The 137,845-nt window shown below is 37.0% G+C and overlaps 4 protein-coding genes across 10 annotated transcripts in view; 2 read left to right on the forward strand and 2 right to left on the reverse strand.

Moving 5' to 3' along the window:
- The window catches only part of LOC128015571 (vacuolar protein sorting-associated protein 8 homolog), a 116,880-nt gene extending 102,602 nt beyond the window's left edge, over positions 1–14,278 (forward strand). Inside the window, exon 45 of the mRNA XM_052599493.1 lies at positions 14,085–14,278. Coding sequence (XP_052455453.1) covers positions 14,085–14,228 — 144 coding nt within the window. The 3' untranslated portion in view covers positions 14,229–14,278. The remainder of the gene's footprint in view (positions 1–14,084) is intronic.
- A 10,355-nt stretch (positions 14,279–24,633) lies between these two features.
- On the reverse strand, positions 24,634–41,909 carry LOC128015618 (UPF0524 protein C3orf70 homolog A). The gene is made up of 2 exons (XM_052599630.1): positions 41,409–41,909; positions 24,634–27,127 (listed from the first exon to the last, which is right to left on the reverse strand). The coding sequence occupies exons 1-2, from the start codon at positions 41,581–41,583 to the stop codon at positions 26,490–26,492; spliced, it is 813 nt and encodes a 270-aa protein (XP_052455590.1). The 5' UTR covers positions 41,584–41,909; the 3' UTR covers positions 24,634–26,489.
- Positions 41,910–59,648: 17,739 nt separating this feature from the next.
- LOC128015613 (transmembrane protein 41A-B-like) lies at positions 59,649–68,683 on the forward strand. Its single transcript, XM_052599616.1, has 5 exons — positions 59,649–59,945; positions 63,888–64,038; positions 64,178–64,339; positions 66,167–66,305; positions 66,422–68,683. Exons 1-5 carry the CDS (start codon positions 59,791–59,793, stop codon positions 66,649–66,651), a joined length of 837 nt encoding a protein of 278 aa, XP_052455576.1. The 5' UTR covers positions 59,649–59,790; the 3' UTR covers positions 66,652–68,683.
- A 2-nt stretch (positions 68,684–68,685) lies between these two features.
- Positions 68,686–106,900, reverse strand: LOC128015580 (insulin-like growth factor 2 mRNA-binding protein 2). Of its 7 annotated transcripts, none has more exons than XM_052599574.1 (13): positions 106,668–106,900; positions 106,033–106,075; positions 83,528–83,833; positions 80,830–80,964; positions 80,544–80,666; positions 80,260–80,395; positions 79,390–79,503; positions 79,108–79,176; positions 78,507–78,623; positions 77,758–77,832; positions 77,488–77,619; positions 73,515–73,628; positions 68,686–71,215 (listed from the first exon to the last, which is right to left on the reverse strand). In XM_052599574.1, the coding sequence occupies exons 3-13, from the start codon at positions 83,707–83,709 to the stop codon at positions 71,117–71,119; spliced, it is 1,296 nt and encodes a 431-aa protein (XP_052455534.1). In that variant the 5' UTR covers positions 83,710–83,833; positions 106,033–106,075; positions 106,668–106,900; the 3' UTR covers positions 68,686–71,116. The 7 variants fall into 7 exon arrangements, with proteins under 7 accessions (XP_052455534.1, XP_052455480.1, XP_052455488.1 ...); XM_052599520.1 differs by having other exon boundaries at positions 79,390–79,506; positions 106,668–106,899; XM_052599528.1 differs by lacking the exon at positions 106,668–106,900 and adding an exon at positions 106,474–106,582 and having other exon boundaries at positions 79,390–79,506.
- Between the last annotated feature and the right edge of the window lie 30,945 nt (positions 106,901–137,845).

The raw sequence follows: 137,845 nt of genomic DNA on the forward strand, positions 1-137,845 counted from the left end.
AGGTAGGCAAAATTTTCTCATATAAAACAAGCAATCAAACCAAAATTAGGCATTCTAATTTGGTGCTTTGAAGAAAAACAGACACACAGCGCAACATGATAATTAACAGATAAAAATATGAGAACGCGCATCCTTTCTGTAAACAATACAAAACTTTAGCCTAGCATCTTGTGATCACTCTGCCAGGCTTTCAGACAAATGTGCATAGGCTAAATCACATCATACACATGCTTATAATTATTCATAAATGAAAAGAACATATTCAAATATAAGCCTTTACTATTTAATGCAATTGCCATTATTATTGAATTTCATTAGTCCCAGATATGATTTATGTGCAGTGGTTCACAGTAAAGTGAGCAAGTCACGACAATTACAATTTCATTATTATGGTTAAATAAGAAACAAGAAATCTAACCATCATAACCAAATTAGGCTACATTTATTGTCATTAAATATCTCTATACACATCATTAGATATGACATTAAGCACAACTTATGTAGATTTATTTAATAAAAAGGCTTGACTGCTTCATTTTGGCGTATATTTGTACACTTTTACCATTTAATCAATCTCAGCATGCGTTAATTTTCTGTCACTAGATGTTTGCCTCACTAAGGCTAAATTATGCCAAAGTCTTTCTTCTGCTAAACTTTAATTAAAACTGAAACTATATAAAAACTTAATAAAAATGTGTTTACAAAATACCAACTAAACTAAAACTAATAACAATATTAATTAAACTAATAATAACTATTACTATCAAATTGTATGGCAAATTTGAAAACGATATTAAAATAAATTCAAAACTATAATAACTTTGGTTTGGTCATGTGATGTTGCAATCACAGTGTGGGGAATGTTTGACCCTAATCCTCTAAAGACATAGGGAGTCAGTGTTACAGTATCACTCTTAACACTCTCAAGCTCAGCATCTGTCCTCAGCCTTAAGAGTCATGGTAGATAGACTGCTGATGTGTACACTTATCTACAGAATGTGGCATGCTGAAGTATGTTTGTTTATGTGCTGTCGATCTTTTCCTGTGTCTGTGCAAGACTTCACACTCTCTGTAATGAGGAAACAAACTACTGTAAACATGACATCATGTCAAACTGAGCTTCTGAGAAATGAGCAAATGGGCTTGTGTACTCAGTGTAGATATCAATGATTATGAATACAACACATCGTATGTGTATGTGTGGATGGTGCACGTAATGCAAAGTATTTACACCTTAAAAACTCCCTCACATCCCTTCCTAAATAATTTGAAAGAGCCGTTTTTGGTTTTCTGAGAGTCAGCATCTGGAAGAAGAGGTTTGATGAGACCAGAACATTTTGGACCCCTAAAGTTTAACAGACCTATTGCAAAAAGTGGGTTGCAACTTTTTATAGGTCCAGAAAGTGTCCACAAAGTCTAGAGCTAATTAAACATAAATTGTTACTTGAAAGGGCTCTGTTAAAAGGGTCTTTTTTTTTTTTTTTTTTTTTTTTTACTTTATGTTGCAGCCTTATGTTAAACAGCAACTTTTTTTCCCACATCAATTTACACTTCATACACCATAATGAAAAATCAGATTTGTGACAAAAACTGAAATTAAAACATTGCATAAGTGATAACCTTTCCACAGTACTTTACACCGTTACAGTCTCAAGCAGGCACGTGCACACATAGTTTTTAAAAAATAATATATATTCCTGTTTGCGCACAGCTTCCCTGTCAAACAAATATATTTATTGAAGAATAGTATATCTAAATATCAGGTCAGGAGTTCTGAAGCGCTCATTGAGCTGATGATACTGCGCATGTGTGATTCAGTGTGAAGCAGACTGACTCACAGCTCGTCTGAAACGAACTGGTTCTTTTGGTGATTGATTCTGAACTGATTCTGTGCTTATGTTATAAGCGCAGGTAAACTGAAGGCTTGAATTAAGGGCATTAATTACATCGAGCGCAAAAGAACCGGTGAACCGTTTTTTTTTTCAACTGGTTTATTTGATCGAATTGTCCGAAAGAACCGGTTCACTTGAGCACCTGCTCCTTTGCCCCAAAAGTGCCCTTTTGTCAAAGCAAAATTTCCTCGAATTTTTTTTTGTAATAACATACACTTTTGTCAACACCCAATCATAATATTATTACAATTTATTAATAATAATTTAGTCGTAAATAAAATGACCAATATGATGACCTTTCACCTGACCGGAAAAATTCCTCAGGCCGCACGCGCATTTTTAATTGCTCAAATACATTTTCAGAACCGTGGCAGCTGGTAAGTGGTGTTTCATTCTCAGCGAAGTGATTTTGATGTTTATATACTTATTATTATTTTACAAGAACGATGTGATGTGAGAACATGCGGATATGTTGCTGTGTGTAGCCTGTAGTGTAAAAATAACACTAACGTTAGCTGTTTGAGGAAGAAAAGTTTCACAGGCATCGAAGGGTCTGGTCTTTATGTTATTTGACTAAACTTTTATTATATTACAGTACTCATTTATTTTTTAACACGTTGAGTGCCTTAAAAATAATTATCACAACACTGGTTAGGCTTATTCAGGTTTTCTCATTACTGAATTATCATTATAAAAATAAAAACAATTCAGGAATTAATTATATAATTATATTTTAAATGTGACGCAAATATATATTTTTTCTACAATAGCAACAGTGCTTTCAACAGCAAGACCACTTTAGCCTGTAAACTCAATAATATCTCTCTGGAAATAAATGTAAAAATATCAGTGTCAATAAAAAATGCATAATATACCTGACATCAAAGTGCAGTGTGAAGGAGATGAATAACAAATGTAGCCTGTCATTTATTTACATTGCAAAGGTGTTCAATTTTAGACAATAACAACTACAACAGTAATAATAATATTAATCACTATATTCCAGTGGAACAGTTTTTTTATGTTTTGTATCAATATTTAAGGTGGACTTATTGATTAGGTGCAAGAGTAGTAGTGATGGTTAAAATAATAGATTAATGCTGAAACAGAGAAGAAAAAGCCATCAGGTTGGGACAATTTAAGACATTTCAGTTTCTAATCCCAGAGCTATTATTATTTTAAACTTAAAATTGTCTTCTCTATTGTTTCTTTGCATCAAAGCATTTGCTGCTGTATCAATACATAACCATCCATATCGATACGTGAATCTGCAAGGAATGCTTCACAATATATTGCTGTATTGATATTTTGAACAGCGCCATTTAAAGCCTTGTTCCATGTGCCCCTTTTATACTTTGAGCACCTGCCCCTCCAAAGGTCTCTGCACGGCCCTGGTCTCAAGTGTTTTTGGTATGATGGGACAAACTTTGCACAGAGTTGTATATAAGCCACTCTTGCTGTGTGCTTAAGGTCATTGTCCTGTTGGAAGGTGAAGCTTCTACCCAGTCTTAGTCTTAGGGTCTGAATGCTCTGGACTGGATTTCCATTAAGGCTATCTCTATATTTTGCTGTGTTGAGCTTTTCTTCTACTCTGACGAGTCCCTCAGTCCCTGCCACTGAAAAACAGCCCCACAGCATGAGGCTCCTACCTGCACACTTTACTGTTGGGATGGGATTGTAGGTGACGAGTAGTGCCTGGTTTCCTTCAAACATCATGATTTTCTCACAATATGAAAGCTCTTTAGGTGTTTTTTTGCAAATTCCAAGTGTGTTTTCATGTGTCTTCACTGAGAAGGAGAGGATTGAGTTTTGACCTCAGGGCTTGGTTTTTACTCTGATATGCATTTTCAGCTGTTAGACCTTTTATTGAGAGGTGTATGCCTTTCCAACTTATACCCATTCAAATAAATTTGCCACAGGTTAATGCCACTGAAAGTGTAGTTACATCTACAATTAATATGAATTCTCCTGAGGGAAATTGTCCAAGCGCATGAATACTTTTTTTTTTTTCTAATAAATTTGTAAAGTAGTTACAACCCTGTTTTTTCCTTTCATTATAGTGTATGGAGTGTAGATTGATGTGGGAAAAAAAGTTATTTAACGTTGTTTAGCATAAGGCTGCAACATAAATTGTGAAAAAGAATGAAGGAGTATGAATACTTTTTATAAGCTGTGTGTGTGTGTGTGTGTGTGGTTGTGTGCTAATGAGAGACTATCCTTCCAGTCGAAACAAATGCCAATCTTAATATGCTTAATATGCAAATGCCAATCTTTCCTCTGTGTGTGGACTGAAAAGAAGGAATGAAAAGAAGGAATAGACACAGGAATGAAGTGAAAATGTGAGACAGAAAAAGAGCATGAAAAAAATAGACTACTTCAGATTTGTCATTACACAATACCATTTCCACTTGTTCTATTCTCCAATCACCCTATCAATCCAAAGAACAAAAACAAAGTTTTCATTTATTTGAAAATTGTCAGTCAGTTTAAATCTAATAAAAATGTTTTAAGAAACATTGACACCTTATCACACAAAACGGACATTAAAAAACTGTTCAATCTCCCTCTTTCCTCGTATCACACCATTCTCTCCCTCTGTGTATGAGTGACAGAAATGTATCTGTAAGTCGTTGTATACAACAACCCAAATTGGGTTGTTTTTAACCCAAGGGCTGGGTAAATATAGAACTGAAACCCATCTTGGGTTAAAGGCAGGGTAGGTAAAAAATTTATAAACAACTTTCTTCCAAACCACCCCCCCCCCCCCCCCCCCCCCGTTTCACTCGTAGCCAACATATACTGCAATTGCCTTTATAACCTGCCCAAAAACAAACAGTAAACAGCTCTGAGGGAATATTTGAATTGTGTATCTTTATGAATAAAATTGTTTATTTTATGCAAAGCATCAGGCTTTTCCATCACTCGAAAAGACTGCGACACTCATTAAAGGTGATTCATACCGCGCGCCTGTATGTTGCTCTGTGTAAAATTAAACGATATTCAGCACAGTAATGATTTTATAGACAAAATAAAATTTATACAAACCTGTAATTTAAAGATGAATGCATCAATTCAATTGACGGTAAGAACTGCTCTCTCCAGAAGAGAAGCAAATACCTGCGATAAATAACTCAACCGCTGGGATAAGTCTGACCCAGGATCTGAGTAATACAAAATCTACCCAAATATTGGTTTGTTACATTTGACCCAGGAGCTGCAAAACAACCCAAACACTAGGTTTTTACGTTTGACCCAGGAGCTGGGTAACACAAAAACTACCCAAACACTTAAAAAATAACCCCAAAAAATTACCCATAAGGCTCAACCCAGCATTTGGGTTAAAAAAATAACCCCAGATTTTTTTAGAGTGCAAGTAAATCTCCTCACAGTAAAATGAAAAGGCTGTGGTCTCTGAAGTTGAATACTGTACAGATCCTGTATTGAAACACACCGCTTTTACCCCACTTCATGGTCAGCATGCAATGCATTTTATCTTTTTCTGATAACCTCATTCATCATAGACTGCACAGAGAATGCGAAGTGTGTCCCCCCCACCCTTTTTTTCAAACAGCCATGTTGAGTGAGAAATTAGGTCCATTTCTAGAAAACCATTTGATTGTTTTTTAGGGCTCGTCATGTTTCTGTAGAACAACTGTTAAAGAAAGGCATGGCAGCTAATAGTCTTATACCTAACCGTTCAAAAGTTTGGGGTTAGTGAAATTTAAAAAAGAAATAAAATAGAAAAATAAACCACATTTAATACCTTTTCCAGCAAGGACACATTCAATTTTAAATCCTTCTAAATAAATAATGCTTAAAAAAAATCATGAAAATAATATCATGGTTTCCAAAATGAATTAATAGCATTGATAATAAAATGAAATATTTCTTGAATAGCAAATCAGTATATTAGAATGATTTCTGAAGGACCTTGTCTTGAGTAATGATTCACCTGAAAATTCATCTTTACATTACAGGAATAAATTAAATTTTATAATACATTACAATAGAAAACCGATATATATTTCACAATATTAGTGTTTTCACTATATTTTTGATCCAATAAATGCAGCCTTGATAAGCATAAGATTTCAATTTAAATTTTTTTTTTTTTAAATGGTATCCACACCAAACAGTCAGTGTCAGTGGCCATCTCCCATGAGGCCTGATAGTCAGGTAAACATTTATCAGTCTTTTGTGCCGATCCTTTCACACCATCATCCTCAAGAGTGTTATTACAACTGTTTGGTCAGCACACACACATACACATTCCCAGCAGACTTCCCATAATTAACACAGACGAACTGCACAGCTCAGTTCTGAGCTCCTTAATTAAACAGTAAATGCTTTCAGAGGATGAGTGGATGAAAAAAAAGACAGGAGTGTCAGACAAGGTGTGTATTTGTGCTTGTGTGGTTAGTGTCTCCCATTGTTCCTTTGTCTAGGTTAAAGATTATGGAATTCACATTTGTATTAAGAAACTGAGCTGAACAGATTGAAGATGTTCGTGTGTTCGAGTGAGAGATTAATTAAAATGAGAAGTGAAAAGCAGACGCTTTGATGTGTATATGTTTTTAAAGAGACACTCCCAACACCCGAGAATACTAACTGTGTGTGTGTCTATGCATGTTTTGACAGTACTTGTGAGGACCAAATGTCATCATGGCGCTTTTCCACTGCGTGATACGACCTGGCTCAGTACAGCTTTCGGGGTTCGGGGTTCTGTATTTGTGTCGCAAGTTAAGTGATACAGGTAGCAAAGATTCTCTCCGGCCAATACAACATATTTGATCCCTAAAATGAAGATAACACAGCATATAGTTAATATTCATATACATCACAGGAAAGGGACACAGCAATCATTTCAGAGGTGAGGGGGACAGAAATGTCAAATGTAATAATAATAATAATATTTAATTATGTATGTTTGTCTAATTGACAAAAAATATATATTGTAATTGGCTGATAAATAAAATACACTGCTGTACAATAACCAGTCATTTGTATTCTATAATATTTTTTTTTATTTTCCTTATGAAAATTGTATGATTATGATTGTTTTATATATTCTACAAACAATTTTTCCATTTTTATCAATGAATAAGGAAGAAAATCTATTTTATAACTTCTGTAGTAAATGCTATGTCAGTCAGCACGGTATCATTCATACTTAGTACCTGGAGAAGAATTGAAAAACACACATAAACCATAAACAGTATTGTAGCGATTGTTTATTGTCTTCACGTTATCAATCGATCAGTTTTTCTGCTTATTATTCAGCTTAGCTACAGCGATGCATTTATTATGAATTTCCTGGCACATCAAAAGTTATTACTACTGTACTGTAGTCTGCTTTGGACTTTCTGCTTGGAGTATAAGTGAAACACACACTGCATGAGTGTGTTGAGACCTCCTTAATGTTCACATTGTTTTGGTTGCGAATAAAACTTATCCAAAACGATGCGACTATCTTGCTTCTTTTAAATGAAATCTAGATCTACGTGAACACTTGCCCGAAAAAAAATTGCAGTTGAAGAGTTTAGGTTTTATTAAAGGTCCCGTTTTTCGTGCTTTTTGAAGCTTTGATTGTGTTTACAGTGTGCAATATAATATGTGTTCATGTTTCTCGTGTAAAAAAAAAAACTGTATTTTTCACACAATTCACCTATCTGTATACCGCTGTTTTCACTGTCATAAAAACGGGCTGATGACTTCCTTGTTCTATAAAGTCCCTCCTTCAGAAACACGTGATGAGTTCTGATTGTGCCAGCGTTTCCTGTGTTGTGATTCGACAGCAGCTCAGTGCACACGGCCCTCCTGTAAACACGATTGGGCTAGTTTTGGACTCGTTTTGAGAAGCAAATGGGCAGGATTTGTTTTGAAAACATGGCAATCCTGATCTGAACCAAAGAACGCACATGCTGGAGATGTACTTCTAATCACAGGAGCGTTTTTACTGACGAGGTGCGCATGAAAATCGCATTCGATTTTTTTGCAACAGCCCTAACATCTAGTTAACAAAGCTAAACAGTGTTGCCCTTTGTTTAATAAGTTACAGAAACTTAAATAATAAAATACACTCACCGGTTGTGGTCCATAAACAGCGCCTTCTCCAGACAAAGAGGGAACTGCTCCATCTTTCAGGAATAATCTTTGTGCGAATCCGGCATTAAACTGATTGAGTTTGAGGAAGCTGTCCACAGAAAAATGTGCTGCACATAGTTTTACATGTGGATTATAATTTTCAGGAACCGAGTTAAACATAAATTGTAACCATTGATCTCTAAGTACAGCATCCCTGGGAAGGCCAAACAAAGGTGATTGGACTCCGAGATTAAAATAAAAGCGTTTCGACGACATGGCGACAAACACAAACGCAGCTCTTCCCCCTCCTCCGTCGGAGTGCAACAAGACCACGCCCCCTTTTTGGAATATTCATGTGGGCGGAGGTACTGGTCGTTCGTTGTAGGCAAATTCTGTTAAATAAAATATCTCGCTTGGCATTGAACTTTGAGCTTTAGAATTTTACAGATATTATTTATACTCTAACAACAACATTACACACTAACTAAAGTTTAAAACACGGGATCACGAATAACGGGACCTTTAAAAGTCAGGAGAACATGTCCTCTGCATATTCTCTGCCCATGCTACAGGGACCCACCGGAGACGGATGAAAGAGCCGCGAGTTGCTTACCCCTGGGTTAGGTGATAGAAAATATCATTAACCTGTTATAAATTTACTAGAGGTCTATGCTATATCCTTACTAAGATAGCAAAACAAGTGTGTGTGTGTGTGTGTGTGTGTGTGTGTGTGTATTTCTTCAAAGCATTAATGAGAAGGCTACCAGACCGTGGCAATAAACTCCGGTTGTAATTATGTCAGCACCATCACATGTGTGTGACCGTATGGGAGTTTTTGAAGTGCTAAACATGCTTAACCCGCTGATTAACCTAACAGGATCATTTGATATTGACCAGGAGGAAGTGAAAGATGTGTGGTGTTCATGTGTTTGTGTGTGCTTTATTTTATAGTCTTTCTGAAATCTGTGTGCGTGTGGGAGGAGGTCAGGGTTTCTCTGATGCTTTGTCAGGGCTGAGCTTTGATTGCTGTCTTTGAGGTCCCAGTCGGTCCATTTCCCTTCAGCGCTGCAGTTCCAGGAAGAAGGCGAGGAAGACGGATGAAGCCACTGGAAAAAGAAATGTATGTGAAGACAGATGAGACAAGCATGCAATAAAGAGAAATAGAGCTGGAGGAAAGGGATTGTGTTGATAGGAATGAGTGGAAGGATAATGAAATTGCAGGAGCAATGAAATGGTGGAGGGTGTTCGGAATGAATGAATTAGAAGGACAAGATTTAAGAGAGGTGAAAGGACAGAATGAGGGAGGAGAAAAAAGGGCGTATGATAGACTATATGGATCTTTTTTTTCACTTAGGGGTACTTTTTATTGCTTTTGACTCTTAAAAAATGTTTAATTTGTGTTAAAACAAATGTTTCAACGTGACCTGGGAGATCTGATCCATGGCCTTAAACGAATTGTTGATCCAAAATGTTCTGAAAACGTACTCTCCCCTCAGTTCATCCAAGATGTAAATGAGATGTGTTTCTTCATGGGAATAGATTTGGAGAAATTTAGCATTACATCCCTTGCTCTCCAATGGATTACGCTGCAGTAAATGGGTGCCATCAAAATGAGTCCAAACAGCTGATTAATGCAACTGTTAACAGATGTAACACACGACTTCAGCCCATCGATCAACATCGTGTGAAGTGAGAAACTGCGTGTTTGTAGAAACAAATCCATCATTAAAATGTTTTAACTGTAAACTTTTGCTTCCAGTCAAAATACAATATCGCAAGTTCTCGGGTATAGGCCCAAAATTGCACATTCTTAAACATTTCTCCTTTAAGCAATCTTAAAAAATAATGAAAAGGCAATTAAAGAAATGGCACAAAATTAAAAAGGTAACTTAACCTGCAACTTAAAGGAATTGTTCACCCAGAAATTAAGATTCTGTTATCAGTTAATCACTGTCAACTGTCAATCAAAACCCATTAGACTTTCATTCTCATTGAAAAGTTATTTTGAGCCAAATACAGTGACGTGTCAAACCAGACACTGAATGAGAAAGTCTACCTGCAGCATCATAATAACCATTACAAACACACAGAAACATTCATATACTGTATTACAAATGATCTCCCACACACTAGAAAACACAGTTCTAGAATACATAGTCACAAATATGAGAATTCTGCATTTATCAAGCACAAATTTCTGTAACAAAATATTCTGAAAGAAATATACATTCCTTCAGATCCCTATTAAGCTGATTTATTTTCCTTTTACCCGGACGCTAATATCAACAGCCCAATGTCTATGTGGTTCTGGCAAATTGGTTGCTTTGTCACACAGTTCTTAGTGTGAATAAACCTTTAGGCTCTCTTCGGGCCCTTATCCATATATGGATTTTACAGTAGGCACCATCGCACAAAACATAGTACAAAGTGTGTCCTTTTTCATATCCCGCACTTTGACAGCTCTCCACCAGTGTAATTAAATCATACACCATAGTTTTCACACAAAAGCGAACTTTCTATCCATCGCCTCCATGAATGACTCACCCTGAGCAGCCATTGCAAGCTAACACACTCAGAAGTACAACGCATGAATTTGTGTACAGATGTGTTGTAGTCTCTGTCTTATAGTGTAAAGTAGACAAGCAAATAAACAACCATTTCTATAAGTTTATCCTATAGAAGTGGTAAAAAATCAGAATGAAACATGGTTATTATAGGAGCTAAAGCTTTTTCCCAGAGGAGTATCAACCCTGGTTAGCAGTGTGGAAAATTGCTCATAGTAAAGTATGATAGAAAGATTGTTACTGGCATCAGACGTGCCCAGACTTCTTACTCTGTGTTTAGCCTGTTTGCTAACAGTATGGGGGTAATGATAAAGCCACCGCGATGACAGAAGCGATTATTAGCCATTGGCGTGCTTTCCGTGTCTGTATTTGCTTTTATCCATCACTCTCCGGAGACTTTGCTTAGCAGGTGTCCGGTTTAGATTTAGATTTAAAAAAGAAAAGAAGCATGAGAAATAGAACTATGGCTTATAAATGGCAGTCTGATTTAAAGACTGCTGATAAACAGCAGGAGAAAGAGGACATGAAATGAGTGAACTGAAACAGTAACGCAGATGGATTTGATGCTGAAAAGTTGGTTTGCGCACAGAAAAAAAGGGACTTGTTTTAGCCAGGAGTGGACTGGAATGAGAGAGGGAAAGTATGAGTGAGATCAGAGAGGGAAGGAGAAGATAAAGATGCAAAGGAGGGCTTCAAAGTGAGAAGGATAGATTATGCTGTTTGATTCATGCGGTTTGGTTAAATGCACATTGATTGCTCTGGCTGTAATAAGGTCCCTGCTGAAAGTATACACATTAATGAATGACTCTGGACAGGCTAATGCTGCTAATGAATGGTGGTGTGAGTCTGTATTTAAGCTTTTTAACTCTTCTGAATAGCTTTCTTCATGGTGCAACCCAGGTTACTGCATAACGTATACTGACCAACACCAACAGATTAGTTCAGTGGTCAATAAAATCATGATAATTGACATTAAGTGCTGCATGAAATGCATGTTAAGGGATAGTTCACCCTAAAATCTGAATTCTGTCATCATTTACTCGCCTGCATGGCATTTTAAACCTGTATAATTACTTTTGTGGAACACAAAAGTGATACTTTTTGATGCTCAATGACATCCATCGTCAATTAATTTATCAGAAAATCTTTTTTTAATGTTCCTGAGAACAAATAAACTCATGGTGTGGTATAAAATGAGGGTGGTTAAATGATGACAGAATTAAATGTTTAGGTGAACTTAGCCTTTTAAAGGCACAATATGTCAAATTTTCTTATTAAAATATCCAAAAACCACTTGCACAGTGTTATATATTTCATGAGGTTGAGTAATTGTTATCCCGAAAGTTCCCAAGGATTTATAAATCCAGAGAAATAAAAATGTTAAACAATGGCTCGTCCCTGTTCATTGGTGCCTATCAATGGCGTTATAATCACGCTACCATGCAGTTTCCGCTTTTAGAAACTTATTATGGCAACACACATGGAAAAAAAATTCTGCTGTACAGTTAAACTAAATCCATGAATGCTGTCGCAAATAAAATGAAAATGAATATTAGCTTCTGGCCCAAATCCTTACTGATGACGATCCATTCTTGCCTTGTTAGTTCTCAGAGTTGATCAAAATCTGTGAGCTTCCGCTTGTTCACTCACCTTTCGAGGACTGACCACAGTTTCTCAGTGGTACTGAAATCCGGGGAATTGCCTGGCCATGGATCCAAAATTTAAATGTAATGATCTTCAAGCCACTTCTTTATAACTCTTGCTTTGTGACATGGTCCTCCATCTTGCTGGAAAATGCACGAAACTGCTCATGGATTGTTGGAAGAATTCGCTCTTTCAGGACGTTTTGATACCATTCTTAATTCATGGCAGGGTTTTTGGGCAGAATTATGAGAGAGCCTTTCCTTTGGTTGAAAAGACAATTTTCCAATGAAGCTTTTAGCAATTATTTCAAATGCATCTGATCACTCTACACATGAATCTAGAAACAATGTGAATGAACACTACAACAGCTTAAGCAGCAAACTTTGCAAAACCAAATTTATGTCACTGCCAAAGCTTTTGGCCATGACTGTACTGTTCCTTGACAATGTAAAAGTTCTTTGCTCACTTTCTCTGTGTAATTTATTCATCTAAATAACTATTAATTCATTATATCTGTGAACATGATTCAGACATCTCTGGATGGTGGAAAACAGATATGTATAAGCAGATGCCTTATGGTACTCAGCAAACAAAATCACAGGTGACCAAACTCTGTGTCAGTTTGGTGCAGAAAAATTACTGCACCAAATTTAATTGATTACATTTTTTAATTAAAGCTTGTATTCAGAAAAGATCTGAAATTGCTACAGGGAAAGCACTTTGAAACACATTAAAAAGCTTTTAACACTGTTTATTCATCTTGCACTGTTAGCAAATGGGTTTTTTATTTATTTTTTTACTTATTTGCAGCTAGGTTCAGTGTGGCTGTGGCAGTTAGTGTCCACCCAGTTGGCCCAGTGGAGGTATCCAATGGTGTCTGAAGGTTTCCTGTGTGTTCAGGCTTTTTTGGTGCGCAATGTAATTTAATTTAAATTAATTTCTAATCTGACTCCATTTTATTATGACATTAAATTGGATTGAAATGCAAATGGGTTGTTTGTCCATTTCTAATTATTATTCTTTTGACATTTGATTATTCTAGTTTACTCTTCACTTCACTTTATTTTACTTGTTCGTTAGGAATCTATATCTACAGCTCAAACAATAATTCAAGGTTATGCTAGTACTATGAAGTATGCCGCACCATTTTTGCTAATTCTTCAGTAGTATTTTATCTAGCCCCCATAGTTAATCTAACTACATAACAACTTAAAGTCCTAGACGAGGAGAAGTTTGCACCTTTTGGGAACAGATGGTAATTTGCATGAAAGACACTGGGAAAGACACCCTCTACACTACGCAAAATATCTCTTAACTCTTAGGATCTTACTTACCTTTCAATCTACCATTGCATTAGTCACACTGAGACATTTCAAATGATACCAAACATGATTATGAATATTACTGGCATTCTTTTGAACATTGTTTTGCTATTGATCATTCTGAGTGAAGGGAAGGTGCAGAAAGAACAGATGAGAAAGAAGCTTTCCCGCATCTTCTCTCAGTGACATGTGGAAACAGATTTTTACATGTTTATTCACTGTTGTATTGTCCGTATCTCAGGAGATCAATGTTAGAGGTTCTTCCTGCCTTACAGCAGCATCTTTAATATATATATAATATATTTTTTCTTGTGAATGACTGTGCTGTATTGCTCAATTTTAAGAAATTTGTTTAATAATAATAATAATTATTAATATTTTTTATTATTATCTGATTGCAATTTGTGAGCAAACCAGAGGGGGGATGTTTAGAATTTTTATTTTTTTTTATTTTTTTAATAATAAATAACATTAATATTATATTAATATAATATTAATGTTATTGTAAGTATTAAGTATTTTAGCGGTTTATTTAATTATTGACTACAGATTGTTGTTGTTTTTTGTTTTTTTTTCAGCTTGCCGTTCTGACAGAACTCACACATTCTCATGGCAATGAGAGGGCCGGCCTGTCGAACCCTGTCCATCCGGGAACTGGAAGTATTTATCACAGCGAGAATTTCCAGTTAAAGCTTTCTCCTCCGCCACTGGTGGAGGAGTAGATGATTCCGCCCACTGTTACAAATCATAATAAACCACTACCATGTCTGTACAGAGATGTTTGAGATGTTGTGTCTCAACAAATAATGCCATGTCATTACTGTCAAATCGGCTGATACAAATTAATCGTCACAGCTTTGGTGATTACTAGTTAATATATGTTTGTTTGTTTTTTTCATAAGTTTCAGAAATGCTCAATGGAGTAAAAACATGATATAAATATGACTAAATAAAAAAATGTATACAAAAAAAGTTTTATTTGCCTTTTATGATCACACAGGCACGAGGAAGTTGACTTTGTTACCAAACAAGTACTTAATTTTAACATTAAAAATAATTTAATGAAAATATTGTAAACTTAATTTACATTTACTTTAAATATAATTTAACCTATTTCCTTGCTGTTAAAGCACTAATAAAGTACATTTAAAAAAATATTCATACATAAGAATGCTGCATGTCTCAAAAATATTGCAGTATAAAGATAACCACTGAGGCAGCGCTAAGTGTTTGTGAGCGATCCTTTGGCTTTAGTGTTCTGAGGGACGAAGCTGCTTTTGTGCCTCTGTTCTCCAGCATCTGTAAAGCTCAGAGAGGTTGTGTTTGGCTGTGCAAAGCTAGGACTGTGCTTAAGGGTACCCCTGCAATCCTCTCCGCTATCCTAATGGTCCATTGTGACCTTTTTCTTTTTTCTTTTTTTAAAACCGGTCACTGAACCAGACCAGCTAGTATTCAGTATTCCAGGCATGCAGGTTGAACTTTCTCAGTGGTCCTCCAGTATCACTGATTCTAATATACACACTGTTTCTTACACAGGGAACAGTGAGATGTGTGTGCTAGAGAACAGACACAGAGTTCTTTAAGAGATAGAGAGCAGGCGTTGTTCCCCTACAGCCTCTGAGTGAGGATTGTTCTCTCATCAAAAGCTCATTTCAGTGTCCTAAACAGTGTAAGGCACAGAGATGCACTGCAAACACTGCCCTGTTGATGCAGCTGTGTGTTGTGTAGCTTCATTACTGTAGATCTTAAAAAGTCTGAATTTGTGCTTCAATAAATTAAAGGCCTTAAAAAGGTCTTAAACCAGAGCAGAAAGTCTTAAATTCAGAAGGTTAAGGAAATTAATTGTTGCATGCATTGCAGCAAACCTTATTTAGTATTTTCTCTTGATTTCTAATACAAATATTTAAAGATACCTTTAAAATGAAGATGTAAACTCTTGTTCTCGGAGCAAAATTAACTTAATTTTTGCTTAATAGAACAAATATCTGCCAACGGGGTATGAAAAAGTGTTTCCCCTTTGAATTACAGTTCTGCTCATAAGTTTACATACCCCTTGTAGAATATGCAAAATGTTAATAATGTTAACAAAAATAAGATAATAAGATAAGACAACGCAGTGCTCTACCGCTTGAGCTACAGGAACATTTAGGAATTTAGAAAATAAACCCTGTAAAATATGCTTGATTGTTTCATAGGCTTGATTCTTAACAGTGTGTGTTGTTACCAGGATGATCCACAACTGTTTTGTTTTGTGCTAGTTGTTCACGAGTCCTGAACAGTTCAGCTGCCTGCTGTTCTTCAGAAAACTTTTCCAGGTTCTGCACATTCCCTGGTTTTCCAGCATCTTCTACATATTTGAACCCTTTCCAGCAGTGACTGTTTGATTTTGAGATCCGTCTTTTCACACCGAGGACAATTGAGGGATTTATACACCACAATTTCAATACATGAAAACATTCACTGATGCTCAAGAAGGTAATGACTCATTAAGAGCCAGAGGCGGTGAACTTTTTGGACTGGATGAGCAGGGTAAATTATACTTATTTTATCTTCTGGAAAAGGAATTTAATAACTTATGAAAGCCAGTACTAAATGTAGAATTAAATAAAATAAATAAATATATAGATATATTTTATATATACAAAACAAGTCTTATGGGGTATATTTTTAGCAATACCCTTAAAAAAAAAAAAAAAAAAAAAAAAAAAAAACTTGTATGGGTCGAAATTATCGATTTTTCTTTTATGCCAAAGGAAATTAAGTAAAGATCATGTTCCATGAAGATATTTTGTACATTTCCTACTGTAAATATATAAAAACTAAATTTTTGATTAGTAATATGTATTGCTTAGATTTCATTTGGACAACTTCAAAAGTGTTTTTGTCAATATTTCGATTTTGTTGCAACATCAGATTCCAGATTTTCAAATAGTTGTATCTCTGCCAAATATTGTCCGATCTTAATAAACCATACATCAATGGAAGCATATTTATTCCGTTTTCAGATGATGAATAAATCTCAATTGCGAATAATTTGTGGTCCAGGGTCTCATATATGATCTTTTATATAGAAAGAATCAACACAGCCACAGCTAAAATGCTTATTGAAGTAAGATATGGTACCTGGATCTTATTTTTACAACTACATTTCTATACATAGATAGAAGGCCTGACTGTTTCTACCTCACCTCCTACTTTTAATACTCCCTTTTGCACTTGAACAGCTCGGATAAAAGGCAATTTCTAAGTGTTGGTGAGCGCTTCCATGTGTGGGCAGTGAAAGAGAGTCAATCAAAAGAATGGAGTGTTTTTCGATGATGGCTTTGAATCCCTCTAATTGTGCTGAGCCTTGGCCTGTGTCTCTAAAGTGCTAGAGGAAACATGAAAAATGTGCATTCAGGTCAAGAAGTTATCACAGGCCATTTGTGAAAAGTTTTCCAGTGTGACCTTTCATACTCATAATATGAATGAAGTGTAATGCATTTAAATTTATTTATTTTTCAAAAAAGTGAGAGAAAGATCAGTTTTTTTTCTGTATATGCATAGATGCATTGCCAACCACATTAATGTGTCTGATGCATTAATAGTGGAATCTCACTGAATGCATTAACACTGAAGCCTTTTTAAAGCGCACATCTTCAACGCAAGAATAAAGCGTTGCTGTTAAAAAGCACAGAGAGATGGGAAGAGTGAAGATTCGGCATCATATTGCACTGTATTGATCTTGTTCTTCATATAAATATGAAATACATAAACAGTTGGACATGAAATCAAGTGCAGGAACTGTGAAGTGCATTGCTTGGGTTTTTTTATTTATTTTAAAAAGCGTTAAGAAAACTTGCTTCAAGTGCAGCCTTTCAAGGACACCTATTTAGATGTCTTTTGTGATCTAGTGCAATTGCTTTCAAGATTCTGAAGCATGGATTAGCGTCCTTTTTTTTTCATGTCACAAAGAGTCAACCTGTGTTCAGTGAACTAGGTATGTGTGTATGTATTTTCTAGGGGTTAATTAATGTAGCGTTTTGATTGCCAAACCCTTTGTAATACAGAATTGCTGCATTTTTAGTATCTTACAGCCAAGAGCGCTTCAGTATTTATTGCATTCTAATAATTTTTGTATATGTGTTAATGTAAGAAAAAAATTTCCGATTAGAATAGGAGACGAATGTAAATTGGCGTAAACTGTGTGAAATGTGAAAACATTGGCTGTTGCTAGGTTACACTACGCCGAGGAAGGAAGATCCAGGCTGGGCCGCTATAAGAGCTGAAAGGATGAAAGGATTCAAGCTGCAGATCTGGTCATGCTGGCTATAGACTCATTCATCCTCAGAACTCCATCATCCACACAGAGAGCATGTTCTCCATTAAGAAAAGCAAGAGGAGTGAATCAAGAAACAGTCTGTCAAAGTCTATTATATTGCTCCAACAAAACAACAACTTCAGGACAAACAAACCGAGAAGAGAAGTTTTTTGGTTAACCGTGGTTTAATTTACTTTTAATTAATAAAAGTAGAAGTTAAGATGACATTTGTATAATATATGTGATAATTTAGTAAAGTGTTAATATTCCCTTATAGAACTACAATTTGATGTTTTATGAGCTTTTATGTTTAACAGCTTTTTGGTTTTGGTTGGCAAATCGATACGTACTTTATTATACAACATAGTTTCCTGTTTTAGTGTCTCACAGCCAAACAAAAACCTGTTACAAAAAATCTGATTAGAATTAGAACAGGAAACAATGTGAAATATGTGTGTTTCATGGTAAAAATGAAAGGGATTGCATTTTAAATACATTTGAGCATATTTAACCCTAACCCTAACCCATACTGCAGATGTGCACTAGGACTGTTTAGAATTTCATTTTTATTTACAGTGTAGTCAAGTATAGCTTGTACTTGTTGCATATGTGATATAAAACAGAGAGTGTCCCTTATTTAAACAAACACACACACACACACACTGAAAGTATCACTTCTGGAACCATAATCACCATCTACAACAGATGGATTTTTATTTGTATATGGACTTTGTAGCTTCTGCTGGTCTGATGACTGATTTATGCCTTTTATTGTTAAATGAGAGGCCATCCACTAAAATGTTTGTCGAAAATGTATTCTGTAATTTCCCCAACAATGACTTATGCAATAGCAATTAACACAACTAAAAGAATTATGATTCATCTGCAAAAACCCTATCTTGAATAATAAACGAAGCAGTGCTAGAGGTTTTGTTCCCATTATGATTGAGCTGATTGAGCTTCGTGGAGGAGTGTTTGGTCTCCAGTCCCTTTTTTCGTTCTTTTTAATGATCTGAATCAAGCACAGCTGGCCTCTCTTGAGTATTTGAACCGCACCATGTCTCAGTGCGGCACTTCTATGCTCACACTGTAAATATTTGATCTCATGGAAAAGAAAAGAAAAAAGGACTCTAAGCTAAATGAGATATAGAGGGTAATTGTTGAGGCCTTACAAGTTGTGAAACTGACTGAATGTGCTATTAAATAATTGCACTGCCAATGCTGTTATTGGCTGTGCTGAATTTATTAGTGTCCTGCTAATTCAAAAGTCAATGTTCTTGTCTGGGCAATTTCCCTGAAACCACCCACCCTCACAATCCAGCATTCATTGAGACTCTGAGCCTATCGCTGCTGGACATTAAACAAGAGAGGTGCGTTCACATGTAACTTGGTGGGCTTGACAGCTTCTCAGTGCATTTGCGTCACGTTCCAGTGTGTCTGATGCCTTCTGCTATCACACTCTCGAGAGAAACTCCAATATGTTTTGAGAGATTCATTGCTCTTCAAGGACCTTGCCTCTGTTCACAATAGTAATTCATCATCATCATGTACTTAGTTGTGTTCAGAGTAAACAAACAACTTGAAACACCATCTCCCTACTTCTGTTGTACTTTGGTGATGCTGGATAACTTCCAAAACATTTCGGGATGTGTAGTCTGTGTGTTTGTTACTATTTTATCAGAGATCTCCCTGTGCTTGGAAATAAGTAGAAATTATATATACATATATAAACACTGGAGGGGAAATAAGATCATAAACAAATAATACCATATGAATTCCTCTTAGTGTTTTAATTGAAAATCCATTTGATTTGTTTGTGTTGTTCTAGTGGCTTTAAAAGTTCTGATGCTTCCTGCAAATCAATCAGTGAAATTTGTATATTGCATATCAGATGCATATACAGTAAAATGTGTAACCGATGCGGGCAAAAATAGATTTTTGCATATAAAGAGCATGCCAAATGCAAGCAACAAACAATACAACAAACTTGTGCTATAGATACGTGGCGAGGAGATCAGCATCCTGAAAAGGGATCTAGAGGTTCTCAAGAGGATGAATTTTTTGTTGGTGAATATTTTCCTTCTTTGTTGCACTAAGGTGTAGATACACTGTGAAGAATAAAACACAGTCTAATTATGCTGAACATTTTATGAACATGAAAAGGTTCATTTCTAAGAATATTGTGCATGCACATGAATGATCAACACTAATGTGACAAGTAACTAGCAGGATTGTTTTTAGGCCAAAGAGACATTCTGTAACATTTTCAAGACCATGTAAACTTTTGTAAAGTTCATCTTTGCTTTCCGAGGGCAAAATTTTGAATTTAAGCACTTGCAAAAAGTCCCTTACATCTGTTTTTGTACATGCACCATCTTTATATGTGTGTCATCCATCTCATCCACTGACTGTTTAATTTCTCCATATTCAGACTTTGACACAAAATCATCAAAAATCATTGCGGCTTTCAGATCAGGAGGTGGAATTTGCCAAATAAATTCAGTGTATTCCCTCGTATTAAAAAGTGAATTCATATTCAGTGCCAGGACAGGCTGACTCTGTGGCTTTTTATCTGTTCTTGCTAGGAGCAGAATACTGTTATCTTGGACATTTCCCACAACCCCCTTCTATTTCAGTTTAACATGAAAAAAAAAAAAATTAAGTACAATATCAGAGGGGATCTTTTTTGAAAATAGCAACAATTTCTTACATTCTTTAATGATTCACAAACCTTACAACCATGGACTGAGTGAAGATCGAGTGTAATTTCACATTTAAGTACTAATTAACTACATGTACTTACTATATTAGGGTTTGGCTTATGGTTACTTATACTCGAATCATTTTTGCGACCTCAAGACAAATTTAATTTATATTCAGGAACTTCAAAATGACATTCTCAAATAAATTCTGAATGGCAAACAACCCTGTCAAACATACAGGCTTCAGCGCTACAGAAACAGGAAAAAAGGTCATGATGAGTGAGGAACTGCGTACCGTGTACATACTGTAGGCATATGTACACAGTGGGTATAGCAAAGAATCACCCCCCTTTAAAATAATCACATTTTGTTGCTTTGCAGCCTGAAATAAAGATGGAAACACTTTTTATTTTATTTAGCTGTATTTACTCAGTGCAACGCATACTATCCAAGTAAAAGATATAATACCAAAAAAATAAATAAAAAATCACGGAGTTGGAAAAAGGATCACCCCCTCTTAAAAATGACTTGTAAACTCAATCAGGTGTAATGACACACAAAGCCATATGACTTTCAACTGTGATCAGCTGTGGTCATTTCAGGCACAAGACAGGAGATCAAAAACATTTCAAAGGCTTTATCGGTGCCTAGAAGCCCAGTGAAGTCTACTATTAAGAAGTGGAAGCTATTTAGACACAGGCCACTGATCAATATATTGCTCCAAACTGAATGAAAGAGCCAGAAGGCAACTTATTAGAGAGATGACCAAGAGACCAACAGCAACTCTGAAGCAGCTGCAGGAATTATGACAAAGAGTGATGTGCATTTGACAACAATATCATCAATTCTCAAAAAATGTGGCTTGTGTGGAAAAAAGACACTCCTCAAGTAAGGTCACATGCAGTCACAACTAAGCTTTGCCAAAACACCTTCCTGATGTCAAATGAGGCTAAAATTGAATTATTTGGCCTCAACACCAAACGACATGTCTGGAGGAAATCCAACATCCAAATAACAGCATTCTCTAAAGCATGGATGTGATAAGATCCTGTTATGAGGGTGTTTCTCTGCAGCAGGAACTCTTGGAGCTCTTGTCTGGGTAGAACGACAAATGAATGGGGCAAAATTCCATCAAATTCTTGAGGAAAATCTGCTGTCCTCTGCCAGAAAGTTCTCAGTGAGAATAAGGTTTACCTTCCAACATGACAATGACCCAAAGCACACAGCGGTTAAAGGAGAAAATTTTGATATTTCCTTGTATGGTCTAGTCAGAGCCCAGACTTAAATCTCCTAATAAATCTGTGGAATGACTTGAAGACTGTAGTCCACAAACACTCACCCTAAAATTTAACTGAACTTGAGAAGTAACGCAAAGAAGAGTGGGCAGATATTGCAAAATTAGTGTAGACAGAGACATATCCCAACATACTAGGTTGTAAAAAAAAAAAAAAAGAATGACACAAGGGGGTGATCCTTTAAACTCGGTGAATCTGTGTTTTTTTTATTTTTTTTTCTGTTAGTGTTATATCTTTAATTGGGATATTTTTAGTTGCACTGAGTAAATACAACTGAAAAAAAAAAAAAAAAAAAAAAAAAAATACCTTTGTCCATCATTTCAGGCTACAAAGCAACACAATGTGATTATTTTAAAAAGGGAGAGATTATATCCACTGTAGGTGTCTTAACTTTTGATAAAGTCTTTATTTGGATAAGAAGCCAAGAATAAGAATGCTGCAAATGCCACCTCACTGAAATATTATTTTAACATGTTGCGTAATTTTCTTGAAATGAACCAAACACGATCATTTAGAGGTGTCTCCCAGCACAAAAAAAAAAAAAAAAACTTTTTAAAGTGGTATTCTGAGTTTTATTTCCAATTTTCAGCTCAAAGCAAAAAAGAATGCTTGTCTCAGAATGCTAGTGTTGTGTTTTTTGCCTTAGGTTAGCTTGGATTAATTAGCTGAATTCTATAGATGTGTCTCAGTCTAGCTCTCTGCCTGCTGTGCTGCACTGTTTGCATGAAGATTAACAACATCAGACCCCATCAAACTGAGTGAACCCCACCACCACATTCTGACAATGAAAGAAAAGACTGTTTACTTTTTGCAATTGATGCCAGCCCTGGGGTAATGGTCTAATTCTCCACTAATTGTTTCAAACAGAGCACATATCTAATGAGATGAGCTCTGTGTTTCTAGATGGGCTTGAGACTGACTGTGCACTTCTTTGTACTTTTTCTAACTTCCCTCTCTCTAGCTACAGGATACCTTGTAGCTATATTTTTTATGTCTCTCTCTCCTCGCATCCCCAGATAAATGTCTCCCTGACAACCTGTGGGGATGAGTGCATGCCGGATCCAACATTTCTGTTTGTTCATTAGCACGAGTTTCCTGTGTGCTCTATCACTGAGTGGATTCTTCAGATCTGTGTGGACAATGATGTGAGCATTACAGTCAACTGTTTTCTTCATGTTTTCATCTTGTTATGCTTCGCCTTAGTCATTCTGTTTGCAAGACTGATGCGGTCTGGTAGCCCTTCCAGTGGTTGTTCGATTCCAAGTCTTGATAGACTACCTTATTTTCTTCACCCTGCATCCATAAAGCTGGGCTCTGTTGCAGACATCTGCTCTAGTTTACATAGCATTGCATCATTCATTGAAAATGCAATGTAATTGCAGTTGTCTGACCTGTTAGTTCATGTACTATTGCATTCAATCTATAAAGAGAAAACTAGTTTACTGTTCAGTTTGGGGTAATGTAAACAAAGTTATTGGTAGCACTTTATTTTACAGTCCTGTTCCCCATGTACATACTATGTACTTATTATAGTAATTACAATAACTATGTAATAACTAGGTACTAACCCTGAACCTACCCCTAAACCTAACCCTAACCGATGTAGTTACCTTGTGTTACCAGAACTTTCTTAGATAAATACACTGTAAGCACACTATAAGTACATGTAAGTACACATACTGTAAAATAATGTGCAACAAGTTATTTATATTTATAATGCACATAACTGTAATGATCCGAGGTTTAAGGATCAGTTTAAATCTGTAGTATTGCATTTTTATTTTTATTGGCAGTAGCAGTTTCTAGTAGCTGTGATAGGCACTCCAGTTCTCTAGTGTTCATTTAAAGGATTGTGCCGGCTCTTCATTCCACCTGCCTCTCAACTGCAAAAGAATTGTGGCCTTTGTCCAAGCAGCTCTCGGTACTATCTTTCCTCCCTGTCAATCAATGCCACTTCTACTGATATAGGGTATACGATAAAAGTCTCTGCACTTGCTGCGAGATGTTAACAGTTATGTACAATACAAGTTAATCAAGTTCAAATTATAAAATCAAATAAAAAATGTTTCTTACAAACACACAGCTTTTCACTTCACCAGATGTTAATTGGTGGTCTGGAGTGGTGTGGATACTTGTGGATTATTGTGGTGTTTTTATCAGCTGTTTGGACTTTCATTCTGAAGGCACTCATTCAATGCAGAGGATCCACTGGTAAGCATGTGATGTAATGCTACATTTCTCCAAATCTGTTCCCATAAAGAAACTACATCCTGGATGTAGGTGAAGGTGAGAACATTTTCAGTAAATTTTCATTTGTGGGTTAACTATTCCTATAGGTCCATCATACCCCTAAACCAAAAATGCTGTTATTAGAAGCATTGATATATAGGGTGTTCTGTATGCGTGTGCATTAGCATTAATAGAAAGATCCAAGTGTGCACAGCAATATTGGGACGTTTTGTGGTCTGTTTTTTTTTTTTTTTTTAATGGTTCAGGCTTGTATTCCATGGAGCCTCTTCCTGTTAGCACCCGTCTGTTTTCTAAATAGGCATAAGGTCTCACTTCTCCAATGACTAACTGTTCCTCTATTACTCCAAAATATCTCCTATTCTGATAATGAAGGAGATAAATTGAACTGGAAGTTCTCTAGGATTATCTAGGATTGAAAGGTCTTTGCAGGTACTCTTTAACAGCTGAAGATCCATAAAAGATTGTTTCAGGGAAAATATATTAACACTTTCAGCATGTGTAAAACTTCAGTTTGGAACTAACCAAAATGCATGAGCATATTCTCAGAATGAAAGACAGAAACATTTCATATTTTTCATATTTCTTTATAAGAAAAAATATGAGGTGAGTTAACAATAGTTAATACGAGAAAAAAGCAAAACAATAGGGCATGTTTTAATATTTGATAAACATTTGCATGTCTACAGTATATATTTGTAGCTACATCAGTCCCTGATATCAAAACTGCAGAGACAGGGATAGTCTTATTCATTCATTCAGTAACAAGGAGAGAATCATACCTGCACCATTGGGTTGGGGATGGTAGAAGCGTGTCAAGAAGAAACACTTCTTTTCACCCTAGACCCGACATAGGTCGTGTGTTTTTATTTTTACATTTTTTTTATATATTTTTTTTACATTTTGGGCTAGTCTATATATGTACTTGGAAATGTAAAATTTGTCTTAATATAATAAGATATATTTTAATACAATGATTAAAAAAAGATCCAGATATGTTATGGTAAGTCTGAATGGGCCAAATGTTCTTAAACCCTAAAGCCAAAGAGACACTTAAGGGGCCCTTCACATAGGGTGCATTCTTGCGTTAAATACAGCTAGACAGGGTGACAGAAATGACCTGAAAGCTGGTTTTTAGCGTTCCTGTAGCTCAGGCATGCTACCAGCAATGCCTAGGTTATGGGTTTAATACAATGTTTACCTTATACAATGTATACCTTGAATCCAATGTAAGTTGTTTTGCCAAAAGCATCCTGCAAATTACAATATATACAAAATAATTTCTTCAAAAAAATCTCAAAATCTTTCACAGATGAAAGTCATACAGATTTGTGTAGACATAACAGTGAGTAAATTAAATCCGAATTGTAATGTTTGGATGAACTATCCCTTAAAATGCACCTTTAATAAAAACAGCAAGGGACAATAGCATGTGTCCAGCACATTTATATTGACCAACAATTAAAAAATAGGGAAGATGGAAACAAAAACACATCTTGTGTGAATGGCCATTAAGCAGTCCTCTGGCTTTGCCAATGTGTGCTTGACAGAATGGAACATAGACCACAATGGGATTCTTGGGGTATGAGCAACGCAATTTTATTCTAATATTATTTGCAGAATTTAGCTTAAGCCTACTTTTTCTGATTGTCAAAAAGTTGTTTTCCACTCCTAAAGAAGCCACAAACTCTGAAGACTATGACGATGGGAGGACTGATCCACCCCACAGTCTGGTGCCAGACAAGAAATGTCTGGTAATGAACACTTGACTGCCTCCAAGGAATCTCTGCATGTGAGAGAGTTTAAGAAAAGGGGTATTCCCTCAAGCACGAACCTCAATCTCTTTTTTATCGCAAAGTTTCTTTACCATCCTCTGAGCTCATGCATGATTTAACCACTGTTCTGACTGATTCTCTAACAGGAGGATGTTGAAAGGTTCTCTCTAGCGTTCTCTTCATCCTTCTAAAACACACAGACCATCTTAGTCTAGGTCTTTTTATATTGTATCAGCCATGCCCTCTTCCATTTCTATGCATTGGACAGAGTGTATCTGATCCTTCTAAGGAGAGTCATAGCATCATATTTTTGAGTTTGACTGTCTTAAATCTTTGCATCCATGAAATATTCATCTTTTGAGTCCCATTTGGGTGAATTTCTCACAATATGTATTTGTCAGCGCATTTACTTGCGTTTAACCTACATTAGCCTCACCATGCATAAGGGACTAGAGGGAAAATAAGAGTTGTAGTAAGTACTGCAGAGAGAGTTGCCATGACTCATCTCTCGAGGGTTCTTCTGGGACAACCTCGGATGGCGCAGCCATAAAAGGGAGCGTGTGCTGCATTGGCTCAATAAACGCATGCACCTGCTGGTAGGATAGTGTAGGGAAGTATTTCCGAGACTGAGGAATTTCAACTGTGGTATTTAATGACAGGCACTTCAAACCGTTGTCTCAATCTTCTCAATGATCTCAACCATTGATTTGGATGGTGACAGTAAAGTGCACTCATCCTGATCCCAGAGGCTACCAGGACTGGAGTCTCCATCGGTACTCAGCTCATCATCCTCTTCTTCCTCATCATCATCATCCACAAAGAAGTCCTCATCGCAGGATTCCATGTAGTGCAGACCAAATGCATTGATTCCAGAGTCTTCTGAGCTGGAGGGAGAGGAGCAGTGGTCCATTTTAGGGCCTGAGCTCTTCTCGTTTGGTTGGCTGTGCTTAATAGTTGGGCCCACCTGCCGTGTGTGCTTGTTAGTACGTTGGGGTGCAGGTTGAGGTGCCGGTGTTTGGGGTCGGTGTGTAGACTTTGGTGTAGGTGGAGGCGGCCTTTGCACATAACACATCTTTCCATTGATACGTTTTACCATGTAATCATCCACAAAGAGGTCAGAGATTATACAGAACTCAGGCGACTCTGGGCAGGGTGGAGCCTTGAACTTGGGGGCTGTCCTGAGAAAGCGCTCGGTCAAGGAAACAGACAGGTTCATGGTGAGAGTGTGACCTGAGGGGGCAACTGGAACCGGCGTGCTGGGAAGTTGGCATACACTGGTCATGGGTTGGTAGACATATTTACCTGCAAAAAGAAAAATAGCAGATTTTACCTTTTGCTCATGCACATGCATGTGTAACGAATACAATAAATGCCCCCAAAACAATTCTTTCTGAGCAGCCGGAGAAACTGGTATTACCAACTGAATGTGAGAGAAGTTTCTAAAAAATACATGCCAAAAAAGTGAGGTTGAGCAAAAGTAAATAAGTTCTAGCTGAAAACATAAATTCAAATCCCTTTGGACAGTTGATATAGTCTTGAGCTTAATATAGACAGTTGATATAGTCTTGAGCTGTTAGTTATTTGTTTGCTGTACTAGTGATAGCTGTGATAGATGTTCAACAATCAAAAAATCAACAATCACTTTACAGACAGTAGAGACACACAGAGCCTGTGGCAGGCAATTCAGACCATCACTGACTACAAGCCCCCACCACAGGCCTGTGATAATGACACATCCCTCCCGAATGCACTCAACCACTTTTATTCCCAGTTTGAAAGGCAGAATGACACACCTGCACAAAAACTGCCCATACATCCCAACGACCAGGCACTCTGTCTGTCTACAGCCTTCGTAAGGAAGACCATATCTAGGATTAGCCCACGCAAGGCTAGAGGTCCTGACAGATAACTTTAACACCTCGCTGAGCCAGGCTGTCATCGCCACGTCTTAAATTCACAACAATCAGGTACCAAGTAAATCACCTGTGTCCTGTCTAAACGACTACCGTCCCATAGCACTGACTCCAATCCAATCACAGGTGCCCCACAAGGCTGTGTGCTCAGCCTGCTGCTCTTCATGCTGCTGATCCATGACTATCATCACAGAGGATTTCACCTGAACCACCAACACCATGTCCCTCTCCAATAAGGCACAACAGCGCCTATACTTTCTTCACCGTCTAAAAGAGCATGTCTCCCTTCATCCATTCTCACCACTAGGTTTGGGATATTAGACGATGCCATCATCCATCACCGATGGCTGACAGACATCATGATGTTAAGCAGACATTGTGATTCCTTCCCCCCATCCCTTCTCCCACAGTCTGCCGCATCCCAGTTCCGTGGTCGGAAAGGAAATGAAGTGTAATACAGAAAAAAATGCATAATCATGGGCTACTGTATATAAATTGCAGGCATCAGGGAGCCGCTGCTATGGAAACCACTTTTGAATGCGCGCTCTCGTATTACTTTCACTTTCACCTTTGAGTTTTGCAATCACAAGGACTCTATACTATATAAGCAGCAGTATTTACTGCCATTTTACAAGATTAGATGTTTGTCATTGATGCAATAATTTGCCATCATCCTCAGTCATCTCTCCTTACTCTGTTTAATGGTAAGTGAACTTTCATGCACTGTAATTCAACAGGCTATCGCCAGCAAGCGAACCTTTTAGTGGCTCCGAAGAAAACAATATTTGTTTCATGCTTCGGGCACACCCCGCTCCCGCCCCCCAAATTTCATAGTCCATCACGATGTTTCACTGTAGATGCCGATGCACATTCTACAGGGGGACCATAGAGAGTGTGCTGACCAGCTGCATCACTGTCTGGTATGGGAACTGTAGTGCAGCAGATCGCAATATGCTCCAGCGGACAGTGAATACAGTGATCATCAGTGCCCCTCTCCCCTCCATCCTGAACATTTTCCTTACGCGATGCTCGTGTAAAGCCAGCCAACATTATCGTGAAGGACCCCACCCATCACCTCCCACAGTATCTTTCAGCTCCTACCATCAGGAAGATTGTCCCTAAACATCAGAGCCAACTCAGGCTGTGAGAGCCCTGAACTCAAATCACCTGTACAAACCACCTGTAGTAACACACTCTCCTCTATGCACACAAGACAATTTTCACACACACTGCTGTGTGTACATAACCCCACAAAAGACTTAGTAATATGTGTATTTTTTCATGTTCATGCACTACAAATCATCTTGCACTGTTCCCCAGCCAGCTGCTTGAGATACAATGTTTCTCTTTGCACATGTTCAATATTATGTGAAGCATTTATAGTCAAAATCTGTCAGTAGGTTAGTTGTGTATAGGCACAGTATTTAAGTGAAGCATTCATATAGTTTATATTTTTTAGTCTTTGTATAGGTAAACATATACATTACCATATTTTTCGGACTATAAGTCGCACCTGAATATAAGTTGCATCAGTCCAAAAATATGTCATGAAGAGGAAAAAAAACATATATAAGTCGCACTGGACTATAAGTCACATTTGTTTAGAGCCAAGAACCAAGAGAAAACATTACCATCTACAGCCGTGAGAGGGCGCTCTATGTTTTCAGTGTAGACTACAGGAGCAATGAGCACCATAGAGCGCCCTCTCGCGGCTGGAGACAGTAATGTTTTCTCTTGGTTCATTTCTCTCGGTTCATCTCAAATTAATTTTGATAAAAAAAAATCTCCGATTTATTTTTTTTTAATTCGATTTCCGATTTTTTTCCGACCCCCCCCCCCCCACCCCCTACTTAAGGAAAGCAATAAGTACAAACAGCAGACAACTTAAAGCTAATTTAGCTTTTATTTAATCAAAAGTAGGGTTGCCCCGATCACGATCGGCCGATCGTTAATGCGCTTCTCGTCAGTAAAGCCGGTTTTCTAATCAGCGGTAAATTCCCTCAGGTGCGTGATTTCACATCGAGCAGCTGTTACTACACAGAGCCGTTTGTCAACTGAGAAGCTCCGGGGAGCTAAAAATTTGAATTAATTCATTCAATCGATTTTTCGCCCAGGCCTAAAAAATTGTAAAGCTGTTCAAACTTCATGTTCACGGGAAGGAGGCGGATAATCAAACAATACTTTAATAATAAAAATAAAGAAATAACAGCGCGGTAGCCCCTCGCGGACGACTACCATGCACAAACAAAAACCAAACACAACTAAAATCCAGGCCTGGTCCTCTCTCATCCTTCACTGTCGTCTCTCCTGTTGTATATCCTTCCATCTCCTCCGTGCTCATGCTCATCACAGAACAGTAGTTATTTTAGCATCACTGAGTGCAGTCTCATCTAAAAGCAATTCCACTGCATTTCCCCCGTAGAGTGAATAGAGTTTGAGTTCGAGTGCTAGTATCTCAAAGGCAGAATTCCCTACCAAGATAGAATAGATTCCTTGTTCTGGAACATTCTGAGGCCCAGCTGGCTGTGAGGCTGGAGAAAGAATCATTTCTATCTAATGCGAATCTCTAGATGACAAAAAGAAGTCTGGTATCACAGATATCTGCTCCAAAACACTGTTTTCTGTAAAAAAGCACACTTTTATCTGCTCTATCCAGCTTATTTTCCACCTTGTAGATTTACTATTTATCTCAACCCCTTAGGGAAAGCACCTTGAATTTCCAACAGCATTGATAAATGTCATTCAACTGTGGCAGTTACTGACAATGAACCATAATTACCAGCATCACTTTCAGGTTCTGCTTCTCCAGACTGACAAACGCTTCTCTTTCTCACTTTCTGAAATTAGATAAACACTTACTTTCTCATTATCTTTGTCCTTGACTGTGCAACTTATTTCAAGACTCTCAATCCTGGGTCTGCTTTAGATGTATGTGCAGTATATGCAATTTGTAAATTATGGGAACAGAAACTGGAAGGGGTTGTATGGAATATACATTAAAATGTGTGTGGCTCATTGTATCAGGTAAATGGCTTGTGGTACTTTCCGATCCTTTCCTTCTCTTTCTCTTCCACATTGCACTCTGTCAAGTACCTACTGTCCTATATGATAAAGGTAAAAATGGCAAAAAAAATATATATATGTATATATATTATTAAAATAAGAGAGCATTTAAAGGGAAATAGGACAGAGAGACAAAAAAATGTACAGGGACACTTGAATGAATATGAATTATATGCACAGACATGACAAAAAATTAATTCAAAGCATATGACATGGGGAATTGACTTAAATATGCTACCTATATGCCTAGATTCATGTTAGCTGTGGTAGAATGGCATGTTCATCTGGTTTTGATAAAAAAAAGACAGAGCTAGCCTACTTAACTGATATTTAAATAAAAAGAAGGAAAAAGGCTTGCCCCAGAGTCATAAGAACAAGAGCCAATAACCTCTAAGCCCACTATTCAGTATAGTTACTGATCATTTTTGTGACCATGCCACTTTCACTTTTTCTTCTGCCAAGCTAAAGAATTTGAAAGAAGGATGAATGTATCTACACTACAATTGCCTCCACATTGCAATGGATCTGAAATAACAAGTGTTTGCAGTCAGGTGTGAAATGTCAAATGATAGATGCTTTGAGGCCTGTACAGAAACTCTTAGCCACTAAGAAAAAAACTATCCCTCTTAATAATCACATCAACATCCTGTCAAGAACAAGTATTCTTCTGCCACTCTAACTGTTACTGGCCTGTCTGTCTTATTAGATTAAGCTTCACAAAAGTAAAGACATTATTAGGAACAAAAACATTCATACTGCCTGTAAAAGTGTGTTTATATCCATCACTATCCTTCAGACAGAGTATATGTTATCTGATCTGATGTCGATGTGTTGATGTGAGTAATGCAAATTAACAGAAGAGACTCAAATAAAACATAAATAGTGTTTAATCATTATTAAAGTAATTGTGCTGCTGACCTTAATGTTCCCATGAGTTCCCAAATGACATTTATTGTCCTTTATCAAGAATGTTACTTGTAAGGCCATATATAATTTTCACACACTGTACATAGATTCTCTAAGTATATAACATAAATAAACTCTCCATAGTAAAATACGTATGTATAATATTTGTATGATGATTTTTATATGCTATTATATGTAGCAATAACATGTAAAAAAATATATATTCTGTGTATGTAGATTAATTTGTATATATGTTTTGTAATAAATGTTTTAAATACACTTCTTTCAGATTTACTTATATAATTTACTTATATACGTATGTGCACACATATTTGTCCAAAAATGTATTATACATAAACATGCACATTTGTATGGTATGTATATACATACACAGGGCCGTTTGAAGGAATTTGGGGGCCCCAAGCAAAATGGACATAGAGCCACCCCCCCCCCCCCCCCACACACACACGCAAAGCCTACAGGAACCACAGCATAGCCATACAGTTTAAGTTCACCCGCACTTTATATAAATTAAGAAAAGTTTACAGTGCAAATACTGCTTGAAAAAATAGTTTGGTGGGAATTCAATAGTGATTTGCACTGTTTTTTTCTTCTTCTAATAATATGACAGCACAAACTTAGTTTAAACTCTGGGCTGAGCAGGATATCAGCTATAATTATAGAGCTTTTGGTACCTTGTGCTTTATAGAGGAAAAATCAGCACTGAGAAGTGATGCATCTGTTGATGTTGAGGATGAAGTTGATGGTGTAGCTGGGAAATAATTGAAACAAAAATCTGAAATTACCTGTGAAGTACGTTTTACCATTTCACTGTTAGCATATTGAAAGAGGTCACTATTACCAGCTCAGGGGTGCGTTAAATGAACAACTAAGTTTCCTTTTTTAGATTTTTTATTTTTTTTTAAATGCATAGAATGCAATGCATACATAAAAAAAAACATTTAATTATTAATAATTGTTTCTCTGTCTGTACTTGTACTTTGAACAATGACAATAAAGTTGACAGATGAATTAAGTGCATTTAAGTGCCATTCAGGTGGGTTTTTAAATAAAGCATTTTCTGAGATGCACATTAAACACCAAACATTAATTTATCTTTTAATTATTGAAAATTAAGCAAACGAAAGTTTTTGTTAAGAGCAGTCCTGTAGATGTTGTTCATGTGTTCACATCCTTATTTAGTGAGACATCAGACGCGAGACTGAAATCACCGCGAGCGTCACCGCGCGCTTCTGCTCCTTTCATTAACAGAGACACGCAGAACATGCAGGATTCATATTTAAACAGACTGTTCCTGCTTAATATTTACAGATATTAGTCTGTATCGTGGTTTGATGTAAGTGCAATGACCTATTTTTAATTCATTCATTCAAAATTTGGCAAATTACGTGTCATTCTGCGTTAAACTGTAAATTCCGTTTTTATGACTGGATTCCGCGATTCTTGCAATCGAAACACGCCACGACGTTCTCTTTATGTTTGCCTGAGCCCTCAAATCAAAACACTGCTGACTCCTTGCATTCTGCGATTTCTGATCTGCGTTTTCCTTATCCCGTAAAAAAAAAAACATATTACAGTAACCATATTCCTTCCGTTCGAAAAAAAAAAAGCAGAGATCACTTGACCTTATTGGCCTGCTGCTGTCAGCGACAACTGAGAGGGGCCCCCTTGAGGGGGATCCCGATAACAGTGTCATTACATGTTACTGCATTGACGATCAAAGGGGCGCTCACACGGTGTCGTTGCATATTATTCTTAACCAGTCGTTGTCTTGGGGCCCCAGGTCAGTTCGGGGCCCCAAGCAATTGCTAGGTTTGCCTGCCTTGTTGCGACGGGCCTGTACATACATACATACATATATACACATATATATATATATATATATATATATATATATATATATATATATATATATATATATATATATATATTAATATATATTATTTTTTTATTATTATTATTAAATCTGTTGAAAGCTGCTTGAAAAAGACTATAAATAATGAAAAGCGAAACATTTGAAAGTAGTTATAATAGGCCACCAGTGAGTTTTCATGAGAAAATCATTGTTGTATAGACAAAATCAGCGACGTAATTGGGTCATTCTGCACATGACAGATATAACTGACCATGTGTCATTGACCGTATAATGCAGTATATTATAGGCCAAGTACAAATCAATAACCATGTGACGGGTTAGCAGTCCATGCCAAGTGCTAGGAGGAGAGCACTACCTAATTGAAAGCTTACCCACCCACACCATTTACAGCAAAACAGAAAGCTTCAGAGCTGCAGAGTTTCCAGTCTGTTTTTGATGAAATGATGAAAGCTAATGAAACTGGAAACCACTTTTAGACATGCGGGGCATATGAATAAATGGGATTTGAGTGATCAAGCAAGTATCGCAGTGAGTTTTATCAGTGAAGAATCACTTAAGGTCCATATGAGGACATGTAAAATCTCTGCTGACTGGAAACCACTCAATATGTGTCTACAGATAAGAACTGCTCCTGTGAGTGTTGGTATCCTTATTTTAAAATTCTTGTGCTCATACAAATATTATGCAAAAAAAAAAAAAAAAAGCTGAATGTACAATCAGGGTTTATAGGCAGACATGAGCAGGACTTTCCATATCATCTTGTTTTACAGAAATTAGAGCTTGAGACTTTTAAACTTGAATCGAGGCACAGTTTTGAGTAATTATGAATTTGCATTTACAGTACTTTAAATGTTATATTGTCCTAATTACAATTACTTATGACTATGACCTAGCTCTAAATAAAATGTCATTCTACAAACCAGCAAGTTCTACAGTATACATTGCTCTTGAGAATTGAGAAGTCCATTTTAATTGCAAACCAATGACTTGGACTTGGTCTGTCTACAGTATTACTTGAATTTGAGTACTCTGTTTTATTGTATTTTTATATGTGCTTTGGGCTTGGTACAGCAGGTTTATGCTAGTTTTGTGTCGGTTTGGTGATTAATCACCACCTAAATCTAGTTGGTGATTTTTTTAAAGTTTCTCCAAGAAATCCTTTTTGGTTAAACTAGTTAATTCTAGGATTTTGACCAGTGGTTCTTCTCAACACGTTTGACATGCTCAATGTATAGTGGAAAATGATTACTTCTCTCCAGTTTTTTTCGTTTCTTTTCTATACAATTAAAATCAGTGGGGTCCAATTTTGCTTGGACTATCCAAACAAAATAGTATGGTTTGAGTAATGACTGCCATGAACAATCCCTTTAACAGACAAATTCCAATTCCATGTTATTGTTTTCTGGGGTACACCAAAACATGAATTTTGAAAAATCATTGCATAGGTCTTCCCTATTTGAAACCAGCAAATTTTGCGGTTCAAAATGACTTTAAAAAATAACCTATGGGATTGTAAAGACATAAAGATTATTAAATAAAGTCATATTTCTTTATTTTTGCCTGGATGTACACGTTAAAACTTCTCACTGTAAGAGCCCTACTTTCTCTCTTCTGATCATATACTTCACATAAATGGTACTGTAAGTGGCTGCCAGTAATATGGAGGAGTTCATTTTTTGTTGCATCCTTAAAATAGAATCTCAAGAACCGTGAGGTTGGTTCCCACTCAGACTGTGTGAGATGCAAGTCTTGATAAAAGGTTAGGAGAGAACCCTGATTAGAAAAGTGAAGTCACAGATGAGAGGAGTTGAGCTCTACACTCCTACAATCTCTCTGTCCTGCTCATCTCTAATTACACATTGGACTGGTCTCAGAGAAGTGTGAAGGTGGGCTTGGATGAAGACTGATGATGAAGGACTTGAAAATCCCTTAGTGTGAATCAATCGTCAGGATTAGACAGGCAATGCCATGTTCGCACATCGATCTCGGTTCATCTCAGGTAGAACATTCACTCTTAGTCTTTCTGACTCTCTCCCTCTCAGTTTCTGTGTCTCTGATATGTTTCCTTGGCAGTCAAGACTGGCTTCAAGAACAGACTGAGCATCATCTCACGCTGTGTGCATATTTACAGTTTTAGAGTGCTGTTTATTGAGGAGAACACTATCCATCTGGTTTATATTTTTTATGAATAATATTTATTTAAAGTTTGTTTGATTCAGACTCGTGACCATCATCACAAATTATTATTATTGTTTCTCTAAATCCCATTGGCTACTGTAACTGTACAGACAGATGACCCTGCGGCCCCTGGTGATCATTTTAAGGCTGGGACACACCAAGATGATGGTTGGACTTCGGCAAGCATCTGTCGGGCTAGTTTTTCTGCTGCTAGTTTTTCCACGTCAGCTCATATCGGCAGCAGTTTGCCCAATTCAACATGTTGAATTACTGTAGTTTAGGGCCAAGAGTGAGAAATCTAATTGGATCTTCAGGTTAGTGAACGAGCCAATGCCTGAGAATTAAAGCGCAAGTGATGAAAACAAGCAGTAAATGCCGGCGAAACAGAGAGAAGGCTGTTCTGATGTCAAGTGATCTTACCCAAGCATTCCAATATGCAAATATTTTCAAATATGAACTGCTTAAAATGAAGAAAGTTATCAACATAATTGATATTCAAAATGCTTTATTTGCTTTCGTTTATCTGCGTATATCTTGTATAACATTGTTTCCGTTTCCCCTTTTGAATGATGACTATATACTATTGACAGCTGCTGATATACAGTAGACAGTCCTCTCACGCAGATGCATAACACGTGTTAGTTTACAGTCGGCTGTAGTCTGAGCAGTGTGTTCAAGCACAGCTTTGTGGTCAAACAATGCAGAATTTGAAAGGGGTCATATGATGCGATTTGCATTTTTTATTTTTCCTTGGAGCTCTTGGTGCATAAAGAAGATCTGTAAAGTTGCAAAGACTAAAGTCTCAAATTCAAAGAAATATTTTTTATAATCTTTTAAAGAGTCAAACTCCGATAACAAATGCAGACATGGTTTTACGAAAGTTTACGCAGTGCAATACGAAAGCGCAATACACAACGCGACACAACGCAATGCAACACTTTAAAAGACAGTATTAGTCATTATAATCAGTAATTATATCCCCCTGGATGTAACAAATCCATAGAGGAGAAATAATAATATACATTGTATGGAAAATAATGTGTTTTTTTAACCTTAAACCACATAAACATATTTAATTACACCAAATAATGTTTATTTTTAACAACATCATATGACCCCTTTAATAACTCGGACCAGGACTATAATTCAAATAAGATAATAATAATAACACTATTATAATAAAACGCGGTGAATTTTTTGAGTTTAGTTGCGTGAAGAACACGTTCACAAAGGGAGGTCATTCGGAACCTCACAGACACGTTCATGCATTCTGGGCATTTTGTGCAGATAGCCTATAAGTCGTAATAATATGAGATAAATGAAATGCAGAAATGCAGAACATTAATAACAACTATACATGTTCATTTACATGACGTTATAATGAGTGCACTGTTGAATTTTTAGGGTTTTGCTGATGTTTAATGTATCTTTTAATCAAAATGTAAAACATTATCTACCCCTTTTGTATCTGCAAGGCGTCCGTTACACATTTTCCCTGTTAATGTAATCATAACTGTCGGATGTCTGACTTGACTCTGGTGATGTAATTTGCCACCCCCCAAAACACACGATTCGCGTATAGGTCGAATATCAGCAAGATTCAAAAATTCAGATTCAACTATGAAAATCCTTAGTCAGGGACAACCCCTAGTTTTGGCATTTTTGAGGGATGTCGTTCATTTTAGATCTCAGAGACATCTTGAGGATGCAAAAAAAATAATAAAAAAATTGAAAATAAGTACTAAAACTGCACACAGCAGATTTAGTGCACTCTTAAAAGCATCCTCTATGTTTTGAAGTCCCCAAACGGCATATCTTTCTGCTAACCTTTAGGGAGGTAAACAAAAACAATGCCTGCTGTGTTTACATGCACCCAAACAGCAAAGACAAATAAAAGACAGAAAAAGAGGAATATGAGAGTAGGAAACATCAGAATTCCCAAGGGTCTAAAAAAGAACTCCTCTGAAAAGATATAACTCAAAGGATACAGCCAATCTGTATTCAGTTATTCACTCCTGCAAATATGTATAAATACATTTATAACCGCCTCTGGGCTTTATACTGTACAGTGTGTGAGACTAAAAGACAGTGGTATTGTACGGTATCTTGGGATCAGTTTGCGTGTGTGTGTGTGTGTGTGTGTGTGTGTGTGCGTCTACAACATAAAATATGTTTCTCCTGAACTTTTTTTATTTAAAACATAGTAATGTAATAAGTGGGAAATGGTAATAACTGATGTTTTTTTTTTTTTTTGCCTAGGGTTTATTTTTGGCATAATGGTCCACTAATTGTACTGTATTCCTCATTTATATAGTGCCCAAAACAAGCCTGACAGCACACATAAAGAATCACTGTATAATAATGGTATTATCTTTTCCGGGTCATGAAAGAAGATACAACTCTAGCAATTCAACTCACAAGTGGAGCAAATGTCAGTCAAGCTCCCAAGACTAACCTTGTGATTCCATTTTAACCAGCACTGTTTCTGCCTGAGAGCCTGTGCTGCATCACACAAAGTATCAAATTAATATTTAGCATGTTTACATAATGCTCATAGTGTTGCGAACATTAACATCCTCCCTTTAATGAGAAAAGATAATGGCTTAATTATTGTGACAAATGAACTTTACAGTTACAGTATGTTGTTGTGTCTGGGTACACATGGCTTTGACACTAATATAATAATGTATTCCTGTAGTGGTCACAACCTACTAGTACAGGAAGTTGAATTGGAATCTTAATTAGAATGACAGCAATAGGACACAAAATATAAATAATAAAATCATTAATTTAGACTTAGTTGCCTATTTGTGTCCTGTATAATAGCCTACATTTTTCTGAATAGAAATATTTTTTTCTATATTTCTCTAAACTACACATTTTAATTTTGCAATACAGTGCATAAAATGTCCTGGAAACACAGATTTTCAGGAAATAAAATTAATTCTGGGATTAAAAATTATTTTCAGAAAGAAAAAAAAAAGTGAGTATGTGTTATTCAGTGAAAAATCAAATATATTATTAATTATATTATTAAAATTGACACTTTCTGGTATTTTTCCAGCATGTTAATTTCTTTCGGTTTCAAACACTGTTCATTTTATTTCCTTTATCTCAAATTGGAATTCTGCATCCTGTTTGTACATCAATTTAAATTCAGGAAGTGAATTCAGAATATAACTGACATTCTCAATTTAATTTTATATGATGGGTGAGTTTGATGTTGTACTTTGTCATTTTATATTGAGTGAAATGACCACTATCGATTTTTTTCTCAAAAAAATTGAAAGGTTGAACTTTAAAAAATCAAGTCAAAGCTAAGACCTTGAAGCTAGGAATAAATTGTGCTGACATTTAACTTAGCACCAAGCCCAGACTAGCGCTTGACCTCTGACAGAGCTATGTGAACTCTCTGTCATATCCTGATTAATTTCTTTTTCAACTTGTCAGACAAAAAAATATAGAAATTGTTGGGTTTGTTTAAGAAATCCAAGCCTCTGTTTCCTGAAGGGATGTGCACAGCTGAGATGTGAACTGAAAAACAAAGTCAGGTACAACAGAAGTTTAACTGTTCTGCTCCCAGTGTTTGAGTTCTGAAGTCAAGCTATGGGGGTTTTCTCAAAGACACAGTTTAGCCAAGAATGGTTTTGCATAGTGCTCCAATCTGCATAGTGGCTTGACAGGACATCTCTTTCATAATTTGTCATAGTGATGCTGCTCTAATCTTAAACAGGAAACGTGACTTAAGAATCAGACAGTCTGTTGGCAGAGGTACCATCCTGAAGCAACTGCATATAGAAATGAACAAAAACCTAGCGACCTCGTTGTACTGTCCGCACACATTTGGGGATGATTATTTCACAGAGGTCTCAGGAATCTAAGGAATCTGCTCCCTCCTGCACAGTCACATGACATTTTGTTAGCCTCACAAAGCCTGCCATTTTTATCAGACACCCCTGACACCAGAAATGGGCTGATCTTATCGCCACCTTATAAAGACATCTTAGCACTCATCTTTATTCGTCTGTTGACTTCCTCTATGCACATTCATTATTGACATGTTAGACTAACTCACTTCTAGTACCTTAGCAAGTTTCACTTCAGCTATAAAGTCCCTCTGAGTCTGCTTTTGAGTTAGATACTATAGTGGATAATACTCAGAAATGTTGGCCCTACTGAATTTTTCCATTCAGCTTATGTCTAATTAAAGCTTGATGGCTTACTTTATTCAATAAATGAACTAAGAGTTTTAACACTAGTGACAAATATAACCATGTGACAATTTCTCGTAAAAGAAAAAGATGGCTTCAAGAAAGTCTCAAAACACACATCATTAGACTCAATTTATAGAGTCAATGTAAAGGTCAATTTATACTTATAAATATTTTTGAATTAAATATTCACACAGTACACACATTAAACAATGTTAGACCTCGTACTACTTATAAAAACAAAATAAATAACTTAATATCGATAAATGTAATTAATGGGATTGCTAATTCCGTGAACAGTGAAATAATTTATAATTAAACAATTGCATATTGCTTAAAACAGTGTTAGGTTAAGGATCCTTGGGTTATATAATGTTAATTACTTCTTCATTTAGATTCCTTTGATGTTTGGTTTGGTTTGTCAGGGACAGGTTTTGTGAAAGAATTTTGCATATTTTTCAAAGCAGCTAATGTTCATGTTTAGAATACTCTAGTGTCTATTGTGTAGTCCACATTTAGCAGGATAGAGTTGATCTATAGGATAGTTTACACATGGAGACTATATAAATCTACCAGCTGAAATTTGCTATTTATTAAGCTATCTTTTTATATGAGAATACTGTATATAAAGACCTATACGAAAAGACAAAATAAAAAGAAAAAAAAAAGAAGAAGAAAAAAAAAAGAGACAGCTCCCTCCACCGGTTGTATAAGGTACATGTGATCACCGTTATCTGTCTATAAGATAGTAAATTTCAAGTAATTTAATCGATTTTTAAATATAGCTTAGACGAGCATAAGTGGGGCCTAAATTCACGACGTCATTTCTTAGATCATCAACTCGTTTAATATTTCATAAGTGATACAAACGCAAGATTGCCCATTACTCTGAGAATATGAAATAAAAAAAGGCTTATGGTCTAATAAAAATTGACTACATATCTATCAGATTACAGGGTAATTAATGTCTGATTAGTGAAATATATTGGCATATATGTTGCATTTTGATTACTGTCATTTCAAAGCACTGTAACTTACATTTTAAGGAAGGCTATATTTTAAAACCATGTGTTCCAGCTGCAACAGTAGCCTACACATACTGTAAATGACTACTAGTGAATTAGTGTAAGATTTTACCGTGGTTAAATAATTATAACATTTAGAACATTTGACGATACAGAGCTACTAGCAAGACCAAATAAACCAAAGAACTCTTGAAAATCTTTTTAGCAAGCTTTGTCTTATACACATACATTTTCCTCACATAACCTCGCAGCCACTGGTGAACTGTTAAGAGACCCATTAATAAAATCCTGTGTGTGTCTCGAGACATTCGATAGGCTACTATTTATTCTGTGCAACTGATAGGATCATCCAGGTCTCCCTGCTGCTGGAGAAACAGTGCGTGTACTTACAGTGGCACCAGCCCAGATGACAGCACCAGTGCAGCTTGAAACACTTCCCGTGACTGTGTGTGGCGCAGATGGATAGTCCATCACAGGGCAGAAAGTCCGGTCTCCCTGCGCACCTCCTCGCTAGAGCCTGAGCTTCATCTAACTTCTCACTCTTCTGTCCGCCCGAAGCGGCCATCGCGCACGGATCACGCCGACAGAGCCCTCATCAGCAGCGCCGAGCGCTCCGGGAGGATCAGATGCGCTCAGCCTCGGCTGTTTTCAGTCCGACACTAAATAAATGAACAAAAGTGGAGATAACGCCCAAGACTTCGGCTATCCAAAATCCACATCTAATTCTTATACAAAAACATCTCGTTTCCGCTCGATCTGCCTCTCAACCCGTTACTTCAGCACTAGAGATCGCCGTGCCAAATGTGTCCGTATAAACAGCTTCAGAATGACACAGAGCTGAACTGGATACTTATTGTAGAACACGGATTTTCCTTTTCGCTCTTGCGCCGTCGATCCCCGCCTCTCTCTCTCTCTCTCTCTCTCTCTCTCTCTCTCTCTCTGTCTGTGTGTGTGTGTTTTATGAATGCATGCGCGCATTTCCACGCATTGACTGTAGGATTGTCAAAGAATTGTAGTCTGTAAAAAGGGAAATTTTAAGAATGTGCTAAATGGAACCCGTGTCCTGTAAGATCTCGAAACAGACGGATCCTCTAGTAACTTCATCAAAAGGAATTTTTTGAGGCACTATATGAATTTGATACCCGAGGCAATATGAAAAGAGTTTTTGAAGATTAATCAGAGAAATTACAAACAGGCCTACTTGCTCATTAAATACATTTATCTTAAAATACTAAATACTAGTGAGAGAAATCTACTGCAATAACATTTAGTAATACTGGCATTACACATAAAAGAAAGAGAAGTGCTTTCCCCTACTTGAACAACTTATTAACAACATATTCTTTAACCCTAACAATATATCCAATTCATATATTGATCCATATTTCTTTGTTCTCTTAAGACACAACATCATTTTATGTCTCTTTAAGTATTTAATTACAAATTATTGTTATTATTATTTTGTCAAGCAAAATACAAAGTACTCAGAAGTTCTAAATATGTATTTTAAATACATTTCATTAAAATACGTCGTGTCTTTGAGATCAATGAAGTATGTTCTAGTATGGTGAAGTATTATGCGATACGTCAGCTGTGTGTGTTGCAGAATCTATAAGGAGAATGTCAGAATGTTTTCAGACATTGGCTGTGGATATGAAAATGTTTCGGCTTTCAAAGTTATAAGAACAGTCATAGAGGGCATCTGTCCTCAAAGAGTTACATTTTCAAAGCTGCTCTATTGTCAGCAGTTTTCAGGAGAGGCTCACCCAACTTGTTCCTCATTCAAAGCCACTGTCGACAGTGACTGACTTCAACGTTAGACCACATCAAGGAGAAAATTCCAGTGTCTTTTTAAGTCTCTCAATGGATTAGGTAGTGTGGAACAGAACGGTCGAGGCCACATTATAGCATTGAGAGTACTGCACTCAAGTTACTTGCGGGTGATCTTTTATCAAAAGATGAAAGAAAAAAGTGTGAATGGAGAAATTCAGCTCATGGCATGAACAGAACAAACCATATTTAATCCAAAGAGAAATTGATTTCACAGCTTTACAAAAAAGCCAATGAAGTTGAAAGAGTATTAAAAAAATACTTGAAAAAAAGCTTGGTATCTTATTAAAATGAAAGGGAAACGGAGGATTGCGCAACTTTCAGCGAAATGCTGCAAGAAAATGGCAGGATGAATGCATCTATCAATAAGAATAATTGCTTCACATGTGCTCAGCCTTGAGGAGCAGAATAATTGCACAGCTACTTGTTCGCATGCATTGTTTACAATCTTTCTCTTGACCTCTTCAACTTTAATTACATCTCGTTCTTTTTCACCTTCAACTGAAATGTCAATATACTGTCTCTAGGGCAACAAGGAAGTTATTCATCATTCAAAGGTGTCACTGGTGTTAACAGTATTTATTTGTTTTCATTGTCTTGTCAGGGAGCAAAACCTCCCCAATGATAGTAAAGACTGTTTTCTTGCCTCTCCAGACCCATATTGCTGTCTCTGACTCTCTCTAGAATAAAAAGTGAAACACACATGCACACAGCCACTCATACACTTATAAGCTTCCATTAAATTGGTAACATCCATAACCACTTTTTCAGAGACTGCAGGCAGGCCACGCAGAATGGTAGGCTGTGTGAAAACTGTAAAGCATAACAGATATTACAAATGCCTCAGTATTTTTTTTTTACACCTCTGCCCATTCACACACAGTTTACTGCCCTTGAAACTGTGACTGTACTTCAAAATTTACATCGAGTCTCTCCTTCCATTGTAATATGTATGATTAGAGAAAATACGGTTAGCACAATCTGTCATCCTCACAGATATGGGTTAAGCCAGAAAGTCCCTCAAACATTTGCCCAAAGGACAATCACTTTTCCATCACTCACTCTCCATATTTCTGAATAAGCCCCAGGCCACAGTTATTCTCCGTGTTATTGCTTTGGCGTTCTTTGTCAAAGAGAGATTCTGCTAGAGGCAGAGAGATGGGAAACTTTCCTTAATTCATTTCTTTACAGAAAATGTCCCTCATGCGACTGCACCCTCCGGAGTTTATGCAGAGTAAGATATCTGAGATCGGAATAAAAGTGGACAGAATATTTTGGGTTTTTCACACTGCACTTAACCCTGGGTTATCATCTTTTTAAACCCTGCTAAAGCAACGTTTTTACACTTGTAATTTGACCATTGGTTTTAACCTTTTGTGGGTCTGGCACTATGCTGCTGAAGATGCAGTGTGAAGTAGTTGTTTAGCAACAACCAATCAGAAATTGAACAGCTTGCCGAATTAACAATTCATATGTTTTGTACAGTCACATAGACTTTCACATGTTTCAGCTTTTAAGAGAATGTCAAATGAAATGTCAAACACTGACGGGAAAACTGTCAGCTGGTCTGAAAAATAGACTTTATGTATAGGTCATAGTATAGGTATAGTTATCTATATTTATAGTTATCTATAGTTTTAATCCTAAGGTTTGAAAATTCAGTTATTTCAAGAGGTCGTGTGTTGTGTTCATGCAGTAATTGACCCCACAAATAAACCCATGGTTTACAAATGTGCAGTGTGAAATCTTGAAACCATACCCAGGATTTATTCCTAATTCAGACTGAAGTCTGAAACATGAAATAACCCAGGGTTTAGAATAACCTAGATGGATTGTTACCCATTAATTAATTCTGTGTTACAAAAACATATCTACTTTTTTTTTATTTTAACAGAAATGTTTTTCCAACATTTTTTTTTTTTTACCTATATCCTGGTACCAAGTTCTTCAAAAATAAGATTTTTTTTGATCCATGGAAGAAATAAACACTTTAATGTTTGGAACCACATAAGGGTGAGTACATTTTTGACTGAACTATTTACTCTTTTAACTTTGATAAGTCCCTCTGAGTGTAAATTCAGTTTCTGTTTCACAGTGAATCATCTTCTGTCAGAAAAACATTTGTCATTTTTCCTAATCGTCAGCTGCATTCACACTTTGAATACTTTACGGATTTCAATATATATTAGATTAAGCAGACTATGCTTCACCAGTTTGTTGAAACTATTTCGATCACAGTCAAGGCCTCAATACAGCTCTTCGCTGAGGATGTAAGAGTGGGTGTGTGGCTTCTGCTGCAGCTTTGGTTGCTTTTCTGTGTTGAGGTTGAGAGAAGGGCAGTGTGCCATCTCTGCTCAGCACTACTGCATATGCTTCTGCCAGAGACAATCTGAGCACATATGAAACTAAATACATCCTGTCATGAACCTCTTCTTGCTCTCTCTTTCTCTGATGGAAAAGACCTGTTGTGTGGTGTTGTGGTGTGTATCACGTGCTGACTTGACAGTGATACACAGTGACAGAGAACAGAGGCATGCATATAGTGGCATTCTAGTTTTTTTTTCCACAAACACTATACCTCCTAGTACATAATCAGGTAGCAAGACACATTTACATTTATGCCTTTAGCTGATGCTTTTATCATAGGCAACTAAGAGAAACAACAAAATTTGCCAAAGTCCCAATGATAGGCATAATATATTGTGCCAGGTTTATTAGACAAAAAGAAAGAATAAAAAAACCCCACATAAACACAAATTCAAATATCAGTGTTTGCTTTAAATGAACGTATTATTCATGATGAAGGATTACAATAATCTTTGCAATGTAACATATTTTGATAGAATTCTTTTCCCAGATGATTTTCTTTTCTGGACTGTACGTGAATTTATTTTATTTTGACTTGAATATGATTCTGGTGTGTGTATATCATTTATTATATGCTCTGGGAATATTATTAATCACTTATGACTATTATAACATATCACAATCTGATACATACAGTACATGTTTTGGGGGTTTATGTGTTTAGCTACTTTTGAGGTATGCAAAATCACGTTTATTAGATTTTAAATTGTAAAGACATTTTTAAATGAGAAAACTAGTTTCATGAGCTATGAAAGAGTAATCAATAAAATGTTCTATACAGTAGTCAGCTTTACCTAATCCTCATGCAACTGATGCTTCTGTGTCTTGGCAAAGATGCCACTTCTGAAAATCATTAATTTTATGATAAAGCAACAACAAAGCTTAATCTTTCTTTTGCATGTCACGCACTATGCTGGGAAATGAACTAGAACAATGATTTCAGGCATTCCAGATTTGTAGAGCTCAGCCTCAGGGATCATGGTGACAATAAATCATGAGATAAACTCGCCCTCTGATGTGTAGAAGATGAATGCACTGAAACTGAGATTAAAATTAGACCAGGATTTGTGATTTAGACGTTGTGTCTGATTGAATATTGCCCCCCTTGGATGCTCTTTGAGTCTGTCACGTGAACATAGGGGTGGGGATGTATGTCAATATATAACTACCAAAGCCTGCAGCAATAACTATATATCTAGGGTAAAAGCACTCTCCTCCACACACTCACATAGCAGAAACACATACATTTTTAACATTTGAGAGATCTTTCTCACACTCAGACGTTGAATTTTATTGAACAACTTCAATATCACATTTGCTATCATCCACCAAACACACACTGCCCGAGGCACTGAGATTGTTATTGGCAGGATGGTTCATCTCTGAATCTTTTCAGTGTGTGTAACGTTGTCTTGCTTTCTCAGTGTAATGAGATCTAGACAGGAATTGGACCCTCAGCTTGATGCAGAGTTATATCCATCACCAAAACTGGGTTACACACTTCTATTTCAGCAGTGCAGCATCCCATCTGGGGAAACCCCCATCTAACACGATCCTGTGAATGATTTTACATGCTTGCAGTACATGACTGCTCTCTTGCTCCATCCTGATCCTGAAAATAAAATAGTATTACTATAATATATATAGAAATAAATATACATTAGTATTACATTACATTAGTTTTTATTTCTATTAAATATTTATTTTTATCAAGTTGTGGCTTTTTGATGATAGGCTTAATAACAGCCAGTTAGAAGGTTTTGGGGACATATCCTAATGACAATGAGGAATTAATAATAGTCAGAAGAGGATCTATGACTTCTGGAAGCACCTCTTTTAAGAGCTTAGATGGTATAAGGTCTTACATACATGTTGTTGGTTTAGATGATTTAACAAGTTTATACAATTCTTCCTCTCCTATAGTAGAGAATGAGTGGAACTGTTCCTCAGGGGGTCTATAGTGCACTGTCTGATGCGATACTGTAGCTGACGGCTGAATGGTTGCAATTGTATCTCTAATAGTATCGATTTTAGAAGTAAAGTATATACTGTAAAGTCATTATTACTGTGATGTTGGGAAATGTGAACACTTGATGCTTTCTTTTTCATTAATTTAGCCACTGTGTTGAATAAATACCTGGGGTTATGTTTGTTTTCTTCTAAAAGAGAAGAAAAGTAATCGGATCTAGCAGTTTTGAATGCTCTTCTGTAGGATAGGTTACTTTCACGCCAAGCAATACAAAATACTTCTAGTTTTGTTTTCCTCCAGCTGCGCTCCATTTTCCGAGCTGCTCTCTTTAGAGGTACGAGTATGCTCATTATACCATGGTGTTTTCCTTAACCTTTCTTAAGCATAAAAGGAGCCAATGTATTTAAAATGTATTTAAAAGAAAAGAGAGAGTCCATAGTTTTTGTTACATCATCAAGTTGTTCTGAGGTTTTGGATATGCTAAGGAATGGTACAGTGTATGAGTGTGCATACAGTATGTCTGTGTGTGAACATGCTAGCAAAGCTTCTACTGGAGGATTTAAAACTCTGCTTTGGATACATCTTTTTAAGATTATTTAGGTAAAACTAGTTATGTGGTGGGGTAATATCTAGGTACTGTAAAAATAAATAAATAAAGTGGAATTAAAATGAAAAATTTCATTATTTACTCATTGACTTCATGTCCTGTGAAGGAACAATTGTAGTGGTCACTCTTTCCATGCAAATACAATAAAAGGGGGACTGTGGCTTTCAAGTTTCAAAAAAGTATTATAAAATTGGTATTATGAAGCCATACAATAGCTTTGTTTATAAGGACTTGGAACAGACTTAAATTTAAAGGAATAGTACACTAAAAAGTGAAAATTCTGTCATTTACTTACTCGTGTGTCATTCTAAACCCATAATACTTTTGTTTATCTTCAGAATGCACATACACAGAACATATTAAATATGGTTGTTTGCTGTGTGAGAATCAGTTAGTTTCGTTCTCATGCATCAAGCAAGTACGTGTGAGCTTCCTTTGAACATATTTGATGTGCTCTATGTATGTGCACTGATCATGTTTTTAAAGCCTACATTTAAATCATTTCACTATAGAAAATGCTGATTCATATGGATTATGTTTACCATTGACAAAAAATATCGGTTGTTTAGACTTTCAATAGCAGAAGAGAAATGAAGAGATAACATGAAAAATATCTCTTATCTTAAAATATTGCATATTTTCAAAATTGAACCCATATATGAAATAATGTTGCAAACAACACAAACAATTTTTTTTTAATTTGAGTTATTTTACTGGTTTATTTTTTAAAAGATTATTAATAAAATACTTATTTTCAAGCATTTCTCTTACTTTTTTCTTGTCCCTACACTGTAAAAAATTTCCTGTAGAAATTACAGTAACTTACTGGCAGCAGTTTGCCAGTAACTTACTGTAAATTAAACTTACAGTAAAAATACTGTATTCATATTTACAGTATACCATTTAACTTGCTGTAAATGTATTTGCAGTAATATATTTTTTACTGTAAAACACAATTATGTTTTTTTCTCCTTTTATATATTTTAATACAATAAAATATTACTTTACACTGTGAAATTTACTGTAATTGGTTCACTTTTATTATGTATTGTAAAACTTTACAAATTATTGTATTTCAACAGGTCTCATGTCTCAGTAGTAAAAACTATAAAAAGAAACAAAAGACTGTTTAACTTCTTTTATTGGTTTAATAGTTAAATTGTAATACTTGAAATAACATTTTAATATTCTTGCAGATTGTACTTTCAGTTTTCCAAAAACTTGAATACATTTCATTTATACATAAAAGTTTCATATTAAGAGCATTTTAAAACAACAGACATGAACAGATTCAGTCATAAGAACAATCTTGAAAATTTACAAATTCAGAAAACTCCTGTGTAGAATGTATTTGCTCTTAGTAGCTCAATAGTTTTGCCAGCTGAAATCCAGAAACTCCTTAAAGGGATAGTTCACCCAAAAATCAGAATTAAGTCATTAATAACTTACCCTCATGTCGTTCCAAACCCGTGAGACTTCTGTTTATCTTCAGAACACAGTTTAAGATATTTTAGATTTAGTCCGAGAGCTCTCAGTCCCTGTCCAGAAAGGTAAGAAAAACATCATCAAAGTAATCCGTGTGACATCAGAGGGTCGGTTAGAATTTTTTGAAGCGTCGAAAATACATTTTGGCAAAAACTACGACTTTATTCAGCATTGTCTTCTCTTCCGGGTCTGTTGTGAGACAGTTCAAAACAAAGCAGTTTGTGATATCCAGTTCATGAATCATTCGATGTAACAGGATCTTTTTGAACCAGTTCACCAAATCAAACTGAATCGTTTTATACTGTTCGCATCTCTAATACGCATTAATTCACAAATTACTTAAGCTGTTAACTTTTTTAATGTGGCTGACTCGAGAACGAGTCAGTATTTTGTTCATTATCTGGCTCAGCTCGGTGTTCATCTTCAGTTCTCTCCTCACAGCAGTTCAGTCAGTGTACTTTTTGAGTAAATAAATTACTCCGGGATATTGGTTTGTTTGAACTCAGAAGTGTCAGCCACATTAAAAAAAGTTAACAGTTTAAGTAATTTGTGGATTAATGCGTATTGGAGATGCGAACTGTTTAAAATGATTCAGTTCGATTTGGTGAACTGGTTCAAAAGGATCCAATTACATGGAGTGATTCGTTCGCGAACCGGATATCACAAACTGCTTTGTTTTGAACTCTCTCTCACAACAGACACGGAAGAGAAGACAATGCTGAATAAAGTCGTAGTTTTTGCTATTTTTGGACCAAAACGTATTTTCGATGCTTCAAAAAATTCTAACTGACCCTCTGATGTCACATGGACTACTTTGATGATGTTTTTCTTACCTTTCTGGACATGGACAGCAGACCGAACACACAGCTTCAATGGAGGGACTGAGGAGATAAATGGAGGTCTCACGGGTTTGGAACGACATGAGGGTGAGTTATTAATGGGTGAATTAATTTTTTGGGTGAACTATCCCTTTAATGAAGGAGGATACATGAGGGTTCAGACCAGAGTTCTTCCTTTGCACCATCTTCCCACTTCTTTTGATGACGTGGAACTTTGAGGAGCACTTGCTGTTGTCAGGGTTAACATTTAACCTTTACATAACAGAAAAAAAAGTTAGATCATTTGATGTGAAAAATGTCTAACAAAACAACCAAATACTCACAACACAACCAAATACAGAAATGCACTGCAAATGGCACAGAACACAACGGAAATATTTCCAGGGGACCCAATATGTGACGAACCCGGATGGAGCATGTTTAGTACTCAACGTCTACTTTTGTTTTCTTGCAAAAAATACAGAGATTACATATTTATGACATACAACTTTATATACAATATAAAAAATGTAAAAAGAACATGAGGGTAAGATATAAATCTATACATTAGTAACATTGTAAAAATTGTAATGTTATGTTTAAATAAGTTTCATAGGTAAGAAATGTAAGGTAATGTAGGGTCCAAAGATGAAACAGCTAATTTTAAAGTTGAGACACACACAGATAAATAAAGCATATTACGAAAACTTTTTTGTATAAAATGTATTTATTTGCAACAGTTATGTTAACAGCAATAATAAGACATTTATGTCCTAAGTACAGCTATTAAACTGATAGACACCATGCTGCTTTGTCACGAGAACATCCCAGGTTAAAATAATGAGGAAATTACGTTGGCTAAATCCGAAATCGCCCCCTTAACACTCATTCACTCATTTCTACATTAGTCCACTAATACGGTTCCCTTGAAGCTGTGAATGAATTCGGACAGCCGTTGATCGCGCATTGGATGTACACAGTCGGTTTCGTCACTTACTGGGGTCCCCTGAAAACATTTCCATTATGTTCTGTGCCATTTGCGGCGCATTTTCGCGAACGAGATTATGTTATTCTCCCGATGCTGATGTACAGAACAAATGTTACATTTGAAGTAGACATATTTTTCTCTTGGTTGTTTATAGGGCTGTAGTACTCGAGTCCGGTCTTGGACTCGAGTCCGGACTCGAGATATTTTTCTGTCGTCTCGGACTTGTCTCGGACTCGTTGAATTTGCACTCGGACTTGTCTCGGACTTGGCCATTGGACTCGCCAAGTCTTCTAGTTGGTCTTGACCGAGTCCAGCAAAAAAATAAAATAAAAAATTTCTCCTTCATAACAAAACCACATTTGCATGATGTCGCTACTGAAAACGTGTGGAAAACGCTAGGAGCGCCGCTCTCCTTATTTCCAAAGCACTCTGTAGCCTGCGCTTGCGCTCCAGTGGCGTCTGCTGTTGCTGGGCAACCATGACCCGCTCTCCATGATGACGCAGAAGTTTCAGCAAAGAATAAATGGAATTCCAGCACTTAAAATCACTTGCAGTAGCTCTGCTAATAGATTCATTTAAAAAATGGCTATCCTTGTACAACTATGATCATCTGTTTCTCCATCTTGCCTTAGCTTTCAGTATTGTTCCGGGAAAGGATGTGCATGACCAGCAGTGCACTTACTGCGACCTGAAAAGTTTAGATGTTTCTAATTTAATTTTCTACCTGTTAGATTGTGTTTTATTTACGTCTACACCTAGATAGCCTTTTTTTTTTTTATCAATAAACGCGTATTAATGTATAGCCTTATGCAACAATTACATATGTAAATTTTAAAAACTTTATATATGACATTACATATTTACATTTTCATGTAACAGCCAGTATTTGTATCTGTAACAATCACAATTGTTTTCCTATCTGCATTCGGATACAACATCGTACAGTTACTTGATAAGACTGTTATGACTTTTTACATATTTTTTCGTAGTTATCACTGAACAAGTACACTGTAAAAATTTTTGCCGTTAAATAACAGTCATTTTCTGGCAGCAGGGGTGCCAGTAAAGTACTGTTAATTTACAGCTCTTAACCATTAATTTACCACTCTTATTTTTTAACAGTATTTTACCGTAAATTCTACCATGGAAATTAACTCCACTCCCACTGCTTCAAACAGTTCGAGTTTTTAAACTAGCATTCCTACGATGTTAGTACTATGAACTTATTTCATTTGAGTCCACTGAGAAGGAATATTTCTTACACTTAATGTGCAGTAATTAAGTAACTAAATACATGACTTTTACTCAAATCACTGCAGCTCATTGTCAGCTATAGCACACATGTATGTGCTGAAGTACTTAACACAGAGATCACCACTGTATCAGCGACTCCACATTTACTGCCTTTATATAAAGCAGCAGAAAATCAGAATTTGTGGCTCATCATTGACTGAAGCACCGGCTCTACTCTACAGCACAATGGTGAACAACCAAACTACATTAAACTAAACGATCTCTCTTGTGCAAACACACATTAATACAGTCAAGTTCAGTATTTACTCTCATTATCAGTGTATGACTTTGCCTAATTTTTTCTATGGATGTTCACAAATATTTTAGTTAAATTAACTTATTTTTCATTTGGTAAATCTGACGTATACATTTTACAGTATATTACTGTTTTTCCTTGACTTGACGGCAAAAAACTGTAGAAAAACACTTTTTTTTGCTGGCAACCATTAATTTACGGCAAGAAACAGTAGAAAAACAGTTATTTACTGGCAGCAGGGGTGCCAGTAAATAACTGTTTTTCTACAGTTTGTTTCCTGTAAATTAATTTCAGTTTATTACTGTTAAATTATGTTTCATTCTGTTTTTTCTTCATCTTAAATCTTTAACCCTTTAAACCCTACAAGAAAATCCTCAGTTTTAAATGAACACTTATAATGTGTGCACACTACAGAGTGCTTGAGTAACACTGAATCAGTGAAGTTAATGAGATAATTCGGTGATTAATTGATGATTGAGCATTAGTGATAAACACCTGCAGAATCACTGAAGGAAAGAGAAACACAAGAACTACAAATGACTTCAGCCACAGCCTTAGATGAAATCAACTGAATAAAAGAATACATCAAATCTCTCAAGATCTGATTAAACAACTACTAAAACAGCTTCACCAGATTCACATTACTAACCAGACTGACTTTATTTCTGTCAGATGTCTACAGAAGAACTTATGGAGAGTTAAATAGGTTTAGGTGTTTTTTTCACTACCATGATGGAGATCAGTGTTTACTTTAGTTGGGCTCTTGAACGTGACTTATCAACAACTAAGGTTTTTTTTTTTTTTTTTCATGCTGTAACAATGCGCCTTTGGAACCTGTTATAGCAAAACAAAAGTACACAGAAGAAAAAAAATCTGATATTGTTGTTTATAGATTGACAAGAACAGATACTATTATTTCTGATCTAATCCCGTATCTCTTCTCTTATTGAATATTGATACTACAGCATGAGAAGGAACACTGCTGAGCCATAAGTTATGAAAGACTGTTAAGAAAATGTCACTCATAATAAATAAAAAAAAAACCTTTGCTGAAATTTAGACAGAAATATCAAGAATCAGCGTATGAATCACAACAATGGTGACAATCCACAAAATAAATGAACAGATCAGTTCTGAATATCATAAGTGAACAATTCAGGGGCATAATTTATTCATGCCGCAATGCATGCTGGGAATCATGGATGAGTTTTATCCTGTGCTGGTACCCAGCATGCATTGCATCATGAACCTTTTGATTGTCACCATTGTTGAGATTCATATGCTGATTGTTGATTTCTCTCTTTGAGTGTTGTGGGGACTGCTGCCCGAAATACTTTTTAACTAAAACTAGTTGTTAAATCCATAAATACTGGTTATCACACTACTTTTCAATCTTACTAAATTGAAGTGTCATTCACTCAAATATTTCAACACCAAATTAATATTTGATTATTATAGCAACACTTTAAGTCAGTCTAGAAGATCATGCCTGTTAGAAACAACCATAATCACTTGACTATCAAAATTAATACTGCTGTAACAGATGCATCATAAAGATACAAATACAGCAATAAAACAAAATGTAAAGTGTAAAAGTCAATGGTCAGGAGCCCAACTAAAGCAAACACTGATCTCCAAAATGGTGACGCTAAACGAAACAGTAACATTATCATCTAAATCTCTTTAATTCTCAATAAGATATTTTGATCTCTGTTCTCTGATCTGACAGAAATAAAGTCAGTCTGGTTAGTAATGTGTGAAGTTGGTGAAGCTGTTTGTTGATCGTTTAAATCTTCAGTTGATTTCATCTAAGGCTGTGGCTGAAGTCAGTTGTATTTCATGTGTTTGTCTTGTTATGTTTTTTTTTTTCTTCAGTGATTCTACTCATTAACAGCAGCTGTTGATCATTGTCTGAATTCACTCATTAGTGTTCATTCTCTCTGTCAGGTGGACTATATTAGTAAACTCATGTAGGGAATAGTGAATGAGGGTGTAGGGTGTGATTTGAAACACAGCCGCTGAGTGTCGAATTTGAACGTTGTTATTTTACGATATATAGCAGCAGGCTACTTCTCGAAAACGATGAATATTACCCAGAATGCACTGTTTAAATGAAAAACAGTATTTTACTGTCGAAATTTGGCCGTTTTTTTACAGCGATTTTTAACAGTGTATGTCGCGTTAAACTGAAATAATTATTAATTTCTAAAATAATATTTATCATGCAAGCAGAGAGATGTCATGACAAACGTGTCATAGTGATCATTTGAACACGACTGAATCCATTCAATGCACACATTCTCATTACGCAGAACACTTTGAGCGAGTCTTAATGTTAATGAACTTCACTAAACAGATGTGTGTGTTCCGCGCAAACCAGCAAAAGGTAAATATGCAAACATGTAGGACAAGTAGACAATGTATCCGTATCGAAGCTGATTATTAGCCTACTCTTGAGAGAGAACTGATTTGGTTTTTGAGAGACTGAGACGCGCAGCGCGGCTGTTTGATTGGTGAGCGCGCTATGCTTATTCCATTCATTCGTATCATGGTAGCCTAAGCTTTCAATATTTGCCTTTTAAATATATGCAAATAATATAACGTGTAGCTATGATGTATTATTATAGGTAAAATTACTCTTGCAATGCTCTGATTTCTGAGAGATAAACAGAGAGGCGACAACAATGCGGTGTTTGATTTGCTCTCTTTTCACTCATAAAGTTTACATTCATTCACTTCTGGCGCTGATGACCTGGCTCACCTGTTATCTAGCAAACACCAGACTCTGTCAGCTTTAGCCGAGTATTCAGGCAGAATTATTCCTTGAGCGTTATTCGTTTTTTAAGCCATTATCCGTGCCATTCCGAATAAGGTATTCGGCTTCAGGCACAACCCTAATTATTACATTACATATTTTATTTTTACATGCAACATAGATAAGGTCATATAGTAACAGCTCCACGCAATATTGTAATTCTAAAATTCACGTCGTACTTGCAAACACTTTGTATGCATTATGGTTAATGCATGCTGGAGTAGTCGATTGTTTCCGACAGTGCTGGACTAGTCTATGCAAGAACTAGCACAGTATGACAAAAATGTCGCTGTATTTATGTGCGCATGTCCAGTAGAGCCAAACGTATCCGTTCTAGCCTTGCTGCGCGCATTTGTCATATATCCCGAGCTTTGCGTGTGTCTGTGCACTGTGCCAATTAGGCATAGTCATATACATTTTTGACCACAGATATGATGTCAACAAAAAATAAAGTACATAAAAATTATTTGACCTTACAGTTCCAAACTTTGTTTATCCAAGTTTAGCTCCCAGGGTCGGACTGGGGGTAAAACCACTCATTAGCAAGGCCCCAAAGGAAGAGAGGGCCCTTGAAAAGTATGAATCTGAAATATATATTTTTTACCTGGATATTTTCATGGGTGGGGGCCAAGGGGGCCCATCAGGACTGCCTATGCATAGGGCCCAGGATCTTGTTTAACGCCCCTGTTAGCTTTAACCCTAATTATACACACTTGAACCTAATCAAGCTCTTACTAGACACACTAATCTTCCAGGTGTTTTAAGGCCAGTTGGAGCTAAACTTTTCAGAGTTGTTACTTTGCACATGCTTTTTGATCATTACAAATAATAATGTAAAATGATTTTCTTAGAATAGGAGATATGCTTTCTCTTGCATCACAAACATTATCAGTAGTTAAGTATGTGGTCTTGAAGAGGACCCTTTTTTCTTTCATTTGGACTCGGTCTTGGACTTGGACTCGAAACTTTTGGACTTGGACTTGACTTGGACTCGAACCTCTTTGGACTCGGTCTTGACTCGGTCTCGACTAGTCCTGGACTTGGACTTGACTTGGACTCGACAAAGCCGGACTTGACTACAGCTCTAGTTGTTTAGTTTCCTTAACTTTATGTGTTTGCGGTAACGTTAAATGTGAGACTGAGGGGCGGAGAGGCTTTGGAAAGTGTATGAGCATTCAGGAACTGCACACGAAAACCTTAAATTAGCCGTGTTTTTATGCCCTTTGGCATGATTAAATAAAGGCGTATAATGTCTCCACAGAGACGCCAGTGTTTGCACACGACACGAACATTGCAGGTTTTACTCTAGCACTACAAGCATGACGTGCATTTATATGGGGTAATCAGTTATAAGCAAGCGATAATAGCGGGAAAAAATCCGACTGACTTTAAGCTAAATCCACGAAAGCTTTGTTGTTCGGCTAACAGTTCACATGAACACTCACCAGCTCCTGGAGTGGTCAAACCCAAGGCAGAGACCCGTTAATGTCCATATTTTGACGGTGAAACGTTCAGAAAAGGGAAAGAAAGGAAAGAAATATGAATGTTTGAACAGTGTCACCACAACTCTCTCTAGCTCTCTTCACAGCATACATGTGAGGTGACTGCGCGCCGTTCAGTGGCAGCGTTTTTTTTTATTTATATTTTTGTTTTAGTTAAACCAAAGATATAATATATTTAAAGTAAAATATGTAATATTTGTACCCACCTTTGCATCTGACTGGTTCTTTTCGCATCTGTGTGTCTTGTTTTCTTCTTTCTCCAAGTGGGAAATAAAACTTGATCTGTGATTGGTCAGGTTTCGCGCTCATTTTTTTCTTTACTGTATTTAGATTTACAGTAAATTAAAAATACTGTAATTTAGTGTCGCCAAGAGGGTATTCCCCAAAATGTAACTTTAAAATACAGTAATATGCTGTATAACTATATTACAGTAAAATACAGTTCATTTTACAGTTAAATACTGTTAAATTTACAGACATTTCTAACAGTGTATATATCAGCATTGCCTCCTATTTCCTAGTACTGTATGTCCTTTTAAAAAGCACAGCGTCCTGTAAAGGGGACCATCAAAATGAGCTGAGAGTGCACCCATCTCTCTCTTAATCACATCTAAATCCCTTTATCTTCCAAAGTCTATCTTTTTTTGTGTGAACGACAGCATCCTCGTATCTTACATCACGCTCGCACAGACTCAGTGACATAACACTGATGATGAACAAGCTATAACATCATCACTCTCTTTCCTGGAAAAGTTGTCGAACAATTCCTTCCTCTGAATGATTCCTTAAAGTTAAAGACTTGAATATCAAGCATGAAATCTCAGCTTTTTTCTTTTGTGTGTCACGATCATTGACAAAATTGTGACTCCACAAAGATAAATCAATAAGTCCACTCAGCATCCAGCACAGCCCGCTGTGTCTGTGTGTGTGCACCACGTGCATTCAAACTCCCCATCTGTGAATGGGAATCAGTTGATTAGAGATGTTCCACACAATTCAAATCGGTGGATCCTTAACCAATCGTGAAAATGTGGAAACAAATATGCCTGTTATCAATATACTGTATAACTGTATACACAAAGGCACGGCAGCTCTGTAGAGAACATACACAGCAGTATTTTATCAATGAATCTGCCTCTGCAGTATGCTGGGAAGGTTATTTTAATCTTTGATGATGAAACAACTTCCTCAAGGGGAACATTAATCAAACATTTCAAAGTCTGCCACTCTCCTTTTTTTATTTTTCTTGCCTACAGTAAGTGGTGCCAATGCCTTGTTTCTGAATCAAGATTCCTGTCTAACAAACATATCAATCTTCTCGCTTAGCCATAACTGCAGCTTAAACCTGAGCCCTAAAACCTGATAGGTCAACAAGAATATTATTTTGATTAAATGACATGTGTGATTTCAGACACTTCTCATGTTTTTTTACACAGCAAGATGACATTATGTTTTACAACTTTTATGTTGATATTTAAACTGTTCATTTTTCATACCTTTATTTCTTTCTTTTATTACAGGAGTTTGGACATTTCTTTATTAAACAAGTAGTTAAAAAAAATCCAAATCTCTCCAAAACCCACCCCGTGTTGGTTCCTCTTTGGGCTTTAGATTATGAAGGAAACTCTGCCATCATGTGGTAACAAAATTAAACAAACTTTTGTTGCCTCAGAGCAGATAGAATAGAGTTTACCTGATCAAACTCACTTGCCGGCAACTTTCTAGTAATCCTTAAGACCTTGACTAGCTTATTCAGGAAAGTAGAGCTTGAGGGCCAGAGTTAACCTTGGAAAAAGAAGAAAAGGAAAAAAAAGACGTACATGTTTTAAGACAGTACAGAGTACTCAACGAAAGCCCGTGTAATGGCCAGTATAAGATCCATTCTCTCAATTAAATTGTTCACTTCATTTGAGTAAAATTGGTTCCAAACAGTTGAAATTTGTTCAAACCATTCCCAATCTTTCCACAGAATATGTATTGAATGGATGTTTGCCAACAGTTTATAGAAACTGAGTAAAATCGTTTTTTTTATTTATTTATTTTTTTTTATTTACCCAGTTGCTCAGTCCACTTGTTTTTAAATAATCTTATTCTTTATTACTAGGCATTCTTTTTAACTATCACTTTTATATTTTGCACGTCACTTTACATTTTTAGAGTCGCATCGTTTTATTAAAATGTTCTTTTTATTTACAGTACTACTTATTCCTAATATCTTTTTGGTCATAATGTAGAATAAAGTATTTCACGGTTATGAAGTAGCTACCATTGTTGCTGTTTTAGCACATTTGACTTTGATAAATAATATTATACCTTTGTTAGTGATATTGAAGGCAGCTGTTTTTTCTTCCAGTTCTTTCAATAAAGAACCACACCATCCTGCTCACAAATAACAATAGCAAACCACAATGCATAACATTAAAAAAATGAATAAGTAATTGTCTTTTATTAGGTCTTTTGTGACCTGCTCACAATAAAATGGCTTAAAGACAATGGTTCAATTTCTGAAAATAATCCACTGATAGTATTTATATAGCCTTTAATAGCCTACAATGTTTTGTTACATAGTTTAAACGGAGTTCTATTTAATGTTTTTTTAAAGTTACATATACTGTTCCCAGAGTCCCAAAACCAAAGGCTCATGTTTGGGGGTCTCGTGACAGATAGGTCCACCCTCATGGGGGGGCTTCACTATCTCACGTTGTTGCAATACAGTAGGTCCACGTACTTCCATGGGCTGGAGACGTAACATGTATAAACTGCCCACTGAGCGGATCTGCTATTTAACAGGTGTGGCACCAAGTGCAATCGTGTCGTTTTTAGACAGATCTAGCCCGGGACTATGCGCTCAATCTGGGGTTTAATTGCCTTGGTGGCCGCGGCAACTTTCTACTTGTATCTGCTGTCTGCGTTTCTGCCGCCGGGTCCTCGTGCCGTCCGTGTTCACGACACTGAACCTGAACACACTGCCGATGAACCGGAGGAGGAAGAACTCAGGTAGAACAATTCGAATAAGATCTCACTGCATCTTATCTTTCGTACTTTGTTATTTAAGCAATTCCTACTGATGCTATTGTTTGTAGCTGAATTAATTCTATTGAATGCTCTATTAACTATAAAATGGTAGCTAATTAACACATCAGTTAAACTTGCGTCTTAATAACACACAATTTACAAACTTACATGTAATTTCTGAATATTTTATTTTAATAATCTTAGATGTGCTGATAATAACTGAAATAAATATTCATATATTTCACCTGATAATATATTGGATGATGCATTGTCATTAAACTCATGTATAAATATGTTGCAATGTAGCAGTAAGTTCACACTGTTTCTACAGTCACTGTACATGCAGTTTGTGACAGCTCTTACTTTTACTTGTGGAACAACTCCCTCTTTCTTTCTTTTTTATTAGTTTTCTCTATCTTCATTAATTTCACATTCTTCCTTATTTGCCTGCATGTCTGTTTGACTCAGTGTTGGTTTATGTACAGTATTATAATATATACATCCCTATTTCAATTCTGACAAGGAGTTGTGGGAGAATAATAAATGGAAGAGAGAGATGGATGTGTAGTGTAGAAAGAGAGAAGCTTTGGCAGTTATTCTGTGATGATGGCAAATATTCTGGTACATTCAGCTCCTGTGCTCTCTCCTCCTTAGCGTTACTTTATATCGTGTGAGGAGCAGCTCTGGCCCGGGGTGAGAAATGTTCAGATCATAGGTGTTTCACATGCAATCCACATCAAGAAATTTTTCTTCTCTAACGTTTCATCTGTCCTTTCATGTCTCCTAAAGGACCTGATCCTTAGTCAGTTCTTATTATGCATCTGGTTCTCAGATATCGTCTGCTTTGCATGTGTGTGACTGTATGCAATGAGTGAATTAAGGAGTCTAAGAACCCCTAAATCCACACATAGTCCTCTAGATCCTGTATTATATATATATATATATATATATATATATATATATATATATATATATATATATATATATATATATCTCTATCATGATGACATGGGTATGACACAGGTATTACAAGGAGAGGGTGACTTATTAGGACATAACCCAGGTCCCCATTTTTCAAAACGCTTATAAATCATACAGAATGAGTTTTTTTTGAGAAAGTAAAAATGCACAAAGTTTCCTGTGAGGGTTAGGGTTAGGTGTAGGGTTGGTGTAGGGCCATAGAATATACAGTTTGTTCAGAATAAAAAACATTACGCCTTTGGGATGTCCCCACTTTTCACAAAAACAAACGTGTGTGTGCAACTAAATCATTGTAGCAGGATTGACTAGACAAAAAACAAAAGCCCTAATATGTTCCACATATTTAAATATATCACTGGAAATACATGAATATAGTATTCAATATAGTATTCAAAAGTTTAAAATATATATCCAGCCATTTTCCAAACTGCTTGTCCTTTGTAGAATTCATGGGATGGTTGGAGCCTATCATATACAATTTTTAAATATAATTATTTTAATTATTAATGTCATTTTTAACTCTTTATTAATTATAACCTTGTCTGCTCTGAATGCAAATCAACATTAGCAGTCATGTCTCAGAAGTGGAGCCTAGCAGAGGACATGAGGTGACAGTTATAAGATCAGACAACTGCCTTCTGGAGTGTGGACTTCTTGAATTCGCTGAGTTGTGCAATATAGAGGAGGAGGGAAAGAAAGAGATATCTGGATGGTTCATATGCAACTTGTTTGTCTGGCAAGACCAGCTGAAATAAATCACAAATAAATAAAAGGAGAGCAGATAGGTCTCAAAAGCCCTGTACACTTGTGTCACTTTCTGAAGTCATCCAGATACTTATAAACAAAAGCAGTGGAAAGGACACTGGAGTTTCAGATTGGGTAACGGATCTGCTGTATGTCTACCATCATCACATTCCGTCCAAAGATCTGACCTTTCCATAGTGTCTTGTGACCTGTATGTCTTGGTTCATTTCTTGGTTAGCTCACCCTTCTGTACCCTGGGAAAATATCTGCTGATGAGACTGGGATGAAGTTTTTCACATGTTGTTCAGCAGTGATGGCAGAGACAGCTGTAGTCTTTGGATGGGAATTCCCATGGTTATAAGAGAAGGGAAATTTTGTGTTAACATGCATGTATCATGTTTTACAGTGGTGTAGCCATAAAAAATCAGCTGTTTAAAGAAAAATAGGCTGAATATGTCATTACTTTTAAAAGTAGTTTTGCTTATTACTGTTTTGTTTATTGCCTGGTGAGTTTCCTCCACTGAAGTTCTCTCGTGTTGTTGTACTTGTGAGAACATACTCAGTCTGCACTCAATTTAATTTGGAGCATATCACATGTTTATATTCGTCACACTGGTTACGCATGTGAAATCAAGACCTCTGCTTTGGCACATGGGTTGGGAGTACCGCCCTGCTGCGTGCCCAAATTACCCCCTGGTCGGCAGTAAGGAGCTTAGATTACTCACTACTGCCCAAGATGTGATTCATCAGTTGGTACCACCACACGATCATGTGATCATGTGTTTAAAGACATTTAAAACAGTTTGGCCATCAAGTACAGCCACACACACAGACACACACAGACACACACACACAAATGTTTGTTTTTGTGAAAAGTGGGGACATCCCATAGGCGTACTGGTTTTTATAATGTAGAAACTGTATATTTTATCGCCCTTCACCAACCCTACCCCTAACCCTAACCCTCACAGGAACCTTTGTGCATTTTTACTTTCTCAAAAAAAAAAAAAAAAACTCATTCTGTATGATTTTTAAGCGTTTTGAAAAATGGGGACATAGGTTATGTCCTCATAAGGCACCCTCTCCTTGTAATACCTGTGTCATACCCATGTCATTATACAAAGTTGTGTCCTGATATGTCACAAAAACATGCCCACACACACACGCACATTTCCAAAGCTGAGAGGCTATTTCCGTTCAGTTGGTGTATCATATTTCATTCCTTCACTCATGCTGAGAGCAGATTTCAGTCTTTCTCATCTTGCTGACAGGCTATTGTCTTGATCAGGGGCCTTCAATGATTTTTACAAACCCTTTGGTGATTTCAAGCCTGTTGTTATCTGAAAAAAAAAAAAAAAAAAAAAAAATATATATATATATATATATATATATATATATATAAACCTAAATAAGTCACTGCTTTATACAGTATGTTTTAACAGTACTGTAATGTATGCATATACAGTATATATTTATTGTGATTTGTCCCTTTAACTTTGTTTTTGGTTAATGTAATATTGTGTTTATTTAAAGAATATTCCATTTTGTCAGACTTCCTGCAGAACCACCATGGTTCCACCTTGTGGTCACAGACCCCTTACCCTCATTGAAAATCCTGGTCATTTTGTTAATTACAAGAATGTAAAAGAGGCATATGAGATTTGTCCTTTATTTATAAATAAATAAATGATAAAAAAAACTCTCAAGCTTCAAACATATCTGATTTTAAGTACTGTATTTTATTACCCACTCAAAAATTAGACACTTGTAAAATTTGAAAAAATGGGGTAACCTTAAAATAGCGACATCTAAATTGACTGTTTTTTTATCAAAAATATGATTTAATATCACTGAATCATTCATTTATACCATCAAAACTTCTTTATATCAGTTAAATCGTGTACAAATATCTCTTTAAACAAACAGTTGCTGGTCATCACATTTTGCGGGCAAAAAAGGGTTTTTTCAGATTATTACGCTTAAGTCATATTACTAAAGCCCACAGTACCCACTAAATCCAATGATTAAAACCCTTGTCCTCCTTCAAAGCAGTCTCTTTAGTGCTGATTTTGATAAGGGTAAGCAATTTGGTTGATGGGAAGAGAACAGCCACACTCCAATCGGTTAGACATGACAAGAGAATCTCACAAATTCAGTGCCATTATTTACTGATTCCATAATGTCTTATGTTTTCTCCAGGTTGAAGTTCCCGTCTGATCTGGACGAGTTGAGGGAACTAGCCGAGCTGTTGCAGTTCTATAAGACAGAACACACTGGCTATGTGTTCATTCTCTTTTGCAGTGCCTACCTTTACAAGCAGTCCTTCGCCATGCCAGGCTCGTTCTTTTTGGTTGGTAAAAGAGGTCTACTAGACCTGCCTGAAACCAACTCATAAGATTGAAATAAACGATTGATCAACAGTTGTGACTATATGTTGCTTATGAGCTAATAAAACAACTTTCACTGTCAATATTTCCTGTCGAGTCTAGAACATGCTAGCGGGGGCGTTGTTTGGGCCATGGCATGGACTCCTCATCGCCTGCACTTTGACTACAGTGGGTTCCGCCAACTGCTACCTGCTGTCCCGTACATTTGGCAAACGCCACATCGTCAGGCTCTTCCCTGAGAAAGTGGCGATGCTACAGAGAATGGTGGGTTGCCTCTAGGTATCATGAGCACATGATAAAGGGATTTTCCATTAATGAATGTTCTAAAAATAGACAGTGACTGTATTTATGACTTTGCTTTTTTTTTTTAATACTCTGCATCTACTTTAGCCTAAACAGTTGCATATGGTGCTAGCAACGTAAAGGCTATGGGTTTGATTTCAAGGAGGATAACTATAATGATAACAAAGATACAGATTTAAAAATCATTCTTAAATCTAAAGAATAGAGTCCACACCACAATAACGATGATAACAACACAGAGTAAAGATATATAACTATATTAGTGATTATATATACAGGTGCTTCTCAATAAATTAGAATGTTGAGGGAAAAGTAAATTTATTTCAGTAATTCAACTCTTAAATGTATTAAATAATTACAACGCACAAAGACTGAAGTAGTTTAAGTCTTTTGTTCTTTTCATTGTGATGATTTTGGCTCACATTTAACAAAAACCCACCAATTCAAAACAAATTAGAATATGGTGACATGCCAATCAGCTAATTAACCCAAAACACATGCAAATGTTTCCTGAGTCTTCAAAATGGTCTCTCAGTTTGGTTCACTAGGCTACACAATCATTGGACTGACTACTGATCTGACAGTTGTCCAGAAGACAATCATTGACCCCCCTTACAAGGAGGGTAAGCCACAAACGTTCATTGCCAAAGAAGCTGGCTGTTCACAGAGTGCTGTATCCAAGCATGTTAACAGAAAGTTGAGTGGAAGGAAAAAGATGCGCAACAAACCGAGAGAACCGCAGCCTTATGAGGATTGTCAAGCAAATTTGATTCAAGAATTTGAGTGAACTTCACAAGGAATGGACTGAGGCTGGGGTCAAGGTATACAGACGTGTCAAGGAATGTGACAAGGAAACCAAGCTCCTAGAGTCTGGAGGAAGGGTGGGGGAGCTCATAGCCCAAGTTGCTTGAAGTCCATTGTTAAGTTTCCACAGTCTGTGATGATTTGGGGTGCAATGTCATCTGCTGTTGGTCCATTGTGTCACTGCACCCATTTACCAATTTTTTTTTTTGAGCATTTCATGCTTCCTTCTACTGACCAGATTTTTGAAGATGCTGATTCCAGTAAATTATTTCATTTTCCAGCAGGATTTGGCACCTGCACTGCCAAAAGCATCAAAAGTTGGTTAAATGACCATGGTGTTGGTGTGCTTGACTGGCCAGCGAACTCACCAGACCTGAACCCCATAGAGAATCTATGGGTTATTGTCAAGAGGAAGATGAGAAACAAGAGACAAACAATGCAGATGAGCTGAAGGTCACTGTCAAAGAAACCTGGGCTTCAATACCACCTCAGCAGTGCCACAAACTGATAACCTCTATGCCACACCGAATTGAGGCAGTAATTAAAGCAAAAGGAGCCCCTACCAAGTATTGAGTACTGTACATGTACAGTAAATGAACATACTTTTATGAATATACTGTTTTTTTTATTGGTCTTATGAAGTTTTCTTATTTGTTGAGATTGGGATTTGGTGGGGTTTTGTTAAATGTGAGCCAAAATCATCTCAGTTAAAAGAACCAAAGACTTAAACTACTTTAGTCTGTGTGCTGAAAATTTATTTAATACATGAGTTTCATAATTTTAGTTCAATTACTGAAGTAAATGAACTTTTCCACGACATTCTAATTTATTGAGAAGCACCTGTATATATATAAGGCATACTTTGTGATGAAAAAATGTTTAAAAGTTGCCCAATCATGACCATGATCATTATTTTCATCTGTTTTAAACTTTGGAGTTCAAACTTCATGCAACACGAGCCCATGATGAATCTTTCTCTATTAGGTGGAAAAGAACAGGAGTAGTTTGTTGTTCTTCTTGCTCTTTCTGCGGTTCTTTCCCATGACACCAAACTGGTTTCTGAACGTCACCTCTCCAATCCTCAACATCCCCATCCCCATATTCTTTTTCTCCATCCTCATTGGTAAGCTTACAGTACATGTTTAGCTATACATTAATGTATTTTCTGTATTTTCTAATAATTCCATTTTGACCCTAAAAAACAACCTTCATGATCTCAAATACTCATTTTCTCTCCAGGTCTGATCCCTTATAATTTTATCTGTGTCCGTACGGGTGCCATCTTGTCTGAGATCCACTCTTTGGATAACATCTTTTCGTGGGGCACCTTGCTGCAGCTCCTGTTGATCGCCTGTGTGGCTCTAATTCCTGGAGCTCTGATCCGCCACTACAGCCAGGCCCACCTAAACCTTGATGGCCTGGAGGCCAATGGACACCAAAAGGTCCAGAATGATCGCAAGACTAGATGACTCAAAGATAGACAGAAGAGGAGTCTGCAGTCTGTTAATATAAGACTGATTATTGGTCTGGAGTCACAGCTGAGGATTTGGTTGTGAATGTCTGAATGCAGAGTGGAACTGACATGGACAGAAATACAAATATTGAATGTCTATAATGATGATAAAGCGCAGAAGAAGAGACTATTAATGTCTTAAAAGAGAGCACACTTAGATTGCTGAAATGTTACATATAGTGGGTATAGAAAAGAATCACATGCTTTAAAATAATCACATTTTGTTGCATTGCAGCCTGAATTGAAGCTGGATATACACTTTTTGTTTTATCCAGCGGCCTTTCATTTGGATATTATAAGTAAATACCACAGGGTAAAACAAAAGCTGTGTCCAGTCCAGTCATTTCAGGTTGCAAAGCAACAAAATGGTATTATTTTAAAGGGGGTGATTATATTCTTTACCCACTGTACACAGCATTGGACATTTTATAGGAAAAAAGGGAATCTGACAGCTTAGCCTTTAAGTTTTATTGAAGCAAACATACTTATTGTTGTCATGTTTCATGATTATGTGTTTTTGAGTATGCTTACACACCTTACTAAAATAGAACTAATGATTAGTTACTTTCCCTCTAAATATACACTGATAAAATAGTTACCTAAAAATTTACTGGTTTTATTTATCAAAAAAATATAATTTAATATCGCTCAAATAACACAGTACTTTATTAAAAACAAATTGTTATGGATTTAATACATGCAAATGTAAAACATTTACATACAGATTTAATCAAATGTATTACATACAAATATTTTCATTGAAAATAGTATTCTTGTATTGTATCCAAACCTTCAAAATATTTTTGATGTTATTATATTTATTAACTTAATGCATCCTACTGTCAGGTTGTACTTTTATTTGAAAGTTAGTATAATGCTTTAAATATAGCCTTGTGCACTGATAATTCATATAATGGGCTAAATCTTCTGGACTTGCACGGTACATTCAGGGATTGATAACTGATCTTTTCATACATAAACAATTTTGTTGCATGTGCATTCATCTCTAGCTACAAAAACGCACACTACTAATGACAGCTGGCAGAAACTCTAGATTCTGGTGCTGTTTCTATGGTGAATATGATATGTATCCTTTAAAAACCAAAATGAATTTCTAGTGCAATATGCAATTTCCTGAATTGCATCTTCAGGTGCTACTTGAATAATTACTGCATTACTGAAGCTCTCCTGTTTTGAGTCACATATGGAAAAATGAATCAATGTCTTAACGTGTACAGATGTTGTTGTGTACAGAAAACTGTTGTTTAAAAGCACTTGATATGTATAATTTTGTTATAACCAAATTTTAACTGCTTGTTCACAATTATGAAGTGCTTTAAAAGGTTCAGAAATGTTCATTTAATGATTACAAAAAACATTTAAAACAATCTGACTTATTGTAACTTACAGTATATGCAGCCACTGACTGCTAAATTATGTCGAATGGATTTATAAATTGCTGAAATGAGTGAGATAATTATACTATATTGGCAGCTGTATGCATAGTAAAATTATCCAAACTATTTCTACTGGTGCATGTTCATTGCCAAGCTACTTACAAGTAAAAACATTGTTGCATAAATATTGCAATATTATATAATATTATGTAATCATATTTCTAACAGACATCAAGGTTTCACTCTAGCATTCAGAAAATAATGGAAGCCCATTTATGCAACAAGATTTTTTTTTTTTTTCACAATCCAGACATTGCTTGAGATAAAAAGTAATTGCATAAACTTGCAATTCTGATTAATTACAATTATGAGATACAAACTTGCAACTGCAAGGAGAGAAAATCAGAACTATGAGATAAATGTACATTTCAGACTTAAAATCGCGAGTGGAAAAAAAGTCTGAATTCTGAGTTTCTTCACAATTTCCATAACTGTGAATCCTGTAGCAGAAACAAGCTTCCACAGAATCCTTAATCTATTGCTGACACAAATAAACTTTATGTATTGATATAAAGATGAAGAAAAAACAAACATTGTTTTAAAGACTCTTTATTGCTCATATCCATGTGAAAAGTATAGTGAGACCCTCCCAGAAAACATAAAAACAGATGTGTATTCATGATTGTGTATTCTCATTTTCCCTAAACTCCCCCACACTTGACTAGAGCCCATAGTTCACCAGTGGAATATGTCCCTCTTTAGCCCAGATCTGAAATTAGTTCGTTTACCCATTTTTACATTGTGTGATGTCATTACAAAGTTTATATCAGAAGCCCATCTCAAATAAGGATTAAAGGGACAGGCTTATCAAACACCCAGAAGTATTAACGGTACAAGTGGTCAATAAAGACATATAGAAACATGGTAGAATGTAAAGAAAAAAAACCCACAGAGACAGCAACAGAAGTTATACGCCAAAAATCAGGGTTCATGTACATTTTGTCTTTGTAAATGATATGAGTAGAGACCGCTGGACATCCCTCTCATTTGACACAGCAAAAATGTACTACAGATTCTCAAATTGAAAAGATCAAATCTAAACGTGTCTAATGTCATTATGCTAATATTCAGCAGTGTTGATTATTCCTATACTAAAACCTCACACAAACACGGTTAAAATAAAATGCAAAACTGACTTGTTATTGGCCATCTCATTTGATATGACCTCCAACACAGACAAATTACCAAGCCATTTGAAACAGAATAACAAAGATAATGTCTTCTAAATGTCCCTATACAAGTTGAAGAACACTGCATATAGTTGGATTCAGCTGTATTCTTATAGACACTATATACAGTATCTCTCAAGATGATTATTTCAGTACAAACATAAACTGTGAGAAACAAAGTACCATCAACACAAATGTTCAGTTGCCCAAGAGTTGTATTGACCTCAAGAGCTCATTTAAGTCAAACGGTTCATAAAGCAACAATCGGTTTCTGAGGTTTCATGTCCTGAAACCTTTTGCAAGAACAAGCAGGCCGTGTTGGTGCCTTGCACTAAACCTTTTTTTCTCTTCATGTTTTTTTTTTATTTAGAAAAATACAAAATGCTCAATGTTTGAGAGCTTTATAAGGTATACAAATTCAGACTGAGGTACCCTGTTCTTGAGGTAGAATGTTATATTGTACTGCTTCACACAAAGCAGCATGGACTCAATCATGAATTTATCAGTTGCTTAATATCAATGTTACACTCTATGACTGTACTGTACTGCAGTGCTGGCTGCTTGCATTTGATCAGTCAAGAAATACTGAAACCAATATTTAATTCATTGTACTTTGTGCATGTCTCCTATATACTGAACATCATAAAAAAAACACACATACCTTTCTATGTGCGTACACTACCATTCAAAAGTTCAGGGATGGAAAGATTGGTTAATGTTTTTGAATGAAGTCTTTTTCACCAAGCCTGCATTTAATTGAGCAGCTGATTTACTGCTCAAGAAACGTATTATTATCAATGTTGAAATCAGTTGAGATGCTTCATATTTTTATTATGTGAAAACAATGTTCATTTCAGGATTCTTTGATGATTAGAAAAGTAAAAAAAATTTTTTTTTTAAATAGGAATATTTTGCAACATTAGAAATGTCATTAGTCACTTTTGATCAGAAAATTTGAAAATATATTTAAAAAACTCAAACTTTTGAATGGTAAGTGTAAGGTAATATTAAGAGCGTGTAATATGATACATGGGCAGTACAGGATATCAACATTATATTCCCAAAGTAAGAATCTAGAGCTACCTCTGTTTAGAGACTGTACTTTTTTTTTAAGTTGGCACACAGACAGCTCTTATTTTGTGTGATGAATAAGTCAGGAACAAGGAAACAAAAAAAAACAACTTGTTTTTTAAAGAAGAGAGAAAAGGGCAGCAAGCAGAGGAGAAAAGCTGGGACTCAGCAGTGGTAAAGAAGAACTGGAAGTGAAATGCTGGCACACAGCTAGCAGCCTTATACATTTATGTTCCTTTATGAGATCACTTAATGCTTTTAGTTATAATGCTTTACTATTTAGTTACTAGAGAAGATTAACAAACAAATCTGATTACTCACATTAAATAGCCTGAAATGAGTTTCCAAAGAAAATTGTGTTGAATAAACATTTGGAATGGTTTTTAAAATCTTTTTAACATTTGCTCTTAATAAATTAGTAGATGTAGTGCACAGCTTAATCAATAATAAAAAGTGCTCAATATGAAATATCAGGTCAGTCTCTGACCTGGTAACAAACTCGAACATCTTCATTCATATCCACACTTCCCAAATGGATATGATTTTTTGTGCTTTAAGTTGTTTGGTTGTTTTAAACCGCTGGTCCTCTTCATCAGCTTCTGTCTCTCTCTGTTTCCCGCTCTGTCTCACTCTCCCTTTGTTAATTTCTTGAAATATTTCTTGAATGTCGATTTGTCCTCACATGAGCTACATTCATTAGCTGCTGCTTGTTGGCATCTGCTGATCATTCTGACGGTTGAGCGGGTGTGGGCACCGTTTGCTGTTGTTTCCGCTCTTGCTGTTTGACCTGTTGAACGATCTCCCTTATCTTGCGCTGGGCCGTCTGCAAACAAAATAACACCATAGCCAAAGGTGACTGGAGAACACATGCAAATATATTGTTTATATCAGCAGCTAATATTTTAAGAAGGTGAACGAATCATATGTAGTCCCAGTAACAAGCCTTAGGACACAGACAAGTCAAAACAATAATGGTTGCACTTTATTTTACAGTACGTGTACTAACATGTACTTATAGTGTACTTACAGTGTATTTATCTAAGAACGTTCTGGTAATACAAGGTAACTACATGGGGTAGGGTTAGGTTTAGGGTTAGTACCTAGTTATTACATAGTTATTGTAATTACTATAATAAGTAAATAGTATGTACATTGGGAACAGGACTGTAAAATAAAGTGCTACCACAATTATTTCATTTAAGCCTAATCCAAAACTGGTTAATGTTTACAATGAGAGAGTGAACTGCAGTGGGAATCAGAAGTGTCTGAAAGTGTCTCAGCCTGGAAGTTTATGCAAATCAATTGTCTAAAACATGTAATGTTATACGTATAAGTATCAGGGCCCAGTTCCCCAAAACGTTCTTATCGCTAAGTAGTTCTTAACCTATTCCTTAACCTCTCTCTTAATGTTATGGCACGATTCCCGACACGTTCATACGCTAAGTATATCTTCTGTAAGTCACACTTTCGTAAGGTTGGTCTGGACCATTCGTAAGCTCTCTCTTAGCGTTGTTTGAGCTCAAGACGCTAGTCTTTAGAAATCAGCGATGCGTAGTACAAGTCAAACTATGGTATGTTGACAATATTGTGGCTCAACATTGGTTTTATGTTATGGATATTTTAAGACGCATTATAAATTATGTTCGCAATGGATACAGGCCTATTTATGAAGTTGACTTTATGTGGTATCAGAACTTATATGGTGGTAATTAGCCTAGGCTTTTTCGTAATGTAATTAAAGCGAATTGGCAATCACTTTTGATAATTAAAATCTGGCAAACAATTCGGCTCTAAATGGCTAAGATCTATAAATGGGTAATCATGGTGGTGTCCTGTAAACAACCAACTATGGCAGCGATCCAACGTGTCCTTTTATTGTCGGTGCCGGACGAGGAGCCCTGAAGTCCAGCTGCTTGCAGCGCTATGTTTTTTTTTTTTTTTTTACATCCTGGTGGCGTTGGGATGGCACACTTATCCCTATCGCCAATCCATCAGTGATTGATCAGGCGTACTTATTGCGAAAGGGATACGCGGCCATAAACGTGCAGGTTATGGTGGACCATAAGGGCGTGATCTCTGACCTGGTGGCAAGGTCCAGCAAAACTTCAAGTTCTTCTGATGAGAAGCTCGGTGCCCTTTTTTAGGTTGCTTCCCCAGCATATTCTGTATCTAACTCTCTCTCTCTGTTCATTGTAGATAGGTTGCTTTTTATTGAAAACACTCAATGGCAATCAATACCGCATTAAACAGAAGTAACTGCAGCTGCTTGCCAATCAATTCTGATTGTAAAGTACCTTACCATTAATATAAAAGTGTATTACATAATGTTTAGAAGACGTTAAACCCATGTCAAGAAGCGGCACAACGGGATAAGGAGGGTGGATGATTAGCGAGGGATACCCGGTTCATCTAACCATCACAACAAGGCACATCAAATGATTCTTTGTGCATCAAGAAAGAATGTTTGAGTTTCTGTTTACCACATATGATGGGCTCCATATATGCGGTCAGATCAATGTTCATATTTTAAAAAATTCAAACAAAAAAAAAGACTAAATTATATAAATCAAGTATCTTAATATATTCTTCTTGCTGTGTGCATATCTCTCAAATAGACCATTGACACTATCTACAATCTCAATTAGGAGTGTTAATGGTCCATTTGAGAGATAGGTGGCGGTAATGCACTTATAAATCTGTGATCCGCCATAAAGCAAGAAGAAGAAGAAGCCTCACACGCCTGCTACTCAGGAGAGTTCTAACAGTTCGGACTGCGTGAATCAGAGGTAAAAAGAGATATAAATACTGTTTAATTTTTTGCACATCATTTTGTGTCTTTACACATCAATGTATCATCACAAGCCACATGGTTTAATTTGGTTTTTAATTGTGTATGTTTTTTTTTTATTGTATGTTTTAGTCATGTGATTTTCATCCACTTATATTAGAAGACTGATAAACTGCATCAGTTTGAGCTAAACATTTTGGTTTGTGTTCTACTGAAGAAACAAAGTCACCTACATCTTCGATGCCCTCCGGGTAAGCAGATAAACATCAGATTTTCATTTTTGGGTGAACTATCGCTTTAAGGCCTAGGAGAATGTCAATCACATATCACATACCTGACTGGCATAGAAATGTCCAATTATCTTAACAGACACTTCATCATTTTCATCTGCGGTCTGGTCCCGTGGTACAATGACCTCAGCACTGGAAAGATTCTTCAGCTCATTGACCTGTGGGTGGTAAGAGGTCAGAGGTCACACACACAAATTTCATTTAAACCTGGAATTAACTCTGCAATCACAAGAGCAGTGCTCCATGTTTCCTAGGTACTGCCAACAACACCCGATGTTACATGATGTTGCCCAGCAACCCATTACTGAAATTTACTAATTATATTTAGTCCATGAAAGAACCTCACTAAAATGACTCTTTTTGTTTAACCCTGTTGTGGTGAGATTAAAATTTGGAAGTAAGGGTGTAACCTATACGTATGAACTCTTCCTTTCCACCAGAGGACTCTATGTTCCCAGAGAGGTCTGAGATCTGTCATTAATCAGAAAGATTTGTGTTCACCTGGTTTCTGCCTTGTTTAAGCTCTGTCTCACTCTTTTGCCTTTGTTCAGTCTTGAACCCTGTCTGCATGGTTTTCCAGAGAAATTAATAAATCCCGATTTGGACAGGAGGTAAGCTATTTTCAACATTCACAGGGGTTAGTAACTGACTTTATTACTGTCCCAATCCAGAATATCTGTGTTTTCTTACACCATTTGCTTAATAATCTCCAGCCAAATTGCCTATACTGTTTTTGACAAACACCAAGGTTGTGTGGTAATTTAATTGCTGGTAAATTAACTCCAAATTCACATCTCTGTGTTTTTTTTAACACTGCCATACACCGTACACTGAACACTGCACTTGCACGTGAATGCATTTTTAATACTGAAATGCTGGAAAGTATGTACAAGAACAATATTTGATAACTGCACCACCACAGCAAGTGGCAGCTGTCAGGAACAAAAAAAAAGAGAGCATGTAAACATTTGAAACTGGCCATTATTATGAGGTAGCAACAGAAATTCAATAGAATCCCGGGTTCACAGGATCACAGAACTCTCTTCCACCATGAATAAACTGCCATTCAAACCCACGATTTTTATTATTGAGGTGCCATATAAATAAATTTTTACAGTCGTCCACATGATAAACAATTGCTGTCTGAATAGGACTATAGTTTCTTTTTGCCTGTTCCTGGTTAGACTTTGCTATATTTTATGTTGTTGTTTGAAGATAATATTTTTAGTTGAGCCATCCTCAGTTCTTTTGGAATATCTTTTGATGGAATATTTTGTTGTATTTACAATTAGTCAAATCAGTAAAGATTTTTTGGAGAGACACTTATTCAAGATTCTCTTGTCATCCATCCTTTTTTACACTTTTAGGTTTATCATGCACTTGTCAACCACAGTAACTGAGAGAACTGTGGCTGCATTTACACAAACACAAGAAATCAGATTTTTGGACACAGACCGGAATTTGTTGCACACGAGATCCAATTTTTTTCACATTCGATCTGAGCCACTTAAGAATGTGGTTTTAAATCAGATACATATCCAATATCTGGACATCTGACCTACGTCTAAACACACATATCTGATTCCCCGCAGAACAAATGCGAGGGTGACACGTTTGCCCATAAAGATTGTGTTTTAATGCCGGTGTGCTGTATGCGCTCACATTTATTGATATGGAAACTTTATATATGTAAGAAATTGTACATTCCGGAGCTGGTTTTCAACCCCTGCCCCATGAATTTTATACATACAACAGCTTAAAGCTACAATATATTTCTCAGCAATGAGCAAATAACTTTGATAACTTTTTGATAACAAATTCATTATAATAAATATCATCTTGGCACTACTTCAATAAAGAATTCTACCTCCAACAAGCTGTAGATAAAATAGCCTAACAAATGAAAATTACTGTTATTTTCCATTATTTATCCGTTCAATCAGATTTTATGCTGCAAAACAACCATGACAGCTGTTGTCCATGCTGGCAAATAATGGCCACTTGACAGGAATTATATACATTTATATAGCACGGCCATTCAAACCCGAAGGTCTATCATGTGCATAGTAAAGCGATAACTGCAGACAATCCTTTTGTGCGGGAATTCATTTTAACCCAGAGATACCAGATTTCTAAAGTGAAAAAGTAAAACAAAAAATTACAAAAATCTGTCAAAGGTCAAAAAAATCAAATCAGTGCATTAAGACCTGCAGTGTAAATGCAGAGAGACTGACACTTGGTCTGGGAGACCAGAAGAAGAAACTTTCTTCTAGAGCTGAAACAACGAATCGATTTAATCGATTAAAATCGATTATTAAAATAGTTGTCAACTAATTTAGTAATCGATTCGTCGCTAAATAAATTTTATTTGCCATAAGCGGCTCATTTCGTGCATATTTCAAATCTGCGGTGACCAAAGTGTGGCAGTAATGAGCCACCGGAGGTTTTACTCAGCCAGTACAGCAGGTGAAGTAGCGAATAGCCAATAGCTGGCCTCGTTTTATGTCACGTGCTTCCCGAACAGCGTCTCTGCAGCATTCAGCGGGAAGTGGGAGTACTTTACTTTGAGCCTTCAAAATAAAGAGTAACCTGTAAACTCTGCACTACTGAACTGTTGAAGGGGCCGTTCACATATCGTGTCTTTTGCGTGCTCAAGTTCGTTATTTCCTATGTAGGCGCGCAGTATGCACTCTCATAATGGAAGCGACGCGGTCGCGACACGCACGCGGTGCGATGCGCCCGTTTTTCCAGGCGCGTCCACACCGCATCCATTTATCCTTTGCTGAAATTTCCGGGTCTTCATGGAGAGGGCACGTCATGGAGAGAGCACGTCATGGTTGCTTAGCAAAGGCAGACGCCTCAGGGGCGCTTCTGCCCGAGCGCTTTGGAAAGAAGGAGAAAGCGGCGCGACTAGCGTTTTCCACGCGTTTTTAGGTGCGATATGTGAACGGCCCCTAAGAATTTTATTTGTGCAGATTCTCCAGTACAAGGTTGTTTGCAAATGTTTAGTCGTAAAAGCTGATAACATTGCTTTTTAACAGTTAACATTTAAAGCTTTACAAACATGTTATGTGATCAGTTTGTCGTTTACCAGTTCATAATTCAGACTTGCAGCCTAATTATGACTTGTTTGAGAGAGGTAAATGTTTGAGTATATTTAAAATGCACTTATTTTCTAAGTATTCACTGCTCTTTTTCACACTGCAGGTTTTTTGTGTGTGTCCCAATTTTTTTTTTTTCTGGACAACCTTCTGATGGATTTTACTTTAAATTGTGAGTTCCATTCAGGTTTCATGCCATTGGCACTTTTTTTTCGAAGGATTGTTTACAATTTCACAGCATAAGCTATAAAGCTTTTTCCCAGTAAATAATAAAATACAATGCACTGCAATTTTATTCTGTTTTATCCTTATACTTCGTGGAAATATGTTCTCAAAGATTCCTTAAGCTTTGTTTGGGATGTTAAACTACTTTAGGAGCTCTAAGGACTGTCATGGTGAAAACAATATTTGAAATCTCCTTGTGAATTTTGCTAGAGTATGGGTCAGTGTTTTGATTGCAGAAGAGTTCGACAAAGGATTACTAACATAATAAAACAACTCCAGGTATATTTTTGATGAGGATATGACAATGCAAAATGGTTAAAATCTCTTAAAAATCTATGCTGAATGATAAAGACCCTTTATTAATAATTTACTTGGGGAAAAAATGGAAAAAACTAAAATATAAGTACATAAACCGATTAATCGATTAATCGTAAAAATAATCGACAGATTAATCGATTATCAAAATAATCGTTAGTTGCAGCCCTACTTTCTTCCACCAAGTAAAAACTTTTCTGCACTTTTTCTACACAAAGTAACATTCAGTGATAGTTCCTAGAAAATCTGATCTCAAGGAACGTGTTACTACCAGGTGTAAAAAACAATCTGTCTCACTTGACTTGTATGTTTACACATGGTTTTCACATCAGTCTCTGGTATTCCTATCACATGTACATAAAGCAAGCACACATACCATTTTGCCACCCTTCCCGATGACTCGTCCAGCGGCAGTCAAAGGCACTTTTATATGTGCCTCTAACTTCACATCTTCGTTAGCTGTGAAAAAATTCTCCTCTTTCAACTTCCCATATATTCTCCCCTGCGCCTACAGACACAACACACATACACATACAGAAATGAGTGAAGGAGAAATGAGGGATGAATAAAAAACACACTGGGTCCTGCCTAATGGAATCTGTCCCCTGAAGATCAGGAGCCTGTATGACTGAATTATGGCTTTTACCTTGAACTGAGCGCCTGGTGGTCCAGTGATGATGACCATCCTCTCAGGATCATCAGGATTGTCTGGTTCAGCAATCTGCAGTGACAAAAAAAACACTTTCTTTTTCCATTCGGTCTTGATTTAAATACAAAAGATGACTTAAACTGCTAAAAGTGTGAGTGATACCTTTATAGACAGAAAAACCAACCTATATACATCAATATATACCAATAAAACTAAATGTTACAAGTTAATGCCAGTTAGAAATCGCCCTTTAATGTAACAATTGCAGGTCATCACTTTTTACAGTGTATACAGCTCAAGTGTACATTATTCTACAATACACTTTTGCTGGAAAACGAACACAATTCGAGATATTACAGATTTTTTTACATTTAATTTTTTCTAATCACAAGCTATAATTTAGACCAAAACCATTACTGTCAATCAGCTAAATGATGCTACCTTGGAGCAGAATTCAGCAGAATTCACAATAAATCATTTGGAATTTAAAAAGTTTGCAAGGCACAAAAACAAATCTAAATCAACAAATGTAAGATTCAGAGACACTGCAGCATTGGTGAAATTAGTTCAACAGTTCAATCAGCTGGCCCAAAACTGTAAAAAAACATCAAGGTTTATTTAGTCCTGAACAACAAGTCTTAGGATACCATCGATCCAAACCATTCTTTCATTCAAGCCTCGTTTCAAACTGGTTAATGTTGACAATGAGAGGGAATAAATTGCCGTAGGAATCAGAAGTGGCTCACTTTTATTGAGGCTCCAGCGTAGTGTGCCAGTTCTCTAATGTGCTGCCCTTTCTTCCCGATTAGAGCTCCTACTGCTGGAGTGGGAACGAAGAGGTAGACCAATTCCTGTTCAGCAGTCTGAAACACACACAGACAGCTGTGACTCCTCCCAGTTACATACACACACACATACATATATATATATATATATGTGTGTGTGTGTGTGTAATGCCTTTAAGATACAGATTGCTTCAAAGCAGCTTTATAGTAGTAAACACCATTAGCTTCACAAAATTATTCAATCAAAATACAATAATTTCAGTTAAAATTACAGCTTAATTTCAGGTAAATTAAATGATAAATTAATTTTTTAAATTATGATACCTAATGCATTAACACACTGACTGAATATTATTGTATAATTGTATTTCCCTTTAAAGTCAACTTAGAATTTGTAACTTTTTCATTTTAAAGTTAATGATATACATATAATGAAATATCTGTCCATTAAATGGGTCAAGGGAGCAAAAAAGCTTTTTATAAGCTTGAGATTGTCTTGACATACAGTGTTACAGAGTTACAGAACATCATTATGAGAGAAGTATACAGACACAGTACTCACTGTTTGCTGATGAGAGAATGCTCCAGAGGAGGGAACCCCGTACATACTACCCAATACTGACGGGGGGCCCTGTGGTGGAGAACATACACATGGAGAATGCGGTGAGACCAATGTAACTCAAAATTGCAAAGCAAACAGATGGCTATTTAAGAGAAAATATACGCTAAGATGAAAGACATCTCACTGTCTCATACAAACACACCCTTTAAAGATCACACGTTGTTTAGTCAAGTCATTGACAGCTAAGTGTCCTGATATACACATGCACGTCCTGATGCTCACCAGCAGGGGGCTGTAGTCAGATCCTCTCAGACCAGAGGCTGAGGGGAGACCAGACAATCCAGAGGAGAAGATCCCCAATGGGCTCATGTTTAGACCTGGCATCATGTTAGTCTGCTGCTGAAACCGAATATGGAGAGAGATGTGAATCTGAGAGTATAAGTGAGAGAGTATGCAGCACGTGGAATAAATCAATCTCATTCAATTTGTGCATCTTGGGAGATCTTTGTTCTTAAAACTGCTCCTGCTCCTGTTTTACCAAAGTCATTTAATGTATCTTTCACAATACAGAACAGAAAGGGAACTCTTTGGGTGGTTGTTTGACCGCATTCACTCCCAGGACAAGTTTGGAGAAAAAGTTTTTTTTCTATAACCAAAGTAGCTTTATAATTACACATTTTTAAAATAAAAACTCTTTCTAAAAATACAGGCGTAAAGTTCTGTAAACATGGGCTTTTACATTTGACAGCAACTCAAATATTTTCATAGAGGACTAACTTCCACATAACTGCACAGAGGTCAGGTCAGTTTCAAACAAATCAAAACACAAAGATTTGGTCTTCTCAAACTAATTCACTTTCTTGCCCTAAAATGATATTTCAGCTTTTAGCTTTGATAATAATAAATTCTTCAGTTAAAAGTTCCATCTGGATTTGATTTGCAATTAAAGGTTAAATGTTTCCTTTATTAATCACGGCAAAACAGATTGAAGAGAAAAAAAAAAATATTGGCCTTATGTTAACGTTTATTATACAATACTTTTCACAATCCCTGTTGTTTCAAAGAGACTTTACAAAAAACTGTTCCTTCATAACTAAACAAACAAATTACCATCCAACCATCAATAAACCTCAAATGCTATGATTTACTCACATTAAGTGAAGCCACATCATGCTCATGGGCTTCTCGAAGTTTCTTCATGATCTCCACTTCTGCATTACAGCACTCCTCCACCCCTCCTCTCACTGTGATGGTACGTTCCTGGTTATATATAGTCAGGTCTTGTATTCTAAAAAAAATGAAGGAAATTAGCATTGCTACTTAAGGTGACCATTCAATATGTAAGCAACTGACCCTCAATCCCATTACTGGGTCCCATCCTATAAGATACTGTTTAACCCCAATCATTAAATGATCTGTGTATAGAGCAAACTTACGAAGAAATAGTGATCTTGGTCTCAGTATCTTGCTCTATCTTCTTCAGGTTCCTTCCCTCCTTCCCTATGAGCCTCCCAACAAGGCTATTGTCTGCCAGGATCTTTAGAGGAACCTCCTCAACACTGATTCAGGGACAGAGCACACAATATTAATACTTTTTTTTTTTTTTTTTTAATAAAACTCAAAACAACATGAGTATATTTGCTTATTTATATGGTTTTTAAATCAATCCTAAAGCAAATGAAGCTTGTAAAACTTTATTGTGCTGTCAGAAAAGATACTGACGTCTTGGTGTCATTGGCCTCTTTTTCCATTATTTCCAGGATCATCCTGCAGGCTTGTGAACAGCCCTCTTCAGATGAGTGGATAGTGATGGACTTCTCAGTTGCTCCTGCATTCTCCTTACGATGGATATTTACCCTGAGAAAGAGATCACATTTTTGAACCTCTCTGTCACATGCTAATGAAGAGGGAAAGATGGATATAGATGGATAGTTTATGATCTCAGAAATAAGAACACCTGTGCAATGTTATTGATTAGTAGTGCTCAATATATTGTTAGCCAAAATATTATTTAGTTTCTTTAACTAACATTTTTGTTATTTAAAAAACTCTGAAATAAATACATACCTGGATATATACCTGAAATATATTTATCATTTTACTTTAACTTAATGTATTAAAATAACAGAAAAGTGAAATTAAAAATCAATACAAAACAATATATTTTATATTTATTTTGAAAAAAAAAGAGAGAAAAACAACAAAATTACTTAAACTTTTAAATCAAAATGAAGAAAATAAAAAAATAATTATGGATTCAAATTTTTATTTCAAATTATAAGTATCTCGATGATATTAAAATAATTACTGGAAAATAATGATTTATTAAGTCAAGTCACCTTAATTTATATAGCGCTTTAAACAAAATACATTGTGTCAAAGCAACTGAACAACATTCATTAGGAAAACACTAATGTATTAGTATTATACTAATGTTTTTCTTATGTATAAGATTACCGGACATGGTACAGCTCAGTTTTGAATTTTACAAAATGTAAAGTTTCTTGCTCATGCATGTCCAGTGACAGCACATCTCTCCAGGGTCTCCTTCCCCAAACACTAACTATGCTAGATAGCTTTTAGCTAACTATGTTCACAAGTTCCATTGAATTCTATTGGTAACGACAGAAGTTGTGACCATAGCTGCCCTGTCTGCATTTAATTTACCAGGCTTAGATCATTTTTGCACAGACAGAGCACCACACACAGTGTCCTTTACACTTTTGCACACTCCAAGATCTAACACCTAATTTTGCCAAAAGTTTATGAAGTTTGGGTATTAAATGTTTACATATTCTTTAGACATTAGACTTAAGTATTATATTTCTCACTTTTTTATTATTGAACAGAACTTTTAAACAAAGTTAGTCTGAGCTCAGGTGCTGGGATCATCATAAAAGTCCCACTTCCTACTGCTACTGGCCAAAAAGAAAAGCTTATGATATAACCTTTATATATTGGTCAACCACTAATAAGAGGTCCAAATTCTACGCTTTTTAAAAATATCAAGTGAGTGATTTTTAGTTAGCTAGCTACACATTGACATTTTAAAAAAATATTTATTAACTGGTTTTATTCAAAGCATAAATAGGACTCAACATCACTGAATCAACCTGTACACATTAAAGGGGTCATATGATGTGATTTAAATTTTTCTTTTCTCTTTGGAGTGTTACAAGCTCTTAGTGCATAAAGAAGATCTGCGAAGTTGCAAAGACTAAAGTATTGAATCCAAAGAGATCCAAATTCTTTATAAAAGTTAAGACTCATCCACACCCCCCTAAAACGGCTCATTTAAACATGCCCCCACATGTCTAATTCACTATGTGGAAATATTTGTGTAATGCCGCCCAAATGTTCACGCAAAGAAAGAAGGCATTACTTTAATTCTTGCTGTAGTATTGTTGTTGTCGCCGCCATGTTGTGGAGACGCTGTGTTTCAATGTGAAAGCGAAACTACTTTGTTTGGTCTTCCAAAAGAGGACTGTGTGACGCATTTTATGGCTGTTACCTGAACCTGCTCGGTTACTATGGGTCTCGACTACAATGGGTCTGTGATCAAAGGCTGTTCTATAAAGTGGGGCAGTTCCAACTTAGCAAAGAAAGTCTGGTGCTTCTGACTCACAGCCTGTAAGTTCATATTTAGATTTAAAGAATTTGCCACTGATCATTCAAACGCAAGTTTGAAGCAATGTAGAGTAGAGCTTGCTGTTTGTCATTTCTCTGATCACAAATGTAGACATGGTTTTATGTTTATGCGGTGTGATGCAACGCGTAAAAACACAGTATAAGTCATAATCAGTAATTATGTCCCCACTGGATGCAACAAATGCCTAGTTTGTAATGGGTTTTATTGGTTTCGTATCATCGTCCTGGGAGACGGCATCACAGTATAGTAAGGGGTGCAACATTTACGTCACATGCTTGAGGTATTCAGCCAATTACAATGCACTGGATAGATGGCCAATCAGAGCACACATTGTTTTCAGACCGATGAGCCATGTAAAAATCAGCGCATTTCAGAAAGGCGGGCATAGAGGAGAAACAATAATGCACAGTATGAAGAAAATAATTAGGTTTTTTTTACCTTAAACCACATAAACACATTTCATTACACCAAATACACAATATAATGTTCTTTTTAGCACCGTCATATGAACCCTTTAATTTATACAAGCAAAACTATTTTTAATAGGTTAAATGGGGTAGAAATACGACTTGCGGTTAAATTGTTTATAGATGTTCATTATCAGCCTAGAAATGTCCCATCAATGTATTCGTCTTAGTGACATTAAACTATAATATTTATTCCATCTTTGTAAACAGGGCGATTAATTGGTGCTCGGGCCCTAATTAAATGGAATTCATTACTAATCAAACAAACATTGGTTAAAATTTGTAAAATATCAAGACTTCTTACTTGGACTGTGTCTGCTCTGTGATGTTCTTTATGGTGAGTCCTTCTTTCCCAATGATGGCTCCCACAAACTGAGTGGGCACTAGGATTCGTAAAGGCAGCTCTTGCTGACGATGCCTGGGCCCCTTGGGGCGTCCCATGGCCCCTGGCTGATCAAACTTCTGCTCATGATTTCCTGTCCCCATTTTAGATGCCCCTCGTTGGACCTGGGGTCTTACACCCCCGTCCCTTCCTGCCTCTTCGTCCAGTATGTACGACAGACTGAAAGAGTGATTGTCAAAACTGTGATCTGTCAACTTCTCAACAGCCCTGGCGAAGAATGAGAGAGAAAAAGATCAGTCAATCATTAGATCAAACAATGCAATGAGAAAAAAAGAAGTTACACTAGCCGGGTTTACATCCAAAGTTGCGGATTTAACTTATGTGCAAAATTGTAATATAGCACAAAACATTTGCAAACAAGCACCGTTGCCATCCAACGAATCAAAGAGAACAAAATTGTCAGTTCCTGATAAACTGGCACTATATATATCATTAAGAAAAGTAGGAGAAGCTACTGAATATAATAATTTTCCTATATAATAAATTACTTGCACCTTAGAGCGAGCAGACAAAACATAATGAATGCGGTTATTGGTTTCGGAGGTGGATGCTGCTGTTTGGGAATGCATTCGTTTAACAGTCCTGGGAAGAAATTATACAGGAATACTTTGATGACAGACTTTGCTCGGCCATTTCCGAATGACCATAACATTTTAGATGCTGTGGAATGAGATTGGTCCGCTGGTTAGTCAGTATTTACCATAGCGCAAAGTCACATTACTTTTTTTGATGCTTTTGGCTTGGAAGAATTTATTCGCAAAATGAATTTCCATCTCCCATTATTCACATTAACCCTTTTTCGCACAAGTCAAAAACCACATCAAGTGAGCTTAAAAACTTTTTTGCGAATTAAGTCATTTTTATTCGAGATTCAGCATTTCCATCACTCGATTCTGATGCGATACTTCAAAATGCGCATAAAAGAAAGAAACCCAGCTATTGGCTCTATGACTTCAGTTACTGCCGTGAAATGATTAATAAAATGGAATTCAAATTCACTATTCTAATAAATAGCCTATTTATTTAATATTTGGATTGTTTGAAAATCTGTTATTTAAATTGCCATCACATCACTACGCACAAACAGCGGAAACTCCAGAGTTGCACTTGCCTCAAATTTCAAAGGTAAAATGCATAGTCAACATCTCTCACATTTTACATAACCGTGATAGCCACCTCACTATTAGGGTTGGGCAATTCAAAATCAATTAATGTGAACAGTCATGGAGCAGAAGAATTTCAGTAGTGCAACACAAAATTTTTGCAGCAAAACATATAATTGCACAACTAATTTGGACTATTCACTTGATGTGCAAAAAAACATTGTTTGATTAGACATATTTCTCTAAACTTTTCGATGTCAAAATAACAGAAACAGTAAAGCTCCATAAAATGTCTATCATATTATTTTCAGATAATATATATATAAATTATAAATTATATAAATTATAATATTCACTTTCAAAAACTGAATCTATTAACTGAAATATATAAATTAAAGCACTACTATATTACATTTTCCTTTAGCATGATGCATAAAATGAATTTAAATATATGAGCTCAAAATCATGAAATGCATTACAGTTCAGGTTTGGGTTCAATAAGATTTTTTAATGTTTTAAACTAAGAAGTCTTACCCATTCACAGGGGCTGCATTTAATTAATCAAATACAGTAAAAGCGGCAAAGTTGTGAAATAGTATTGCAATTTAAAATAACGTTTCTGGGTGAATATATTTTACAATGCAATTTGTTTCTGTGAGCTGAATTTTTAGCATCATCACTCCAGTCTTCAGTGTCACACGATACTTCAGAAATCATTCTAATATGCTGATATGGTGCTCAAGAAATATTTCTTGTTATTATCAATGTTGAAAACAGTTCTGTAGCTTAATATTTTTGGTGGAAACGGTGATACCCATTTTTGGAGGAAAAAAATAATAAAAAATTACATAAAACAATAATAATAATAATAATAATAATAATAATAATAATAATAATAATAATAAAAACTTTAAAGCACAGTTTTTATTTGAAATATTAAAGAAATTAATAATTTTATAAAAGATTTATGTAATTTTTTATCAATTTCATGGACCTTGCTAAATAAAAGCATTCATTCATTTAGGATAAAAAAAAAATCTGACTTATCCCAAACTTGTGACAAGTAGAACGTACATAATATATAAAGAAAGATAAATACTTTAAAATTCATTTGAATTCAGTTGGTTTATTGAAAATATAGCTGAAATCAAATTCAGGAAATGAGCTAGACCTGAATCAGCATCTCAGTTTAACTCTGAATGGTGCAAAACCCTGCTCACTACAAATGCTGGTACAACATACTAAGATACATAAAACAAGGCACTGCACAGTCGAACCACCTTTTACAACTGCAACCTAAACTGTGTCTGCTTGAATAAGCCATTGGGAATAGTCCTTATAATTACAAACAGATCCGTTAACCTATAATCTGTATTATCCCACGGGGAGAAAATCCCCACATTCACTGATCTGGAACCACTCCAGATATCGAAATAAGTTAAAGGAAACATTTAATAATAGAGGACTGGAGATCTGTTGTTTAAAGAGTTGTTTGAAAGTGTGCATGTTGTGTGTTATCCATATGAGAGAAGTTAAGGGTTAAACACCAGCTGGCAGGACTTGGAGACTAAACTAAACCAACACACACACACACACACACATATGCACACATTCACAGAGGACTTTTATCAGCTGCTGGGAAACAGTTACTATTGTTTGAGGCCAAGTGTTCAGTCAGGCATTAGTCCTGGAGCAAATATTCTCAGCATCTCTCAGCTGATGTCCATTCATTCACAATTGTAATGCTATAAATGCAACATCAACAACTATCTGAAGTGTTGTCCAGAATGCTGGATGGGGTGGGACCTCTTATTTTATTCACAGACAACCACTATATTTGCAGTACCTTAAAACCAAGATCCCCAGCAGCTTGGAAAAAGGAAAAAACAAAACTCACTATCAATCACAAGTGACTGTAGCAGGGTGTCATAACATGCTGCACTTGTGGGCCAAATGACATCACTGGCCATAAGAAGATCGCTAGGCTACATCACCTCCACTAATGGGGTCGAGATGAGTGGCAGTTACTATTCTGACATAACCTTTGACTCAGCTTTTTTTGGGTCATACCACAGTTCACACTGTAAAGAATAGGGATGTGCAACAGTGATCGAGTACTCGAGTACTCGACCGCGACAGCGATGATCGATAACGTAAACGATGATCGAAATTATTATTCATTTTTATTTATTGGTTATGGCAGCACGTTGGGCGGCGCCCTGATCTCTGATAGGTTAGCTTCCCACTTGATGCCTCAAAAGACATAAGAAAACATAATAATGGCCTCAAAGTCACGTAGTGATGGCTGGATTCCCTTTGAGAAGAACGATGAAAAAACAGTTCAGGGGAAAGCTGTGCAGCGCCAAGCTTTCACACAAATCTGCAACAAATACAATGCGCTATCATCTAAAATTTTTACATAAAACATCTGGCGATAACAGAGCGGCAAAGACGAGCATTGAATCACGTGCCGTAAGACCTAGATGCAACGCAGGCAGAACCGAGAAGACGACAAAGCTATTCGCTGAAATGGTGGTGAAAGATGTGCTGCCCATTAGTTTCAGGGACAGAGAAGGTTTACTTGTCCAGTGGTACCTGGCTGTTCCTGCAACATCTGTTCCAGCGGATCGAATTTATTCCACTAAATGTGAACAGGCTGCGCACTCGGCTCTCATCTGAGCACGTAGACAGCCTTATCTTTTTGAATAGACATTCGAATGTTTCACCAGTCGTGGTAAATATAATATCCATTTTTTTTTAAATAATATTATTATTTTAGTTTTGAGTTTTAGCCATAGTTAAAATATCTAGGCTATTTGGTCTCTGTTTTATACCTTATAATAGCCTTGTTTGGTTAAACTTGGTGAACTTTTTTATTATCTTTTAAAAACTACGTTTCACCGCTCGATCAAAATATGCTGCTAAAGTTGTACTGGAAGACAATAAAAAAATGCCGTTGAATAAAGTAGCAAAAAAAGAAAAACTATCTTTGTGTGTTAATTTTTAAATCACAGACAGATAATGGTCTTTATAATGGTCTTTATAAAATAAAAATGCACTGGATATATTTGTAGCCTAATTACATTATATTTGTAGAGATGACGAAAATCAAAATTATTTGTTTGTCATAGTTTTTATCTTAAATATATTTTAAATCTCATTCAATTATTTAGCAATAATCAGTGATTTCCATGCTGTTAAATAATATTTAAATAATATTTTGGTTGATCAGAAAGTGCAAATTGAATACAAAATATTAATTAAATATGAAAATACATAAAAAATAACGATAGTGACACTAATGTGAATTTATTGTACTTTCGTGTTTGTAAAGCACAATCCGATCGAGTTACACTTTCGGTCAAGTTCACATTTGCATTGGCAAATTTTTTTCAGATAAAAGTTGCAAGAGCTAGTCTACGTCTGATTAATTAACATGAACAATTATGCTGAAATCGCTGCATATCATCGATTCGTTTCATGCTCATATAAGCAATGCCCGATAATGATATTGCTCTTAAATGTTTTATTTTTCTATTATTATTGATATTTTATTTCTGATGTTATAATAATCTAGCCGAGCTTTTTTTTTGTCATATTTGTGGGCATAATTCAATTCATATGGCTTCGAAAACGCGCAGGTTTATGGAAAATAAAACTTAACTTAAAAAAAAACTTAATTACAACTATTACACTTAATAACGTAGATGGACAATATAGCACAAATCTGGCATACATTTATAATGAGAACTTTATAGGAATCTATAGTCAAATCTGTCCTTGCCCATCTTTCAGCGCACTGTCATGAAAACGCATCAGCGGGAGCTTGCGCGCGCTCCCTCTCGCTCGCTCTTTCTCTCTCTCTCTCTCTCTCTAACGCATAACTTAGCATCCTATTGTGCTGATACAAGTTGCAATGTTACGTCTGATATGTATCTCAATTATCTGATTTATCACAGGATGTGTCATAGAATTAGCCTCCGTTTATTGGTATACTCTTCACCTCAGGCAGATTTTTCTTGCTCCTTTATTAATAACATTGCTTCATCATAATCATTATAACCTGTTCTAATCATGTGTTCATGTTTTCATAAACAGATTGTCATGTCAGATTTTTATTTGTATTTTTTTTTTTTATTTTTTTTTTTCATAACAATCTTCAGATTTTTTCATTATATACACTATGACCATGCCCCTCCCCCCCCATAAGCCCCACCCCCGATTAATCGATTAATCATTTTCGAAACCTATCGATGACAGAAATGAGAAATTTCCCAAAATGCCCATCCCTAGTAAAGAGTGGTTACGTAGCTTTCAAATATAACCCTTCTATATCTAACCCTTAAAACTATTTTAGTTGGTGTAACAAAACATTTCATATGGCAGAATCAGCCTACATATATTTTGACTTGAATAAAACCAGTTAATTTACGCTACCATTTAAAAGTTTGAGGTCAGTCATTTTGTTGAACCAAAGTGAAACAAAAGGCATTTATAATGTTACAAAAATGTATATTTCAAATAGTCAAAAACAGTCCTCCAAAAAATCGGTATCACCGTTTCTACCAAAAATATGAAGCTACAGAACTGGTTTTAACATTGATAACAATAGGAAATGATACTTGAGCAGCAAATCATCACATTAGAATGATTTCTGAAGGATCATGTAAACTGGATACTGGAGAAATGGCTGCTTTAAAATTCAACATTGGATCACAGGAATAAATTACCTTTTACAATATATTCACATCAAAAACTTATTTTAAACTGTAATCATATTTCAAAATACTACTTTTTTTTTACTGTATTTTTGGTTATTTAAATGCATCTTAAGAGACTTTAAAAATCTCACTTAACCCAAACTTCCGAACAGTAATGTACTGTATGTGTTTCATTTTTAAGTTACTTGATCACATTTTTTTATGTTAACATTTTTTCAGTTCCTCCCTTAAGCCATAATTAATGATGTAATTGTTCATTTAAGACTGTGCTAAGAAAGTTTGTACAGGGTTAGAATTATATCAATAATGAGATGACAATAATAGCATCAAAACATTTACAAATATTCAAAATCCATTTTCACACCAATGTCTTTTAAAAACCATCCAACAGGAATTTTGTATTATATACCATATAATTACATAATATTAAACCTTTAAATTGGTTTTGATAGTTAAATGTTTGATATTAAAGATAAAGTCATTGACGTACCTCACTCTGTCAACACGTTTGCTGAGACGGATATAATCATTACCTGTGCTAACTGAATATGTTAGCGCTGCTGAAAATCACCTTCGCACAACACCCTGCTTTTCCAGTTCTGCAGAAATACTGAGACTCCAGTCAAGTTCCACTATTTTAAACACACACCAGCGACACACCTTCTTACAGAGATTGGTATTCTCATAGAATGCAACAATGTGACTGTCCTGACAGGGTGTAAAAGATACCAGTGTGCCATGACAGTTGCTCCACCAGCCACGTAGTTTTTGGTGTCACAGATCAATGTTGGTCATGTAATAGAGGTTTCAGGACCAGACAGGTGTCAGGACAGGTCTCCACCCATGTGTTTAGAGAAGCCAAGAAAACTTGATCTATTGTAATGAGTCACAAACTAAACCTAGCCAGTTGTACAGCCATAGTCTAAGCACATCAGGGCCATGACCAGAGAAATACAGGCAACTATGAAACTGTAATGAGCCTAAACATTCACACAGAGCGTGTTTGAAAGCCTGCACATGACACGTCACACATGACGTGAGATCTTCAAAACAAACAAAGGTATCAAGACAAAGGCTACAGGAAACAGCTCTAGCTTTGGTGATCTGAGCCTCGGGCTCTAAACGAACAGCAGGATGATGGATGAACAGCCCCAAAGTCTTTTATCTCCAACAAATCTGGAATAACTCGCACAAAATAACCAAAACCAAATCTAGAACCTGCTGAACGCAGTTACTCCTGCAGGTAGATTTAGGATATGTTTGAGGCCCCAGGGACCCTGAAGTGGCAGTGGCTACCACCCACCTATAGAGACACTTTTAAGCTGAATTAACCCACTTTCCCCAATTTGTCTCTTAATCACTTAAGTACATAAGTGTCCTGAAAGTGTGCAAAGAAACAGAGCAAATGTCTCTTCCACTGGGACAAAAGATTTTGTATTATGAGCTAAAGCAAAGGTATATCAGCTGTTTGTGGAATGACAAAACAAAACAAAACTGAAAGGTCTCTACAGCCAAGCACTAGGTATAATCACACTCAGTGCTTTGGTGTAGAGAATTTTTTTTTTTTGCCTCCTCAGCATCTAATGCCTCACCTTAATCAGATCTGCAATATCTAGTCATCTATACTAGCAGTATGACATCTGGAGGTCTTAATCAGCTCACAATCTGCTCTAGCAAGCGTGGATCCCCCTGAAGAGGACGAGGACTTTTCTGTCCCATTGCCAATCTCAGTCAGAGCTACTGCTAATCAGACACTACTGACCCCTTAATACTGATCCATGTGAACCTTCACCTTAGCTCATTAGATGCATCTATACTAGTCAAGTCTGAACTTAAATGTCACTTTGAACTTACCACTTGATAGTACTGGGAAGATTTGCTTTAGAAACCAAAAAATTCAAATGTTAGTCCCCAAACATTACATGATTATAATAGTAATAATAATAAAAAAGTACTGAACTGCACATAGAAACATTTTATAATATGCCAGGGTTTGAAATGAATGCCTGCCAAATGTAGGTGACAATAACCATGGGAAATAAGTATCAACTCAATAGCCCAACTGATTATGGTTCATAAATGATGTCCTCCAACCAGGACCCTCCAGCCTTAGCCCATTCATTTTGGGTAATGTTGTGAGAAATAAAAAATAAATCAATGCTGTTTTGTAAGAGTCACACGGAACATTGTATTTATCTCTAATATTTTATTTTAAACAATGACTGACTGTCATAAAACTGAAAGGCGTTTGCTGATTCAGAATTAGACTTCAAAATAATTTTAAATATATACAGTATGACTTTGATAATCTTGGTCATTTATGATTTAATTTTAGTTTGAATGGCTGTTAATGTAGTAGCTAAATTGGCTGCTGAGTGAAAATGTTAATTTTAAACCACAATATTATTGCATCGATTTATTAACGCATTTGTTTAATTAATTATTATTATTTATTTATTTTACCATAAATATATATTTAAGCATTAAACATATAATACTTGAATCTCAAAATACAGTCAATAACTGATGGATAGAACCAACCTGCACCTTAAATTATAATTTTTTTTTTCCAAATAATGTGTTACATTCTTATGTATGTCAAAATATGGAAGTATATTATGTAAGTCGCTTCTTTTTTGCTATTTAAAGGTACCATTCATGTACTCACAAAACAAGATGAATGATTTTATAAAAACTACATTTGTTTTGATTTAATTTAATATAATTACAAATGTATTATTAACCCAATATTTATTTGTGCAGTAACATTGCACCATTAGGTAACATTGCACCACGAAGTACCTATTAATCAAACTGAATATGATTTTGCTTTATTATGAAAAAAAAAAAAAACCTTAACTCAAAATTTCACAAATGTCTGTATGTATCCTGCAGATTGGTGTTCCAGAATTGTTGCTTTTAAACCAGTATTTACTGTCAACATTGCTTTCATTCTGAAGCCCCTGGTGTTGTCCATAGACAGTAAAAGAATTGGACAAACTGAGCTTGATGACGTAAATGTCACGTGAGCAACCTGTATGTCTTCTAATCGCTGTGCCAAGAGAAATCTAAATCAACCACCGACTCTTCCAGAAAAGGCGATCATGAACAGGAGCACATTTTGTTAAGTATTCTGATTAATTATCTCCCTTGACTTTATGCTTCCACATCCCCCCGATAGCCTCATAGACAGTAAAAGTTTGCCTGTGAGATTCTCCTCCTGTCCATACAGTAATTTCTCTACTGTGCGACAGAGAGTCGCTGGTTATGACGCAATCGTTAGCCTATTTTTTTTTTACAAAAACTGCTTCTACGGGAACATAACGTAAGATACAAGGTAATGGAGCCTTTTATACATTTTCGTGTTTCTTTAGAAATAATTAATGGACAAATGGAGTCTTTAAACGCCTCAGATGTAAAGTTATTCGCTGTCAAAGTGACGCCAAAATGAATGGGAGTCAATGGAATGCTAACAGCAGGTGGGGTCCGCTAGCCAATGGCAGCGCCCAGGGGTTTTTAAAAAAAATATGAAACCCTGCCCCCCTTGTGTTGTCTCTTTATTGAATACGAAAGAGCCAGAAATCTGAAATCTCTTCACATTCCACATACGCACACACTTAGACATCGCTGCCACATTAGCATTCAACATGCGCTATTTTACCACAGCAGCATCCTGCTGCCCCCAGTGGCTAATCCATTAGCATTCTGAAATGTGCTTTGTGTATTTTCATTCTGATGCCCTTTACATTACAAATTGTTTAAGAGTAAACAGCATTAATTAGCATACTTGACAAAGTGATTACAAAAAATGCATTAGCTAAAGACAATGCTGCAGGATTTATGGCTACCTGATACAGAGAAATAACATGTATTGCAATTCAGTTCTACTTAGAAATTCTTATATTAAATTACACTGCAGACTAAACAATTTCAAATTGTTGACTTACTTTCATCTGTGAAACAAACAATGAATGAGGATATTTTGAGTCTCTTCTTTGTGTTCCACAGATGAAATACAGGTGCATCGTAATAAATTAGAATGTCATAAAGTTAATTTCTTTCAGTAATTCAACTCAAATTGTGAAACATGTATTAAATAAATTCAATGCATAAATGCACACAGACTGAAGTAGTTTAAGTCTTTGGTTCTTTTAATTGTGATGATTTTGGCTCACATTTAAAAAAACAAATACAAAAAAAAAAAAAAAAACAATTCACTCTCTCAAAAACTTTGAATTAGAACATGGTGACATGTCAATCAGCTTATCAACTCATAACACATGCAAAGGTTTCCTGAGTCTTCAAAATGTTCTCTCAATTTGGTTCACTAGGCTACACAATCATGGGCGAGACTGCTGATCTGACAGTTGTCCAGAAGACAATCATTGACTCCCTTCACAACGACGGTAAGCCACAAACATTCATTGCCAAAGAAACTGGCTGTTCACAGAGTGCTGTATCCAAGCATATAAACAGAAAGATGAGTGGAAGGAAAAATTGTGAAAGAAAAAGATGCACAACCAATCGAGAAAACCGCAGCCTTATGAGGATTGTCAAGAAAAATCAATTCAAGAATTTGAGTGGACTTCCCAAAGAAAGGACTGAGGCTGGGGTCAAGGCATACAAACGTGTCAAGGAATTGGGCTACAGTTGTCGTATTCCTCTTGTTAAGCCACTCCTGAACCACAGACAACATCAGAGGCTTCTTACCTGGGCTAAGGAGAAGAAGAACTGGACTGTTGCCCAGTGCCTGTTGCCTCAGTTGAGAACAAGTTTTGTATTTAATGTGGAAACCAAGGTCCTAGAGTCTGGAGGAAGGGTGGAGAAGCTCAAAGCCCAAGTTGCTTGAAGTCCAGTGTTAAGGTTCTACAGTCTGTGATGATTTGGGTTGCAATGTCATCTACTGGTGTTGGTCCATTGTATAAAAAAACTAAAACAAAGTCACTGGACCTGTGTACCAAGAATTATTGGAGCATTTCATGCTTTCTTCTGCTGACCAGCTTTTTGAAGATGCTGATTTCATTTTCCAGCTGGATTTGGCGCCTGCCCACACTGCCAAAAGATATCACATTTTTGCATTCCCATTTGTTCCAACAGTGAAAAGAAAAATCTATTGAATTCGCTAAGACCCTACAGAGGATACATGACTTGAATAATGGATGGATGAATGGTTCCTGGAGATCAAACAGTAGAACATGGGGTAGATTCCAAGGGATTGCATGAAAGGATAAAATATATACCCTGAATGCAAAAGTTGCTTTGGATACAAATGTCTGCAAAATGCATGTGCATGTCCTCATTTAACTAACCTTATCTGTGTCTACATGGATATATGGGTGTATCATACTGTAGATATAGTAAAAAAAAATAAAAATAAATTAAGCTTACACAAATTAATCTACAGCATTTCCATAGTAGCCTACTGGTCAGAGACCTTGTGGGCATAGAATTTAAAGACTAACATCCATATTTCAATACATGAAAGGCATACTTACTGCATAAATATACGGAAACATGTCTTATTTGCATGTGTATGAGTTTCCCCTCCCTCACTGTCTCATTAAAAACAAAACAATGAAGAGAGGAACTCGGAAACACAATCTCAGTGACTCAGTGTGACAAAGAAAAACTACTGATACCTGAACTACTCCAAAAGTTTGGAATCAATACGATTTTTTCATGTTTCTGGAAGAAGTCTCTTATGTTCTCCAAGGCTGTATTTTTCTGATCCAAATGCAGCAAACCCGGTAATATTGTCTTTTATCTCAGTTAAAGTTTTCTATGTCAATATATATTGTAAAAATGTAATTTATTCCCACAATAAAAAACGTAATTTTATGCAGCTATTACTTTTTTTTCAGGATTCTTTCATTCTTTCATTCATTCAAAAGAACAGCATTTATCATTGCTCAATAAAAGTTATTATTTTATTTTTTATTTTTATATTACTTAACCAAACTTTTGAATGGTATACTAAAATGTTTTTTCGGCAACAGATCAGAAAGATTTCTAAAGGATCATGTGACTTGGAAGACTGGAGTAACAACTACTGAAAATTCAGCTTTTCATCCAAAATGTAAATTTTAAAATACATAAAAAATAAAAAAAATAAAAATAAAAGGATCTTGTTTCCAATCTTTTGACAATAGTGAGTATGATACCTTTTACCAACTTGCCGCAGATGGTCCAGTGATCATGAAGACTGAAGGTACAAAATTGTTTTAGAAAGTGTTGTCATAAGAGAAATGTGTTTATCCAACAACTCCTGTTGTCTTTTCTAATTAAGTTAGCTTCTAGATCTTCATCGCTAAGTTATTACAGAGATTTGGTACGAAGCAGCAAGTCAGTCATTACAGATGAGACCCCAAAATTCCTCTTTAGATGTAAAAAGAAAAAAGAAAAAAGGTTTTCCACAAATTGTGACATCAACGCTCTGGGTTCCAGACTCTCGCTTTATCAAACCCCACATACTTAAGTAATTCATGAATGGTGTATTCGCTCAACAGGACACAAAGTGGCTGGAGTCTGAGCCAAGTAGTGCTCTTCAAGACATGTACGTCATCCCTTAATCTGAGGGGATTGGGATTATTAGACACAGGCAAGGCCTTTATTAAGTTAAGTGTGGTTACACCCCCTGCCCTGAAACATGCACACATACTCAGCTTATTTCAATCCTCCTGAAGTGGTTAAAAAGAGACAATACAGCACATACACTATCCATATACCATTTCAAACATTCAATATATATTGATGTTTAATACCGTTTGCCTCAATGGAAGCAATTAAAAACTAATTAACAATCCACTGCCAAGTGTTTTAATCATATTAGAATGGCATATAGATCTAACCTGGCCATCAGATCACTGACTATCACGTCATTCACAAGAGGCTGAAGAAGCATTATCTTCATCACAACCTGATCCTCATCCTCTGACCCAGTGTGTGTCTCCATATCCTGTAGCTCAGCATCTAAAGAGCGGTGTGTGGTGGTACCATATTTCTTAAAGACATCAATTTTTACAAACAATATTACTTTGGTACTATATTTGAAGTTTTATTTTGATATCATATTAAAAAAACATTAACCAATCATTGATGTTTTTTTTTTTTTTTTTTTTTATTTATTAGATGGAAGATTTATTAATGGAAGATTTATGAACCTTTTTGCTTAACTGGAAATTCTGACTTGAGGTCAAACCGGAAAGCAAGACTTGAGGCTGAATTAGAGATTCAGACATTAATTCATTAATTCTAACTAAATTGCTTTGAGCAAATTATAAGCTTGTGTTTTAAAATACAAAAATGCATTTAAAACTTGACAGGTATGTCTGTTCATGAGTGCAGCCAGTGAAGACAATGAAGTAAAAAGGTGCATTGTGTTCATTTTTTTTTTTCATGGTACACTGCATTTTTCATTCAAACAAAAAACTCATCAGTCAGGAAAAATAAAATGTATTTTGTCGTGCCATTGAAGATACAGAGTGCCCGAGTAAAACCATGAGTGATTCTTCTAATATGATTGTTAGAACAAGTTACAGACCAGCACAAAGGTTTGCATTCCAGAACAGCATACAAATGCACGTGATAAGACTGATTCAATTTACAAAACATCAATGCTGGGAATGGTGAACTGGTTCTTGTTAACAAAATACAAGAAATTGTTAGAAATAATAGAAGCAAATAAATCACATGACCATCCATTTCTGAATGTCTGCATTGTTCCGTCACTGCAAAAGGAACACTACAACACTTGTATACGGAAGTTGTCACTTTTAGGGAGTAGTATCTTAATTTCACTGAAGCGTAGCTTCCACATTTATAATACCAACTCCGAAACAGTGGCAACACAATGACCTTTGTTACTCAGTATCCTTGTCACAGGGCAGATGGTCAGTGGATAACTGAACTGCAATTTCCAAAGGTGGATTCAAGAAAGTAAAACATTGCAAATGTCAATTTAATGAATTCTTTTAAGAGATAAGACTAACTTCATGACGTGCAAGACAAGTCATAATTTCCGTCGCACATCAGTTATTGTGTACTCAAGGCTTGTCAGTCAGTGTAAATACTGACTGGTTGTCGAACTGCAGTGAAATATATGTGATATATGTTATGTGTGGTTTCTGGATTGAATAAAAAAACCTCTCTCACACACATTTATTTACATATTTATTGAACACATCCATTAAACATTCATACATATACAGTGCTATGGAAATAGTGATCCACACATTTCTTTTATTATTATTTTCTATCTTTCTTTTTTTTCTTTTTTCTTGAATTTCAAAGTGTCATCAATTGATTACTGCCTTGTTTGTCAGAAAACTGCCTACAGTTATTCAGAAAGGTCCTCCAGGTCCTGCACAGTGTTTGGTTTTCCAGGATCTTCTTTATATTTGAGACATTTTAGAACATGATTCTGACATCCATCTTTTCACACTGAGGCTAGAAACCTTCACTGACACTCAAGAAGTATATAGTACATGAAGTTCTGAACAGGATGAAGTGTATTTTATATTTAAACAGTAGTTTCAGTATTTATTTTGGATAAAGCTAGAAATGAACACTCAATCTTCTTAAACATGCTACCTAACCCGTTGAACAGCCGACACCCATCAGCAGATAGGGAGTGTTCCTTTCACATTGCTTTCACAGCACGTTATTATTTCTGCTTGCCAATGTTTCTCACAGTGCTTATAGATCACAATTTTCCCACTAAATTCCATCTCCTGTGAGCTGGTCTCAGTGGGCTATTGTGTTGCTCTAGACTCACATACTCCACCCATAACAAAAGCCCCAGCCAAACTCCCTATACCTCCATACTCTCCAGCTATGTGGTTACCATGGCAACTCTTGCACCATCCCCAAGACATCCGTGTTGACTCAGTCTAGGTACAGTACGGGGCAAGAGCATTGAATGTGATCAAGACAATGTGTGTGTGTGTGTGTGTGTGTGTTAGGGCTGCACGATATTGGGGAAAAATTACATTGTGATATTTAATTTTTCTGCTATATATATTGCGATATGAAATCTAATAAAAATTTTGAAATTTCTTAATTTTCATTTTAAATGATTTAAACATCGACACCATTGTGTCAATTGATTAATATGCGCGAGGGAGAGAGAGCAAGACAGCGCTCGTGTTGTTTGAAGACGGTGAGCGTACGGCCGGGGCTCGCTTGCTCTCTCTCTCTCTCTCTCTCTCTCTCGCCCGTGCTCTCTCTTTCTCTCTCTCTCTCTCTAGCACGCGCTCTCCCGTGCTCTTTCTCTCTCTGCCCTGTTAAAAATTACAGGACTTAAAGACACATGCAAATGATAAACTTTCACTCTATGATGGTTAAGCTGTGCAATTAATCCGCAGATCAATTTCGTCAAGGGCCGGGGAGCAGCTGGCCCGTACGGTTCATGAATAACGGAGCAACTATGACAGCCTACATCGCACATCCTGCGATGTGACTATCGTGGATTTGTACATCGCGATGTCGATGCTTAAACGACACTTCGTGCAGCCCTAGTGTGTGTGTGTCTAAAGAGAGATGGATACAGAAAGAGATTGTAAACACCTGATGGACTACTAATGCCATGCACAATGTCCAGAAACCACCACAAGAGATGTTAATGGATGCTGAGACAGAGAAAGATGAATGGAGATGGGTTTCATCCATGTAATCTCTTAATACCGCCTGAGAAACGCTCCGGCAATGGGCATGTACGTTCGTTATCTGGCTCTGCTGCACAAATTTCCTGGACGGCCTGGTCGAACGCTTCAACCAGACCCTGAAGCAAATGCTGCGGCGGGTGGTTGCTGAGGACAAGATGCTGCCCTATGTCCTCTTCGGCATCTGGGAAGTACCCCAGGCATCCACCGGGTTCACCCCTTTTGAGCTCCTTTTTGGCAGACAGCCCCACGGCCAAAGCCTGGAAACAGCAGCCGGCAGTCCACCACTCCACCATCGAGCATGTCCGGGAGATGTGGAAGAAGATTGACAGTACCACGTGAACCTTCTGAAGCGATGGGTCGGGACCGGACCGGGCCCCAGCTTGCAGCCCTCACTCAGCGACCTCCGGTGGCTGTGGACATGGACCCCCACCTCTCGGCCGCCCAAAATTCAGAGATGCAACGCCTGGTCAGTCAGTTCACCGATGTGTTCTCTCCCCAGCCAAGGGCGGACCCACGTACTCAAACACGATATCCGCACAGCACCCAGAGTGATCGTCCGGCAGCGGCCCTATCATGTTCCGGAGGCTCGGCGCCATGCCATTGAGGAGGAGGTACAGGAGATGTTGAGGTTAGGAACCACTGAACCATCACGCAGTCCTTGGTCCAGCCCTATTGTGATGGTCCCAAAGCCAGACGGCACCTTCCGGTTCTGTAACGATTTGCGCCGCCTGAATGAAGTCTCGGAGTTTGACGGTTACCCAATGCCGTGGGTGGACGAACTCCTGTATCGCCTAGGGAGGGCCCGGTATATTTCGACTCTTGACCTCACCAAAGGCAACTGGCAGGTCCCCCTAACGGAGCAGACCAAGCCGAAGACGGCATTCTCGACCCCTAATGGCCACTGGCAATACCGGGTCCTACCCTTCGGCCTGCATGGGGCACCCGCCACCTTCCAGCGGACCTGGAGCAGCTTCAGAAGGTGCTGTCGGAACTCATTCGACCCCATTTCCCCGCGTCTCCACAGGGACAGGACGACGCTTGGGGGGGGTTGAGTGTCACGCCAGTCCCGAGCACTCATCAGTGTCGCCCTGGAAACAGAGCAGACACACCTGCACCTGCTCATTACGGGCTGAGCGGTCACACCTGCAGCCTATTGGAAACGGGCTTTATAAGCAGCGTCGTCGAACACAGAGGTGAGAGATGTCTCCAGAAGACTCGGCTAACCATTCTCTGTGTTTCCCCTCAAGACACGGACCTCTCGGACCCACACAGCACTGCGCACCAAAGGAGGACTAGAAGGCTGAGCACTGAGCACCGGAAACCCCTCACGTTGGCTATTTTTCCCCACATCACCTCAATAAAATCCACCCTTCGGGGAACTTACATTGATCCTCGTGTCGTGTGCTTCTTCACCCCATCACAATATATATATACATATATATATATATATATATATATATATATATATATATACATACATACATGTATTAGTGGTGGGCCGTTATCGGTGTTAATCTATTCTCAAAGTTGGGTTGGGAGCTGGGTCTATACTAAGCAAGCTCTGATGACTTTCACCTTGATATTTTATATGACCGACTGGCTGAGGCCAGCTTAAAAAGATGCTTAGGACAGTTGACAGGCCACTGCTGCGCATCGTCACGAAAGCTTATCTTTTAACAGGTTTTTAAGCCGTACCGCTTGTCGATTTAAACCTTAAAGCATCCAAACACAAAACGTGGAAAAGCTGAACAGAGTAGCTGGTTACTCGCGCGCTGTGTTCGGTGCGGAGAGAGAGAGAGAGAGAGAGCCGCGTATCACGGACAGCGACACTGAACTGAGCTCTCTTCTGCAAAGTTCTTCTCGAAGTCCCTTCTGCACCTGAACAAACAAATACAAATTGCAGTTTGAACAAACAAAAAGATGTGAAAGAGCCCAATTCAGTACTCGCGGTGTTCTGGTCTTCAGGGCCCATGGTCAAAGGCGTCTCAAAACGCTTGAACACGGAATTTACTTATTTTTGCTCTTGTGCCGACAAATGCATACAAAATATGTCAAAATATCCACCTTGGAAATTAGGCTCGAAAAAACTGTCAGTTATTTCTTAAGTGAAAGTAAACAGTTGAGGAAAAAAATGGAATGTGTATTATATTGGATGCGTTCATCGTCTCTTAAAGTGACCACGCCTAATTTAGCTAATGGCTGCTGTAATGTTAATCCAAGAAAATGAAAGAAAATCACTCACTGCTCTTGACTGAATTACTTTGTAGTTTTAACAGTCAAACCAAAAATTATTCAGACACCAGATATAATTTTTTCTATATATAACAAAACTTTAATAATGTGAGAAATGTTGAAGGTGTCTGAATAAATGTAGGTTTGATTGTATATTTCATTTTTACATTGAAGACTATCCAGTGCTATTTTACAATTAATTATTTGGTTTCTGTACCTTGACACCTACAAATTTGAAAAAAACTTAAACATTGGTTTGAAACAGGCGTAAGGTTGTTTGCACCTTGTGCAATGTGGAATTAGTTTACAGCTTCTTCAAGCACTTTGTGATTAGGGCTGGGCAATATGGAGCAAAAAATATATCTCGATATATTTTGCTATATCTCGATTTACAATATATATCTCGATATCTTTACAGGAAATATAACCCCCCAAAAACTACTGCAAAAACAAATATGCCAAATATTAAATGTTTAGGGCCCTATGAAACGTTTTATTTTTTTTCTTCACCATATGTTTTATTGTTACCTAATTCTGTGTTTTAGCATGTGTAATTATTTAAATGCATAAAAAAACACTCTCTTAAAATCTTAAAATAGCCTTATGTGAAATGTTTTTTTTCCCTTCAGAAATTCTGTGTATTTACATTTTTCTGGTTATCAAACCAAGGCATAAAACATTCATGTAATTTATCTTTTCATTATTTAAAATTAAGCAAACTTTAATTTTTTTTTGGTAAACAAAGGGGACTTACTATTAAAAATAAAACATGGAAGAAATGTTGTGTGATTATTCCTTAAAAAATTATGTTCGTTTCATTTTAATAGTAGTAGTAGTGGGCTATGTACATTCTGCTGAAAAATAGTAATAGATTTCTAGCAAATACTTTTATTTTACAGTTCTGTGTATGTGATACTGCAGTCTATGATGTGATATGAGCTAGTTTTACTCAAATCAAACTGTCAGATGCTCATGAAGTGACTCTCAGTGCAGTTCTGGAGATGTTCTCATATTTATTTAGTTAGAGGAAAGACGCTGAAATCAGCGCAAGTATCACGCACGCTTCCGTAATGAATGAAGATGCGCTTCTGCGCCATTCATTAACACAGACACGCAGAACATGCAGGATTCATATTTAAATAGACTTTTCCGGGTTAATATTTGCAGATATTAGTCCATATCGCAATTTGATGTAAGTGCATGACCTACTTTTAATTCATTCAAAATTTGACAAATTCCATGACATTCCGCGTTAAACTGTAAATTCCGTTTTTATGACTGGATTCCGCGATTCCGTCCACGTTTTCTGCATCGCGGAAATCAAAGGGCCCTACAGTAGACTGCCTGCTGTTCGCCCAACGCCTTAAAACCGAAGTATCTCAATATTAATGGAACCAGTTGTCCTTTTTTTTTTTTTTTTTTGACTAGTTCTCTACACGCGAGGGGAGGGGGGACAAAAGCAAAGAGGCGGGGGGCGAGCGAGCGGGGGCGAGCACAGCAAAGTGGCGGAATCAGAATTAAATATAAACAATATATCGATATATACGATATGGCAAAATCCATATCGTGTTTAAAAAATATCTCAATATATTTTAAATATCGAGATATCGCCCACCCCTATTTGTGATGCATTTTGGAAACAGGAGATGAGCCCCTTTTCTAATGCACCACCTAGCTTGATAAACCCCTTCTCAAAGACTTACTGTTTGTTAATTTTATTTGGGTAACACACATATTCAGAATTCGAATGAGCCATTTAATCTAGATTAATCTAGATTTATTTCAAGATCACAGTGATATTAATCTAGATTAAAAAAAATTAATCTATGCCCACCACTAATATATATATATATATATATATATATATATATATATATATATATTAAAAACATTTTCTTGCTCTGTATCTGCTATTCTAAGCTTGATAACTACAACAGTACATTCAATGTGTTCTGTGACAGAATTCCTGTGCATCAGATGACAGGGTGACAGAACCAAAGCCCTGTTCACAGTGTGGCATATGATCTTCTTGGCTCTGGTTACACACACACACACACACATACGCACACACACACACACGCGTGCGCGTTAGTTTTTTGCGAAAAGTGGGGACATCCCATAGGCGTAATGGCTTTTATACTGTACAAACTGTGTATTCTATCACCCTTCACCAACCCTACACTTAACCCTAACCCTCACAGGAAACATTGTGAATTTTTACTTTCCCAAAAAACCTCATTCTGTATGGTTTATAAGCGTTTTGAAAAATAGGGACATAGGTTATGTCCTCATAAGTCACCCTCTCCTTGTAATACCTGTGTCATACCCATGTAATAATACAGAGTTGTGTCCTGATATGTCACAAAAACAAGAGCTCACACACACACACACACACACACACACACACAAACAATCCACTGTCTTTGAACTACCATATTTCTCTATGCAATTTTAATCAAAAGTAATGCCGAAAAAGCACTTGCACACAAACGCATACAAAAAACAAGCTCCCTCCTCAGAAACACCCAATTATTTTGTTCCAGGAACTTTGATGAGCTTTCTTTTTTTTTAATGAAATTAATGACATGATTTTAACTTTTAATTTACATTTAGTCTGTATATTTTCCCTTAAAAGTATAGAAAGAATTGGCCAGTTCTTTTTTTGTTTTGTGTTGTTTCCAAAAGAAAGACAATTTGACACACAAATAAACAGATCTGTTGAATAACATCATATAAATCTAATTTACTAAAGAATTAAAGAACCAGGAAATTGAGACCTATAACAAATAATGTTTCAAACAATCATAAACAGCTTCACAAAAATACAAAGACTACCCTAAAATTCTATAACTGCATTATCTTTATTAATTTTATTTAATGTATTTTTAAGATGTGTTTAAATTTATACTTATTACATTTAGAACTGACTGATTCTGTCAAACGTTGTTGATAATCACTCTTAAAGCTGTTAAAAGGCTGTCTTTGATTTTGACTAAATTACTATTTATAAGCTCTCCTAAATCTACAAAACCCTGGGTCTCTATATTTTAATCTTCTATCACCATCGAACACAAATAGCCTTTAGTACAGAAAACGCTGCCTTTTCAAATGTACAATATTTGTTTTACATGTGAACATTTAGAAAAATTACTACACGAACAACAAATATATAAGTTACATAAATCAACAGCTAATATATCCTCAAATTCAAGCACTAGTTTTGCAAATAATTTTGTAATGATTAGCAACACAGTTGGGGTTGAATAAATGATTCAAAACTGATGACCTGCTACTGTTAGCAAGTTCTACTTAATTTAACCAATAAAACGTAGTTTTGTTGGTATAAAAGAATGTCGGTTAATTTCTGTCTTGAGTCAGACCAGTTAATACAGATGTTACCATTTTAGGTTACGCTTTTTTTAGTTTATTGATTTACAGTAGTTTGCTATCTGATGTGTTTTTAGTCCGTTGGAATATTTACATCATGAGTGCTTGTAAGTACTTACACTGGAAAATAAACTTGTTTAAATAGTTGAGAATACATAATTATCAACTACATAAATGTTATCATGTTTGAACTCAAACAAAAAAAGAAAAAAGTTCATTATCATTTAGCCTAATTATTACTTAAATATTATCACTTGAAAAGCTGAGTGGCTCCTTTGTGATCAAATGAATGCTGACATTACTTTTTGGAATTTTGATTTCAATTAGAGTTTTTATTTAAGATTTTATTCTTAAAACATTGACGTTTTTTGGGGAAATCACAATCATTTGCAACAAACCACAGTGGAAGATATCAATATGCAAATAATCTTTGTGTATATTATAATAATATGCTTGTATAATGTACATAGTGAAAGTAACACATGTATAATTTATTTAAAAACAACCACTTTAATGCAACTAAAAGTGGAAGTATAAGTGCACAGTATGTGCTTTGCTACAAGCTTTCTTTTAAAAAAAAGTTGTCTGTGTAGAAACACATTTGCATAAAACTAGAGGGTGGCCAAACAGGAAGAATGTAAAGTTGGTCAGTTGGTTGTGCTCTATGCAGTGACCTTTAACTGCTATTCAAGCACTTCGGCATGTGTTTTTACATATCCAATCTAATTTACATTAGATGTAAAAAATAAAAAAATAAAAAACACTTAAAAATTAACTGCGATACTCTTTTGGAGAGTGTTGTACTGAATAAAGTAATTATAAAGTAATAAAGTATAAAGTTGTATTCAGAGAAACTCACCTATATGGCATTTCAAGTCTATGCCCATTAGATATTTTTTCCATAAACTGTAACATTTCTGAGAGACAATTAAGTCAGAAATCAACATGACACAATTATTCTGACACAATGGCCAAAGCACTCTAACTAAACAGGAAGTTTGACTTAATTGTGACATTCTGCACGCCTCTAGATGTAATCTCTAAATTACTAAACTAATTCATAAAGGCTGAATATTATAATGTTTTCCCTAAAAAAAAAAAAAAAAAAAAAAAAAAAAAAAAAAAAAGCTATTACATATGTTTTGATCGAATGAGCAAAACAACACTTCCCGTTAAATGATAACAACTTAGGATATAAACAAGTAAGATTAGGCCCACACGATCATACAGACAACTCTAAACGCACAGTGGAGCCGAAAAGTAAGCAATTAACTAGTTATTAAAAAAAAGCAGAAAAATACCTTAAGTTTCTGGGAAACCTTGAACACCTTCCTGTGCAATTCCCTGAGAAAACAACAGAGCAGACAACTTAACAGTAGTAAAAAGGGCCAGAAACATTCTCTCTCTCTCTCTCTCTCTCTCTCTCTCTCTCTCTCTCTCTCTCTCTCTCTATATATATATATATATATATATATATATATATACCCTGTAATTCCACACACGTCTAGTTCAGATGATAAAAATATATGAACATTTTCTGTTCAACCAATTTTAAGAATAAAGGTTACAAAAAACGACCATCTCCAATACTCAGTATCATTTTGAGAAACGGGCGCAAAATGAACAAGGGTGCCAAGCTAAACAAAACTGTTCCCTCCCACTTAAACTGGCTCATCTGGACGTCTTTCCTTTAAAATAGACCTTAAACGATATATACTTAGGCTACTATTTAAGTGACTTACTCTTGACAGCCTGTTGATATTCGAAATTCAATTGAATGATTTCTTATATTGGGCTGCGTTAACAGAAAGGATCCATGCAATCACAAGCTGAACTATATTATCATGTATTCTTCAACCCCACAGAACCTTATCACAATCCACCTCGTAAAAGCATAATCAGATGTTGCACCAACTTGGCAAACCCATAAACATACCGTTTCGCCTTGTGAAGTCTTTAAAATAAATTCACCAAGATATTACAGAAAATTAATTCTGCGGGAAATCCGTGACAAGGCGGAAATATCCAAACTGCATCGTATGCTATGAAATAAAACCATTCCTCTGGATGCGGATAACTGAAAAGCGTGGAAAGAACTTGTTCGCTTATATATTCACGTGGTTAATAAGATTTTCGCGTCGTTTCACGGTAGTAGAGGAGGGGCTGGCTTCACGACGGTACATGGACTCTGTCCAATCAGAACTATTGTCCTTCTTCACCGTAAAGCATTACTTCATAGCGCCTCCCCATTCTGTCAAACTGAAACTCTCAGCTAGATCAAATAAAAACCAGAAGTGCTTTCGATTTAACCTTTTCAAATAGAATTAATATACATTTAGATTTGCTGATCAATTACTGTAATTTATGACAGCTATTTACAATGTGACTTTCTTTCTTTCTTTCTTTCTTTCTTTCTTTCTTTCTTTCTTTCTTTCTTTCTTTCTTAATAAATTATTCAAAATAAATTTCATAATAACACTGTAATGTAACCATTTAGCGTTGTCCATCAACATCTTGAATGACTGTGACTTTGAGTAGATTTGAGTAATTTTCTAAAGTGCACCCTTAATTTCCTCTTTATTTTTATATTTCTCTTCAATTTTGTTACAGAAATTGAACGAACATGAGTGTCCCAATGACAGGGTGGAAAACCTGAAGCGTTACATTTCATTGCATGCATTACTTTAATCTTTTGTATATTGATAGATTAGTGAACTACTTAATTTTCCATCATGTAACAAATTATGTAGTTGCACTTTTGAATAATTTGCTGCTTTATTTTGCTGTATAGTTTTATGACAGAAAATGACAATCAATAAAAAAATTTTTTTTTTTTAAATCTGAATTCAGTCTTGTATTGTAAAAATTATTATTATATCTTGAAAAAATAATGACAATATTTACAGTTCAGGTATGGCTATTTAAATTGACTGAGACTGAATTTTATCGTGAAAGTATAAAATATTCATGACATTAGCCTGTATTAAAATGCCAGTATATTAGTGCATGCATTTTTCGTAATTATTACTATAGTATCGCCTGACACAGTTCTTGTAATATATGTTTAACTAAGAATTAAACAAAGCCGCAAAAATGTTTTGTAATCATCCATTACATTAGGCCTCCATCAGTTGGTGTACTGATACCTGTTGCCCCCTAGTGTTTGTGTTGTCGTATATATCGCCTATAGTTTAGAAATGTATGTAAACATTCAGAAATATTAACATTTCTTTATTGAATGTTTGTGTAGATGTTATCCTAACACGACTATTCTGACCACTTGTAAATATGAGTGCACATAGCCAAGAGCAAAGAAGTTAAACTGTAAGGAGACGAAAATAAATAAGGAACCTAAATAGTCCAGTAGAGGGGCAGAGACTTACGCCTGTTTCAACACTGTAAAAAAATGAACCATGGGTCTTCTAATTTTTATTTAAAAAAAATTAAGGTGGTAATTTAAAATAGTGTGTATATTTTATTTGAAATTGTGGTTCAGTGTTGTATAGAAAATACTGAGAATTTTTCACAAAGAGATATGTTTTGTTATTATTTTATTATTATTATTATTATTTAAGGAAACATAAGCCATTTTAGGCTTGAATTAAGGAACTGATTAAACTGAAAAAAAATTGTGTTTTTGTGTATTTGAAGTGAATTACCATTTTGCCGTTTTAATTAGGCGTGATTGTTAGTTCCCAGCATGCTTTGCATTTGGCTGGATGTTGAGAATAAATATAGAAATTCAGAGCTACTTTATGTGTTTTTGAGTAAAGGGTAACATATAGTAATGTTTAATGTTCAGTTATATTTGACATTTGAAATATTTTCTGTTATGCTGAAGTTTCTATCTTTACCATTGTGCAGAAGAGGTAAGATTATAAGGTTATGGAAAAATGCATATTAGCACTAAGAGGCATTATGTTTTATTCAATGAGTAATATCTTTGCTGATATTATTGCTGTCATGCTGTATACAGTCTTTTAATCTTTCAAAATAACTAGTGATAGTCAAATACAAACTGACCTTACTCAAAATCACAGACTTTTGAGAAACAAGTAAATGTTGAAACAATGTGTCATAGTGATCATACTTTGTAGTAAATATGTAATGAATAGCACAACACTCAAAACCCCAACCATATTAAGAAATTTGCCTTATCAAACTATTTAAATTGTATATATTTTTGTTGCATATGTTTTATGATTTAAAAAAAAAATTGTCTATCGAAATGTATTTGGTATGTTTGCTATGGAACTAAAAATCAAAATGTATGCTCATCAAGACATTTTCTTACAGTATTAAAAAAACTCTGGTTTAGAGTTTTCTTTGAAACTACTTTCAAATGTCAATGAATAAATAAATACAAAACCTTTTAAAAAAAAAAAAGTTTCATTTTTTATATAAAATTTTGTTTAAAGTAGGGTTTGTTTATATCAATATAAGCTTGCAATATATTTACATGAGAAACTTAGGTCAAGTTTTATTTCATAAAGTTTGATGAGGATGAGCAAAAATAAATAAATAAATAAATAAATAAATAAATAAAATCCAGTAATTCCACACACTGTACTTTACAGACTGTATATAAATGTTGTTTTGCTGCCTAAAGGCTTGTTGACCTGTATCATATGATAACCTATAATATAATAAGGTTTTCCTTGCTTTTTCCTATTTCTTATATAGAGCAGAGTGGCTATTATTTTATGAGAATCTTTCCATTTGGCATTTGGATTGTTAAGACTGATCTCCGGAAGCACCAAATGCATCTACTGTACATGAATGTCCTTTAACTTGCAGAGACTGATGGACAACAACTAGTAACTATGCTTGTGAACTGCAAATTCTGGTAAAGAGAAGTACATTTTTTTCTAATTGAAAAAATACTGCCTCATATTACTGAACAAAACAACATTTAGCAGTTAAAACGGGCAAAAATAAATAAATAAATAAACAAATAAATAAATAAAAATCCTGTTATGGAGAAAGTTAGAACTAGTGTGAATTGATGAATGGAGATAGTGACTGTGACAGCTGGATGTTTGTGAGACTGATGGTTGGTTAGAGATGCCCTGAAAAGGATTTGAATATCGAAGCTAAAGCAGATAAACAACATCCATTAGACTGGTAGTCCAAAATCATGTACATTTGGAGAAATTATTTTTTGTTCTCATTTTAACATGCACTTGTTGGCCACCGTTCCTTAGCAGAAACTGCATGTACAACTCAAGTGAAAAGTCCTGAAGCAACATGCTGCACAACAGTGTCGCAATAATTATTTTCTCCTCTGTCATGCCTTGTTAGCAGCCTCTGCTCACGCAGCAATGTGCAGAATTCATGAATACTCTGTCCAAAGAGCCACGGACAACAATTACATATGTTTTCTTTCCAATACAAAATGAAGTATTGTTTGAGTACTGTAATTTTAACAAAATAAAATGTGGAGTCTCTTAGGATGTTCACCGTGACAGGATGATTGACAGGCTGGATTATGGTATCAGAATGAACATAACTGCGACAGAGTGCGGTTTTATGACATGGTCAAAAGCTTATCTCTTCTGCTACACATTCAAAAGTACCTTTTTTTTCTCAAAAAGAGTACACACTTTTAGGAAGTTGTATAAGTAGGTGAACCAGGATACAGCGTATGTTACTGTATCCAAAGTGACTAATATAAGAGTGATCCTGACACTTTAACAATGCAATGCTACTTAGAACAGGAGGTCAGTGGAATATGCGACAGATGAAAGGTTCTGGCAGTGAATGGATACTATAAGGCCACCAGGTGGTGCCAATCCGTCAACTTCCTGAACAGCTGTAGAAAATATCTTCAATGTTAGACTGGCGGGTTTCACAACATATGTGGCACTCTTTTAATACTTTAAAGAACGTTAGCTGCAACAAAGTGCTTGTGGGGAAAATAACTGACTGAAGATGAAACTCAGCATAGCAGCCTAGTAATGAACTAGTAAAAACATCCTGCCACATGGAAGAGGTCATCTCATTGGAGCTCTTTGCAGTTCTGTATACAATATTATATGACAAAAAAACAAAAACAAAAAAAACATCTTCCACATTTAAGCAGAACCATTTTGCATTCCTGCCTCTGATATTTGGCCAAATACATGAATAGGAATATTGTGATTGCTTTACATTCATTCCTCCAAATCAGAGTGTATGTAACCTGTGGACTGAAGTAGCTTACCTAAATTACTTAAAGGGGGGGTGAAATGCTATTTCATTCATACTGAGTTTTTTACACTGTTAAAGAGTTGGATTCCCATGCTAAACATGGACAAAGTTTCAAAAATTAAGTTGTACGTTTGAAGGAGTATTTTTGTTCCAAAAAAACCTTTTCCGGTTTGTCACAAGTTTCGGAAAGTTTTTTTCGAGTATGGGTCTGTGTGACGTTAAATGGAGCAGAATTTCCTTATATGGGTCCTAAGGCACTTCTGCCGGAAGAGCGCGCGCTCCCGTATAGCAGCGCACTGAGAGCACAGACTCACTGATCAGAGCGAGAGCGTCGCGAAAAGTCACAAAAGAAGAGTGTTTTTGGTTGCCAGGGCAAGACAACCCTGCACAGATTACCAAAAGAGAAACAGCATTAAGGGACCAGTGGATGGAGTTTATTTTTACAGAGCATCAAAGGAGTTGTGAAAGTGTTTTTGTTTGTTCCCTGCATTTCGAAGATGCTTGTTTTACAACCAAGACCCAGTTTGACGCCGGATTTGCACATCGTTTATTTCTTAAGGATAATGCAGTCCCAATGAAAAAGGGTCACGATCGTGTGTTGGAACCTCATGCGGTGAGTAAAACTGCTTCAAATATCTCTGTGTTGTTAACTTAGCTATCAGCGTGTAAGCACATCAAGTAAACAACATGCGATGTTGTCATCAAACTGCACTTTCCACATGTACAACTTAAAAAAAAAAAAAAAAGACGACATAAAGTGGAACTAAGTCATTTTCCAAAACCGCTAAGCAAATATATACAGTTTCAGTACATACCACACAGAGACGCCTTTGCTGATGCTGCTCTTGTTAAATTTCAGCCTCTGGATCTGTGTCACAGCTTCCAGACGCTCTCAATGCAAAAGCTTACTTGCGCTCGTGATTCTTTAGCTCCGCCCACACGTCATGCCTCTAGGCGCTCGTGTTTTTCCGGGAAAAATCGGTACAGACTATCTTTCTCTTATAAATATAATAAAAATAAAGACTTTTTGTAGTTATGAAGGATGCAGTACTACTCTATAGGTACTCAAGATTAACAGGATATTGAGTGAAAACGAGCATTTCACCCCCCCTTTAAAGGTGCACTGTGTAATTTTTAACGGCATCTAGTGGTGAGGGTGAGAATTGCAGCCAACGGCTCAGTCCCCGTTCACCCCTCTCTTTACAGAAGCTAGGTGGCCGACAGAGGTAAAGATGTCGTCGAGACAGCAGAGAGCAATGAGATTTAATTACAAAGGTAAATCAAGGAATAAATCAATGTTATTGTGAATATTAATGTACTTGTTCATCACTGTCAGTGTTTTATTCGCAAAAACAACAAAGTGACGAAACGTGCTCTGTAGAGTCGTTTGTCCATTTAGGGCTACTGTAGAAACATGATGGCGACTTCCCTGTAGGGGGACCCACGGTGTATGTAGATGGAAATAGCTCAATATAAGGTAATAAAAACATAACTGTTCATTTAGGAAGGTCTTTATACTCCTCTGAAAATATAGTTATTCTGTTAATAGATTGTTGTAAATGTTACACATTGCACCTTTAAGTATATTTAAACTTAATATTATGCCACAGAGTGATTTATGAAAATACAAAGAAAAAACGCAGAGCACAGCTATAAATGTGTAAATGAAAGGAAACAATTTTAAAAGCAAAAGATTCAAGACATTCAGATATTATATAAATGACTTTGACCCCTATAATTAAGTTGTTTTTCTAGAGTTTATTCTCAAAAAATTCCTGGCTATTGTAATTTCACAAATCCCATGACATTTACTAAGCCACATTAACCTTTGAATTCTGACCACTGAAACCAAGAATGTCCTTCAAGGTCAGGACTGACAGACCTGTAATCAAAAGGTTTACTGTCTGTTATAACTATTGCACCAAACTAAGTAAAACAACTTGATTTAAACCTGTGCACTACAACTTATCATATATAATTCACTTTAAGTACAATACTAAATTTTAGTAGTATCAATACAGCTTTAGAGCTCAAAAGAATAAAAGCCACTGTGCGAAAATAAAATGTAGTTCAATTCAGATGTTTTCTTCAGTTTTGAGATATGTCAGAGAGTTTTTCCTTTTGCCTTTGGATTTTGTAAGGCAGAAAACTTTGGAAAGCTACTTTGGAAAGTATTTTCAAAAGCAATATACAGGTCAAATGAATTAATATTATCTTCTAATTTCTGAAGTTTCTCATTTTTTATGTATACACCTCAAATCAAACTTTTTGTCAAATTAATAAAACAAACAAAAAATAAATAATAATAAAAAAATAATTTAAAACGTTCAATAATTTTTCTAGTATTATTCTGTCTCCAGCTCAGTGTTGTACAATAAGTGAAACACTGTCATCTATGGCTTGACAAGGGTACACGGTTTAAGAATCCTCTTTTACTCGCATTGTACACAAATAACAAAGATGCAGAGAGTTTAATTGTTTTTACTGTTAAAGTTGGACATATTTATCCATTACTTAAAGTTGCGGTAGGTAACTTTTGACGCTCTAGCGGTTAATAAACAGAACTGCTTGCGTCTTGCGGAAGAACATTGTAGCCGGAACTACTTCTCTCTGTTTATGTCTATGAAGAATCACAAAGGTACTGGGTTACTCCGCCGCGGTACCCCCGAAGCAATCTAAAATAGTCCGAATATAAACACTTATTATAGGTGCACCCTAGTGATTCAGGACAAGCTAAAAACATGGTTTGGAAAATGGATTCATGGTGTACTCGCTTATTATATACATTTTTCTAGATCTTGAACACAAACAAAGTTACGGACCGCAGCTCTGATAGTTTTTTTTTTACCGGGAGCAGATGACTTTCTGCAAATGGCAATAGGACCACTGGGAGGAGCCAGAGGAGCTTGATTTTTTCACAGATTATCTAATATGTACATAATGACAGGTTTAACAAATATGTAAAAAAATATATTTTTACAAAAGTTACCTACTGCAGCTTTAAGAGTAGCTTCAACATATTGTTGTATAAAGTTAAACGTTTTTGTGACATGAATCCTTTATAAGTGATGACTTTAGCACAACAGAGTTGTTTTAACTTCTCAGACCATCTGTTGTGAGTGTGACTGCTGTGACAGTTGATGTACGATGCTGCTGATGTGTTATCTGGTGTGCCCAATACAATAACAAAGATAACAGCAGCCTCGTACATCAGCAGCGTCACTGTAGTGTTGTGAATGCATTCACAACAGACCCGGAAGAGAAGACAATGCTGAATAAAGTCGTACTTTTTGTAATTTTTGGACCAAAATGTATTTTCGATGCTTCAAAGAATTCTAACCGACCCTCTGATGTCACATGGACTACTTTGATGATGTTTTTCTTACCTTTTCTGGACATGGACAGTATACTGTATATACGTTTTCAATGGAGGGACAGAAAGCTCTCGGACTAAATCTAAAATATCGTAAACTTTGTTCTGAAGATGAAAGGAGGTCTCAAAGGTTTGAAATGACATGAGAGTGAGTCATTATTGATCTAATTTTCAATTTTGGGTGAACTAACCCTTTAAGTACTTTCAAGTTAGTAATCTTACAGAAGTTAAAAACTCATTCTCCTTTTCAATTTTTTTTTTGTCTTAGTACTGAAGCAAGAAGTTTGTTGTGATGTTAATGTCATTATTGTATGCTCTGAGAGCTTCTTGGGCATCCATTCTTAAGAAACCCATCTCCATTAATCTTGCAACCTGGTAAAAAAAAAAAAAAAAAAAAAAAAAAAGTTAGTATCTGGCAAAAAAAAGTTTATTCTAGCGACCCATGACACAAATCTTCCTGATTGAAGGTGAAATTAGAAATAGAATTGTTCACACAAAAATTACAATTTGCTTAAAATGTACACTTGCTCAGGCCACTGAATATGTATATGATATTGTTTCTTAATCAGAACAAATTCAGGGAAGTTTAGCACTACATAACTTGAGTGAATGGGTGCCATCAGAGTGAGGGTCCAAACAGCTGATAAAAACATCACAATAATTCATAAGTAATCCACACGACTCCAGACCATCGCTTAACATATTGTGAAATTAACTTTAAACTGTTGAACGTACACTTTCAGCAAATTTCCAATTTTGGGTGAACTGCTTGGGTAATTAATTGGCATATAATCTCACCTGCTCCTCAGCCACAGCGGTGTTATCCGGCGGGTGCATATAGGGCTGTTGTTGCTGGTTGATTCTGTCCTCTATCCTCTTAGTGAAGGAAGAATTGGTTCCCATTCAGGAGACCTGTCTTCTGAATTAATGACAATAATTATTTTATTTTTTTTTGGGGGGGGGGGGGGTGCTCATTTTCACTCAATCTCCTGTTAATCTTGAGTACCTATAGAGTAGTACAGCATCCTTCATATCTCCAAAAAGTCAGTAGCACTTTATTTTACAGTCCTGTTCCCCATGTACATACCATGTACTTATTATAGTAATTACAATAACTATGTAATAACTAGGTACTAACCCTGAACCTACCCCTAAACCTAACCCAACCCCATTGTAGTTACCTTCTGTTACCAGAACTTTCTTAGATAAATACACTGTAAGTACACTATAAGTACATGTTAGTACACGTAGTGTAAAATAAAGTGCAACCAAAAAGTCGTTAGTTTTATTATATTTATAAGAGAAAGATAGTCTGTACCGTTTTGTTTTTTTTTTCCGGAAAAACACGAGCGGCTGGAGGCGTGACTTGTGGGCAGAGCTAAAGAATCACGAGCGCGAGTAGGCTTTTGCGTTGAGAGCGTCTGGAAACTGTGACATTACCGTGAGGAGAAAACCATCATCCAAAACAAACCATGGGTAACAGTCAGATTCAGCCGTATATTTATGATCCAGAATCAGATCACGGGCTGAAATTGAATAAGAGAAGCAGCAGCAACCACTTCAGCAGGACGTCTCTATGTGGTATGAATTGAAAATCCGGCGTCATACTGGACCTTGTTTGTAAAACAAGCATCTTCGAAATGCAGGGAACAAACAAAAACACTTGCACAACTCTGTTGATGCTCTGTAAAAAATAAACTCCATCCACTGGTCACTTAATGCTGTTTTTTTTATTTTGGTAATCTGTGCAGGGTTGTCTTGCCCTGGCAACCAAAAACTCTTTCGCTCTGGTCAGTGAATGTCTCTGCTCTGCTCTACGGGCGCACGAGAGCTCTTCCGGGAGAAGTGCCCTTAGGACCCATATAAGGAAATTCCGCTCCATCTAACATCACACAGACCCATACTCGAAAGAAACTTTCCGAAACGTGTGACAAACCGGAAGGAGTATTTTTGGAACAGGGAGCACAGGGAGTTTGTATTTTTGGAACAAAAATACTCCTTCAAACGTACAACTTAATTTTTGAAACTTTGTCCATGTTTAGCATGGGAATCCAACTCTTTAACAGTGTAAAAAACTCAGTATGCATGAAATAGCATTTCACCCCCCCTTTAAAGTCACCATGGAAAAAAATGGAATAAAGCAATTGTTTATTATAAATCATCTGTGGGACATCACGTCGTCTCAGGTGTCACAACGAGTTACAGCCAATGAGAGAGAAAGGCATGGGTTTGAGGTTAGAAAAGCAGCAGCAGCCACATGGCTTTAAGAAAAGTCTGGAAACAAGAAATGGAGCAATTTTTTTCATTGCGCAAACAATATTTCTTCCTGTTGTTCATTTTCAAATAACTCATTTCACTTGTTGTTTCACATCATTCCCATTCAACTTCGTGTTGTGTGTTTTCGTGACAAAATGTGGTTTGGGGATGAGATAGAGTCATTGGGTGACCGAATTGTTGTCAGTTCGTGAAGTGTGTGACCCCCTGTTATGGATCATTTACATAGTGTCACATAGTGTGAACATTACGACTTCAAGACAGCCAAGAAGGCTGGTAGTCTGAACAGCACAGCAATCTGCCAATGTTTTAAGTCGTGAAGTGTGAATATTTTGTATTATAAATCATCTGTGCATATCATTATTATTATTATTATTATTCATGCATCCTTATAATTTTTAATCAAAAACATCCCCTCCCAGCCTAGCGTGTCACAATGAAATTGCACCTCTCCTCCTCATAACCATCCAATGCTCAACACTTATGACCTTGCTCTCCAACACCCAGGAGAGCCACCATGTAAGGCATAGTTCCCCTTCAGGAACTACTGCTGCGTGGATTCGCAGTGGGAACGCCCCCAACGTAGTGCATCTGAAGCATGAATGAAATCAGTCAATGCCGAGAGTGAGCGTGACGGAGAATGACATCATCGACCAGGAAATTATAAACATACAAGAAAGTATGTTCCCCCCTGTACTCGATTTCTAATGGATGGGGATTCACACCAACTATGTGTGGCTTGTTTAGGAGTGCAGCATGCCCATGCAGTTCTCAAGGAGGCTTACTGAGAGCATTGTGAGCGTCTGCCCTTAAGGACGCTGCGCTCCCGTCAATCGCTCTTTGAGGAAAGCGGTTCGATGCACATTTCCCGCTGCTCAGGCAGGCTCCATTTTGAGCTCCGTCCTATCTCGGCCTTCACCGATGAGATCCAGTGTCTCTATCCCAGCTGTGGAAGCATGGTTCGCCGCTACTTCTCCCCACGTTGAGACACAGCATGATGTTCCCGAGCATTGGCTGTCCAGTTCTAAGGAGCTGGATGTTGAAAGACTGGGAACAGAGGAGGCTGGAGACTCGTCACTCCGGTCTCCCCCTGATGAGGAGCTTATTGATGTTTGTCCCATGCTGTAGAAAAGCTCAGCACCGGCGCTCCCCACCAGACCTTTAAAAAATACTTCAACACTGGTGGGGAAGGCTTACCCGGCAGCTGGCCAAGCGGCAGCCTGCAAGCACGCCCTGGCTATGATGCAGGCTTATCAGGCTGATCTGCTTAAAGAGGCTAACGAGCAGGGAGAAATTTCAGCTGATATTATTAAAGAATTCAGGCAGACTGCTGATCTTTCTCTCCAGGCCACCAAGGAGACAGCTAGATCTATTGGCCATTCTATGGCCACGGAGAGGCATTTATGGATAAACCAGACTAAAATGAATGAGAGAGAAAAATCTGTCTTTTAAATGCCCCGGTTTCTTTGGTGATGCATTACAATCTGTCACTGAGAGACTCCAGGAAGAGAAGAAACAGTCTGCCACTTTTTATAAATTTATCCCACTCAAAGTTAAGATTTCTGGGGCTGCTGGTCGAGGGCAGCCCTAGCCATCGAGTAGCTCCTCAAAGAGACTGCAACAGAGAGACTGGAGGGACGAGGCGGGACGCTCTCAGGCGCGGTCTTCGTGAGGGCAGGGCTGTTCTGAGGACAGTCATAGAAGGGCCCGGTGAGTGTTTTCCTGAGGAACCTATAGAACAGGTTCCTCCCTCCAGCAGGGAGTCAGGATAGTTACTTTGTCGTTCCAGAGAAAGACGGGGGTTGCGTCCCATTTTAGATCTGTGTCTCTTGAACCACTCTGTAGGGAAGCTCAAATTCAAGATGCTAACACACAAACAAATCATGTCACAAATCAGGTCGGAGGACTGGTTTGTCACGGTAGACCCCGAGGTGGTGGAGCTCCTGTGGGAACACTTTGGTCATGCCAGGCTAGACCTATTTGCTTCCTGAGAGTCATCACACTGTCCACTGTGGTTCTCTCTCAGCCACCCAGCCCTCCTGGGGTAGGATGTCATGGTACAGGCATCGCCTGTACGCTTTTCCCCCGATTGCTCTGTTCCCGGGAGTTCTGGAGAGGGTTCACCAGGACGGGTTCACGCTTTTGTTAATAGCCCCATTCTGGCCGGCCCGAGTATGGTTTGCGGACGTAGTGTCTCTCCTCGACAGCTCTCCCCTGGAGATACCAGTCAGGAGAGACCTACTCTCTCAGGCAAGTGGGTCGATCCTTCACCCCTGCCCAGAACTCTGGAAGCAGTGGACTTGGCCTCTGAGGGGGCCCAGCTCATAGAATCTGGTCTCTCGACTGAGGTTGTTGACACCATCCTCCATTACAGAGCTCCTGCCACGAGGAAGCTTTATGCCACAAGGTGGAAACTCTTCCATTCTGGTGTGGAAAGATGCCCACTTATATCTCGCTTCCTCCGTGGCACCTTGAGGCTGAGGCCAGTAGTATGTACGTGGGTGCCATCCTGGGACCTGGCCATTATTCTAGAGGGCCTCTACCTAGCTCCCTTTGAGCCCATTGAAGAAGTGTCAGAAAGGTTTCTTACTCTAAAGACCATTTTTCTTCTTGCTATCTCATCTCTAAAAAGAATAGGAGATATTCAAGCACTTTCTGTGGCTCGCTCGTGCCTGGAATTTGCTCCTGGCATGGCTAAGGATTTTCTTCATCCTAGGCCAGGATATGTTCCTAAGGTTCCTACTATGGTAGTTAGACCTATCATACTGCAGGCTTTCTGCCCTCCTCCTTTTTTGACATCTGACCAGGAGAAACTCAATTTGCTATGCCCAGTGAGGGCTTTAGATGCACATGTTCATAGAGCTGCCCTGTGGAGAAAATCAGAACAGTTGTTTATCTGTTTAGGGTCACCCAACAAGGGGGGCCCTGCATCTAAGCAAAGGATGAGCAAGTGGGTGGTTGAGGCCATCTCACTCGCATGTGAGTCGGCAGGACAGCCATCACCTTTGGCTGTACGAGCACATTCTACTAGGAGTATGGCCGCTTCTAAAGCTCTTCTTGCAGGGGCTGATCTTGAAGATGTTTGTGATATGGCAGGATGGTCCTCACCGCACACATTCGTCAGATTTTATAGTCTTGATCTTAGCTCTACTCCTGGGGCACAGGGTCTCTCGTCAGCTTGTGTTTCCTAACCACACTACTGGGACTGGCTTGTATGGGACATGGGTATAAGCATTCCCACTGCGAGTTCACGCAGCATTAGTTCCTGAAGGGGAACGTCCCGGGTTACGTATGTAACACTAGTTCCTCGAAGGGAATGGACGCTCCATTCCCTGCATTACCAGGTTGTGGTGCGGTGTCCTGCCATACTCTCAGCATCTCCTTGGATCGCTTCAGTTCAGTACAGTCAAAGCTGATGCGCTTGTAATTCTGGGGTGCTGTATAATTTCCTGGTCGATGACATCACTGTCCGTGATGCTCACTCTCGCCATGATATTCTATTAGTTGTATTTCTGTTTTGCATAAAACTGAAGAATATTCGGTACATCCTATACCAGTGATCCTCAAATCTGGCTTGCGAGATCCACTTTCCTGCGAAGTTTAGCTCTAACCCTAATCAAACACGCATGAGTTTGCTAATCAGTGTCTTCAGGATCATTAGAAAATCACAAGCAGGTGTGTCTAATTAGAGTCGGAGCTAAACTTTTCAGCTAAACTGAAATTAACTTTTGCATGGATTTTATTGAAAAGAGAACATATGAATATGCTTTTGAATTTTTCATGCCTCATGGGTTTACATTATCTTAACAAGCAAAGCAATTCAACATTCATTTCTGGGTGTGTCTGTGAAACATAGAGGTACCATCCATCCAAATAGTTTTGTGCATGCATGAACCATAGACAGTAAAAGAAATGGACACAGCGACCCCATTGGAACTCAACTGAGACAATTGAAGCCCATTTTTAGTGTTTTTTAGCACTTCCGTTTCTGACGCACAGACTCAAACGAAGCTTGACGACGTGCAAACTGCCATCGTTATTCTTGCAGAGACGGCGAGCTTGAGCAGGGAGTTCTTTGGCGTGAGTGAGCAGGAGTAAGTATTCTGATTAATTATTTTGTAAAGTATTTTAAAATGTAACGCCAGTACGCTATATTAAGTTAATTGCCTGCGAGCTTCTCCTCCTGTCTGTACGGTAATGCAACAGAGAGTCGAGTGGTTATGACGCAATCGTTAGCCTATTTTTTTACAAAAACTGTTTCTACGGGGCCATAATATAACATAGAAGGTAATGGAGCCCTTTATACATTGTCGTGTATCTTTAGAAATAAATAATGGACAAACGGAGTCTTTAAACGCCTCAGATGTAAAGTTATTCGCTGTCAAAGTGACGCCAAAATGAATGGGAGTTAATGGGAATGCTAACGCAAGTGAAGTTCTGCTACAAGATGGCAGCACGCAGCCGACTTCAACTTCCGGTTGACTTCCTTGCTGCCCGACATGAACGCCATATAGGGTGACCATATTTTAGTTTTCCAGAAAGGGGACAGTGGGTGTGGGCGGGGACAGGGGCTTGGGCCTGGTTGCTTGGTGGTTAAAGTAGTGCCCAAAGTATTGCAATGACCATATCCCAAATATTAAAACTGAAAATGTAATTTACATACCTAAAATACATGTTTTACAGTCACTGTTTGTCACGGTTCATGAATTCACGCTCTCTCTTTGGTCTAGCGTGCTGTTGTGTGTGTGTCTATGGGCATGGTCACTGATCAGCGATGATCAGCAGCGCCAGCTGGTTTCAATTGTTTGTCTCCTATATAAGTTCAGTAACTGGTGTTTCATGTGCTCCCGTACCTGTTCCTGTGTCCCTAGTTCCTGCCTGAGTCTTCCTGTATCGTCGTCGTTCCTGGATCTTCACCCAGCACTGGATTACCGAGCATCGTCACAAGGATTACACACGCACCAGGTTCAAGGGATCATCACGAGACCAAGCACCATCATCCGTTGCCCACCGAAGTCCCTGTCTCACCGTTCCATCAGCCTTGTGTCCGCCCACCTGTGTTTCCCTGTGATTCATCTTGCATTTCTGACTTTTGTGCTGTTTGTCAATAAACACGCCTTGCGATTACATCCTGTCTCTGTGTTACGTAACACTGTTATGCATATTGATCATAAACACAGCTAAAAATCTTCCTAGCAGTTGCCCTCCTTCACAAACTTTAACATCTAGCTATTATAGTTTTATCATAGGCAGAATGCTAAATGTTTCAAAACAAGCATTTTAGTCAAATGTAATTAAGCAACATTTCAAACCTTTAACCCACGGGGAAAATCAACTCATTAAGGCCCTGATATACTTCAAACAAAATCAAAGAATAAACTTATATGACATAATTTAGAACAAAATCAGGTCAAAATGAAGTCAAGTCACCTTTATTTCTATAGCGCTTTAAACAAAATGCATTGCGTCAATGCAGCTGAACAACATTCATTAGGAAAACAGTGTGTCAATAATGCAAAATGATAGTTAAAGGCAGTTCATCATTGAATTCAGTTATGTCATCTCTATTCAGTTAAATAGTGTCTGAGCATTTATTTGCAATCAAGTCAACGATATCGCTGTAGATGAAGTGACCCAGACTAAGCAAGCCAGAGGCGACAGTGGCAAGGAACCAAAACTCCATCGGTGACATAATGGAGAAAAAAACCTTGGGAGAAACCAGGCTCAGTTCGGGGCTCTAGTTGTCCTGGTCTCCGCTGTCTTTCAGGGCAGTAGAGGTCCTTTCTAGGTGCTGATCCACCATCTGGTCTCGATACGTACTGGATCCGGGTGACTGCAGTGACCCTCTGATCTGGATACAGACTGGATCTGGTGGCTACGGTGACCTCGGAATAAGAGAGAAACAGAAAAATATTAGCGTAGATGCCATTCTTCTAATGATGTAGCAAGTACATAGGGTGTTATGTGAAGTGTTCCCGGTTTACCTAATTAATGCAGCCTAAAAATCCTTTAACGGATTTGGATATTAAAAGCATATTATTATGTTATGTGTAAGCCAGGTTAAAGAGATGGGTCTTTAATCAAGATTTAAACTGCAAGAGTGTGTCTGCCTCCCGAACAATGTTAGGTATGTTATTCCAGAGTTTAGGCACCAAATAGGAAAAGGATCTGCTGCCCGCAGTTGATTTTTGATATTCTAGGTATTATCAAATTGCCTAAGTTTTGGGAACGTAGCAGACGTAGAGGATTATAATGTAAAAGGAGCTCATTCAAATACTGAGGTGCTAAACCATTCAGGGCTTTATAAGTAATAAGCAATATTTTAAAATCTATACGATGTTTGATAGGGAGCCAGGGCAGTGTTGAAAGGACCGGGCTAATATGGTCATACTTCCTGGTTCTAGTAAGAACTCTAGCTGCTGCATTTTGGACTAGCTGTAGTTTGTTTACTAAGCGTGCAGAACAACAACCCAATAAAGCATTACAATAATCTAACCTTGAGGTCATAAATGCATGGATTAACATTTCTGCATTTGACATTGAGAAAATAGGCCGTAATTTAGATATATTTTTGAAATGGAAAAATGCAGTTTTACAAATGCTAGAAACATGGCATTCTAAGGAAAGATTGCGATCAAATAGCACACCTAGGTTCCTAACTGATGACGAAGAATTGACAGAGCATCCATCAAGTCTTAGACAGTGTTCTAGGTTATTACAAGCAGAGTTTCTAGGTCCTATAATTAACACCTCTGTTTTTTTTTTCAGAATTTAGCAGTAAGAAATTACTTGTCATCCAGTTTTTTATATCAACTATGCATTCCATTAGTTTGTCAAATTGGTGTGTTTCACCGGGCCGTGAAGAAATATAGAGCTGAGTATCATCAGCATAACAGTGAAAGCTAACACCATGTTTCCTGATAATATCTCCCAAGTGTGTAACATATAAAGCGTGAAGAGTAGCGGCACTAGTACTGAGCCTTGAGGTACTCCATACTGCACTTGTGATCGATACATCTTCATTCACTGCTACGAACTGATGGTGGTCATATAAGTATGATTTAAACCACGCTAATGCACTTCCATTAATGCCAACAAAGTGTTAAAGTCTATGCAAAAGAATGTTGTGGTCAATTGTGTCAAACGCAGCACTAAGATCCAATAAAACTAATCGAGAAATACACCCACGATCAGACGATAAGAGCAGATCATTTGTAACTCTAAGGAGAGTCAAGTCAAGTCACCTTTATTTATATAGCGCTTTAAACAAAATACATTGCGTCAAAGCAACTGAACAACATTCATTAGAAAAACAGTGTGTCAATAATGCATAAGTATCATAAGTACCGAGCAGTCTCAGTACTATGATACGGTCTAAATCCTGACTGGAAATCCTCACATATACCATTTTTCTCTAAGAAGGAATATAATTGTGAGGATACCACCTTTTCTAGTATCTTGGACAGAGAAGGGAGATTCGAGATTAGTCTATAATTAACTAGTTCTTTGGGGTCAAGTTGTGTTATTTTGATGAGAGGCTTAATAACAGCCAGTTTGAAGGTTTTGGGGATATATCCTAATGACAATGAGGAATTAATAATAGTCAGAAGAGGATCTATGACTTCTGGAAGCGCCTCTTTTAGGAGCTTAGATGGTATAGGGTCTAACATACATGTTGTTGGTTTAGATGATTTAACAAGTTTATACAATTCTTCCTCTCCTATAGTAGAGAATGACTGGAACTGTTCCTCAGGGAGTCTGTAGTGCACTTTCTGATGCAATACTGTAGCTGACGGCTGAATGGTTGCAATTTTATCTCTAATAGTATCGATTCTAGAAGTAAAGTAGTTCATAAAGTCATTACTGCTGTGGTGTTGGGAAATGTCAACACTTGTTGAGGCTTTATATTTTGTTAATTTAGCCACTGTATTGAATAAATACCTGGGGTTATGTTTGTTTTCTTCTAAAAGAGAAGTAATCGGATCTAGCAGTTTTTAATGCTTTTCTGTAGGATAGGTTACTTTCCTGCCAAGAAATACGAAATACCTCTAGTTTTGTTTTCCTCCAGCTGCGCTCCATTTTTCAGGCTGCTCTCTTTAGGGTGCAAGTACAGCATGCTCATTATACCATGGTGTCAAACTGTTTTCCTTAACCTTCCTTAAGCGTAGAGGAGCAACTGTATTTAAATGGCTAGAAAAGAGAGAGTCCATAGTTTCTGTTACATCATCAAGTTGTTTTGAGGTTTTGGATATGCTAAGGATACATCATGAATATAACTTAAAAAGCAGTCTTTTGTGGTAGAAGTGATGGTTCTTCCATCGTTGTAACAAGCAGTAGAATTTACAATTTTGGCTATATGAAGTTTGCACAAAACTAAATAATGATCTGAGATATCATCACTTGGCTGCATAATTTAAACACTATCAACATCAATTCCATGTGACAGTATTACATCTAGAGTATGATTTCGACAATGAGTAGGTCCTGAAACGTGTTGCCTAACCCCAATAGAGTTCAGAATGTCTATAAATGCTGATCCCAATGCATCTTTTTCATTATCAACATGGATATTAAAATCACCAAATATTAAAACTTTTACTGCAGCCAGAACTAACTCGGATGTAAAATCACCAAACTCTTTAATAAAGTCTGTATGGCGCTATCAAGGAGGAGCAGTGGAAATCCTGGAGCTGTGTTGTTGTTGTTATTCCACCCCTTAACTTAATTTTTTTTTTTTTTTTTGTACAAGCAAACCCTGGTCTTGTACATAGTTATTTGTGGTCACAATTGTGGACCTTGTTCAACCTTGGAAAATAAATAAATAATCAGAAAAAAATAAAGTCTGTATGGTGCCTTGGTGGCCTGTATACAGTAGCCAGTGCAAACATAACAGGGGATTTATCATTAACATTTGTTTCTCTGGATAATGTTATATGAAGCATCATTACTTCAAACGAGTTATACTTGAAGCCTGCCCTCTGAGAAATCCTGAAAACGTTGTTATAAATTGAAGCATCACCTCCCTTTTTGCCTTTTAGACGCGGCTCATGTTTATAACAGTAATCTTGAGGGGTGGACTCATTTAAAATAATGTAATCATCAGGTTTTAGCCAGGTTTCTGTCAAACAGAGCACATCCATTTTATGATCAGTGATCATATTATTTACAAAAAGTGTTTTCGTAGAAAGGGATCTGATATTCAATAAGCCAAGCTTTATCATTTGTTTATCCATATTGCATCTGTTTTTCATTTGTTGAACCTTTAATTAAATTGTTAATCTTAACTTGGTTTGGACGTTTTTTGTATTTTCTAGTTCGGGGAACAGACACAGTCTCTATAGTGTGATATCTAGGTGAAAGAGTCTCTATGTGCTGATAATAAACTGACCTCTGTGACGTGAGGCAGCTAGCAGACGGTCGGTTTAGCCAGTCTGTCTGCTTCCTGACCTGGGCCACAGTTAGTCAAGTATGAACACTAAGACTATTTGCCATATTTCTAGAGAGAAGAGTGGCGCCACCCCAGGAGGGATGAAGACCATCTCTTTTCAACAGGTCAGGTCTGCCCCAAAAGTTTGTCCAATTGTCTATGAAACGTATGTTATTCTGTGGGCACCACTTAGACATCCAGCCATTGAGTGATGACAATCTGCTATGCATCTCGCACCACGGTAAGCAGGGAGGGGACCAGAGCATATTACAGTGTCTGACATCGTGCTTGCAAGTTCACACACCTCTTTAATGTTATTTTTAGTGATCTCCGACTGGCGAAGTCGAACATCATTAGCGCCGGCATGAATAACAAACTTACTGTATTTACATTTAGCAATAGCCAGCACTTTTAAATTTGCCAATATGTCAGGCACTCTGGCTCCCGGTAAACAATTGACTATGGTGGCTGGTGTCTCTATATTCACGTTCCATACAATAGAATCACCAGTAACTAGAGCACTTTCATCAGGTTTCTCAGTGGGTGCATCAGTGGGGAGAACCTGTTTAATGTTTTGATCGGAACAGAAGAGCGGTGTTTATCTTTGAGATTCCATTTGTCTGTGGCGATTACACAATAGGTGGGTGTGTTCTGAAACTCCACCTTCTTTGACACACAATTTTTTTATAAGTTATACAAGCTCCAAATACATTTAAAGGGTATACAATAAATGAAATGACAAACGAACATATAATAGTAAACTTTAGTTTTTTATCAAAACAATTTATACAGTTTAATAAAATAAATGAACACTAATCAAATAAAGCACCAAACTGATTCCAATATTTCACAATACATAATTCTAAAGTTTTAAGACTATGAGCCATTCACACTTCCCATAATAGACTGATTATGGAATGGTTCTTTTGTATTGCAAACATGATACTTGACTCTGAACTGCTGCTAATCATTATTCATTTGTCTATAATATTCTGACCATTGGGGCCCATCTCACATCTCACAGATTGCCTACACTTCTTCATTTTATTGTTGTTGTGTAATCTACTCCAAGCCTCCAGCAGCGCAGGGGTTTCAGAATGTTCAGAAACAGTATACTGTCGCTCAGCCTTTTTGAACTTCTTTTTGCCCCGAAACTAATAACTAAAACATACTTTGTTTGAAGTATATCTGGGCCTTTAACAGTTTAAAAGTAGCCATAGAAGAAAAAAAAAACAGACTTGGCAACCCTGCATTCAGCACGAGCTGTATGAGTCAGATTTGACTGATCATGGCGGGTTGAGGAGAGAGAGATGGCTGATCAAAAGAGATTTAAATACTCTGTGTATTGATAGCAGCTCCCTGATGCGTGAAAATTATGCAATATCAGAATGTTTGCAGGGAGCAGGAGGGATATGGAATTTTTTTCAGAAAACTTCTTGCACAAAATAAATTCAAGCACTTTTAAGGACCTGCATCAACGTATGTTTATTTTCAAAAACTTTTCCAGGGCCTTGAATTTTTTTTTTTTTTTTCAGATTAACAAACTTTCAAGGATTTCAAGGATCCATGGGAACCCTGTAGCTACTAAAGGTGCCAGAGCTGCACAGAGTGCTTGTGCGTAGAATGATAAGCTTGAAACAACACGGAGTAGTCACAGTGTGCAGGCTGTGCAGCCCTCCGAGCCAAGAGGGTCTGGCTGCAGACTTGTACTTGCACTCTCAGACTTGCATTCTCAGACTTGCTATCTCAGACACTTGCACTTCTGCTAGTGACATCACTTGCTGTCTTTATTTTTTATTTTATTGATTTTTTTTGTACTTTTTGTTTGAATTTCCCAGCATTTTATTTAACACACTGCATTCTGTACTCATCTGCTTGCCTGTACAGAGCTGATCCTTTTAAAATCCTTAATGCATTTCATAATGCACATTCATATTTGCTGGTCTGTATATGCGTAGAGTCAACAACAACACATACAGACTAGGCCTACTGAATTGTCTTTATCATCTTAGTCTGTTATTAGGCCACATTAAGCGTTCACATTGTGTTCATAGCCATCTGCTAGCCTTGTAGTACATTAAATAATATCTATATATTGAATTTGGTCTTTTAATTGAACTTAACTTAACCTAATACATTATGCCATATTAAGTGTTTGTTTTTTTCTACAGGAGGAAAACGCTTAACGAAAAACTTTGTGCATTGCGTTCAAATTCTGCTGTTCTGTTGCCACGGATTTGCCGGTCTTGTCTTTTTCTTGCAAGACCCAGTACATTATAGTAGTAGGCCTACTAATTTAGTTTTAATCGTTTAATCACCACCGCAGTGTCTTCTCTCCATTGGCAACATGCACGATTTATGTTGATTGCAAGTGACGTCTGTAACAGAAATGAGTCAAACCAGACAAATTAAAGAGTCTATCAAAGCGATGTCTGAAACACGAGAGCCGAATTCCTCAGGAAGTCATAAATCAGTTCTAGTGCCACAAGAACCAAGCAAGATAACCAACCAACCAACTTGTTCACACAACAGCTTTCAACATTAACACCAATAGAACAATTATTGACAATTTTAATTCGAAGAAGAGATTGTCAAATTTGTTGTTCGTAATTGAAATGCAACGCTGGACATCACATGAAAACCCATGAGAGTACTGCACAGGTCCCATTGACCCTCCCCCCCCCACCCACCTAGCAGAACCAGACTGAAATTCCTAAGGGGGGGAAGGGCTTTAAACCTCTGTCTTCACAGAAAAGTCCTTTGCCAGAGAATGGCAAAGAAACTTCTTTCGTACAGATATATGGACCAGAATGAACTCAAAAAAAGACTTATAAATGAATCATTCCATTGCTTAACTCCATATTCATTTATATGTAACCCACACATTTGACTATCATGTATAATCACTTATTGTGTATGTCTTTTGATAACTATAGGATACATAGTCATGTCTAGTATTGATATAATCAAATTTTCTTGCTTGATATTGTCCTGACAATCAGTTATTTGTAAAATATATCATTATCGTGTTATAGGAATCCTGTCCAAAATTAGACCCTGCCAGAGCAGGAACATTCCGACCACATGCTTGGTAAGATAAACATATGATTTATGATACCCCCCGAGCCAAGACAATATCTGATTGGTCAAGACAACATTTGAGGTGTGGCCAACAGGCCAGTTTAAATACCTAGGACATCGTAAAATCTTTGCTTTTAGTTCTAGTCTTGCTTGTGCTATCAGTCATGCAGGCTTTTAGTCTGCTTTTAGCCTGTTTTTAGTCTCCAGCTATGCTGCTGCTATTAGCCATGTCTGTTTCTAGTCTCTAGCTATGCTTCTGCTAGCTTGTAGCTCCTAGCCATGCTGTGTAGTCATCACTGTTCTTTGAGCGTGTTTCCAGCATGCCTGCCTGCTGCTACTATGCCACGATGAGAAGGAACACAACCTAGTCTCGTCAAACTTTATTTCTTTTCTTTTCCGTTTGAGAGTTTTGTGTTCTGAGTTAAGTTTTGTAACGTCGAGTCTCCGACGCCTGACCTCGGGTACCCGTTCAACGACCAGCGCACACGACTCTGCACTTTCAGCCAACGCCCAACAACCACAGGCTTCCCAAGACGTCACTTCACTACTGAACTTCCAGCCAATCAGCGACACCGGGATACCCCTTTCAATGGGAGTCCCTTTCACAGGAAACGAAGGCAACGTATCCCCAGATATTTGTTGTGCTGGTGTATCTAATATAATTTTACTCACATTGAGGAACTCAATATGAGGGCTAATTACGTGATTGATGGTTGTTCATGTCTATGCAATTTAACATATTGCTGTAAACTTGGGATTCCATATTTCCATTCTCTTAAACTCATCTTTCCCTAACTTTCGATCTTCCTGCAACTTGTGTGAATGTGTGAGTGCTTGCGTTTATGTGTTAGATTAGTTTATATGTCTTAGATTTATCTAATAAAGCCTTATTCATATTGAAAAAAGAAGTATCTTGTGTTTTGTGCTTACAAGTTAATGTCTTAAACTGTCGATCTTGTTACTGTACTAATTGATAGTGTTTTCACTATAGTTTGGATATTAGTATCCAGCGCAGATTTGATGTTAAACGGCTCTTTCAGTGAATCGCAGTGATCAGCCGTGAAACAGTGATTCTGTTCAAATTCCCTTTAAAATCTTAAATGATTCCCTTTGAGCTAAATTGACCTGTTTCCCTTACATTATTATGGTGGAGAATGCGAGCAGTTTAATCTAAATTGTGAGCATAAACCAAGTTATGTAATCTTTTATTTTGCTGCGGATGAAAGCGGAGAAGCTTGCGAGACGTGAGTATGTGTGTGTGTTTGTGTAAGCCGTGACGTAAGCAGCGCGCGCCCCCTCGAATGAAACAGCTAGAGCAGACTGCAACTCGAGTCCGTCTCTCCGTTGTTAACAGCAGTAAGTGAACTTAAAAGTGAACATCTGGGATCGTACAATAAGGTAGAAATTGAGCGTGTTCCTCATTTGTGTAATGCCTTGTTTTATAGCTGATTTGATTTCACTGCGTGTTCCAGTGTCTCAAACGCTATCTCAGTCACTGTTTGCTGAACGGAGCTAAACTGTTTCAAAAGTGATATAAATCGGTGTATAAAGAATAGTTTTGAGCGTGTCCCTCAATCTATTTATCAAAGCCCCCGTATTCATATAGTTTGATTGCCAGTGCGTGTTCCACTGCCGAATAAAATTTTATCTTTGACTCCCCTAAGTTAAACATTAGAGAATAATGTTTGCCTGTCTGTGTCCGTTCACAAAGTGAATGCAATCTCAGGTAACACTGTGTGTGCCCGAGAGTTATTTGAATGGGAGTGTTTTAAAAGCTTGATCAAGTAAATTTTAACTGTGTACGAACAGCGAAGGAAACCTTTTGTGTTTGTGTCCAGAGAAACTGGCACCGAGATTCAGATCGCCATCACTGTGTCCCCCTAACTACAGCAAAAGCTGCTATATCTGAAATTAGATCAAATTTAACTCTATACAAACTGAGAGTTTAAGTGCCACATCGCAAAACCAACTGAAAGCGGAGTTGTTATTTGTACAGTGTTGAAATGAGCCGACATTTCATGTAACATGCTTAACTGTATTTACAACAATGCAACGATTCATGTGCTAATCCACTAGAATGTGTTTTGGTTGCCATAGTGACGACCGTGACCCGGAAGCCTTAACATACTTCCGGAGCAACTCTGAACTGTGCACGCGCAGCCCACTAGTGTAAACAAACTCCACTGTGTTGCTAAGCTAACGAAACCATTGCATTTACATTGAAGTCTATGCTAAAGCCACTAGCCTCAAAGGTTAGCCATTAGCATTACAATTCAGTGGATGAATAGTGTGTGTTTGGGCGACGCTGCTTGATTTAACCCTTTAAACATCTTAACTAACACTTGTTAGTCTCTTTCTCTTTTATTGCTCTCTTTTCTCACTAAACCACTTATTTTCATTTTACTAGAAAGGGAAATACTAACTCACAATTATTAATTGTGACAAATTGAAATTTAATTGAAACATTAAATTTATTTTGAATCATTTAAAATTTCCCTCTCAGATCATTTCATATGATCTTTTATTTCTAGTATTCTCTTTTGGGCCTAATTATTTTAGGAATGAATAAGCCTTGAACTTTGGAAGTTTAAGTAAACTTATTCTTCCTAATTTATTTATTACCCATCTGAATATATGCTATTCAGACCTTTACTTATTTGCGTTTTACCCCTCTTCCTGTTTTGGTTATACACTTAACCACTATTGTTTTACTTATTGATTTCCTCTTTTTAATTTCAATTTTGCATATTTTGCCCATTTATTAATTTTTTATTTATTTTAATTTTTCTTACCATTTCTTTACTTTGTGTTTCCTAGCCTGGGAACGACACACCTGAGCCCTAAAAGGAGATATTGTTATCCCTCACTACGAGTTCACATAAATTAGAAAGACAACTCTCTTTCACTTAAAATTTATTTTGTTTGATCTCCGTCCTCTCTCTCCTTTACTTTCATCTTCTCTTTTTACATTTGTAGGACATGTAAGAACCATCAATCAATTCTAAGTGAATTAAATACACAATCGTGCCAAAGACGACGAATCATCCTTATGAATTTTGATTGTAATCATCCTCTCCTTTGTTCTTCCTAACCTCCCTACATTTGGAAACGCAATCCAAGTTTTAGCATCTCATCCAACGTTGAGATCAATTTAATAGAGATACGTGTTGAGCAACTGTCGCCTTCGCAGCCTCCCTGGTGAGCGGTCCAACTGTAAGGTGTATGGTGTCAATCCTGTCAGACTAAGCAAAGAGATATCAGAATTATTATTGTATTCTTTTGTCCAAAACAAGAAATATAATAATATAGTTTACCCTTTTTGATAACATTTAATTGGAAAAAAATAATTTTCCTAATTTGAAAAACATACATTTTTGCTTGTCATTGAATTTTGTTTTTCACCTCTATCTCTCTTTTCCTCTTCCTCATTAGAGTGACAAAGTCTTCGCATCTCTAGTCTACTTAGACCCCCTGAGACCAACACAGTCATCACCACATTTCACTAGTGGTTCACAATCACTGATACAACACTTAGTTGTCTCACAACACATAGGCTTTTACTCCACACAGATCTGTGTCAGTCTCTCTTCTCCCCAGCGTGCCAACATGCCGCAGACTGCAGACCCCATTGCCCATGGGGAAGATGTGAACATTTGGCTGAGAGGCATGACAGACAGCCTCACTCCAAAGACATTTGAACTGTTATTATTTTTAATAATAATCCTAATCATGAGAAGATTCCTGACACAAGATTCAAGCCAGAACAACAACCACGAGGAGCTAGTCAAGATCACGAGCTCACTAAGCTATGCCTTCACAACCCAGCTAAAACTGAGCGACAAGCACATCACCCACCTTCAAGAGGAGCTGACACGTGCTCAACATCGCATAGACAAGCTGGAAGTGAAAGTTCAAGATCAACTCAAAGCACCCAGCGAGAGGGAGCAGGATACAACAGAACAAGTTATGAAGCTCCAAGCAGCCCTGGCAGCATCTCAGCTCGACCAGCAACATACAACGGCTGCTCAGAAAGACCTGGTAAACAGACTCCAGTATGCCGAACAGCTACTAGAGAAAGCCAAGCTAGACATCAGAAACAAGAATTCTGAAATCAGTGCTTTGAAAGACCACCTTGAAAGGTACAGAACTTAAATGGACAATCTGACCCAACAACTAGACGATACCAACGATGAGCTCTACATGGTCAGAAAATAACTCCAAAATGCTTACAAGCACAAACAAGAGCCAAGGAAAGAGAAACCTCTCTTAGCCTCATCACTGCTGAGCAGAGCAGAGTCCCACGTCCAAGAACTGGCATATGACGAAAGGAGCGAAGGGCCACAACCCAAAACCTCACCTGCCACACAACCCTTTCCTGCCAACGAAAGAAAACCTCCCGTCCAAGACCTTGGAGCTGCACCCGGGATGACCATCAAAGACCTCAACAAGCTGTCTAAAAACATCAGCAGGTTCAACCCGAACTCCACAGAGAGCCCCGACATCCAAGCTTACCTGCGAGATATCGAATTTCTCCTGGAAGTGGGACCTCATGTGACTGACAGAGACTGGTTATACCCCCTTAGAGCCACGTCCAGTTCCGAGGTACGAAACTTTCTAGATCGACAGCCCAGTCAAACCAAGTCAAACTACCAGCAACTTTGTGAGGTCCTGATCAAAGAGTTTACAGACCCAGAGTCTGAACATGGACTGTTAACTGCCTTGGAAACCAAACAAGGTTGTCAAGAGACTCCACAAGCTTATTACAACCGACTCCAACAAGCCTACTTTGGTGCACACAACAAGCCTGACCTTGAAGAGGATGTGAACTTCAAAAGCCTCTTTCTAAGAAATCTGCACCCTGGAGTCAGTCACCATCTAGGTGTCATGGCCTGTCCGAACTCCATGACCATCCAACAGTTGCGTGACCTAACACAGAAGGCCTATAACAAGCAGAAGTTGGCCTCAAAGAAAGGTAACAGAACCTCCACACTCTTGAACACTGTCAACAAAGACTCAAGCCTTGCACTGGACGACACCCAGTGGCATCACAACACCAGAGTCTTCCATCAAGAGCACAGAGAACGTGATGCCCATATCCACGACCGCTTTCAGCCCAACTGCTGGAAAAATCCATGGGACCAGCCACGCTTCTCAAGAAACCAAAAGGATAAGAACATCTGGAAACCTAACCAGATATCCAAAGGTAATCAGCTGACTCATCCAAGAGCAACTCGTGTGGGTAAGCGACAACAAAACCCACCTCAGCACCACTCAGACATGCACAGTGCTGAGTATGCACAAGAACATGACCGCTTACCATTAGAAGACACGGAACAAGTCATGGAACAACTAAGAGAGTTCCTTCAAGACAATTCACATGCAGGTGACCACAAAGTTGAGTCATGCTCACTGTGACCAGCAACAGAACGGAAGGCTGGTGATCACCTGGTGCACCACATCAGAGATGACAAGCACCTGTTCAACAACGACCCAGAACGAACAAGTCTTTCACGGCCAACTGTTGATGAAAAATCTGAGGTACTAAAGGACATCACCTCAGTCACTAACAAACTGTCAAATGAACTCCAACTCCAAGTACCACATTCCCTGTCTGTGCAACAGCAACCACCAGTGCACAGAAGGTCAGAAAGTCTGCTACAGCCAGAAGGCATCACAAGAAGAATGCAACATAGGAGACAAAGTTTTGCAACCCAGCTTCACACAGCCATGCCAAACTGCCTCCGACTGTCTGCTAAAGAACTTCCTGCCTTGCTGGACTGACCCTCATTAGACCATGGACACGCCCTCATCCAAGCCAAGGATGCAGAGAGCCAGTCTTCAGTGACATGCTAGAAAAAGGGGGAGACAACACAGACTTGAACAGATCTGACCACACATGCACTACACCAGTAACACACAACATTACCTACACCCAGAGGTAAACACATCTACTGATAACACAGTCAACAAACATATTCTTCCCACAGGTAGAATATCCAACTTTTAGTGTAACAAAGTTACACAAACCCACCATGAAGAAACGTGCAGCCATCCTCACAATAGGTAGAACACCTGACACTAAGTTAAGGTTCACGACACACTAGCTGCACCTGACATGCTAGCTCAATAGTAGTTGTAACCCATGCTAGGAAAACCCACAGCAGCCTTGTTTTGTTTTGTTCTTCTTTTACCTATCCTTCTCCTTCCCCTCTTTCCTGAGTAGGTGAAACGCCTAGACACCCTGCGAGGGTCGAAGGTCTGATATTAGGATTGACTCACAACACCTAATATCCGCCAGCCACTCTAAACTGAATGGAAGCCAGAGAGCTCCATGCATGATAGGTCAATTCATTGAATTGAAAATGAAATTACTAGAAAACTAACGGTAAACGTGTAAAGTTAGACAACCTAGAAGAACCAAACAAAGTTAACCACAAATTTGATTGATGAATCAAAATAAAACAACAATTTCCAAAACGATCTAAACTATCCTCAATGTGATAAACTACATTGACTAATTGAACTTAACCACGTGTACCTAAATAACCTGATGCCTGCACCAGTACAGTAACTGTCATGGAGGTGTTGACTTGCTGTTTGCTGTGTTTGTCTGCTTCTTCTGCCTTTGTTTCTCCAGCAATCGACGATGTCTTTACCTAAACACATCGCCGATCGAAAGGGGGATATATGTGACAGAAATGAGTCGAACCAGACAAATTAAAGAGTCTATCAAAGCGATGTCTGAAACACGAGAGCCGAATTCCTCAGGAAGTCATAAATCAGTTCTAGTGCCACAAGAACCAAGCAAGATAACCAACCAACCAACTTGTTCACACAACAGCTCTCAACATTAACACCAATAGAACAATTATTGACAATTTTAATTTGAAGAAGAGATTGTCAAATTTGTTGTTCGTAATTGAAATGCAACGCTGGACATCACATGAAAACCCATGAGAGTACTGCACAAGTCCCATTGACCCCCCCCCCCCCCACCTAGCAGAACCAGACTGAAATTCCTAAGGGGGAGAAGGGCTTTAAACCTCTGTCTTCACAGAAAATTCCTTTGCCAGAGAATGGCAAAGAAACTTCTTTCGTACAGATATATGGACCAGTATGAACTCAAAAAGACTTATAAATGAATCATTCCATTGCTTAACTCCATATTCATTTATGTGTAACCCACACATTTGACTATCATGTATAATCACTTATTGTGTATGTCTTTTGATAACTATAGGATACATAGTCATGTCTAGTATTGATATAATCAGATTTTATTGCTTGATATTGTCCTGACAATCGGTTATTTGTAAAATATATCATAATCGTGTTATAGGAATCCTGTCCAAAATTAGACCCTGCCAGAGCAGGAACATTCGGACTACATGCTTGGTAAGATAAACATATGATTTATGATACCCCCCGAGCCAAGACAATATCTGATTGGTCAAGACAACATTTGAGGTGTGGCCAACAGGCCAGTTTAAATACCTAGGACATCGTAAAATCTTTGCTTTTAGTTCTAGTCTTGCTTGTGCTATCAGTCATGCGGGCTTTTAGTCTGCTTTTAGCCTGTTTTTAGTCTCCAGCTATGCTGCTGCTATTAGCCATGTCTGTTTCTAGTCTCTAGCTATGCTTCTGCTAGCTTGTAGCTCCTAGCCATGCTGTGTAGTCATCACTGTTCTTTGAGCGTGGTTCCAGCGTGCCTGCCTGCTGCTACTATGCCACGATGAGAAGGAACACAACCTAGTCTCGTCAAACTTTATTTCTTTTCTTTTCCGTTTGAGAGTTTCGTGTTCTGAGTTAAGTTTTGTAACGTCGAGTCTCCGACGCCTGACCTCAGGTGCCCGTTCAACTTCGACCAGCGCACACGACTCTGCACTTTCAGCCAACGCCCAACAACCACGGGCTTCCCAAGACGTCACTTCACTACTGAACTTCCAGCCAATCAGCGACACCGGGATACCCCTTTCAACGGGAGTCCTTTCACAGGAAACGAAGGCAACGTATCCCCAGATATTTGTTGTGCTGGTGTATCTAATATAATTTTAGTCACATTGAGGAACTCAATGCGAGGGCTAATTACGTGATTGATGGTTGTTCATGTCTATGCAATTTAACGTATTGCTGTAAACTTGGGATTCCATATTTCCATTCTCTTAAACTCATCTTTCCCTAACTTTCGATCTTCCTGCAACTTGTGTGAATGTGTGAGTGCTTGCGTTTATGTGTTAGATTAGTTTATATGTCTTAGATTTATCTAATAAAGCCTTATTCATATTGAAAAAAGAAGTATCTTGTGTTTTGTGCTTACAAGTTAATGTCTTAAACTGCCGATCTTGTTACTGTGCTAATTGATAGTGTTTTCACTATAGTTTGGATATTAGTATCGAGCGCAGATTTGATGTTAAACGGCTCGTTCAGTGAATCGCAGTGATCAGCCGTGAAACAGTGATTCTGTTCAAATTCCCTTTAAAATCTTAAATGATTCCCTTTGAGCTAAATTGACCTGTTTCCCTTACACGTCACAGGTAGCGGAGAGTGCAAGGAGCGATTGCAAGTGACATTGTAATTTAGTTTCTTTTTTCTTGTCTTCACCACCTGTCTACTGTTGTAAAATGTTGAGGGATTCAAACAAAAAGTTATCAATAAATAGAACAAAATAAAAAAAAAATAAAGGATGCAAGTGACGTTGCTAGCGGAAGCACAATTGTTTGAAGCCCCTTTCACACTGCCATTCTGGCAAATACACGGGTAAAGTGTTCCG

This window comes from Carassius gibelio, chromosome A1 (genome assembly GCF_023724105.1).
Source record: "Carassius gibelio isolate Cgi1373 ecotype wild population from Czech Republic chromosome A1, carGib1.2-hapl.c, whole genome shotgun sequence".
Taxonomy (NCBI): domain Eukaryota; kingdom Metazoa; phylum Chordata; class Actinopteri; order Cypriniformes; family Cyprinidae; genus Carassius; species Carassius gibelio.

Excerpts from the sequence above, each read along its gene's own strand:
- LOC128015618 (XM_052599630.1), bottom strand. The coding sequence starts at position 41,583 with ATGGCCGCTTCGGGCGGACAGAAGAGTGAGAAGTTAGATGAAGCTCAG. Across the intron at positions 27,128-41,408 it reads TCATCTGGGCTGGTGCCACT|GTAAATATGTCTACCAACCC; the intron begins GTAAGTACACGC and ends TTCTTTTTGCAG.
- LOC128015613 (XM_052599616.1), top strand. The coding sequence starts at position 59,791 with ATGCGCTCAATCTGGGGTTTAATTGCCTTGGTGGCCGCGGCAACTTTC. Across the intron at positions 59,946-63,887 it reads CCGGAGGAGGAAGAACTCAG|GTTGAAGTTCCCGTCTGATC; the intron begins GTAGAACAATTC and ends TGTTTTCTCCAG. Across the intron at positions 64,039-64,177 it reads TGCCAGGCTCGTTCTTTTTG|AACATGCTAGCGGGGGCGTT; the intron begins GTTGGTAAAAGA and ends TGTCGAGTCTAG.
- LOC128015580 (XM_052599553.1), bottom strand. The coding sequence starts at position 83,709 with ATGGGGACAGGAAATCATGAGCAGAAGTTTGATCAGCCAGGGGCCATG. Across the intron at positions 78,624-79,107 it reads CATTCTCTCATCAGCAAACA|ACTGCTGAACAGGAATTGGT; the intron begins GTGAGTACTGTG and ends TGTGTGTTTCAG. Across the intron at positions 73,629-77,487 it reads TCGGGAAGGGTGGCAAAATG|GTCAATGAGCTGAAGAATCT; the intron begins GTATGTGTGCTT and ends TACCACCCACAG.